The sequence below is a fragment of the Sphaerodactylus townsendi genome, linkage group LG03 (assembly GCF_021028975.2).
Source record: "Sphaerodactylus townsendi isolate TG3544 linkage group LG03, MPM_Stown_v2.3, whole genome shotgun sequence".
Taxonomy (NCBI): domain Eukaryota; kingdom Metazoa; phylum Chordata; class Lepidosauria; order Squamata; family Sphaerodactylidae; genus Sphaerodactylus; species Sphaerodactylus townsendi.
The window spans coordinates 115,932,473-116,066,008 of NC_059427.1; the positions used below are offsets into that span (position 1 = coordinate 115,932,473).

General features: G+C 41.4%; 1 protein-coding gene, 1 long non-coding RNA gene and 1 pseudogene across 4 annotated transcripts; 2 read left to right on the plus strand and 1 right to left on the minus strand.

The window, feature by feature from the left end:
* Positions 1 to 14,975: 14,975 nt before the first annotated feature.
* On the minus strand, positions 14,976 to 78,484 carry LOC125429058. Of its 3 annotated transcripts, none has more exons than XR_007243939.1 (10): positions 78,443 to 78,484; positions 77,623 to 77,725; positions 67,009 to 67,093; positions 62,390 to 62,490; positions 53,984 to 54,136; positions 47,293 to 47,361; positions 37,429 to 37,489; positions 18,588 to 18,672; positions 17,144 to 17,233; positions 14,976 to 17,007 (listed from the first exon to the last, which is right to left on the minus strand). It is a non-coding gene; the product is annotated as an uncharacterized LOC125429058 (long non-coding RNA). The 3 variants fall into 3 exon arrangements; XR_007243938.1 differs by lacking the exon at positions 17,144 to 17,233 and adding an exon at positions 46,627 to 46,707; XR_007243937.1 differs by lacking the exon at positions 17,144 to 17,233.
* LOC125429055 (myosin-3) lies at positions 22,726 to 64,287 on the plus strand. Its single transcript, XM_048489818.1, has 41 exons — positions 22,726 to 22,767; positions 23,075 to 23,130; positions 27,058 to 27,269; positions 28,279 to 28,422; positions 28,503 to 28,659; positions 28,858 to 28,885; positions 28,988 to 29,096; positions 31,590 to 31,682; positions 31,931 to 31,994; positions 32,074 to 32,172; positions 33,618 to 33,721; positions 33,803 to 33,941; positions 34,623 to 34,741; positions 35,858 to 36,007; positions 36,426 to 36,596; positions 36,678 to 36,987; positions 37,128 to 37,204; positions 37,737 to 37,824; positions 37,916 to 38,033; positions 40,165 to 40,288; positions 40,373 to 40,509; positions 40,845 to 41,100; positions 42,677 to 42,919; positions 43,176 to 43,352; positions 44,023 to 44,168; positions 45,014 to 45,104; positions 46,798 to 47,187; positions 47,301 to 47,427; positions 48,249 to 48,367; positions 51,254 to 51,450; positions 51,716 to 51,899; positions 54,219 to 54,384; positions 56,328 to 56,452; positions 57,019 to 57,327; positions 57,418 to 57,621; positions 57,921 to 58,046; positions 59,762 to 59,932; positions 60,037 to 60,141; positions 60,227 to 60,322; positions 60,456 to 60,593; positions 64,134 to 64,287. Exons 3-41 carry the CDS (start codon positions 27,066 to 27,068, stop codon positions 64,155 to 64,157), a joined length of 5,829 nt encoding a protein of 1,942 aa, XP_048345775.1. The 5' UTR covers positions 22,726 to 22,767; positions 23,075 to 23,130; positions 27,058 to 27,065; the 3' UTR covers positions 64,158 to 64,287.
* A 25,753-nt stretch (positions 78,485 to 104,237) lies between the features above and the next one.
* Positions 104,238 to 130,931, plus strand: LOC125429054 (annotated as a pseudogene).
* Positions 130,932 to 133,536: the final 2,605 nt, after the last annotated feature.

Here is a 133,536-nt window from a genome sequence, read left to right on the forward strand (position 1 = left end):
GGAGTGTGAAGGTATTAAATACTGACATGGTTTGTTGAGAAACAAAGACTTCTTTCCATGAGGACAGCAAATTTGTGTCCGCCCAGGCTATGTCTATTACTGGAACAAACACTTCATTGCAAGAGGTGACAAGTATGTATAATTAAATTGTTCAAAAATAATGTACCTTCAGATGTTTTAAAGAGTTCTGGTCCTATAGAGCGAGACATGAATCAAAAAGCTTATTTTTATTTATTTATTTATTTGATGTCTAAGTCATTTTTCCCCATACAGATAACAAACAGTGACCATCTCTGAGTGGCAGTTAAATAGAGAACGAGTAGCTTTAAATTTCTGTGTGAACCATAGTTGGGAAGGCACATTGGTTGATTTTTTAATATTTTAAAATAGATTTCCATGCTGCTCAGTACTTTTTATTTTTAAAAAGTTTTTATTATTAGAACATAGAAAACTTACAAACAAAAAAAGGACAGAAAATACATTTCACAAAGGGACTTCTGATTTTGTCTGTACCGGGTAGAAAATTTAAGCAATTACTTTCTGTCTAAATTACCTTTATAAAATTAATTCTTAATTATTTCTAGTAAGTTTCACAATTTTCTCTGTCTTTTTTTCTTGATCTTCTGTTTCAAATCCAAAAATCATCCATTCATTTTTTCTGTTTTACACAGATAGTCTATCCAAATTATCCAAACATTAGGTAAGTTCTTTTCTCTAATCAAAGATGTTTAGCGCTCTCCGCCAACTCCAGCTTCACAAGTCACTCTTCTGTCATAGGTACAGATAAAGTTTTCCCATTTTTGCACATATAACATTCTTTCAACTGCTGCCATATGTAAAAGTCTCATCAAGATGGCCTCAGTTTTAACACACATTTGAAACATTTTTATATGTCTTTGCCAATTTATCTGGTGACAGGTACCAACCTTCACCCTTTTTGAGCCTGTTGGTACATTTGGAATTCTGACATAGGGTGGTGGGCATAACCACAAAATGGCTGCCACAGGAGGTGGAACCAAATACAAAACATTAGAGTGTGAGTGTTGTCCATAACTCTTAATAATGACTCTTCAACATATCAGGCAGAAACTCTGTTTACTAGGATCCCTTTTAAAATAAAAGTGTGGTTTTAAAATATCTTCCTGTATGTACACAGATTTTCAGAGCACCTGCTGAGACAATTAGGTGCTATTATTCTACTGATTGCAGCATGTGAAACATTCCCTGTTCCAGCAGCTAAATAAATCAGAATTGTTGGAGAAGAAGGCAGAATGCTAGTTCTGGCAAATCAAGATTTGGTTTCTCTCCTTACCTATGAGCAGGAAGACTATTTTTTTAAAAGATGCATATTCATGCCTGTCTCATCTATGCTTTAGTCGGAGGGGAAGAATGTCTACTTAACAGAATGAAGAATGTCTACTTAACAGAAAGGCACTATTAACAATGTGACTGTATCTATAAAGAATAACCTCTTTATCGGGTTTGAGATGAAGGGGAGTCTGATCTTCAGCCAATCACCTCATTCCTGCTCTTTGCCCTTCAGAGTTTCACTTTTGTCAGCACTTTCTTGGCTTGGGCCATTGGAGATCTCCTTACAATCAGGAACAACTGCTGCATTCCAAGGGGGGAGGAACAGATTCCTTCTGGCATGCCTACTACTTTCCATAAAGTGCTACAAATAACTAGGGAGTCAAAGTCAGTGGGAAGGAGACAGCTCCTTTTCCTGTTCTTTGTCTCCCTGTGTCATACCGTCATCAGTCAGGAGAGGACACTCAAAGCAACCCAGCTTTGTTAACAATGATGAATATGTTGCACTGCTGAAAGTACCCAAAGATGTTTTCTTAACTATCTTAGGTTTTATTTCTGAAAATTCACTGCAAACCAAAATGGCCGGGGGTAGAAATAGTCAAGTGAATGCATCAGAATTTCCTTAGCATGCTCACCAGGCAGAATTTCTTGGCAAAGGTTGTGAAGTAAAAACAGACAGGTGTTTCTAAGGAATGATAATACCCTGCTAGTATTTAACTGTATTTTTCTCATAAGCAGTTCTTATTTTCTAAAAACATTTGAATGTAATTAACCACTTCTTGCTATACCTCTATATCTGAGGCATTTTGGCTTGGAAAGTTCTAACTCAATTCATGTTAAAAGAAGTTGTTTCACTTAAAGGCCTCATATCAGTTTTATATTTGACTAAGTTGAAGCTACATAATGGAATGCTTAACAGGTACAGACTTTGTTATGTCTTCCTAAAGTAACCAACCATGTTTGGAATGTTCCTTGTTTCTATTGGCTTGGCCAATAGACCTAGATGGCCCAGGCCATCTTGTCAGCTCTCAAAAACTAAGTAGGGGTAGCCTTGGTTAGTGTTTGGATGGCAGACCACCAAGGAAGACCAGAGTCACTATGCAGAGGTGGGTTATGGCAAACCATCTCTAAACATCTCCTGCCTTGAAAACGCCATGGGGCACCATAAATCCGCTGTGACTTGATAGCACTTTCCACCACCATATTAATACTTGTAGGTGCAATGATACTGCATATAACAGGCCAACAGTCTGGATGTAATAAACACAGGCAAATGGTTGGCTACAGCTATTTTTGCACAGCAGAAGGGGGAAGTTACTTTAGGAATAAAGACACTTGAGGCTGATTGCTTCAGGAAAAAAAAGTCTAGTGTTGTTGTTAGTCTTGAAGGTATCAGCTTTCACAATTTACAGGCCGCTTTTTCAGCCAGGTATGTGAAGGGGAAATAGTACTGGGAAATTTGTGGGAGGCGGAACCAAGGTTTGGTTTTAATTACACCAAGAGTCTTCTGAGTTCTAATCTCTATGTAAGGAGAAAAGCAAGGAACTGAAAAGAGGGAGGAGGGGCTATAGGTCAGTGGTGGACCATCTGCTTTACATGCAGAAGTTCTCAGGTTCAATCACTGGCGTCTCCTGTCAAAAAGGCCAGATAGTAGGTGATGGACCAATCATTTGTTTCAGTATAAGGCAGCTTCATGTGGTCATGTGATGAATAAAGCTCAGGTATTAGTTGTGTTGTATTTGAACAGAATGAACAATTACACATACCTAGATGGAGAGGGAGGACAGGGGTTAGAACAGAGCACATATAGTTTAAGTAAAAATTTACTGATACTGGTACAAAGTTACAGTGTGGTAAAGCATGATAAGAACAGCCAATGGAAATTGCTTAAATGTGGACTCTGGAGAGCTATTAGAGACAGCAGTGACTGAAGAAACCTGAGCCTCAGTAAGCAAGGATGACATGTAGTATAGCGTTTATTTGCTAAAATGAGTTCTCATTCAGAACGATAACATATATTTCCTTTGAATTTTAAAATGTATGAATAATGACTTTCAGGCTTGTGATTGCTTTAGGGAAGAAATTGGTGTTCTTTGTTATTATGGAATTATATACTATGATAACCGAGGAAGAATAGGTTCTCTAGCTATCAATCTAAACTAGGTTGGGTAGAGATTATGAAACCATATGTTCAGTCAAATAAGCCAAAAGAGAATGAGGCAGTCAGGAGAAAAGGAAGGGTAAACAAGGGACAGTAGCTGAACAGACAAAAAGAAGGATCCAGAAGCATCTGGCTTATCTGCCTCACTAGCCCTCTTCCCCCCTCTGAAATACTGATGTGCTTGGTGCAAGGAGACTTTGCACTGTCCTTTGCTTTAATCACAATGATGTGATCACAGGTAAAGAGTGGATGCATCTGTTCATTATTTAGTTTCCATAACGGATGCAGAACCTAAATTGTGCCATGATTCCAAATGTCTGTTACATCTTTAAATGTCAATGAATTAGTACAGAATCATAAAATCTTAGAGTTGGAAGAAACCCCAAGGGCCATCAAGTCCAACCCCTTGCCATGCAGGAATATACAATCAAGGCAGCCCTGACAGATGGCCATCCAGCCTCTGTTTAAAAACCTCCAAAGAAGGAGGCAGTGTATCCCACTATTGAACAGCTCTTACTGTCAGGAAGTTCTTCAGGAAGTAAAACATGGGACTATTTCATTACGTCCCGAAACAGGTCCAGGATGAGAAGCGGACTATTAAGAAGCTGGTAAGATAAAACCCCTAATTAAAAGCCTAGGTTTTTTAAAAGGACATATTTGGGATGGTATGAAAAGAAAAGAAAGTTGGCATCAGGCAAAGTTCAGGGGAAGAACATTCCAAGGGTGAGATGCCACTGCAGAATATGCTGCCTTACCTCTGAAAGCATGGGGACAGAGAGCAGGACTAGAAAGGACCTGTTTCCTCCTCTTCTTGCTCACTAGCCAGCTTATTTTATCTGACCCGTCTTCAGCTTTCCCTCCTACCCTTCACCTGGGCCCAGTTACAAGGTGGGGAACCCACAAGAACTTGTGGGGGAGACCTCCCTTTCCCCTGTATCACCATCCCCACATTAATTCATCTTTCCTTCTTTCTTGGCAACCCCCCATATCATCACCTTTTCCTGCTTTCTCTTCCCACCTTTTGTCTGCTTCCTGTTTCCAGCTATGTTTGTTTGCTTCCATTTTTCTCCACAAAGGGAACCCAACATAGCTTACAACATTATCCTCTCTGCTACTTTATCCTCACAACAACTATGAACCAAGTTATGCTAAAAAGGTATAAGTGGTCTACAGTCACCCCGAAAGCTTCCATGGCAGAGTGGAGATTTAAACCTGGGTCTCCAAGAGCCCGTCTGAAACTCTGACCACTATTGACCAGTACACCAAACTGGGTTTTCACAGTGTGGCAAGCAATTTGTCCTGATTGAGTCTTGCAAGTTGCATGGTATCCAGTGGTTGTTGCCAGGCCTGGTCCCGGTGAGTCCTCCCTCAAATCTAAAACACCCTTTGAAAGGACTCAGCTTCTTTCCATGCTTTTTATTAACTGAGGCCTGAAGGCTGGAAATACTGTTGAGGTTGCCTAGCAACTCCACTAATGACTGCTGATAGGGTATTAATTTTTTTAAGATACAGGCATTGCTTCTATTAATTTGGGGATTTTGACACTCCCTCAAGATGGCAGATTTTTTCTGCAAATTCAGGACGCTCTTAACTACTACACCATGCTCTGTAACCACTGTAGAACTGGTAAAACAGAACTATAAATCTCAGGGAAGCCAATGAAATGTACATCTAAAAATGTCTTGGGCCAATGATAAGTTCATAAATGGACAACTTGGAAAAGAGTTAACAAGTCTTATTATCAAGAGTAAGGGTCACAAATTGTAAAAAGATAAAAATTAGTTAAGAATGCAGCAGGAGTCTAGTAAAATTCTAGTTTGAATGCCCTTGAGTTATGGAGCTTTAATTATGCTCAAAATAATCCCCCCCCCTCCCCCTCCCCATCATGGCACATTCTTGGAGGAAGGTTCTGAGATGCTAATGGGTCTGGCCAAAATTCATCTTATAATTTTTAAAACTTGTTTCTGACTGTGCTTTCAAAATAAGATGAGCTCTTTCCACAAATCAGTTGGGGAAATGGGGTGGGAAAGTATGTAGCTATATCTTTCAATGTAGATATAAGTTGATAAAAAGTAAGGTAATCAGTGCTTTGGGGAGCTTTTTACAGGGAAAACCAAACAGAAAGAATCTATTGGTGACATTTCTCCTAGTGTCAAATCATCAAAATTCCATTTTGAAGTTAGGAATGTGTGTGAATGGGGGATATTCTGATGTATGAACTTTTCTGGATCTCAGCCATAATATATATATTTGTTATTTATGGAAAGAAGACATTTAGTATCTTGAAAATGTCTGTGGTTCTTCCCTTACAGCTTTTCCTGTCCTGCCCAGTACTTGTTGAGACAGAATGAATAGAATTGCAGTCATGTCATAACTGACTTCAAGTTTAATTTACACAAAGTCATATGTGTAAATATATTTTTACCCATATTATGTATTTTCTATTCCATTCTTGGTAATCCTTAGTATTATATCTGTATTGTGTGTGTGTTGTTCAAGGATTTAATTAACATTTATCTAAAGATCTCTTGCTGTACTCAAACTAAATGCAGAATTGGTTATATTCTCCAATTACTATACTTAAATGTGAACAGAATCTTATCATTAAGATCCATGACTGAATGGATTTGAAGTGTTTATTGCCCTTCTAAAACTGTAATGCAGTGGCTCAGATCTTCCTGTAATTTCTGTAGATGGAACAGGTTTCCATCTAAGGAGTGCAAATTGTCTACCTTCCTCATCCTAATGTTGCTTTAAATGCCCTCTGAAATACTGCTCTTGGGGGACAAGTGCCCCCTTCCCAACAACAGATCAGCATAAGGAAAGAATGGGATGTCTTCAGTGGGAGGGAGTACTGCAAAAATCACAACCCCTTCAATTCACAGACTCCTCCATTGGTTCCTAAGCCTTTCAATTTAAATGTTGCTGTCTAAAGAAAGAGAGTAAAGTGCTACCATGGAGGAATGAATGCTGTTTGTATTTGCCAGCCTGATGTTTAGGGCTGCCAACTCTGGGTTGGGAAATACGTGGAGATTTGGGAATGCATGGTGCCTGAGGGCAGGGTTTGGGGAGAGTGGTCTTCAGAAGTGTAGAGGTGCCAATCTCCAGATGGTGGCTAGAAATCTCCTGAGACTACAATTCATCTCCAGATCACAGAGATCAGTTCACCTGGAGAAAATGGTTGCAGGTAGCATTATGACATCATATCCCTCCCCTTCCCAAACCTCCCTCCTCAGGCTCAACCTCTAAAATCTCCAGGTATTTGCCAACTTGGAGCTGGCAACCCTAATGCCATAGATCCCACCCTCCAAACCAGCCATTTTCTACAGGTGAACTAATCTCTGTTGCCTGGAGATCAGTTGTAATCCTTGGTCTCCAGCTGTCACCTGGAGATTGGCAAATCTTCATGATGTCCTTCAAGTGTTCCAGAACTGCTGCATATTTCTCAACAGAGGTGTTTTATATGTATGCTGAATTTTATTTCCCAGCATAAGAAAATCAATTAAGAGGCAGTGCTAGTTGCTACCTGACACCAAATGAGTGAAACTAGAGATTGGAATGCTGGGTAATAGCTGAGAAAGGAAATCTAATCTTAATTAAAGCAATTAAACAACTGTTGATTTGTAAATAGCTTCGACATAAATGGGATTTGAATATATTCCCTCATATGACTAGACTTGCCGAAAGATAAACCACAAAGCTTAACTCATTCTTGTGAACACCGCATGTAATTCCATTTCAGCAAGTGTATTATTCATTTGATAGCTGAAGTATAGGCTACCCTTTCAGGCGAAATGCTGACTCAAAGTGGCTCACAAATAAAACAATTAAAAACAAACGAAATAAACATAAGTTCAGCTACTACTTGTATTTCTGTATAATACTGTTGTATTTCTAAGCCATAAGTGAAACACAATAGAAAAACCTTCCCAAATATGCCAGATTGTTGCAGGGGTGTGTGGGGATTAAGCCTTATTAAACTTGGTTTGTATCAGAAGGCCGTGTCTGACCTCTGCTCAGATTATTCCTTGTAAGTTAGGCCCAGCATATAGTGATGAAGGCAGAAGAATTCCTGTTTTTATGTTCTTTGGGAAAGCACTGCTGTGGGGAGAAGCAAAAACTATAACAGCAGCCACCACAAACAAATTTGGTGTATGCCTCTATCCATGCCTCTATCCACCACGAAGCAAATTTGGGGTATGCCTCTATCCACCAAGGAATCTTGCAGTACCTCACTGGCCCTCAGTACCTCACTGGCCCTGATCCCGTAAATAAGGCCAGGAGGGAAGAGAATGGGTGAGAGATAAATCTATGCAAAAGCAAGATCACGATAACATCGGGTTTGTTGTTGTTTGTTTTGAATAATCAGTAAAGTAGCTACTCAGTTGAGGGTCTACCCCATTCCTCCAGTTAGTTGTTCATTCTGTTCGCTTAAGTTGTTTTACTTATTCATAGGTTTTGTGGGGAGGGATGTGGTAACTGAAGGATTAATGTCCTGCTCTGCAGGAGATATGACAGACTGGGGAATGTGGGTGGCGGAGGGGGATGGGGGAGAGTTAAAATATTATTAAGCTTGGTTCCTATGAGGAGACTGTGTCTGGTCTCTGTCTTGAGGGCTCATTGTAAGCTTCCCCCAGCTTACAACATTTATTCAAGTTCAGAAATTACACAACAGTTTTTTTCTTTTTCATGACTCTCTGTATTGTACAGTTGGGTGGGATTGTGTGTAAGGGGGCCCCTGTGTTATGAGTGATGAGGAATTATTTTTGGGTCCTTCGTGTTCACGAAAATGCTTACAAACAGTACCACGACAAAGACCTGAAATTGTGTGAATCTTTTGGAAACCATTAATGAGAGCCCAAACTCACGGAAGCAAGGGTTGGGAGAACTTTCCAGTTCACAGAAACTGTTATGGCCAGTCCCTTCTCACTTTCACATCTATGGAATTTGTGTCGCAGCAGAGCCATCCTGTATTGTCAGCACCTTGTCTCACTCTCTCTGGATGCATAATTTCTAAGGTGACTGAAAAGATGATAGGAGGCACTCGCCACTTGAGATGGCTTTAAGGACTAGGAGATTACGAGGTGTAGAGCTGCAATGCAAACTGTCCTAAGTAAAGCAGGATCAAATATGATTATGGGAATTTCCAAGGATCCAGATGACATGGGATAGCTGTGATAATTTTTTTCAAGGCACCTGAAAAGAGCAGTGATATGGGAGCCTACGCTGGGAGTGGGAACAAAACCACTATACAACAATATAATTTCCTATTATTAACAGCTTTTTATACTATTGTGGTTATTGATGTGAACTCTAATGTTCTGCCATACTTGTTACCAATTCTGTACCATTAGGTCAAGCACATATTAGATGCTTGCTTTCATTGTGCTTTTTCGGCTTGCTGGGTTGAAATGTGTTTATACAAAAATTCCCATTATAAGCTCTTGAAGGCATGCCCTGTGTGAGAAATTCACCCAGATACAGTTGTAGGGACTAATTATGGACAATAGAGTGCATGATATTGTCTAAGTGATCGATGGAACAGGGAGGGAGGTATAGCAGTAACTGAGTATTTCATGTAAAATAGTTAAGCTATTTATTGTTTAGATACTATTATTCAAAACATTAACTTGTGCAGGCTGGACAAGCAAACATGTAGTATCAGGATGGAAATTATTGATATGATAATAGAACTTCTCTAGGGCATCCATCTTAAGGGAACAAATGACAGAGATCATTATGAATTTTTTTGTATGTGTGATATTTGTAGCACTTGGTCAGATGTATATAAATTACAACATTTCTGAGCTCAGTGGATATCTATGGCTTTTTCTGCACAGCACAAATAAAACATTTTGAGGACGTAAAAAGAAACTTTTAAGGACGTAAAAAGAAGCATCTTGGGGAAGAATTCTACGTTTTATTTCAGTTCAACCTGTTGTATTTTGAAAACGCTAAACTAGAGATATTTTTTCCAAGACGTCATTTTTCCACTGCTCATGTTTGCCATTTTCTGCCGCTGCAGTGATCCTCCAAGCCACCTGCCATGTGCTGAAGGTTTCTCATGGAAGTTCCTCTGACTTGTATCACAGCTGCCCACCATTTCAGCATTTAAAGATTATGAATAAACTTAATTTTGCCTAGCACTTCCACAAATATGTCGTTTTTGTTCATTTTTTAATGCGGTGTATTCAAAGCTGTGATGACACAATATGAGAATCACATCGTGTCTTCGTAGCTTTGAAGACACCTCACTGAAAACAAAAAAAGAAAATGGAACAAACAACATGTTGTGGAAGTGCTAGGCTAAACTAAGTTTATTCATGTATGCTAAACACTGAAATGGCAGGCAGCTGCGATGCAAGCAGAAGAAATGTCTGTGGGAAACCTTCAGCAAAAAGGTGAGTGGCACAGAGGATCTCTGAAGTGACAGAAAATGGCAGGAAAAAGAACTATTTTCACCGGCAACACTTAATTTTTCCATGCTATGCAGAAAAAAAGCAAAAACGGTTCTTTTTATAACATCTGCAAGTCATTTTATTTTTGCTGTGCAGAAGAAGCCTATAGCAGAACCATTAATTTGAAAATGCACACTGCTCACAAATCTGTAGTGATTGTGGAAGAAGACAACTGGCAAATGGTTTGTGGTATCATAGATTATGGCAGCAGATGGTTTTTAGATGGAAATTTGTATAGATTATAAATTGGATTCAAGATCATCTTCTGCTAAGTGATAGTTTCGCCAACTTTGAAGACCGCTTCCTCTGTTAAATCCAGTGGTCCCACATCCATGGCTTTCAATGAGGAGGGTCTTAAAAAGGTATTTGATATAATTTTGATAGTGATTTCAGGTGATCAAAGTCAGGATGAATGGAGCACTGCTGAAGACAATTTTGCTGGAGCCAGATAATTTGTGTCTAACCACTTATACTTAGGCAAGGGGATTATCTAATCTAACACTTATTTAAGTATTTATTTTTCCTGGCTGGGTACAGCTGGATACAGATTAAATTTTCCACTCACTCAAGACACTTCAATTTGTGGACTAGCATGCTCATGACACCACCATCCCACTGTACCCTAATGCTCTCCCTCAAATGCTGTTGGGGGGGGGGGGAGGAGACCCCCAGCAACAGCATGAGAGGCAAATCTGCAGCAGAAAGAGGAGCAGGTAAAAATTATTCTATCCCTTCTGTTCCAGAAAATGTTGTCTGAATCCACCTCTGTATGCCTGAGTTCCCTTAAACTGTCTGGAACTTTATGCATTTAATAAAAGAATACAATGTAAATATACAAACAATTTAGAAGATAAGAAGACACTTTTCCCTGTGATAATGGATATATCTAAGACTAGCGGGGCCCAGCCACGCATTGCTGTGGCAATTGTCCTTCTCATCACAGTCCACAACCCACACAGATGTCCATGCAGGTCCACAGCATAGCCTTTTGGGGTGGTCAAATGGAATCCCTCTTTCCCTTTTCAATTCACATTGTTATATGGTGGTGTCTTTTTTTAGTATAAGGTAGCCCTTTCCATTCCACAATGGAACTGTCCAGAGTGCGAATCCCGCTGTCCATAAGGCTGGTTGACACTCACAGTCCTGGCTTGGGTAAGGCAGAACTGGGGCAAGGAGGCTATCCCAGTCAGGCAGCAGAGGCAGGGTGGTGAGGCGTTCAGATCGAGGCCAGCTCCCTGGGTTCTTAAAGGGCCATGTGCAAAAGAAGCAGAGCCAGTAGTGTTGGTTCACCCCCACCCCGTGGATTTTCTTAGAAGAAAAAGGCAAACTCCAGCTCGCTTTTAGTAAAAGAGAGCTGTGGCGAATATGGTGAGGAAGTGGGTAAGTACTGGTTGGATGTGAGGAAGGGCAGAGTGAGGTTTGTGAGGATGAGCTGGATGTGTATGAGAGTATGTGTGTTGTGTGGTAGCAGTGGGTGAGGCACAGAGAGTGAAAGTTACCTGCGTGTGAGGGGGGAACCCCACCTGACGTCTCACGTGGCAAAGTGTGTATGTGTTTCACTTCCACTCGTATTACCTAACAGTATTACCTATTTACTGTTTTCACTGCTCATCTCTGCCCATCTGAGCGAACATTCTAAGCCCTCAGGCCACAGACATGCTGCACGAACATTCTAAGGGTGACAGTTAAACACAGCCAGCTTCATAGCCTGGTGCGCCAGGAAAAAGACGTTTTACCTGGGTCAGGTATGGACTTTCGGCGATTTGAAGGTCCAATTACCTGCCCGCAACAGGGAGGAACGTCATGTGAAAATTTGGGGGCAATCTGTCCAGCCGTTTCGGTGTTAGGGAGTGACTAACAAAGTCACTGTTAGCTTTTTATATATATAGATGACATGTTTGTAAGCTTTGTTTGGCCTGAGTATTTTGATAAGTAGGGAAAATGTTCACTTTGTACAGACTAAGTATTTGATGTACACAAGCACCACTATTAAGAACATAGCTTGAACAACACAGGGGCACAACAGTTTCTGATTCTAGTCAAAAACATGCTCTGTACTTCATCACTTCAAGTCCTCCTTTTGCTTCTGCCTTAAAAAGTTGCCACCTTTCCCAGCTCGCTTCATGATAATTTAAAACTAGGGTCGTAAGTTGTAATAATTTTAATTGTTCAACAGAAACTTTGATTAGCACAAAAATATCACTAGTTTGGACTATAAGACAAAAATACCACACCCCTGCAGGCAGGCGATTAAAACTGACCTAGTGGGGGAAGCCCTACTCCTGATACAGTTGCCAATTTTGGGTTGGAAAGTTCCTGGAGATTTGAGGGTGGAGACTGGGAAAGGTTTGGGGAAGGAAGCGACCTAAGTGGGTTGTAATGTCATACAGTTCACCCTCCAAACCAGCCACGTTCTCCAGGGGAACTGATCTCAATAGGCTGGAGATCAGCTGTAACTCTACAGGCCACACCTGAAGAATAGTAACCTTGATTCCTGAAGGAGTGCCAACAAATAAATTTTCACTATCAAAGGAAACTCTGAGGAAAAAAACCTTGCAAAGTTGTGTCTGAAAGAGTAAAGTCCTGATTATGACTTTAGGAATAATAGCAATACATGTTAGGAGAAGGCACTGTGCTTTCTTCTGATGCTGCCTATTTCAAAGCTATTTTTAAAAGTCTATTTTGAAGCTTCAGAATATTAATGTATAATAGCATCTCTTTGGAAAAGCTGGCTCCATAACCCCCTCCCCCCCTTTCAAATCTTGCCTATGCCATCGTAAGCCAGGGCATCATGACAGACTCCTCTGGAATGAGACACTGCTGTTCCATTTGTCTCCTTGAGAAGCAACTGCATTCATGGTATGCAATGCAGAGAGCCAAAAAAAGGGTCCTCTCCAATGGAATGACAATGCTCCAGCCCAAGACTAAAGGCTTGAGACATTCCAAAGGAGAGGGACAGCACAGGTGGGTATCTTTGCAGCCAGCCACCCCAGAGGGAGGAGGACAGTAAAGGAAGACACTTTTATGGTCATTCCAAAATAGATTTAAGAGGCAGTGCCAGAACTAAGTGCTTTGTGCTATGTACAACTGCAAGACCAAGATAAGGCCTGAACTTAACAGGAAATAGCACTAATAAATAGCACTAATTAGCACTAATAAATAGCACTAGTTGCTGTGAAAGAATGAATGCAAAGAAGAAGAGTAAAAGGTCTAAATCGCCTGATTTGAGATCTTCAGTTTTAATGTTCTTGTGGCAGCTTGCTAAACCAAATGACTAAAAACATGAAATATTGCAACAATTTGGCTTGGTTGGTAGCATCAGATCATCTTTAAACTCTCAACAGAGGGTCAGTAAGGCTACAAAAATATTAAGTACTCGAGAAAGTTGTCATGATTGTAAAGAAATACTAAAATGCTTTAATTAATTATAACTCCCAGAGATCATCAGAACAGCTTTGGGGCAAGAGTGACACATCTTCAGCAATAACTGTAATGGAATCTTTTCAGAATTCATCTAGACATTTAACTGAGCTCTTTCATCTAGGCATTTAATTCATCTAATTCATCTACGCATTTAACTGAGCGTTTTTCCATCTTCGTCAGGCCCGACGGTTGGCTCCCTTCGTCTCCAACACTGACCTAGCCACTGTGATCCACGCAACGGTCACCTCCAGGCTAGACTATTGTAACTCGCTATACGCGGGCCTTCCCTCGCGTTTGATCCGGAAACTGGTCCAGCATGTGGTGGCTCGCTTGCTCACAGAGGGCTCCTTTCGAGAACACATTCAACCTGTGTTGTGCCGTCTGCATTGGCTCCCAGTTGAATTCCGAATCATCTTCAAGGTGTGGGTGTTGACCTTTAAGGCCTTACGCAGTCTGGGACCCTCGTACCTTCGGGACCGCATTACCCCATATGTCCCGGTTCGACCTCTGCATTCGGCAGAGGCCAATTTACTGGAGGTCCCTGGACCCTCAATGACGCGGTTGGCCTCCACTCGGGCCAGGGCCTTTACAGCTCTGGCGCCTGCCTGGTGGAACACTCTCCCTCCAGTTGTCCGGGCCCTGCGGGACCTTGGAGAATTCCGCAGGGCCTGTAAGACTGAGTTATTTCACCGGGCCTTTCGAGAGACCAGCCACTGAGGGTGCCCCTGCCCCTCCCCTCTGCTATATATGGGTCCCTCATACCATCGGGACCCATTATTTTTTCTTGGGAGGGTTTAAGCAAGGGTTTCGTGGGACGCTGTGTTAGGAAATAATTGTTGTTCTTAACTGTATTTATGATAACAACACTGTGATGATTTTATATATGATGTTTTTATGTTGTGCACCGCCCTGAGCCCCCCGGGGATAGGGCGGTATATTAAATTAAATTAAATAAATAATAATAATAATAATAATAATAATTAAACACAGAGTTGCTATCACTAGTGTGATAGCTGTGTTGACTTTTAACCTATAACATCTGTAACATGTTATGATGCCCAGTGATTCTCTGCAATTGGTTGTTTCTGGTAGGAACAAAGGCGCCAACAATCTGATGACATCCCAGTGTGGGTTTATGTGAAAGGGGGAGATCTCAACATGGGTATGCTGTTCTCAGCAGCAGCATGTAACCTATGCATCTGGGAGATTACTAGAATATGTCTGGGGCTGCTGGTACAGGGGATGTCATTATGGGGTACAGAAACCAAAGACACAGCAATGCTCCTTACCTTCATTCTCTCTTGTGTTGCTCCACATGTTTATTAGCAGAGTTGGGGAAATAATCCAATCCCATACATGCAGAATTACTTCCAGGAAAGTTCAGAGCAACAACAGGATTGCATAAACCATTAACTAATTGTAGACCTTCTAACAAGAGAAAGACATTCAGGATGTAAGAACTTACTTACAGAAGCAGAACAGAAGCGTAAGTGGCAAGGAAAACAGGAGAATCCTTGAGTAGACCCTGAACAATAGAGCAGCTTACATATCGAAGCTCCCCTAGAGTTGGAATGAACTAAACACCTCTTAGTGCTTACATTAATGAAACTGCACACTGTCACCTCTTCAACAATACTCTGGACCTCTTCTCCATTGTTCCACTCCTTTTTCTCAAGTCAATGCAACTTGTTGCTTGTTCTGTCTTTTTGTTGCAGTGTCTACCCTAACATGATCACAGGGGCATGTCGAGGGTACTAAGTACTATTTTATTGACAGATCCCATGAAGTATAAAGAAGAAATAAGTTATCAGGACTTCAGAACCATCCTGCACAATATAATGTAAAATTATATTCTGTCCCAGTATAAAATCAATTCATAAAACATAACAAATAATTACATTGCACAAGATAAAATCAAGTAGTGTACTATAGCATTGTTAATCCATTGGAGACAGCCATTTTTTCACTGGTGCCTCAAAGGCTGGTGGGGAAAAAAATAGAAAATGGAGGGTGAAAATGGCAGGAGGTGACAGAGGGGAAATGAACCAGATTAACAGTAGTCTAGAACTATTAGAGTTCCCAGTGCTTGCTTATGGCAGGCCGTTGCCCATTGATTCCTGCAGCTGCCTGCCGACACTCAACTGGTCGATGAGTAGAAGAAGGTGAGCCAAAAGGGGTGGGGGATGATCAGGATGTGTGTGGGATGATGGCTATTCTTCAACACTGGGGCCTTCCCCATTCTCTAATGGGGCACCACCTTGAGTATGGCTACTGGACCGTTTGCTTACAACAGCCCTGTGGGGTAGGCATAGGGAGGCCCCTGGTTTAGCCCCAGGTTGTTTATGTAAATAATCCATTTGCAGATTTTCAGAGTGAGGGCTCTCTTACATGGAAATCTTGCATGCAGGGAGCCGAGTAGTGCCAGGCTGTGTTGAAGGGATCCTCAGTGATGGATATCAGCAGTGTTTTTGTAAGCAGTAATAAAAGCCTTTCTCCCCCTCCCCCACTTTCTTTCTTGAGTTGACCTTGAGACGGGAGACCCTGGCCGGCTTGGTAGGGAGGATTGAGTGAGAAGTGATGTCATTGCCTGTACACCCAATCACTGTTTTAAGTATTTGCCCCCCAAGATCTTCCCATTGCCAGGAGGGTCCTGGCAATCCTACCCACTGTAGTGGGAAACCTGGTAACCCTACAGATGGGTGACTGTGTCATTAAAATAAATGCTGTAAAATGGTTTGTATCCATCATAGTTTATTTTAGGATGGCAATTGTAATAGTTCAGTGCTGTCATCCACAGAAGCATATCAGGTGGCAAACAAGCCAGAACTGTGTTGCTAAATCCTATGCCCTTTTGTTGAAGAAAGACACAAAATAATAATTTCTGCTTTGCCAATTTCCATATATGTGTATGTGTACTTTTAAAGCATATTACCTTATTGCCTTGATTGTGGCAGATGTGGCTAATCTGTGGTCTTAAAGCCACATTCAACCTTGGAAATAATTTTATATGGTGAAAAATATGCCAATTTTTCCCCACAATACTCAGAAAAGCTTTCCCAATTTTATTTGTAAGGACAAGATTTCAAACTGGAAGAAGTAACTTGCCCACTAATGTTAGAAGTCTTTGGATTTTAAGTGTAAATGGATATATTTGTATGTAAAGTTTATGTACTTTAATAAGCAGCTGCTTTATAGAGCCTGACCATTCATGAAAGAGTCAGTCTGTGCAAATAGTGCCATCTTAGGATACAGAAACTAGTAGCCTGCAGTATAAATTAACCACATGTTCGAAGTTGTGCTTTAGTGGTCATAGTGTTGGATTAGGCTTTGGGAGGTAGTCATGTCCAAATTCCCATTCAGCCATGCAGTTTGGATGGCCTTGGGTAAGTCACTCACTTCCAGCCTAACCTACCTCACAGTAGAGTTATAAAACGGAGTTGATAAACATGTGAATGATAGATAGGTGGTTAGTAAGAATTCTAATTAAAAAAAAGACTCCCAGCTACACAGAATTCACAGAGCTTAGCTTGTGAAAAGTTAATTGGTTGCTTTGTAACGATTATAGAAAGGGCATAGTGTAGTACTGACTGGGCTGTGACATTGTATGTGGCATAGGTCTGGTGCGGAGGTGAATTCTCTAGTCTTAGGCAGTAAAATCTGTAATGAGAGAAAAGGAGAAAGCAAAGAGACTTGAACATTCTTAAAACAATTATTTGGAATTTAAGGCTAGGCTGGCTGGTTCCTTATTCTGTATGTGTTGGGAAAATCCGCATTTCACATTAACCTGTCATACCATCAAATACCATGGCAAAGTTCCTCCCTTCGTGCTTGACATCTGCTATAAAACTGATGCTTCTGGATCATCTCAGCTTTCCAGGGACACCTAATACAAAAATGGCAGTACATTCAAAAGGCGCTTGACCAAAGAAGACTGCTGCTAAAAAAAGACAGAGCTCATCCTCTGGGCTTAGACAAGATTCTAAGAATTCATCTTTCATGAGAGAAGTGACTGTTTATGACCATTCTTGAGTGTCCTTAAGTGAGGGAAAGGACAGGATGCTAATCATGCTATCTGGAACCAAATGAAAGAAACTCTCTGGGGATCAGCCATTAGCCTGGAGCTTCTGTCACCTTCACCTCAGAGATGAAGCCACGATACTAAGCCAGCAAGTAACTTGGGGCACTCTTCCCAAGAATGTTCGATTTGCCATTTATAATTTCCTTTTAACAGATTCTTTTTAGAATAGGTGAATTTCTGGGTTTTTTTTTAAACAACTTGTGGCAGCCAGTTCTTCCCACCCCCACTCTGAGACATTCTGTAGACTTGACCCCTTGGTCTGTGCAGCTCTTTCCAACAACCTTGGATTTTTCAAAAGCACTATTCTTAAGTGATCATGAAGCCTTTCTTAAGGCACTTTGAGGGTATAGTGAATTTCAAAATAGCTGTTCTCATTCTGCTTGTGTGTTCTAGTGCTAAGAATTTGTAGATACTTCAGCAAAGAGAAAAGGGTAAGAGGGATTGTGTAAATTTCTACTGGTTAAGAGGAAATCATTGTCCTTCACTGTCTTTGTTTTTTTAAAAAGAAAACTCCTACCTCTAAATATTGGGGATCACATTTTTACTGGGGATATGCTATTATTTACAGTTCATGTTGTTGTTAACAGTTTTAGCCTAACCAGGAATTGTGTGCAACTCTATCGGTCCACACAGTATATGCACACATAAGGCCAATGTACCCAGAAGGGCAGTGGTACTGATATGCTGCCCTTACTTCTTGTGAGCATACTGGCTCTGCTCCCAGCCTATACATGTTGACTTCATATGGACACATGCCTATGTGTGTACAAACTGGACATACAGTGGTTCCATCCCCATGACTGGAATGCATTCTATGGAACACTTTCTTGTGGATTCTGAGACCATAACAAAATAATAAAGGAAAATAGTGAAGGTATTTTTAGGAAACAAACATTGATAAATACTGCTTTAAGTTTATAATAGTTGTCATATCTGCACTACCATGGAACTTAATAGTTTACTCAAATCAGTGTGCATTCTGGGTTCTTTTTCTTTCTCTCATTCACTCATACAAGGGGTGCCTGATTCATATCAGGACTATGCTGCCCTGGAACTGTTTCAGGTCTTGAAAATGGCACAGAATCCCCTTCTTCACAAGCCACACAGTCCCAAAATGAATCAAACACCCCACTGGAACTGAGGAGAATTCACAACTCACATCTGATTGTTACATAAGATTGAGACTTCAGATCCAACTTCTGTATTCCACAATATGGGAATTGGCATCAGGGAATTTTTTTTTCCTGCAGAGAGAATTGGAGAGAGATTCTGGGAAGCTGACATCATATAATACTTTCATTGCAAGTACATGAATCTTGCACCTCTGCAGCCTCTGGGAATTTTCCTTAGTTACTATTTGCCCTTCGTTTCTCATTAGAATATTTTGCTTTACACATTGACTGCTTTCATCAGCTGTTACTGATTCCTCTTTGGTAGTGGCATAGCTGTAGTTCTTAGACATAGTTCATTAGCAGGCTGTGCCTGCTCAGGAGAGTGGCAAGTTAATAATCCCAACGGATAAAGGCTGAAGTGTGATAATGTTGATCAGATAATGACTAAGCATCCAGGACTTGGTCTTTCAAGCATCTAAGCTGCAGTTATTTTAGTCCTTTGGTGTCTCTTTTAAACTTAGTCACTCTTTCAAAACATGTTCTTCGGTTCTTCAGTATCCTTCATCCCCAGAGGCGTACCTAGGCAAACTGGAGCCAGGGGACAAAACCTGAGTTTGGCACCACCCCCCCAGCATATGGGTGGCCACCCTCCCCCACCATGACCAAACAATGATTTTTTTTTGCACCAGCTCACAAAACACTCCCACTCCCAGCAAAACATACATGGCTCTCTCCCACCAACTCTTTTCCTAATTTCCTAATCACAACAACCCTATGAGGTAGGTTGTTAGCCTGAGAAACAACTCCAAGCCAGTGCAAGTGGGTATTAAGCATGTAAATCTCTCATAAATCACCCCCAAGCAAAACATTTACCAAACAAATGTCAGCATCATCTCTCACGAAACACCTCCAGTGGAATCCATCCCCAGACAGCATCACTTTCAACAGTGTTTAAACTAGGGAGCTCAGATTCTTCTTTTAAATCCAGATTCTTCTTTTAAATCCAACAAAATTGAAAGTGATGCTATTTGGGGGTGGATTCTCCCCCACCCTGAAACAGCATCACTTTCGAGGGTTGGAGATTCAGGTGAAACAAATACCAGATTCGGCTGGAATCTGGGCAAATTTGGGCAAATTTGGACAAAAATTGTCCGATTATGTCCTGCCTAAATATGAACAAATGCGAAAGCAAGGTATTTGGGCTTGGGAGGATATTTTTTGGTGTTTTTTTGGCCTGCAGGGAGCGCATTTTTAAAGCTAGTGGCACCAAGATTTCAGGGCGCCATCCAGAGACTGCTCTGATGATACCACCCGAGTTTGATGATGTTTGGTTCAGGGGAAGCAAAGTTATGGACCCCCAAAGGGGGTGCCCCCATCCCCATTGTTTTCAATGGGAGCTAACAGGAGATGGGGGCTACCTATTTGAGGGGCCATAACTTTGGCCCTCCTGAACCTAACTTCACCAAACTTGGTTGGCATCATAAGAATAGTTACCAGATGATACCCTGAAATTTTGGTGTCACTATCTTTAAAAATACACCCCTGACTGGAACCCCAAGAAATTTGCCCAAGATTCTTTGTTTTGCAGTGACTTTGCTCCATTGTAGCCAATTTCTGAGGCAGGCTGCATATTTTTGAAGATAGAGGCACCAGACTTTCAGGGTGGCTCCAGGAGGGCCTCCTGATAATAGCATCCAGGCTTAGAGACCTTTGCTTCTGAGGGTGCAATTTTATGGGCCCCCAAAAGGCTTATTTTGTTTCCATGCTCCTGCACATGAAGCCTGCTGGCTGAGTTCTCTCAGAATTCTCTGAACTCGGCCCCCACCCACCCCCAAAAGCAAAGCTCAACAAGCTTGGATGCTATTACCCAAGGCCTCTTGGAGCCACCTTGAAAGTCTGGCGCCTCTATCTTCAAAAAAGTGTGGTCAGTGCTTACACACCAGGCCTCCCCTCACTGCCAGGCTTTTCAGCAAGCCTTTCAGGTGGGAACTTTCCGCTCATAGTCGTCAATGGGCTTTCGCCTCAGCCGCAGCAGGCTCATCAGGCACTGTAGGTTCGCTCTGCAGCAGCAGGGCCGTTGGTGTGTCTTCTGAAGGAACCAGCCAACTTTGCTAAAGTTTGCCTGGGACGCCGAATGGTAAAGGGCATCAGGTTCACCTTCAACTCGGTGCCCACAGCATTTTCCTCTTCCACACACATTTTAGCAAATTTGGCTGGTTCCTTTCAGGAGACTCACACCAGCAGCCCTGCAGGAAATGCCCCCACCCAGAGCAAGACCCCTACCACAGTGCCTCCCATTGAAACCTCTGCCACAGAGCCAGAAAGCCCCATTGACGGCTATGGTGGGAAAAGTAATTTTTCCCACCACAGAACTTGCTGAAGAGCCTGGCAGATTCTGGGGAATGTCTGAGTGTGTAAGCGCTGACTGCACATTTTTGAAGATAGAGGCGTCAAACTTTCAAGGTGGCTCCAAGAGGCCTCCTGGTAATAGCATCCAAGCTTGGTGAGCTTTGCTTGTGCAGGTGCGGTGGGGCGAGTTGAGAGAATTCTGAAAGAACTCAGCCCGCAGGCTTTCATGTGCAGGAGCATGGAAAGAAAATAAGCCTTGTGGGGGCCCATAAAATTGAACCCCCAGAAGCAAAGGTCTCCAAACCTGGATGCTATTACCAGGAGCCACCCTGAAAGTCTGGTGCCTCTATCTTCAAAAATATGCAGCCTGCCTACACACTCAGAAATTCCCCATTGGCTACAATGAAGCAAAGTCACTGCAAAACAAAGAATCTTGGGCAAATTTCTTGGGGTTCCAGTCAGGGGTGTATTTTTAAAGATAGTGACACCAAAGTGACACCAAAATTTCAGGGTATCATCTGGTAACTATTCTTATGATGCCAACCAAGTTTGGTGAAGTTAGGTTCAGGAGGACCAAAGTTATGGTCCCTCAAATAGGTAGCCACCATCTCCTATTAGCTCCATTGAAAACAATGGGGATGGGGGCACCCCCTTTGGGGGTCCATAACTTTGCTTCCCCTGAACCAAACATCACCGAACTCGGGTGGTATCATCTGGCCAGTCTCTGGATGGCGCCTTGAAATCTTGGTGCCGCTAGCTTTAAAAATGTGCCCCCCTGAAGGCCAAAACGTGAAAAACACTAAAAATTCAAACACACAAATGACCCTGAAATGTTGGCGCCCCCCCACGTGACCAAGTGGGGGTGCCCGGGGACATAGGGTACCCCCTGTCCCTAGGCAGGAACGCCACTGTTCATCCCAGAGCTGCCATCACCCAGACTTCCAGTGGTGAGGGAAGAAACTCCACATACTTCAGTCCTAAACTACTGGGGAATATGTGTGAAAAATACAACCATACAGACTTGGCCAAATGGAAAGGAAGAATGACGCATGTGGTTGACCTTGCCCATATGATCTGGTATTGTCACACATGCCAGCAGTCTTACAATCACTCTTGTCAAGACATGACAACTGGGTGTGATGTCTATAAATGGAGCCACAAATGATCATACTTAGCAGCAGATTGCATAATTCATTTTCTTACTACTGCTTTGATTGATGCTAAATGTGAGGGGATATGACTAGCTTTAAAAACTATATTAACACTCTTTCTGATTATGAGTACTATACATATTACATCAGGAACATACATATTTTCACATATAGACACACTGTGCTGGGATCTCTACCTATTTGTGAGCTCCCTAAAGTGAGCTCTTCTATTGCACGTGAGTTTTGGGAAGCAAAATATTGCATTTTTGCTTCAAATGCAACTGATTACACTGTCTTGGCACAGGGCTATACAATGCAAGCATTTTTGCAGCACGAAGTCCAGTACCACTAACATAGGTTTCTATAGATCTTTTATAATCCCAGACTTTAAAGCATTGGAAAGGTTATATAAAATTGCCACAGACTTTCATTTGTCCCAGAGATTTGGGTGTCAGATGTCTCCTTCATCAGTAAGTTATATCCCACCATTAAAATAACCGTGAACTTACAGTTATTGCCCCAGAGCAAACTGTTGGAATTGATAAATGGCTACTGAAGTTGGTCATTTCTATAAATACATTTTATGGTGAAAAAATAAGTGTGGAAGCAAAACACAAGGTTGATCTCTGATTTCCAAATATAGGGAAGGGTTGAGCCAAGAGGGGAATCAGAACCTATAAAAGCCAGCTGAGACGAAAGGATTCTTGGTGATTACGGATTGTCAGAGGTAAGAATGATTCTGCGTCTCTCTCCCTCCACGCATACTTTCCTGCCTTCTCCCTACTGTAGAGTCTGCCAACTGTGTGGACTTCAGGGCCATCAAGTGTAACAATAAACAATAAGGGCTGTTGGAGAGTAACTGAGCTTAGAAATGCAAGACGTTGTTTGGCAAGAGAGTGTGCAGAGAAAGACGGTCCATCTCTACAGTGCATTTTGAGACTGCATAGAAGGGAAAACTGCAACAAATTCTCAGCTGTTGGGACTGCCTGTGGGCCCTGGATCCCTCAATACCTCTACTGTTTCCTCCTTTGCAGGTTAGACATTTCATCCAGATCATTTCTTCTTTCTGTTGGGAGTAGTTAATAAAAAGGTAAGATTTCAAAGTGTGGTAACTGATTTTGTTTTCATAAATTACAGTTATCCATACTGTCATTTGTTCTTTGGTGCTTTTCTAAACCAGACTGATGAAATTCACAATGTTTTTAATATAAGTTAGGAGATGATATGAAACACTAACTGTGACTTGACTGCCTGGATTCTGCATGCAAATTGTGACTAAAAGAACATAACTAAAAGGGATAAAAGTGGATTGTAGGAAATCCCAGTCTTTTGTTCCCCTCCATCATCACCTGCTATTGTTTATTATAATTCCTTGCCAAGTGAGAGACTTAATTTTCATACTAGTCTTTACCCTGTTCTTTGAATCTGCTAGTAACTGATGCCTAAAATCTGATTTCATACCATGCACAGATACACACCCATCCATTCTACTAGGAAGCTCCCTCATTCAAACAATATTCCACTGAACACAGGTGGCAGTTCCTTTTCCAGGCTATCTTACCATTATTTTCTTCCCCTTATCTAGTAGTAACATCCTAGCAGCAGTGTCGTAGTGGTTAGGGTGTACTCTGGAGGAACTGGATTTGATTCCCTGCTCTGCCACCTGAGCTGTGGAGGCTTAACTGGGGAATTCAAATTAGCCTGTACACTCCCACACATGCCAGCTGGGTGTCCTTGGGCTAGTCACAGTTCTTCTGAGCTCTCTCAGCCTCACCTGCCTCACAGGGTGTTTGTTGTGAGGGGGAAAGGGAAAGGAGTTTGTAAACCCCCTTGAGTCTACTTGCAGGAGAGAAAGGAGGGATATAAATCCAACTCTTCTCTTTCTTCTTATCCAGCACACACTGGTGGCCACTTTGTATATAATTTAGGTAGGACTGCAGCCCAGATGTGCTCAGGAATCCATATCTCATCAGTTCTCTGTCAGCATGGCCAATTGGCCATGCTGACAGGGGCTGATGGGAATTGTAGTTCCTGAACATCTGGAGAGCCGCAGGTTCCCTACCCCTGATTTAGGGTGTTACTGAATGGGAAAATGGAACTCCCATTTGTACTGGCAGTAGAAATGATAGAAATGGAGGTAAACTAAGCTCTGCCTCAGTACAGGACTTCTTATTATTCTAACACCCAGAGTATATGCACAGTTAAGAAACTGGGGAGTAGAAAGAATCCCACATCAGAAGCCCTTCCCCAGCAAGGCATTGTGCTTAAGCTATCAAGACATTTCAAGCTTCTCCATGGTGTGCAGTGGTATACCAGTTGCCTCTTCATCTTGGGCACTGTTGTTCGTTTTAAACAGCTCTACAAGGAGTGGTCCTACTAAAAATAATGCCAACAATTTAAATTTTCTGCAGCTGACAGACTGTGGTCAGGATGATAAAAACGTACTGCCTAAAGGAATGCAGGATTAGTACCTTCAAAACTCATGTAAAACTAGGATGTTACTACTAGATCTAGGGCTGATACAGTGGTTGCTCCTGCTTTACGGAACTGCCTTCCACAAACTGTTAGGAAGGCTCAAACTTGGTGGGGATTCTGCAAGCTGAGCAAAGAGTAATGATTCAGGAGAGCTTTTGACAATGCCACCTGAATTAAATTCTACTTGCTTTCATGGGTTTTTTGATTATACATTTTTAAATTATCATTTTGTTCTTCCCTGAGCCTGGTTTTGTAGAAAGGTTGACTTAAAAGTATCCCAAATACATACATTTAATCAGATTAACAGTGCAATCCTATGAAGAGCCTGGATGTGTCTATTTGCATGATTACACTAGTTTAATTCACAATTTCATAGGCAATTTTTCTCACCACTCATATGCCCCTCATTAAAATAGTACAAAGTACAAAATGTTCCCTCCAATTTTCCTCCACCACTGAGTGGCACTTCCCAACTGCTGAGCGGACCTTTTGATGGTTTGAGCAAAAATATTTTAAATTCAGAGGTACTGTGTGGCATTCAACCTTTCATGCAGCTTATCCAGCACATGCTTACAATTAAAAAAGGACTTTTCCATTGAATTATTACTGCATGGCATGCATCTGGATTAGACATATAAATAATTGAACTTTTAAGGGACATCTCTCCATTTGGTGGTGGGGGAGGAAAGTGCCCTCAAGTTGCAGGTGGTTTTCAGGGCAAGAGATGTTCAGGGGTGGGGTACCATTGCCTGTCATAGCAACCCTAGACTTCCACCAACTGACTGGGCTAGCCTGGGCCATCTAGGTCCAGTCCTATAAGATTTCCTCTTGCGCATACATGCCAAGAATTGCACCACAAATGTGTGCAAATCCTCCTTGCCTGTTCTTTTAGGAGGGAGGACTGTCTCCTAATTCAAATAATCTATTGAAGATCATCTTTAAAAGCCTTGTTATTTTTTAAAAAGAGAAACTACTCTAGAATCAAAACCAGATATCATTAATCACTGTACCCAGACACCATACCCATAACCACACTCTTTAGACAGGAAAACATTTTTCTTAATTTGTGAATATTGGTATTAAAATATCCTCTGCTCACATTTTCATGGAGTTTGTAACAACTTAAGACAAGGTTTGAGTGTTCAGTGCCCAGCCACAATAATGTGATAAAGGCAGTAATATTATTCTGTAAATTGTTATAAATGAAAAAAAGCAATGGAGATGCCTTTGACAAAGGACTCTGGGATACATCAAACCAGCCCTACTTTGGAACAACAGGGACATGCAGGAACACCTGGGAAATAAAGAAAGACAAAAAGAAAGAAAGGGAGAAAGAAAGAAAAAAAGAAAAAAGAAAGAAAGAAGAAAGAGAGAGAGAAAAGGGAGGGATGGAGGGAGAGGAGAGCAGAGGAGAGAAAAGAAGAGAGAGAAAAAGAAAGGAGAAGTGAGAGAGAGAAAGACAGGGAGAGGGAGAGAAAGGAGAAGAGAAAGAAAGAAAAAGAAAAGAAAGGGAGAGAAAGAAAGAGGAGAGAAAGGAAAGGAGAGAGAAAGAAAGAAAGAAGAGAAAGGAGAAGAGAGCTGAGGGGTGCGGACTGGACAAAATAACCAATTTCCCCTAGATTGCTCCTCCCCCATGCTACGAGGACAAAAAAAGCCAAATCTTTTTTTTTAAAAAAAATCTGCAATATGTTTTGTTTGTGTTGTGTGAAATGGGCTAGTAAAAGAAAGAAAGTTTTAAACGTTTGAGTTAAGACTTACTACTTAGCTATCTCAGTATGCCTTTAGCATTTGCCCATATTTCAATCTAATCATGAGAGTACGTTTTGAAGAAATGCTGCAGACATGTCAGGTGCAAAAAGCAGAAAATGCATCCTGTCCAATGTCGGCCATTTAAAGTTGATTTTTAAACAACAACCTTAAATTGCATTCTGTATTGGATTTTGCACCCAAGTTTTTGAGTTTAGGCAACTACTTCATGTTTGCACATCAGTCCTGGGTTGTTGCTTTTATTAGTTCCAAAGCACTGAAGAAAATATGGACTACAGAATACACTGTGCATATAATTGTTGTAGGAGTAAGAACTCTGGTAAAACAGAAGAATAATGGGTTGTTTCTGCACAGCACATTTATACTGGGTTACAATTGGTATCTTACAATCCGGGTCTATTTTATTCCGGTTTCTCCCTTTGCATGGCTGCCTACTTCAGTGAAAGAATCAAGTGAAGACCGGGAGGAAATACTCCAGTTTGTTTTGCACAAGCCCGGGTCTTTTGGATTTACACCACAAGCATATCCACACATATGTGAACATTCCCACTGACCTGCTTTCTGATTAGCTGTTGTTTTGGGGTGGCAGCCTGAATTTTGAATTGCTGGTGCCCACCTTTACACCTGATTTACACATAACATTCCCACTCACGATCTTATATTTTTGTGCAAAATGAGATGTGTCTAGTCTGATGATATATAAATATGATTTTCATTTTAAACATCTTAGCTTGGAACAGAATGAAAAGAACTGAACTGTTTGTCTTTCTTTTAGCTGCAGCCATGAGCAGAGATTCAGAGATGGAGGTTTTTGGGGTGGCTGCCCCTTTCCTACGAAAATCTGAGAAGGAACGAATAGAAGCTCAGAACCAGCCATTTGATGCCAAGACATACTGTTATGTGGCTGAACCCAAGGAGGAATATGCCAAAGGAAAAATTAAGGGCACTGAAGGTGGCAAGACCACTGTGGAAACAGATGATGGCAAGGTGAGCATCTTCTAGAAAGGGAGGAGGAAAGGGAGAAGCTTTCAGCTTTCAACAAACATTTACTTGGTTTTCAATTAAACAAGAACCCAGCCAAAATAGATCAGAATTAGAACCTGACTCTTCCTTTTCACTTGTGCAATGACATGGAGGGAGTACTGGGTTTTAATTCAGGCTTATATTCCTGAACAAGTTGGAAGCCTAATGGTTAGTTTGGGGCAAGACACACACTCTTTCTCATTGGATTGTTGTGAGGTTAAATTGCAGCAAAGTTTACCAACTGCTTTCTCTGCCAGTATGAGCTACAGAAAATAATTCTAGAATAACTTGAATAAGCTAGCTTCTGAAGAAATAGTTCTTCAGAAAAAAAATGTTTCCCTAAGATACTAAAGGCATGCAGGCTACAAATGTAATGTACATTTAACCATTTATTTCAGTGGGGCTTTTCATCCCCTGCCCATTTATTGGATAGGCTGAAGGAAAGTGCGCTTGGGGCTATCTCTTTGGTCCTTCTGGGACAGATTAAAAAATTTCTTATTCTGGAAGGTCAATGATATTGTTAAATTGGTACCACTTTTTGTTGTTATTTTACTTCTGGTGATGTTTTTAGCTGTTGTTCTGATGATATTTTAAATTCTGGTTTTATTTTTTATTTATTTTGGATTTGAACTCCACCCTATCCCCAAAGGGCTCTGGCAGGTCACAACATAGTTTAAACATTCCACAATGGAATCTTAGCTGCCTTTGATGCCTTGATTGGAAGCAATGAGGCAATATATAAGTATTATATTGAAGCCAATAAATGGTTATGATAAAAACCTGGCAGTAGGTCATTAGTGCATAGTCTGAAAGTGTGAAAAATTTGAATGATAAGCTCAAGGACAAAGTATTTGTAATGCTGGCAAAATACTCTATGTAATAATAGACTTGAGCAATAACGATCTCTGTTATAAACGCATTTAGTTAGAATTAAAACCTTGCCAGATTCTCATGTTATGCCTTTCTATTTCAGACACTGACGGTCAAGCCAGAAGATGTGTATGCTATGAATCCACCTAAATTTGACAAAATTGAGGACATGGCAATGCTGACACACTTGCATGAACCTGCAGTTTTGTATAACCTCAAAGAACGCTACAGTTCCTGGATGATATATGTAAGTTGGTACCTGCCTGCTGCTAAGGAAGACTAGCCAAGTGGCTAATTCTAACTATCCTTCTTTTCACTTTCATGCAGACTTACTCGGGCCTGTTCTGTGTTACTGTCAATCCATACAAATGGTTGCCTGTGTACAATCCAGAGGTGGTGGCTGGCTACCGGGGCAAAAAGCGTACAGAGGCGCCCCCTCACATCTTCTCCATCTCTGACAATGCCTATCAGTTCATGCTAACTGGTATGTGTGCTTCATAACTAGAAACACAATAAGAACAGCAATGCAATAGAAACATTCATAATGGCATCAGTATAATTATACCTTTTAAATATCCTATTAAAGAGAAATTTATTTAGTAGTTACCACTGTTATTTAGCAAATCTCTCTATACCATTAGTAAATTAGTTTCTCTATATTTATCTTTCTCTCTTTTGCCAGATCGTGAAAATCAGTCCATCCTAATCACGTAAGTAGACTCTTCAATATAACCCTTCTCCGTGTTGCCAGAGTAAAACTGAGTCACAGCCTTTCCATTTGCCTGTATCTGATCATTGCTTGTTCTTGACAGTGGAGAATCTGGTGCTGGGAAGACTGTGAACACCAAGCGGGTCATTCAGTATTTTGCAACAATTGCAGCTGAAGGATCCAAAAAAAAGGAATCCCAGTCAAAAATGAAGGTAAACGAGTAGGTCTGGTCCTTGACAAGAAATAAATCTGTAACCATGTGCCTGTCCAACGCAGCTGTCTCCTTTATGACTAGAACAGTAGGGGGGGTTTCAGCCAAAGTACAGCAATCAGTCAAACTCTAAACTACAGAAGTTATGCTGGACAGCAATGACATGAATACTTTAATCATGATTTTTCCTTAGTTATTCCTTTCTGTGGAATCCTAATGAATGACAGTTCTGATTGCTCATAAGATCAATTCATCTCCATGGGTTGATAAAAAACCAAATATTTATTTTGAGTATTTTCAACCCACCTTTCTCTGAGACTGGAGTTAGTGAAACGTACCATGAAAACAGATGTGTTTAAAAAACCTTAGCTGTCTGTGTGGAAAGGCTTCCTGAAAATTTCACTTTGCACAGTTTGCAGAATCTTAACAAGATAGGTACTTTCCTGGCACATTTAGAAACATCACCCTACAAAGCTGAATAAATCCCTGGGAATGCTCACAATCTAACAGTGGCTAGCCTCACAACCCTACAGGCAGGAATGACTAATCAGTGTCAGGCTGAAGAGTGAAGGAGCTGTATGGGGGTCTGTTGGGAGAGATGGTCCTGCAAATATGTAGACTCTAGGGGTTTGAAGGTAAATATAAAAGTGAAGACCAGTACCTTGAACTGATGTTGGAAACATACAGCCGGCCAATGCAGCATTGTGAAAATATGCATAATATGTGCACATCAGCATGCTCCAGATAGTTGAAGCCAATGAGCAACAGATTGAACGCCAACAAAAGAAAATACTTTTTTACTGAACAAGTAATAAAATTATGGAATTCCTTGCTAGTGGACATAATTATTGCTATGAGCACTGATTACTTTAACAGGGGATCAGATAGATTTGTGAAGGATAGGTTCATAATTGGACTAAAACAAACCTTCATATCCAGAGGCAGTAGTGGGGATGCCACCTTCCATGTGGCACCTGTGCATCTCCTAGAATTATAGCTCATACCCGCATTACAGAGATCAGTTCCCTGGAGAAAATGGATGCTTCAGAGTGCAGGTTTCATGGTATTGAATCCCACTGAGGTCCCTTCCCAGGCTCCACCTCCAAATCTCCAGGAGTTTCCCAACCTTCATCTGGCAACCCTACCACCCATCTCCTGCTGCTGGCCAAGGGGGACCTGGCGACCCTAGGCTGTAGCCCTCTGAATATCAATGCTATAAAGCAACATCTATGCCTATTTGATGACACTCCTGGTTAACTGGTTGGCCACTGTGTAAAACAGGATCCCAAACTAGATGGAGCATTGGTCTGATCCAGCTGGACTCTTCTTAGGTCCTTATCAATTTGAAGTTTTCAGCTGGTCAAGAGTGTGTTACGATAGTCCAGATTTAAGGGAATTGTTGCCTGGATCAGCATATCTTGGCCATTTGTGTCCAAGAAGGGAGTCAGCTTCCAAACTATATTAAACTGTATATATAGGCACTGTATAGTTTGTATAATACTTGCTGTACACAATGAAGTCATGGTCTCGTTCATTTACGCTGCAAATGAAATGAGCCTATAAGTGGCTGAAGAGTGTGTTGTAACCATTTCCACACAAGTCTTCTTGTGTTACATCCAATAGGGGATCACAGGATGCTAATAAATGACCCAATGCCATGGAAGGCCCCATCACGTTACTGTCATCTTAAGCTCATAATCTCTTAGCGTACTAGCCAGACTCAGTTGTTTATGAACATCTTCACGTACATTTCCAAACTTAAGATCAGTCATCTGAGATAAAGCAGAAGTGAATCACGGTCCTCTAATAGCCTAAGACTTTCCCCCTCATTATGCTTCAGTATCAGTTCAGAGCTAATCTGTGTACAGCACTGTGATTAAGCAAATAAGCCTGTGTTTATATTTTTGCCATCAACTCACTCAATGGTTGTTAAGAGCCATCATGGACCAGCTGACAAAGATTCTGTCTTGAGTTCCCTCTCAAATCAGATCCAATCCAAATGCAATATGAAAACAAATCACAAGACCGGCTTTCTTCATGAGTCAGAGGAATTTTGTAACTTCTCTCCACCAGCAGTTCTGAGCTCACTTAGTGGCCTCAGACAAGCCATTCTGGGTGCGCCCAACACCCCATTGGCAAGATGGACATTGCAGCATTGGCCTACCTTACTGCTGTAAAGAATAAAACAGGATAGTGTATATATAGTCCTCTGAACATGTGAGTGTTACATAAATGCAAATCATTGAGATCCCTATGATTAGCCAAACAAATTGAAGACTGAAACAACTTAAAGGATTCTTTATTCAAAGCTACTGTGGAAATCAAACTTTTAACAATATGTCTTAAATTAGGATGCCTAGTGAAGACAAGCTGCAGTTTAATATCTCTGGACCATACTGCCTGCAGAAAATTTGGGCAAGAGTTACTCATATACATGCACTGTAAATATTTCAATTATTATGTGATTTTGATTTTAAAATATTTCTTCAAACAGGGGACACTGGAAGATCAAATCATCAGCGCCAATCCTTTATTGGAAGCATTTGGGAATGCCAAGACTGTGAGAAATGACAACTCCTCTCGCTTTGTAAGTTGCATAATATTTACAGAGGCATGTATCCAACCATGCACTTCCACAGACCTGATAGCATGTAAGTCCTTAGAAGAGGGGGTGTCTTTTTGAATATTGACAAATATTTCTCAAGCCTAAGCGAGACAGCTCTGAAGTAAGCCCTTGTTATTCAATAGCATTTACTCACAGAAAAGTATCTTTAGGATTGTTCTGGAAAAATCCCTGGATTTTGTGCTGACTGTTTCATTTTTGTATTTGGCCAGGGCAAATTCATTCGGATTCATTTTGGTGCCACTGGAAAACTAGCCTCTGCAGATATCGAAACCTGTAAGTAATTACACTGAAAGATAGGGGGGTTTCATATCAAATCTGGATACACAAAAATTCACACAAATCTCTATTTCAGATCTGCTGGAAAAGTCACGAGTAACTTTTCAGCTCAAGGCTGAAAGAAGTTACCACATTTTCTATCAGATTATGTCCAACAAAAAGCCAGAACTGATTGGTAAGTAAGATTCCATTTATATTAAGAGGTATGACAGAAGCATCTTCTAAGTTTTGTAATAGGAGACAAGACAATGGTGGATTCCACATAGCATAAATACAGAGTATTTAGAATATTATAAAAAGATCCTTTTTGGCATTTTGTGTTCCCACAGTGTGGGAGAAAACAAACGTTGCCAGCCCAAATGAATCTTTTTGCCTGCCTGCTGCAAGGAACTCTTGTCAGTTTCACAGTGGCACCTACCATTTTGTGTGCTGCAGCAGATTCTTCGTGAAGAATCCCCATGAAGGTTTCCTCTGCTTGCAGCTCATCCATTTGCTATTTCACTTAAAAAGTAGATGACAAAAGTTTGTGTTGCTTAGTGATCCCGTGCACGTGTCATTTCCCCCTTTTTTGTTTTGTCTGCAAAGCTATGGTGACACAAGTAGAGAAGCTGCAATATGCATATATTTGTGCTGCTATAGCTTTGCAGACATCCCCCTCAAAACAACAACAAAAAACGAAAAATGACACGTTCAGTGTGTGAATAGAATAAATTAAGAGGATGATGACAACTCTCAATATGTGCATTTTAGAGAGGCAGGAAGGAGCCGGCAGCGTGGAGGCGGGGGTGAGGGCAAAGGCTCCAGAGCACCTGGCATCTGAGGCTAGGCAGTGCTGTGCTGAGACTGTGCTGGTGGAGGAGAGACTGAATACACATGTTAGACAGAGATGAGGGTCCCCCCCCCCCACTAAACATGTGGGAGATGAAGCTATCAAGCTCTTGATCAATGTACTTAGGAAAATAGAAATGAGGGGGGATGCAAGGGGGGGGATGCAAAGTGTTGCATGAAGGGGGGATGCAAAATGCTGTGAGGGCATGGGAAGGGGAAAAGCACTGGCAAATCTGTCCTGCTCTGGCAGCAAAGCAAGATTTAAATCATGCTATAAGTGGTTTCACTTGCCGCAAAGAGAGTGGAAAGTAAAAGTGGGGTTCCAGAAAATACATCTGTACAAGAAATCTTGCTGCGGCAAACACTGGCCTGTATACTACGCAGCAAAGACTTTGTGTGTAATGGGCCACTGACTGGTTTCCCATATAGGAAAAGCTGCCACTACTTTATGACCACCACAGTATAGTAAGTAGTCATATGATTTCATTATTACAAAGAAGGGAATCAAAAGTGTGTGTGGGTGTGTGGGTGTGATTTTTGCCAATACCCCACTTCCACTGCAGACCCCAGCTTGCTTAGGGATTCCTTGAATCCCAGGGGCACATTTCATGGGGCATAACAGCTGCTGTGGGAGCAGGAGATAGAAAAGATCTCTTTTGCAAACAGAGCCCTGTTCATGAACTGTACAATCCAATCTGTTATTTCCACTTTTATAAGTGAATTGTAAAATGTTCTGCAATTTTTAAACTTAGTTCAGTGCCAATTATACGGTATTTTCTATTTTCATTTCAGAAATGCTTCTCATTTCAACCAACCCTTATGACTACCCATTTATAAGTCAAGGAGAGATCTCAGTGCAAAGCATTGATGACCAAGAGGAGCTAATAGCTACAGATGTGAGTACAGTGATTTATTACAGTTACTGATTGAATCATTTTAGCAAACAGCTGCATAAACCATCTTGTTGTATGTTACAGACAGCTATAGATATCCTGGGCTTCACTGCTGATGAGAAGGTTGGAATCTATAAACTGACAGGGGCAGTTTTGCATTATGGAAACATGAAGTTTAAGCAGAAACCACGAGAGGAGCAGGCAGAGCCAGATGGCACAGAAGGTAATAAACACATGGCACTCACCATTCAAAGAGATCATTTTTCAGATCTTGTGGACAGTGATTTTTTAATGCAAAATGGATAAACCACTCCTGAAGTGCTTCCAGTGAACACTGAAGATGCCAGCCACAGATGCAGGCAAAATGTCGGGAGAAAATGCTACTGGAACACGGCCATACAGCCTGGAAACTTCACAACACTCCAGTGATTCCGGTTGTGAAAGCCTTTGACAGTACACTGGGGAGAGAGATTGCACGCAGCTCTTCCCTGCTTTTGCTGATAAGTTATAGCCATTCTTTCTTTCTTTATAACATAGAACCTCTTGTGCTCATCTTTTGAATAGTGGCATGTCAAATAAGCTGCAGGGGTGGGAGACATTTTTGGGAAGAGAGAGTGTGTGATATTAAGCTGCACTTATTTGGTTAATATAGGATTTAATTATTATTATTTTTTGCTTCTTTTTATTTTGTGATTTTAGTACTTTTTGAAGTAACACCATTAATTTTTTTTTAAAAAACACAGTTTTTCAAGGTGGCCTTATGTTTAATTTGGCCTGTCCTTGTGATCTGATCAGAAGTTTGAGTGGCTTTCTGTCTTTTCAAACCAGTACCAATAAAGCTGACTGTGCTGATTGTCCTGAAAGGGCTTCCCATTTATTTGATTCCCATACATTTGTTTTGTAGAGGCTGACAAGGCAGCTTATCTGATGGGTCTGAATTCTGCTGATTTGTTGAAAGCCCTGTGCTTTCCCCGAGTGAAGGTGGGGAATGAATATGTGACCAAAGGTCAAACTGTGGACCAGGTGAGTCTGTCCAGCAGGCCAGAAATGCTTGCTAGCTTGTATGAGGGATTTTTCCATTGGGGTGGCACCGTGGCTCAGTTAGGGACATAGCATCTGGTTTGGATGCAGAAGGTACCCAGTTCAGTTTCCAGCATGTCCAGTTAAAAAGAACAGGTTATAGGTTACCTGAATGACTTCTATCTGAGAATGGTAAAATCCCACTGCAACTTCAAGACTTTTATGTCTGCCCTCTGCACTTGGTCCAGACAGATGGACCTACCAATTTCATGGAATAGACAGAGGGTTGGCTGGTGCCTCTGCAAGTATTGCCCCACTCTCACCCAACCCCTGAGGGCCCAGTGCAAAGAAAGCCTCATGTTCCTACTAAATTCCGTACCAATGAGAAACTGCAACAGTTTTTCAACCACCCCATGTTTGTGCTGGAGCAAGAGGAATACAAGAAAGAAGGAATTGAGTGGACTTTCATAGACTAGACAGCTGCTGCTGGTGTTAGTAGGCATTGCTAACCTTGATCTTTCATTCAGTATGAGTCAGCTTCGTGTGTTCATGCATTCTCTCACTCAAGTAAGATACATGTCTTTCAGTTTGTATATTCTCAAGTTCAGAATGACCCGTTTAGAGAAACTGTATTTGAATAGCTCTCGTATAACCCATTCTGTCTGGATTAACATTGCTGTAAAGCTGTTCAGACATATAACACTAGTGTGGAGCCATGGAGTGGATTCAGATAGGTGAGAGTTTCAGGAAAGCAAGATTTAAATAATAGAGACATGTCTATATTTACAGATAATTACCATAAATCATGGATACTCAGTATCATTATAATCTATCTTCTTCCAGTGGGTCTTTCTTTTTAAGATCTCTCTGACCTTTTGACTGGGATATCTTTGATAGCCCTGTGACAAAACAACGTTTTCTGCCCCACTCCCTCCTGTCTTGAAGAAGGAACTTGGTGGGCAGTGCTCTAATACTAACGTCCTGTCCTGGTGTTACTGATTGATTCACTGTTATTATTAGTTCGCTCCTTCTACACTGGGTAGCAAATCACTAACTTTTACACATTGATTTTTTCAGAAATACTGACAGTGAACTAATTGTTTGAATTGTGGTCTGCAGGTACATCATGCTGTCAATGCCCTTTCCAAATCGGTATATGAAAAGCTGTTTTTCTGGATGGTGGGCCGCATCAATCAACAACTGGACACAAAGTTGCCCAGACAGCACTTCATCGGGGTCTTAGACATTGCAGGCTTTGAAATCTTTGAGGTATGGCGATCCACTGCAACTTCAAGACTTTTATGTCTATCCTCTGCACTCAATCCAGACAGATGGACCTACCAATTTAATGGAATAGCATTGCCCCCACTCTCACAGAACCCCTGCATGCCTAGTGCAAAGAAAGCCCCGTGTTCCTGCTAAATTCCATAGCATTTTAATTATATATTATTTGTGCCCCTCTGCCTTGCCTCATAAGCAGATGAATAAAAATGCACATCCTTAATAGCCACAGCCTTGTCCCAACCTCAAAGAGTCTGAAGTCATCTGGGAAGAGATTCTCCAGGTGCAGCCTCTGCCTAGGCTCTTGATCTGCCTAGGTTCTGTTAAACAATGAATCAAAATGCTGCTGACCTGCATATCTTTGAGGCCAGATTAACAGTATTAACACAATATGTTCTGGTGTTAGTATAACAGCCTGGAGCAGCTGTGCATCAACTTCACCAATGAGAAACTGCAACAGTTTTTCAACCACCACATGTTTGTGCTGGAGCAAGAGGAATACAAGAAAGAAGGAATTGAGTGGACTTTCATAGACTTTGGAATGGATCTGGCTGCCTGCATTGAGCTTATTGAGAAGGTACACATAACTGTTGACTCGTTAAATAAATATTAATTTCAGAGGATACTTGACATTAAAGTATTTTGTTTTTCAATGTAGCCAATGGGCATCTTTTCCATCCTGGAAGAGGAGTGTATGTTTCCTAAGGCAACTGACACATCCTTCAAGAACAAGCTCTATGACCAGCATCTTGGGAAATCTGCCAATTTCCAGAAGCCGAAACCTGCCAAAGGCAAGGCTGAGGCTCACTTCTCCCTGATCCACTATGCAGGAATTGTGGACTATAATATCTCTGGCTGGTTGGAGAAGAACAAAGATCCCTTGAATGAAACTGTTGTGGCACTCTATCAGAAGTCATCAATCAAGATTTTGGCTAATCTTTATGCTGCCTTTGCTTCCTTGGAAGATGGTAAGTTGCATGGTTCTCTTGGCTTGTCGTTGAGTTCTTTTATCACATTTTGGCTGAGGACTCCATCAGCACGATGTGCAAGGTTAGCAATGGAGCTGGTCTATGTAGACAACTAATTGTACTTGTGTCCTGCTCTCCAGCTGAGTCGGGCGGTACTAAGAAGAAAGGAGCCAAGAAGAAGGGGTCTTCTTTCCAAACTGTGTCTGCCCTGTTCAGGGTAGGTAATGTCTTCTTAGTTATTCTCCTTAAGATTAGACAGATAATACCCAAAACTCTGGCATAGTTGTATATGTGAAATATCTAGCTCATTAAATACATTTTGTAGAGAGAATTTCCATTAATTAGGTAGGCAAAAAATGTATATAAGTATTAGCAACAATATATTGCTAGATTAAATGGCTGATCACCAAAGCCGTAGGATGTCTAGAATAGGGACGATACCTTGCTGCATGTTGGGATGATTTTCCTCTATTGATAAAGAATAGGGATGGTAAAGGTTTGCCTGAAAAGAAAAAGACCACAGGCCTTTAAAAGGTGCAGATATTTTCACTTTTAAAAATTTCTTTCAGATACTTTAAAATAAACCTGAAAATGTCTGTAAACAAAAAAATATACAAACCAGGGCACCTCTATTATGTGAATAGTCTGGAAAACAGTATAAAACAGCTTCGAGCTACAGAAGGATTTTTAATAATAAGAAATATGTTAGAAGTTACAGATAATTGGAAGTCACTTTGTCCAAATTACAGGAAAACTTAAACAAACTGATGTCCAACTTGCGGACAACTCACCCACATTTTGTGCGCTGTATCATCCCCAACGAAACCAAAACACCAGGTACTTAAAGAATTTGGCATGTGAATCTCCAGAAAGGCTTCAACAGACTATAAGGAAAGCTTGATTTCTGCTATTTTCTTTCATCCAACAGGTGCCATGGATCATAAACTTGTCCTGCATCAACTGAGATGCAATGGAGTGCTTGAAGGCATTCGAATCTGCAGGAAAGGCTTTCCAAACAGAATCTTATATGGGGATTTTAAACAAAGGTCTGTCAACTTAGTTTGTTGGGCAATTTGAACTGAGTTTTGCTAAACCAAGCCAAGCAGCAAATGGTCCTTTTTAAGGCATCTGTTCCTTTGCCCAAGAGCTCTGTTTAACATCGCAATTTGTATTTTATTTATATATAAGGGCAAGAAAGATCTTGGCAGTGTGATACATACCTTCACTAATGTCTTGAGTAAATCACTACAATGCACACTATATGGGGTTGCCCTAGAAGACTGTCCAGAAACTACAATTGGTACAGCATGGTGTGGCCAGAATGCTGACTGGAGTGGGTCATAAGAACAATGCCACTTCAGTCTTATTCCATCCATGCTGCTTCCCAGTTTCCTTCTGGACCCCACTCATAGTGCTGACACTGAACTTGGCTTGAGACCACCATACCTGAAGGACTGTTTACTCCAATATGAACCTACCCAACCATTCCTGTCATCTCTGGAGGCCCTGCTTTGGGAGTCCCCACCATTGGAGGCCAGATGCATAGTAACCTGAGAAAGGCCATCTTTACTTGCAGTAATAAAACTTTGGAACTCCCTCCACGGGGAGATTAATCTCTCTCGCTCTGTCTCTCTTGTTGTTTTCTGCTTGTGGATAAATTTTATTTTATTTGTTGCCCCTCACTAACTCTTATTATTCCCTTCCCTGTTTGTATGTTCTTAAATCCGTATATTTTAATGTGTTTATATTTTATTTGTTTTAAATGTCACTCTGTGTCTATATTTATCTATCTATGGCCCCTTCCGCACACGCAAAATAATGCGTTTTCAAACCACTTTCACAACTGTTTGCAAGTGGATTTTGCCATTCCGCACAGCTTCAAAGAGCACTGAAAGCAGTTTGAAAGTGCATTATTCTGCACGTGCGGAATGAGCCTATGTAATTTTTTTAAAGATTGTCAAAGTGTTTTGTGGTTGCTGCCTTGGGGAGTCTGAATTGAGTGGAAAGTGGGGCTTCCGCTTTGGAGATCTTCAGAAGGCCCTGCAAGGCTTGCTTTTTTGCCAGGGATTTTGAGGGGGCTTGAATAGTAGGCATTTTTTAATGGAGGAGGAGGGAAGAGTTTGAGGCTCTTTGTTTTTTTGCTGGAGATGTTTTAACTATTATTATAAGCTGCCTTTAACCAAAAGGAAAGGTGGGATATAAATGTTTTAGTAAACAAGCAAAAAAACAAATAAAAGGTGGTACAGAAATGTTTTATATAACTAGTATATATTGTAATGCTGAATTGCACTGGCTAAATTGTTACAACACAACTCCACTTTAGCATTTTGTATAGACCAGTGAAATAGCTGGATAAAACTTGTCAAGCCATAATCTTAAAAAAATGGGGGGAGGGTGTCAAGTCACAGCTGACTTATGGTGACCCTGTAGAGTTTTCAAGGCAAGAGATGTTCAGAGGTGGTTTGCCATTGTCTGTGTCATGACCCTGGTACTCCTGGTGTTCCTTGGAGGTCTCCCATCCAAATACTTGCCAGGTTCAAGCCTGTTTAGTATTAGGTCTCGAACTGTGAATCAATAAATGGACACTGTACTGTTGATCAGCAACATTTATTGGTAGGTAACAAAGCCCCTAAATTGGAAAAACCAGTTCTGCTGAACCTGGCATTTGCTATCCCCTTTATCCAGAAATGATCCCCCTCCCATTTTCCCAAAGAATGTGAGAAAGAGTTATTGTGAGGCTGAGACACCCCAAGGTCGACGACAGATAGAGATAAAGCCATTTGGCATCCTGCCCCCATATAGCAATGGAATTTCCTGTTTCCCATGAGACCAGAAGTGTCAGGGTAAGCATAGTTATCTACTTAGCAAGTGAAACCATAAAGAAAAGATCCAGGAAAGAATGTCCCCATACAGCAGTGGTAACATATAGCAGGCCGGTTACATATATCTTGTAGCGATTACATTAAGGTAAGAATATATCTCAATCAAATAGATGCAATCCCTGACACTTGCTACTGAGATCTGATGAGATCAGGCTAGTCTGGGCATAATCTGGTTCCCTTTGTCTAAACTGTCACCTAAACTATTAGAGGATATTAAAAGTGTGCCAGTAAGACAAAGCTCCTTCCTCTTCCTGATTTTAGTGCTCCAATGGACTGTTTCTATTTAACTCAATAGATACCGGGTGCTGAATGCTAGTGCTATCCCAGAGGGCCAGTTTATGGACAGCAAGAAAGCCTGTGAGAAACTGCTGGGATCTATTGATATCGACCACACTCAGTACAAATTTGGACACACCAAAGTAAGCTGCTTGCTATGTTGAGAACTCAGGCACACATTTTAAACAGTGCACGGTAGCTTTTCTACTTTTTTATTCTCATTTTAGGTCTTCTTTAAGGCTGGGCTGCTGGGCCTTTTGGAAGAGATGCGAGACGATCGTCTAGCTTTGCTCATTACTCGTACACAGGCTGTGTGCAGAGGATACCTTATGAGAGTGGAATACCAAAAAATGGTGGAGAGAAGGTAAAATATCTTTCTCTTCTGCTGTACTTCGCTTTGTTTGCACTGTAGATCTCTGACTTTTTAGATGTCCAGCCGTCCCTCTTGCTATGCTTCCTCAAAAGGGAAAAATAGGATCTACTACAAGAGCAATGAAAAGCATTGGAAATGCTACCTCATTACATTTCTATTTCTCCTTTCTGAAGCATATTGTACAGATCTGAGTTAAGGGAACAGGTTGGTTACATTTCAGTATTTATTTGTGTCCTCCTTGAAAAATCACAATCAAGGCTTCTGTACGAGAGCTTTACTTAGGAAACCTGCATTTTCTTTTAACTGCATGGATTGGTTCCTTCCAGGGAAGCAATCTTCACCATTCAGTACAACATTCGCTCATTTATGAATGTCAAGCATTGGCCGTGGATGAAGTTGTACTTCAAGATCAAACCACTGTTAAGGAGTGCAGAGGCTGAGAAAGAGATGGCTAACATGAAGGTAGAATTTGAGAAAACCAAAGAGGAGCTTGCTAAATCTGAAGCCAAAAGGAAAGAACTGGAGGAGAAAATGGTGTCTTTGCTGCAAGAGAAGAATGATCTGCACCTTCAAGTGCAATCTGTAAGTAACTAGTCAGCATCTGTATGTTAATGGTGATCATCTGGAAGTCCAACAGAAATTCATGAACAAGGCATGATAGATCAGTCCCTCTCTTGTTACAAGTCTTTAGCATCATATACAACCTGAACTGGACTATCGCTAAACCTGGAGGTGCTCAGCTGGCTGCCTTCCAATCTTCTTAAAAAGCCATGTATGCTAGAAGACCATGTTCAGCATCCTGTGGCAATGTGTTCCATACCTGTTCTTGACCTGCTGGTCTCTGTTTATCCTTCATTTGGCTCTCAACTCCCTGTCTCAATAACCACACCAGTTCAGGAGTCCTTTTCTAAGAGCTTCAGCTTGCTCAGTCCTTTCTCTCTTTCCAATAGGTTCTGGTTTTTGAATTCTGACACACTGCTACTTATCCATCTACACTATGGGTATGTGGAGTGGGGCTTGGCTGTTCTATGAATATTCGCATTTTTATTACTGATGTATATAGATAGACAAACACACACACACATTGTAAGCCACTTAGCTTACTTTTAGTGAGAAAGACAGGGGCAAGGTAAAATTGGTAGATTAAATAAATAAATCCATCTCATTTGCTGCCTTTTCCAGTTGCTGGGATGTTTTCTCCACTTCCCTGACCCTTCCTTGCCATCTTCTGACATCGAGCCTTCCGCCATTCCTTTGCCTGAAGCTGTCTTCTGTCATTTCTTTGCTCTAACCAGAAGAGATCCCCTTGCTTTATTAGGAAGTCTTTCCACCAGCTGTTACAGAGCAAACATTCTCTTTCTACAGCATGCTGAGCTAGGCAGGCTGATTAGGTCAGCCTTCAGTCTTTCCTTTATCCAGTTAAAGAAGTTATTTATGGGTATTTGAGCAAAAACCAGTGAAAATCTTGAAAGTCAAACCAATATTATGAGTGGGAAGATGGACACAGCCAGCTGTAACCCACTCGTTCACACACCATTTCAAGAGAGGTTGGAGACTATTAACACATTCCTCATCCTTGAAATTTTACAGAGAATGTTAGACCTCATATCATTTCCCAACATCTCCCTTTCTCTTCTTTTCTCTTTTCTTCTTCTGTTTTTTTCTGTGTTTTCCTTGTCTTTTGAAGCTGGGATAACATCATTTTAAACCAACATTCTAGTGTCATTAATATAAAGATTTTTAAAAAAATTACTGAAGGTTAAAAGAATGTGGAAGAAAGGAGGTAGAAGAAGATAATATTTTAGTAAGACAAGCACCATGTCTGTTCAAACTGGAAGCTACAGAATGATTACGGCTGGGGTTTGAAGAACTACTTAGGAAAATTTATGAGCTTGCATGTATTCAGTGAGATTGTTATATCAGCAGACTGCCATGCCTTGTTACAAACCATTTTTGATGCCCGTCATGAGGGGCTGTCATTTGAGAAACATCTCAAAGCCATCTTGAGCATAAAAACTAATTTGGATCCTGACTGTAAAGCTAAAATTCATAAAAGTATCACAGCTGCTAGATACCTTGAACATTAAACTTTAAAGGAAGCAGAATACTACTTTTTTTGTAGCTGAACAATGGCTATCATTTTATTTTCTCTGTTAAGGAAAGTGAAAATTTGGCAGATGCTGAGGAGAGATGCGACCAGTTGATCAAAACCAAAATCCAGCTGGAAGCCAAAATTAAGGAGTTGACTGAACGAGCAGAAGATGAAGAGGAAATGAATGCTGAGTTGACAGCCAAGAAGAGGAAGCTGGAAGATGAATGCTCAGAGCTGAAGAAAGACATTGATGATCTTGAGTTGACACTGGCCAAGGTTGAAAAGGAAAAGCATGCCACTGAGAACAAGGTAACTAATTTCCAGATTACATTTTTCAAACTGTTAATTATAGGAAATAACAGGCCTTTCAAACTAGAATTGAGGAGACCTCGGCTTAAATCCCCACCAAAATACAAGGCTCACAGGGTGATCTTGTGCCAATTACTCTCTCTCAGACTAAACACTCTCACAGTATTGTTGTGAGGATAAACTGGAAGAGGAGAAGAATACTGTATGCTGTCATGAACTCCCTAGGCTATCAGCATTTTAATTCTGTGTTCTGTAGGTTAAAAACCTAACGGAAGAGATGGCAGTTTTGGATGAAACTATTGTGAAGCTAACCAAGGAGAAGAAAGCCCTCCAAGAGGCCCATCAGCAAGCTCTAGATGACTTACAGGCGGAGGAGGACAAAGTCAACACACTCACTAAAGCCAAAATCAAGCTGGAACAGCAAGTGGATGATGTGAGAATACTTTTCCCAGTGGTCCTAGACTGCAGCAAACCTTTCTGATTAAACAAAATGGATGCTTGAGCCTTCATATTTCCCCAAGGGGAACTTGTACAAATTGGGTTTAGATGATTCTCCTGGCAGTTTGTATTCTTGAAAAGAATACAAAAGAAAAGGAGGGATAGGGGACATTTTGAAAGAATGGCCCTTAAACTGGGAGGGAATCCTAATGTGGAAATATAGTGTTGGTAGTACTGCCCTCAAGTCAAAGCTTGAATCCCACAGGGTTTTTAAGGCAAGAGATGTTAATAACACCTGCAGAAATATAGCAGAGGAAGGATACCTCTTATTGTGCACTGTATTTGTGCTCACATAGCACATGGGATTTTTCTGTCCTTTTGCCTTTCTGTCCTATCAGAATACAAACTAGGGCCATGGTGGCAAACTAGTTGGCCATGCTGGCAGGGGCTGATGGGAATTGTAGTCCATGAACAACTGGCGTGCCATAGGTTCGCCACCACTGAACTAGGGGATGGGGTCATGTAAATGCTTATACCTCTGCTGGCAAGGGCCCAGTCCTTCCTAGGAAGGCTCACTTCACGTTTGTGAATACTCAGTTAAATCCTAGTAATAACTAATAACTCTTATAACCAGATTGGGACTATTATTATGCCTGTGTTTGCAGTTGGAAGGCTCTTTGGAACAGGAGAAGAAAATCCGCATGGATCTGGAAAGAGCCAAGAGGAAGTTAGAAGGGGACTTGAAACTTGCCCAGGAATCCATAATGGATCTAGAAAATGATAAACAGCAACTGGATGAAAAGCTGAAGAAGTATGGACTGTGTACACTGCATGTGTGTGTGTGCACGCGTGTGTGTGTGTGTGTGCGCAAAGTGCCATCAAGTCACAGCTGACTTATGGTAACCCCAACAAGGGGCTTTCAGGGCAACTAAGAAACAGACATGTTTTGCTGTTGCCTTCCTCTACAGAGCTTCCTTGGATGTCTTCGGGCATTTCCCCACTTACTACACACACACACCCCCATGCCGCGCGCTGCTGTCAGCGCGCGTCATTTTTGGTGCGCACTCAGGCGCCCCCGTTTACAAGAACGCCAGGGATGCCGCGTGCTGAGGGGGCGCGAAAGTGTCAGGGTGGCTGCGCTGTCGCCGCCCCTGTAATGGGGAGTGCCGGGGGACCCCGGGCTACTTGAGGAGAGTAGCGCGGGGCTTAACGTAAGAGGGGAAAGGCCCTCCCTTTCCAGTACTGACTCTGTTTAGCTTTCCAGTTATACCATGTTGCCTTCCCTCATGGTAGTCCCCTTGAAAGCATTGCGTCATTACAGACCCATGGGGTGACATCACATCACAATGTTTACTAGGCAGACAATATTTATGGGGTGATTTGCCATTACCTTCCCCAGCCATCTACACTTTACTCCATCTAGCTGAGTACATGAGTTGTTTTGCCAACCTCAGAAGGATGGAAGGCTGAGCCAACCTTGAGATGGCTACCTGAAACCAACTTCTGTCAGGGCTGAACTCAGGTCTGGAGCAGATCTTTGACTGCAGTACTGCAACTTACTCTGCACCACAGGGTTCTGTGTATACTGTAGATGCATATATAATTGTGTTTAAAGAGTGGCCTTTTAATTCAGCTGCCTCTCCTGTTACTTTGCAGGAAGGACTTTGAATACAACCAGCTCCAAAGCAAAATTGAAGATGAACAAAATTTGGGGATCCAACTACAAAAGAAGATCAAAGAATTGCAGGCATGAGTTGTTTTTCCTCCATACTTAAGTTTTCATTCCGGGTCTTTTTTACTTGAAATTGTGTTCGGATGGCACAATGAAGGTGTATGAATGGAATAATGATCTATATCTTGCTTGTAAAATATGGAACGGCTGAATGAAGAGGTAAAGGCAAGGGTTAATGAGGTTTGGGCTAGATGTGTGTTTTCACCAGCTACTCAAATCTTGGCAGAGGCAAAAATAGGATCACAGGGGCTCAATTGTAGTCATTTCTATGTAAAGCAGTGGAACTACAGTGCTTAAAGCACTCTGATTTCAGATTTGCATCTCTGAAACTGGACTTTTACGTAACTGCTTCTCATAACCTTTCATATCCATCACATCTATCCATCACAAAATCTTCCGTTTCCCCTTAAAACTCTTTATAGAATGGCCTGACCTTATATTGTTTTGTTGTTGTATGCTGTTATGCCATGTCCTTGCTTGCAACTTTTGCTTCTCTACTATGGGTTGTTAATCATTTTGTCCCCTTCTCAGTCCTGCTCCTTATTACTGGTACTCCACCTCTGCACAAGGATCTACCAGTGCATGCTGATTCACACATTATGAAGTCCTTTTGGTCTCCCTGAAGCAGTGGCATAGCAATAACGGGGCAGGATGGGGTTCCCCGCCATGGGCACATGCCATTGAGGTCACATGGGGATGTGGAAATCATCCTAAACCCCCCCCCCCTTCCTCCTTACTTTGTCTTGCCCCACCAGCCAGGCCTCGGTGGCTGGAGCAGGCGGTTTTTTCAGCTGGCGACCGGCTGAAATAAAGTAAGTGGGCAGGGGGTGGGGCTCTGCTGGGGAGGCTCCATGGGGGAGTCATCCCACACCCCTCCCCCGCCCCACCAGATAGACCCCGGCAGTGGAGCAGGCTGTTTTTTCAGCTGGCTGCTGGCTGAAATAAAGTTAGTGGGGAGGGCTTGAATGCTACCCTCTCACTCCCCTCCCCTCCCTCACTGCCCTTCACTTGCATGCCCCCTCACTCACTCACTCACTCACTCACTCACTCACTCACTCACTCACTCACTCACTCACTCACTCACTCACTCACTCACTCACTCACTCACTCACTCACTCACTCACTCACTCACTCCCCTCCTCCTCCCTTCCTTCACTCCCCTCCCTTGCATGCCACCCCTCCCTCCCTCCACTGGGGGATTCCGAAGGGGGCAGGGGCCTGTGGGGGAACAGGGCCCAGGCACCATTTTGCCCCAGGCACCATTCCCCCCCCCACGCCCCTGCCCTGAAGCCTTCGAAGAAAACATAAAATGGGTGTTTTGTTCCTTTCAAATGCAACAGGCTTAATTCTATTATGACTACAGTGCTCACGGGGAAGGACTTCAACTTTTCCACCTGATGCTGTTTTTGCATCCTGAAGTGGCAGACACGAGGTCTTTGTAACATGTGAATTGTGGCTTCAAGGATATCCCCCCCACACACCTTTTTAAAAAATTCTCTTAATCATAACCTTTTTCTTCATTCCCAAGCTTCAGTACCTGTCAGTATATGTGCTCTTGTGTATCTCCTTTTCTCCATAGCCTTCTCCCCAACCAATTTTGAGTTCCTTGAGACTTGTCCTTTTCAGGGGAGGAATTATGAAACCGTATGAGATGTTATCTACATCAGTAGCACTGAATAAACCATAAAATTGTCTTTCTCCTGTGTAGGCTCGCATTGAGGAACTGGAGGAAGAGATTGAATCTGAGAGAGCAACTCGGGCAAAGGCAGAGAAACAGAGGGCAGACTTAGCACGTGAGCTGGAAGAGATCAGCGAGAGACTGGAAGAGGCTGGGGGAGCTACTTCTGCCCAGATAGAAATTAATAAAAAACGGGAGGCAGAATTTCAGAAAATGAGGCGCGATTTGGAGGAATCTGCCCTGCAGCACGAAGCCACAGTAGCAGCTCTCCGAAAGAAGCATGCAGATAGCACTGCTGAACTTGGGGAACAAATTGATAATCTTCAGCGTGTCAAACAAAAACTGGAGAAGGAAAAAAGCGAGTTGAAAATGGAGATTGATGACCTAGCCAGTAACTTGGAGTCTGTTTCAAAGTCTAAGGTATTTGAAAATGAAATAAAGGAGTTCTGACATGAATGCAAATGGGCATAAACATTTCTAGACATTATAAATGGAAACATGGAAACGTATAACTATTATACTTACCTTCACAGGCTAATTTGGAGAAAATGTGCCGTACATTAGAGGATCAGCTCACTGAATTGAAGGTCAAATCTGATGAAAATCAGAGAACAGTAAATGATCTAACCATGCAAAAAGCTCGTCTGCAGACTGAAACAGGTAAATAAAAACAAGAGTTGGGTTGGGGCACTAGATGCAAATAGGCTCTTTCTGTCATTTGCTGCATTTGTACATATTCTGTGAAATCTTCAGGTGCACATTCATGGCCCAAATTCAGCTTGAGCCTTAAATTAACCCAAGGGACCAATGGGTCTATAAGTTCACACAGCAGCATTTCAAGGGACTAAACTGGTTTAAATTCAAGATGGCTACATATTGTGAGAATCATGGCGATTATCAGTCTAAACCTATTGCTGGAGTGAATAATTATTCTGATTTAGCACTTAATTTGGGCAAGGTTTAATCAGGGCCAATTCCAGAATTTGCTCTGTGAATGACAGAGGAACCCCCCCCCCCCAGGTGTGCGCCCAGTGCAATGTGTTCCCCTGTCCCCTGGTTGTTCCACCTCTGTGGACTTGTGTAGGATGGTACCTCACTTTCCCCTGTATCCCCTTCCCTACACTGTTTCCCTTCTTCTGGCAGTCCCCATGTCCTCTTCCCCTACCTCATTTCTCCTACTTAGCCATTCACCAACCCACCTTTTATCTGCCTCCCATCTTCAGCTACATTTATTATTGATTTACTTCATTGATACCCCTGCCTTTCTCCACAATGGAGACAAAAGCAACTTACATTATTCTCCTTCTGATTTTTCTGCAAGCTCGGAGCGTTTTTCAGGCTTTAAGAAAGTTCTGCCTTGCCTGTTCACAGCTCCAGTCACAATATTTAAGTATCTAAAGATTTGGCCAACTATTAGTATAATATAAGATATGCTAAATTTCATAAAGAAGACAATAAGAATTTGCCATTTTTGGTCACAGGTGAACTGTCCCGACAACTCGAGGAAAAAGAGAGCATAATCTCCCAGCTTTCCAGAAGTAAGCAAGCATTTTCCCAGCAAATAGAAGAACTCAAGAGGCAGCTGGAGGAAGAGAGCAAGGTATTAATATTTGTAGAATGTATGTCAGCCAGCTCATAAATACGGGTACCGGTATTTATTTCATTACAAAGAATACATCAACACAGGAAGATTTTTGAAGATTTTTAGAACCTTAAAAACTGATATCTACCAGCCTGTAAGAATGTTCAGCCTATAATGTAAAAACTCTGTAAGTGCAAGAAAAAAATGGTCAGAATTGTCAGAATTCACCACAGAATGCATTCTAGTTTATTCTTTATGGTGGTGCCCAGGTTATCTGGCCTCTTGGAATTCTTCAATCAGGTTAACAAGACTAAGGATAAGTGTGATCTGATAGAAAACATGTACCTGAACTTCCAAAAGGTACCTCACCAAAGACTTCTCAGTAATGTATTGTCGAATGTATTATTCTCAGTAATGTATTATTCTCAGTAAGCTTATCAAACATGGGATAAGAGAACTGATCCCTCCCATGGCTTAAAAATCAGTTAAACAACAGAAAGCTGAGAGTAGAAAGGAATGGACAGCTCTCACAACAGAGGAAAGTGAGCAGTGAGATCCCACAAAGATCAGTATGATTTGGAACTGATTTGGAATTGGGGCTGAGCAGTGTAGCGGAGTGGTTGAACTTGCAGATGGTACCCAGTTATTCAGAAGGTGAAAATGAAGGCTGCTTGTGAAGAGCTAAAGGAGGATCTGTCTAAATTGAGTATGGGCAACCACATGGCAAATGAAGCTCAAAATGGGTCAGTGCAAGCTGATGTTTATTGAGGGGAAAAGCTCCTAATTTTAAATATATGATTATGGAGTCTGAAGTGGCTGAGACTAAGACTGAAAGGGGATTATTATGAGATACTCAATGAAAATGTTAAATGAAAGAAATAACTGGTGAGGGGATTGAAAGTGAAATTGATAATATTGTAATGTCTTTCAAAAAAGTACTGTGTGGTCTCATTTAGAATCTTGGTGCAATTCTGGTTGCTCTGTTTCCAAAAGGACATTGCAAAACTGGAAACAAATACAAAGGAGGGCAACCCAAATGATTGTGGATCAGAGCACTTTTCCTATGAAAAAATCATCTGGAATGATTCACTCTAGGAAAATTATGGCTCAGGGGAGACATCATAAAGATTCCTACAATTATACATGGGGCAGAGAAGGCAAAGAGAGTTTTTCCCTTCCTCTCCCGTAATTCACAAACTTGGGATACTCAATGAAATTGTTGGGAAACATGTTCAGAACAAACAAAAAGGGAATATTTTTACTCAGTGACTGTGGAATTCCGCATCAGGGGAAACAGGGAAGGCCATGAGCATACATGATTTTTTAAAAAGGGAGGTAGTTACACAGATTCATGGAGGAGAGAACCATCAATGCTTACTAGCCTCTTTTCCATGTCTCCAAGTTCCTGTTTCATCTGTTTTTTAAAAAGTTCTATATGTGCTTTGTCCCCTCTGCATGTGCTTTGCTCCCTCAAAATGATATCACACCTGTTTTCAACAAGAGTAAAAAAAGCTGCTCCTTAAATCAGCAAGAAACTAAGGCCCTTTCCGCACCAGCAGGAATTCTGCTAATGGAGGGGTGGGGGCCGTTCGCACAGCAGCGTGCGAGCGGCCCCTGGTGAGGCTGGCGCGGGAGAGGCGGCTCCACATGGTGCCGCCTCTTCCCCGTCCCTCTCCCACTCACCTCGTCGCCTTCGTCGCCTCCAGGGGTCGGAGGACAGTGAGGGAGGGTCTTAGGAGGCCAGCAGGGCGACGAAGGCGACGAGGTGAGTGAGAGAGGGATGGGGAAAACAGTGTGTTCCCAGCGGTGCTGTTCGCACCGCGCCACCGGGAATGCGGTGTTTTCCAGTTTTTGGAGGCGGCCTGATGCCGCCCTGTGGGTGAGGGAGGGGAGCCAGGTCGGCGCTGCTGCGTTTTAGCAGAGCCGCCTGTGCAAACGGCTCCCTGGGGACGGGGTTTTTCTGTCCCCAGGACGCCGTAAATGGCCCGTGCGGAAAGGGCCTAAGTTAAATTTAATTTTCTGCTATATTGAATCAACCACTAGAGGGAGTAAAACATATGCAGTATTTTTTTAAAAACCCCAAAGAAACAGGAACTTTGAGATGAGGAAACAGAGAATGTGGAAAAGGCCTTTGTGAAGAGAGCCTCCATATCCAGAGGCAGTAAACCTCTGGATTTACTGGGAGGCAGCAGAAGGGAAAGATCCTCAGCCTCTGTGTTCTTGTGTTTGCCCTCCGGGGCAATTGCTTGGCTGCTGTGTGAAACAGAATGCTGGACTAGATGCACCACTAGTCTGATCCAATAGCCTTTTATGTTCTTATGTTCTGCCACTGCTGGGTAGGGTAGATATTATTAATTCACTGGGTCTGCTGTTCTTACATACTGTCTAATTCATTCCTAGAACCCCCCCTCACCCCCCATTTTAAAATATACGTTTGGATCTACCAGAAATTTCTGCATGTACTAGGATTCTTGTACAAGTGGAAGCATTAAAAAACCTTCATGCTAGTAAATTGTGTTAAGCTAAACATGTTACATGAACTACTTTTCTGCTTGGAAGATGTGCAATCAACTTCTGGGCATTATGAGATATAGGGAGAAAAGTGCTGGGTATTTTACAAAATCCTTCCCAGGTAGAATTAAGTTTATTTACATTTCTGCTTGTATATCACTGAATCCAAGCCAGTTCAGTTCTCTTGTAGCAGGAATTGCTAAATTCACTCAAAGAATGAGTTTTGTTTGAATACACTGGCCTCTGTTTCACAATACTTTTGGTTAGGAAAATCATGTTTATAATTCAAGGAGTTACTCAAAATACTAGAGTGCTGTATGCTATTACATGTGTAAGAATTTTATCAGCTGAATCCAGTTGCAAATGAATGCATAGTTTGTTGTGAATTCTTAGGCTAAGAATGCATTGGCCCATGCCTTACAATCTGCCCGCCATGATTGTGACTTACTCCGGGAACAATATGAAGAGGAACAAGAGGCCAAGAGTGAGCTCCAGCGTGCCCTGTCTAAGGCTAACAGTGAAGTGGCCCAGTGGAGAACCAAATATGAAACAGATGCCATTCAACGCACAGAAGAATTGGAAGAGGCCAAGTAGGTCTTGGAGCAAGAAGTGGCACTGTAGTTAAAAAAGACAAGATTTGTCCTTTTTACAATAACATAAATTACACCTCCTTTCGCAGAATGGGAGCGATGCAATGTATGTACCCGCCTGTCAGCATAGTGATATCTGAGGGTATAAAACCAGGAGGGTGGGGAGAATACGGCATTTGGAAACTGAACCTGATGTAGAAGAACTTTCACCACCCCTAAGTACCTACTCTGACATGGTTATTTTTGTGACCCTAACCTTTTTCAGGAAGAAACTTGCCCAGAGGCTTCAAGAAGCTGAGGAGCAAGTAGAAGCTGTGAACTCCAAATGTGCTTCCCTGGAGAAAACGAAACAGAGGCTGCTAGGTGAAGTGGAGGACATGATGGTGGATGTTGAGAGAGCCAATGCACAGGCAGCTGCTCTGGATAAGAAGCAAAGGAATTTCGATAAGGTACGCTTTGAACACTGTTCTTCTCTTTCTTGTAGCCTTCACAAGAACGGTATAATCAGACGCCTTCATCCCCAAATAAGTGTGAGTCTGTGATATTCTTGAAGTGCTGCCTCTTGTTTCTGAATTCTGACTCTCATGCAGTTAAAATGCAGTTGAAGACCCCTTTTCTCTGGACCTAGTAGGACTCCTTCAGATCAAGCCAGACTCCTGGAATAAGGCCACTATGCATAGATCTAATTTACTGAGAACAGTCTCCAGAATTTAGTTCCCAGCTTATAGGGGTGGTTCCTGCTTTGTGCCAGTCCCAACTTGAGCTCTGCTCTGTTTATGGCAAGCTGCTGCTGCTGCAAGTTGGTCCTGCCTACTATCCCATGGATAATATGGCATATGTTGGTCACCTGTGGAGAGACTGGATAGGAATTTGGGACCTCTTTCAAATTGACCAGGAGACTTTTTTTGGCCTTCTTCACAGTGTCCTGGAGTTTGTGTATGTGTGTATATATGCCCTCATATAAAGCTGTGGTGCGACCACACTTGGAGTACTGTGTCCAGTTCTGGTCGCCGCATCTCAAAAAGGATATCGAAGAGATAGAAAAAGTGCAGAGAAGGGCAACGAGGATGATTGAGGGACTGGAGCACCTTCCCTATGAGGAGAGGCTGCAGCATTTAGGACTCTTTAGTTTGGAGAGGAGATGTCTGAGGGGGGATATGATTGAAGTCTATAAAATTATGCATGGGGTAGAAAATGTTGACAGAGAGAAATTTTTCTCTCTTTCTCACAATACTAGAACCAGGGGGCATTCATTGAAAATGCTGGGGGAAAGAATTAGGGCTAATAAAAGGAAACACTTCTTCACGCAACGTGTGATTGGTGTTTGGAATATGCTGCCACAGGAGGTGGTGATGGCCACTAACCTGGATAGCTTTAAAAGGGGCTTGGACAGATTTATGGAGGAGAAGTCGATTTATGGCTACCAATCTTGAACTTTTTGATCTGAGATTGCAAATGCCTTAACAGACCAGGTGATCAGGAGCAACAGCCGCAGAAGGCCGTTCCTTTCACATCCTGCATGTGAACTCCCAAAGGCACCTGGTGGGCCACTGCGAGTAGCAGAGAGCTGGACTAGATGGACTCTGGTCTGATCCAGCTGGCTTGTTCTTATGTTCTTGTGTTCTTATGTGTGTGTGTGTGTGGGGGGGTATTCTCTAAGTCTTTAGACTTGTTAGGCCATAGCCTGTTTTGGCAAGAACAGTGCATGTTACTATCGGTAGGAATAATTGGCAAGCACCCTGAGCCATGTGGGGATGGGACACTTATTCCCAACTGTTCCACCCCTGGTATTTGAGAAACATCAACTGAGCCCTTAGTTGCTCAAGAATCACATTGTGGACGAGGCATAACACCTCTTGGTACTGTTCCATGAACAAGTGAGGATAAATGAAGCCAGAGATAAATCTGGCTAGGTTTGTAGATAGAGTAAGTTTGCCAAAATGTTAGTTGCCACAACAGGCTGCTTGTTAGCAGCAGATAGCACTCATTCAGGGAAGTGTGATACACCTCAGCCATTAATAAATGAGTTAACTTGTATATTGGTGTCTCATGCCCTTATTTGGGGTACCAATATAATGTATTTTTTCAAACGGATGTGAAACAAATCAGGCATCTTGATTTCGGGTTGATTGGACATACAGTGTGCAATGCATAATTAGTAAATTATTAATGATTGTTTACTGGGAGGCAGTTTTGGGAAGGTGGCATAGTTCAGTGGTTGCCTGAAGAAGTAGCCAAGCTCATTTCCAAGCATCTCTAGTTAATGAAGATCAGATGGAAGCTGATGAGAAGGACCCCAGCCTGAGGCCTGGGGAGTCACAACCAATCTACAGAGACAGTACTGACCTTGATAGACCAATGGTCAGACTCAGTATAGGTACATCCTCCACTGTAAAGGAGCTTGAGATAATTTTAGATGATGTAAAAGTTCTGTCTTTCAAGTTTGATCTGTGATTGTTGCTTCACACATATATGTGGAGTGACTGAGGAATTTGTGTTGGAGTAAGTGAGGGATGAACATTAGTGAACTCACCATTTCTTCTGATTGCAGTGGGCCAGTCCCAGTGTGATTGAGAGACAGAAGGATGTCTTACTCCTTGAGGGACTGGAGGGAGGACTCAGTGGAACCAGACAGGAGGAGTGCTTTTGTCTATTATCTGGATTATTATTGTGCTTCTAGAAAAAACTAGCAGGTAGAGAAGCTCCAGTTAAACAAAGGAAAAAAATAAATATGGTGATTCATTAATCCAAACATATTCAATATTAAGGTTTTGGCAGAATGGAAGTCAAAGTATGAAGAGAGCCAGTCAGAGCTGGAAGGAGCTTTAAAAGAAGCCCGTTCCTTGAGCACTGAACTCTTCAAAATGAAGAATGCTTACGAGGAAACACTGGATCAGCTAGAAACAATCAAGCGAGAAAACAAGAATTTACAGCGTGAGTGCCCTGTTTGGACTTTCTTTCACTTGGTTTTTTGACCCTAAGCAATAATTCATAATGTAGAGTAAATCTCAGGAGCAAATGAAGTTTGTCATTTTCCTCCTGACTATCTCTGTGCATTGGTTGCATAGCAGGCAGAAGTCCCTGTCAACAAAACCCTATGCTATGAATATTGGTACTTACTAAGTAACTTCTCATCTCGATTTAACCCAAAGTAGGATTAATGCCAGGAATTATGAAGATACTCATGGATTCAACTAGCCACAAACACTTTTAAAAGACCAACAGCAGTACTGTGGAGTCTAATTCAGATCAAGGCCAGAGCGAAGGAGAGAAAAGGGGATAGTTTTGCTAATCAAAATTGTTCTGACTCCCTTCCTAAGATCCTGTTGTAAACCCTGACAGGGAAGAAAACAGAAATGTTTGACTAGTCTTGGCAAGTTTTTGGAAAAGTATCTTCCAAGTAACCTGGATTGGTCAAGGAAAATTTGGGAGAATGTGAATTAGTCAGGTTAATTGGAAATAAATAAAAAGTTGGGAAGCATATTGGATTCCACTGTTATGTTACATTGAAAGGATTATTTACACATTTTAAAAAGTTTAGTTGAGTGTATTGATAGGCTTTTAATTATTAGTAATGAAAGAAGCTCCTTATTTTGTATTTATTATCATGTATGGAATCTTAAAAAATTAAAAATTGGAAAACAATACATATTTTTTCTGTTCCATCATGGGTATGTGTATTTCAACTGGCCTAACAGTACTGGAGCAGAACAGTTGCATGCCATGGCTGCAGCCCTGACTTGAATCAGGGCATAGAACAGGTGTCATATTATTGTATTGTATTATTCGATCTGTATACTGCCCTCCCTCGAAGGGCTCAGGGCGGTGAACAACAACAGTATAATACCAAACATCAGTCATCATAACATCAAGCAAAAAAACAACAACCCATCAACAAACATAGCATCAATAAACATAAGAACTCCTATAAAGGGAGTAAGATAGTAGTAATGAATGTGGAAAATTTAACACAATTTTCATTACATTATTAATGCTTGTACTGTTCTATTGCATTATTCTGTAGTTTTGTTAATTCTTGATTGCATTGCCTGTTGTATAATATATTGTATTGTATAATTGTTTTTGCAATGTTTAATTCTGCAATCCAGTTTTCATACATTATATGTATTGTATTGTTATTGCACTAACTACCTAAGTTTTATCTCATTGTGATAATTTCACTAAGAGGACATATCCTCAAGGGACCTAGCACTCCCCCCCTCTCCATTTTGTTCAGCAGGCCCTGATTCTTAGAAAAGAGTGCCCTCTAGTGTCTATCTCAAGTTGTGAATCAAAAGTAACTGTTCTAGACAAGGGAAATTCAGAGATACTCAGATATTGTTAATGAGTTGTTCAGAAACAGCTACTTTGTTCAGAGAGGTTACTTGGAAATACTGGTGTGACAACGAAAAGTTGGTTATCACAATACTGTTTTGTCTGCATGGGTAGATTGGCCCTCCATGGGAATGTGTTCACAGGGTCACATATCATGCACAAACCAGATAATGATAGGTAGAGTTGGCAGAATTTTCTAGATTGCAGTGGTTAATAAAAATGAACATAACTACAGGAATTGCTACTGATTCTGTCTGTGATTCCATGGTTCATGCACTGTTTGGCCTGCAGCAGTACATACCTGTGTATGTTTGGGATTTCTTACACAGTCAAAGAAAGTTGTACAAACAGGGCTGGTGAGGCAAGGGAAGTTTTTTCTTAACCTGACTCAAGAAAGCACCACTCTCAACCCTGGTTTTGTCCCACAACTTTTCCAAGTGTATTTTTCAGTGTTTGTATTTATGTCAGTGACTCTAGAGACATTTAACTTTTCAGGTATCACATTTTAAACCATTTCTGTTGATTTTTTCAAAATTGTCTAGAGGAAATAGCTGATCTTACAGAACAAATTGCTGAAAATGGCAAAACTATTCATGAACTTGAGAAGGCCAAGAAGCAGATAGAGATAGAGAAATCTGACATGCAGATGGCTCTAGAGGAAGCAGAGGTAAGATATCGAATAAAGGAAGGGAATGTATACAGTCGTTGGCAACCATGCTTCACCTGGGCCTTTCGGGGTGATTGGAATTACTGATTCATTGTAGCCGGCGCCGCATTGAACCTATTTTGAACCCAGCAGAGGCATAGCAAAGGGGAAAAGCGCCTGGTGCACCGGTGCGTCCTCTGCCCCCACCCCAGCCCCAGAACACTGCCACGCTCCAGAACATCACCACACTCCCACAGGGGCACGTGCCCAGTGCGTTGCACCCCTTCCCACCCTCTTGGAGCTATGCCTCTGGAATCCAGTTTCTACCCATTTGCTTGACAGATGATTCCCATAGTATGATTATCACTTAGCATGACTTTAAATGCCGAGTGGGCATCTCTCATGCCTCATTACGCCTACTGTGTCGGGAAGGTTCTCCAATTAACTTTCAGTGAATATTAAAGCATTAACTACCTAAGTTTTATCACATGATGATAATTTCACTGAGAGGACATATCCCCAAGGAATGTAATTTCCTTATGCCAAATAACGGTGTTTAATTTATTTTCCAATGTTTTCTTCTGTAGGCAGCTCTTGAACACGAGGAGGCCAAAATCCTTCGCATTCAGCTTGAGTTGACCCAAGTTAAATCTGAAATTGATCGAAAGATTGCTGAGAAAGATGAAGAAATTGATCAATTAAAGAGGAACCACCAGAGGACAGTGGACACAATGCAGAGCGCTCTAGATGCAGAAATACGGAGCAGGAATGAAGCCATGCGGATTAAGAAGAAGATGGAAGGGGATCTAAATGAAATGGAAGTTCAACTGAGCCATGCCAACCGCCTAGCAGCTGAAACACAGAAACACCTCAGGAACGTGCAGGGGCAGCTCAAGGTATCTTATCCAGCGACCTGTTCTACAAGAGGTATAAAATTACTGCCCTAAACAATTGACACTACTGAACAAATTGTTGTTTGTGTTTAGGATACACAGCTGCATTTGGATGACGCCCTCCGAGGTCAAGAAGATCTGAAAGAGCAATTGGCCATGGTTGAACGTAGGGCTAACCTAATGCAAGCTGAGATTGAGGAGCTCCGGGCAGCTCTGGAACAGACAGAGAGGGGCAGGAAGATAGCTGAACAAGAACTTCTGGATGCCACAGAGCGTGTGCAACTCTTACACACGCAGGTATGTGCAATATCTCTGATTCTTAGCAGTCTAAAGCTTGCCTTGCTGGATCAGACCACAGGTCATCTGCTCCAGATTCTGTGTCCAATGGTGGCTATCCAGATTCCCCACAGAGGTTTACAAGCACAGCATAGTTGTGATAGCCATTTGATAACCTCTGTTGCTTCTCCTCAACTTTTGATAACCTGAAGTATACTGCCTCTGAATTTGTCAGGAGTAATTTCATCATCATTGCTACAAATTGCATCACATTTGGGCTGAAAAGACGCAAATGCCTCCTCACTCTGTCTCTTCTTCAGAACACAAGCCTGATTAACACAAAGAAGAAGCTGGAAAATGATGTTTCTCAACTTCAAAATGAAGTAGAAGATGCTATTAAAGAGGCCAGAAATGCAGAAGATAAGGCGAAGAAGGCAATCACAGATGTAAGGTTTTCAGTTTCTTGTTTTACTACTTTGAATAGCACAAGATACTCAAACAGAAGTATTATACTTTCAAAGAAAGTAGGCAAGGCAGGTAACACTCTTAAGAGTGTGATCCATATTGCAGCAGGGCAGCGGGGTGGGGGTGGGGGCTCTTTGACAGCCAAGGGCAGCACAGCAAAGGCCGTGCCACACCCACCGTCAATGGAGCTCTAGGCAATGCAGCAAGTAGCAGGACAAAAAAAGCCCCACTGCCCCCCAGGACACTCCATAGGGAATAATGATTTACACCATGTGTTATCATGGAGTAAGTCATCAGCCTGCACTGGAATGTTACCAGGCTGAAAGTCCAGTGGAAACTGACTAAGGCCAGCTCCGCCCCTGGGAACGCCTCAGCCTGCCCCCAGCTGCGCAGTGTCCATGTTTTGGCTGGTGCAGCTCTGGGATCAGAGGCCACTCCTGGGTTGGGCACTGCGGAGCTTCACGGTGCCCGCCTGCCTCTCTGTTTGCCCTCCCTGCCAACATAAGTGCCATTTATGCTGGTGCGGTGGGCAAATATGTCAGCTCAGCTCCATGCTGGTTCCAGAAGCCGCTTTATCTCCCCTGCTCCCACCTGCATTGGATTGGCCACTGCAAAAGAGAAATTAAGGGGTAGAAATACTTTAAGTATTATAGTGAGCTGGGAGCTCAATAACCCAAAGGAACCTTGGTGAAAACTAAGATACTCCGCTGTAAAGAAATTTACAGTTGGTAGTCCAGGAAAATGAAATGTATGATTTATAGTGTGTGAGTCATGTAGCTGAAGCAGTGACTTGAGAGTTACATTCTCCTTAGTTTGCCTCTGCTTTCTTTAATTTTTAGCCAACATGTTGGGCTCGGTGTGATTCTGCAGATTTTCCAGGCATACTTTCTGCACTCTTGAAATATTTACATATTTAATCTGTTTCCTGAACCCACTTCTTTGGAAAAGCACCTGACCATATTGTATAGCAAATAAATTGACACTTTTTAGCTTTACAGGATAGCCTTTTATAAAGCCTGGAGGCAAGAGGCCTGTCATTCAACTACAGAATATAAACATGTCTTATTCACAAGTACCCTTTACCGACAGTCAATTCGTGCAGTGGAGAAATGCATGTGAACAGCCTGGCCTATTGCCAGTTTCATGGTGGCCATTATCATTCACATGGAACTCCCAAGCACATTGGATCACCTCACAGAAAAGCTGTTCTCATACACAAGTTGTTGAAGAGTGCCAAATCATGAAATGTGATATTACTCCATAAGTATTATAAAGCTACTCTGGAAATTACAAATGTTCCTGTACAATATTATATGGTCAGCAGGGTAGTAGCTTGATTCACTGTTGGTTCACTCAGTAAAATTTCTTGTTATGGCAGGCTGTTTCTGGGATCCAAAGCTGACTTTTCAAACTGAGTTGAGATCCACCCTTGTCCTTATTTAATTACTTTAATTATATCCTGCCTTTCACCCCAAATGGGGACCTAAATCATCTTATATTGTTGTCCTTTCCTCTGGTTTATCCACACAATAACTCTGTGTGGTAGGTTAGGCTGAGGAAGTTTGACTGGCCCCCAAGGTCACCCAGGAAGCTTCCATGACATATGGGGGGGGGGGGGTGTCACACCTGGTTTTTCCAGCTCTTAGTGTATTTTCTTTTGCACCTGTTAATCCAAATCTATTATGTGTGTTTCAAGGCGGCCATGATGGCAGAAGAGCTAAAGAAAGAGCAGGATACAAGTGCCCATCTGGAAAGAATGAAAAAGAACCTGGATCAGACTGTGAAGGACCTGCAGCTTCGCCTGGATGAGGCAGAACAGCTTGCCTTAAAAGGAGGAAAGAAGCAGATTCAGAAAATGGAGGCCAGGGTATAAACTAGGATCCAAGGTGGGAGGGTGACAAGGGCTCTCCACAGTCAGAGCCGGAGCCTCCTGACTCAATTTACCAAGCCATGTCTCATTTGACCTCCTAGATCCGAGAGCTAGAGTCGGAACTTGAGGGAGAGCAGAAACGAGCTACAGAAGCCATCAAAGGTATTCGCAAGTATGAACGGCGAATCAAAGAAATGACTTTCCAGGTAACAGGAATTGCAAGCATCCTGCCTCCCAGTTCTCCTTCCCCTTGACAGTGCTCAGAATCCTCTAACATGCCGCTACTTTTAGGGAGAAGAGGACAGAAAGAACGTTATTAGGCTACAGGATTTGGTGGATAAACTTCAGCTGAAAGTCAAATCCTACAAGAGACAAGCAGAGGAAGCTGTGAGTTATTCAAAAGACACGCACATCCTTTGTGCCATTTTAAAAATAATGTACAAGGTCTTGCCTTTTGGTAACAGGAATCTTTCAGGCTTTTGGGGCTGAGTTCTTTTGTGTGGCTCCTTTCTGGTTACAGGATGAACAGTCCAATGTTCACATCTCCAAATTCAGAAAAGCACAACACGAGCTGGAAGAGGCTGAGGAAAGGGCTGACATTGCTGAGTCTCAGGTCAATAAGCTCCGAGCAAAGACTAGAGAAGTTTCTACCACAAAGGTAAGGGTTTGTTTCGTATCAAATGTGAAGGATGTTGTTGTTTTTCCCAGGATGCAATTGTTGCAGCATAGAAAGAAAAGGAATCTGAGGCTTCTAGTGAGGAACCAGAGACATCCTCTACTACAAGTATTGCTCAGAGGAAACACATGATGTTGCCTTGCACTGAGTGACATCATTACAATATCAGTATTGTCTAATCTGACTGGCAGTGGCCTTCTAAGGTTTGAGACAGAGGTCTTCCTCATCACCTCTTACCTGATCTTTTCACTGGAAATGTCAGAGACTAAACCTAGGACCTTTTGGCATGCAAAGCAGATGCTCTACCACTGAGCCATTGCCCCTCTCATGGAGTAAAAAAATGCCACACTAGCATTGTCGGGTTCACTTTCTTTATGGCTTCCGTATTGGTGGAAATGATGGAATTTGTTCAGTAAGGTATGTGGTTCCAAGCTAGTTTATCTATTAACACATTTATGTACTCTCTTTCCTTTTGGTTCAAGGCAGCTTACAATACTGTATAAAGCTGTATAAAGCTGTACATCGTGTATAAGCTGACTCGTGTATAAGCCAAGGCACCTAATTTTACTACCAAAACCTGGGGAAACGTATTGACTCGCTTATAAGCCGAAGGTGGGAAGCCAGGAGGCAGAGGTTTGAGGAAGCCCAGGCAACCAGGAGGTGGAGGGAGCTCCTTATTTGGGCAATGACATCAGGGGGAGTCACTGCCCAAATAAGGAGCTCCCTCTGCCTCCCCGGGTTTGAGGAAGCCCAGCCAGCCAGGGTTCTCCTTCACCCTCCGAGGAGGGCATCAACAAGCGGCTTGTGCAGCCACAGGGAGGTCGTCCCGGCCACGCCCCCAGCCTCGGCAGAGGCCTGAAGAGCTGGCTGGTAAGCAGGACTCGTGTATAAGCCAAGGAGGCATTTTTCAGCCTTAAAACAGGGCTGAAAAACTTGGCTTATACTAGAGTATATACGGTAATTGTTGAAATATCCCAAGCTGCAACCAAAGATAAAATAACAAGCCCCCAACCCCCCCCCCCTTCAAAAGTCACCTTCCAGTCTGCCTCATATCATCCAGTTCCCTGGTAAACCAAGGAGCTGGGAGCCTCACAGAATGTGGAACTCTTCTTATGGCCCTAGTCAGTCCATCATTCCATGCAGCTGCAAGAGTCTCCACAGAGTTACTGCAGAGACTTTCAAAATTCCTCACAGCTGCCTGGATCCATTAATCTCTGAGGGTGAACCATCTGAACTGGCCTATCACTCCTGGAGTGAGGAGACAGCAAGTGCAACTATGCCTTCAGAAAATAGTGATCTGACTATGACAATGGCTGCTAAATGTGAAAAGAAAAAACATTCTCTTCAGGTTGACTCAAAAATGTTCCTACTGGTTAAATAACAACACAGACTCATAGACCTCGTGACAGATGCCTTTTTGGGATGTTAAGGGCTCATCCAAATATGACCAGCTCAAAATGTTTCCCTGCCACACTTTTATCTTTTGCTACAGTGCAGTCTTAAACAGAGTTACGTCTTTTAAGTTCACTGACATCAATTAAGTCCTCAGTCCAATCAAGGCCTACTCACACATACCTGTGGACTCTGCAACCACCCTATAATTAACCATGACATTAGAACAACTTTATCTGCGTATATCTGATTCACATATTGTTTTCTTCTTAAGATCAGGTTGTACAGGTTATAAGTGTGGGATTCTGTGTGAAATGGCTTACTGGGCATTGTGAAAAGACAATATATAAATATTCTAACTGAATAAATCCTTATTTAAACATTACCTCAAGCTTGTTGGGGGTAAGCAGGACAGCCACGCTCTGAGAGCAGTCAGGAGAGATTTGACTTCATCACCATGTGTAGGCTCTACACATACTGTGTTTCCCTGAAAATAAGACAGGGCCTTATATTATTTTTTGCTCTAAAAGATGCAGTAGGGCTTATTTTCAGGGGAGGTAAGAACAGTCCAGAGCCTGCCAGGCCCAGCACAAGTGCCTCAGATACCCAGGCTATATACAGGCCTGCTGGTTCTGTAGGTTACATGGGAAAAGTACAATATAACCTCATTACAAGGCCACACCCCCTTGCCAGGCCCGGCACAAGTACCTCAGATATCTAGACTATACATAGGCCTGCTGGCTATGTGCATTTAAAAAGCCTGTCTTTTAGCAGGCTTGGTCCTGCCTTTGGGCTATCTTTTAAGTTATGGCGAGCATTTTTAAAATTATGATTTCTAATTGTAATGTAGGTTTAACATGTTGTTGCCGCCCTGAGCCCTTCTGGGATGGGCAGGATATGAAACTTAAAAATAAAAATGAATTTAATTTTTTTAACAGCATACCCATGAACCTTTGCTAAATAGGCAAATTATTAATTTTTAATTATTAATTTTTTTAATGCATGGGGCCAGCAGGCCTGTAGCCTAAGTATCTGAGGCACTTGTACCTGGTCTGGTAAGGTGGTATGGCCTTGCAATTAGGCCATATTGTACCTCCCCATGTGACTTACAATGTGAATGCCTGAGACTCTGTAACAAAGACTTATTTTTGGAGTAGGGGCAGAGGTGGGATCCAACCAGTTCTCACCACTTCTCTAGAAGTGGTTACTAATTTTTTTCTGAGTGCCGAGAAGGGGTTACTAAAGCAACCTCCCTGCCCAATAGGGACTGGAGGTGCGTGTGTGTGGCGGCGCCACTGTTTGAATCCCACCACCATCGGAACCTGTTATTAAAATTTTTAAATCCCACCACTGAGTAGGGGTTATACTTCAGGCATCCCTTAACAATGCCAAAAAAATAATGCTAGGTCTTATTTTTGGGGAAACACTGTATGTAAATTTATGCGAACAAGGCATCACAATAGTTGAACATGAGCTAGTGTCAAAGGGCATCATGCAGAGTCTGAAGACATGCTGCTGATGTTTATATGTGTGAATAGAACTGATATGGCAAGTGGTTTCTTCCAGTTTTGCCTTGAGGCTTTAAATGGCCCTCTGAAGCAAAACAGGCAAAATCATTTTGGAATAGCTCCATGCCAGCTTAGGGAGGAGAAAAAAGCGCAATACTAATGAGTTTCAATCAGCTTTACATGTTGAGAGCTCTGTCATTCTAGCACTGGACTGTTCCTCTGTTCATTTTATTTTTTCAAAAGTGTATGGGAAAGAGAAGGAACAGCAGCTCACCCCTTCCTGCAGAGGCTTGGATATACTTGACTATGTAGAAAAACGTTGGATAAAGTCAGATTCTTACTTTTTTTGGTGACTGCATATAAACAACCTGAACCTATTTATATGTTTGTAACGTTCTTTCATGCTGCAGCAAACGTATGGTGACCCCAGCATGGGGCTTTCAAGGCAAGTCAGAGGCAGAACTTTATAGAGTGTTTCTTGGTGGTCTCCCTTCCAAATACTAACCCTGCTTAGCTTCAGGCTCTACCATGCCATCTTCTGTGCCAACAATAGTGACTACCTCTGCATATACTCTTTGCAAATGTCATTTGAATTAAATTGGGATTTTTGTTTTTTTGGCAGGTGGTGATAGAAAGCGAAGAATGAATCCATATAGTATCAAAGCTGGGAATGTATGCAAAATGCGTATTTCCTCTGATGTTTTTGAATGTTGTAGTAGTCCTGTAATCTAGCCTTACTGAGCGTGGTAGAAAATAAATTGTGCTTTGCTTAAAAACTCAGTGAGGTTTTTCTTTGTGACACTGTCTGAGTCAGTGATCCTGAAGCACTGTTTTTCAGGAGAACAAATTGTTTTGCAAACACTTTCTGCTATGTTTCTTTATTCAAGGAGTAGAGTGCTGATCTGTGTGTAAATATTCAGATTATGACTCTGAGCTGTTAACGAATAGGTAATGATACTATTGCTAAAAAATAAAAAAAGGATATTTATGATCAGCTGTCATTCCAGGGAAAGAAACAGGCCATACTTAGTTTCAACTTGAACTTTCTATAAAATTAAACTTTTGCAGTTCATTATATTATTATATTAATATATCTAACTCTCAACACAGTCCCATATGTGGACACTTAAATCTATGGATCAAGGCTATGTAGAGAGAAGGAACGTTATTTACAAACTTGGTGGATTTCCCAAGGCTGCAGAAAACTGTGAACAGCGTTAAAGACTGTAGAGGGTATTTAAATCCCACCACAAAGAGGCGCACTCTGACAGATGGCACATATAGGAGATGGGGCATGCAGCTGGAGGAGGAGAGTGGGAACTGCCACTTCCCCCATTCCTCACAGAGTGGCGGGACAGACAAGCATGTAGGAAAAGTAGCACTTGAGTGGAGAGAGTGGTGGCTGGGTCGACACCGCAGTGGGGAGGGGACCAAGCACCACAGTGTTGGAGAGGACAATAACACAAGGGTAAGTAGATCAATGGGAGTAGGTAAAGTGGCAGGGTGACAGGTAGGAGAACACATGGATGAAGTGTGGGGAGGGCTGGGAAAGTTAGACACTGAGGAGGTGAATGAAAGCTTGCTCACTTAGCAGGATCTGGATACTGCTTCTATTGGGAAGGTCATATGCTCATGCCTCATGCCAGACATCTAACTATAATCAGTCTTACAGGATTCTTGTTGTGGTGAGTCTATTCCCTAATAAACACAGAAGGCATTCCACAGAAGCTAGGTTGTCTAAAGTATCCTGTAAAAAAGGACTGTGATGTCATGGTACTATTGCTAGCTGTATTAAAATTGGAAATGGAAGATCCTATTCATATCTCTGCAAGATTTATTTGCCATTGAAATGAAAGGTAATTTTAGATATCCCAAGTTATTGTCCTAGACTATCACAGACTTGCTCTGGGATGGATGCCTAAAATCAGTTTATGTGTAATAAATGAAGGACAATTGCACAATCCATTGTAGGTATGCCATGTCATCCCTAAGGTCAAACACTGTATTATTACTAATCTTTGGAAGAAAAATTAGAAAGAATTTTGCCATCTTTCTAGCTAAACTTTCTAGCTGGACCCCTGTGCAAAATAGCTGCATGATGAGCCAGAATTTAGAAGGTAACATTTTTCAGGCATGGACATAATGTGATGGAGAAAGAGGCTTCAGCAACTTAATTTCTGCCTCTTGTGCAGCAGCTTAAAGGCACAGGGAACCATGCCAGAAACAAGTTGGCAACTAATTTGGAATAGACTTGATTGTGTTTCTTGTACAACTGTCATTACTCAGAATCTACCCTAGTAAGACTTCAGTAGAATGGTGCTAATACATTTATTAAGAACATAAGAACATAAGAACAAGCCAGCTGGATCAGACCAAAGTCCATCTAGTCCAGCTCTCTGCTACTCGCAGTGGCCCACCAGGTGCCTTTGGGAGCTCACATGTAGGATGTGAACGCAATGGCCTTCTGCGGCTGTTGCTCCCGATCACCTGGTCTGTTAAGGCATTTGCAATTGAACATAAGAATGTTTGTTTTGTGCTACATGATACAGCAGTACCTCATAACAGGAAAGAAAGCATGAGACAAGATAATGGATAGATTAGGTAAGCTGATTCTAAAGGCATTAGGGGTCATTCTAGATTCCGCTGAACATTCCCTGGTTGCTCCCTGGCTGTGAACTGTAACCTGCACTAGCAAATGTCATCCAATGAGATTTCCAAACAACTGGGCAATGGATCCACAGACATGGCAATAGTCGCAAAATGAATTACAAATCTCAGCAGAGCCAGCATGAGACTGATACCAGACAACTATTTGGCACACATGTTCAAAGATATTTTCATTAAGGCCCTGGAGACTCAAGGGACTGGATAATTGAAGTGCGGAAACAGCTGCTGGCTTTCATGGGTTCTTATCCCTTACTATTTCTACTCTGATCTTCAAGACAGACTGGCAAACGGGAAAGCTCAAGAAAGTAACGTATGTAAACTTAGTCCAGTTTCTAGCATGTGACTGACCACCTGACCCATCTTTAAAAACCGCCACAAAGCAAATTAACCATTGAATCCAGTTTTGGAGCATCAGAACGTTTGAATGCACCTGTGGAGAGCATGTATGGATTACACAGTGTTTGTTGCTGATGTAACATGGAGTAGGGTGGAGGATGTTTTGAACTGAAAACATTTGGTATTTTCAAAGCAAGAGAAAGCTCTTTGCTGAGTATACAAATCTTGCAAATATTAAACAATCCTTAGGTGCACTGGATGTCCTTTAAAGAAACCTCTCTCTGTTCCAAGCATAATTTGCTTATAATTATATTATATTCACACGATATAATAGTTGCTCCTCATTTTCATAACTATGGAATATTACTCATTTTTCAAACATGTTGAACTTTTCAATTGGTCATCGCAACGTTTAAGGTTACAGGACAATTCTACAGAAGCAGTACCTTCTGCTGGCACAAGAGGGCCCTTTCTAAAGATGATTTAATTGTTACCTCTGATGGTCAAAGCGGATGGTTAATAACCTTTCGGTATGCAGTCCTCATCTCTTTATTCTGTAAGATGCAGGGGCACAAGCATCTGTAAATAAATAACAAAGCCTTATTCATTCTATAGGGGCTGGATACAGCTTAATCCTCTGGTTTGGAACTACTGAAATTAGTTACCAAGGCTGCCTAAGTTTAGAGTGAGTCAATTTCCAAACCAATGAAACTAGGAAGGCACAATTAGCTACAAACACTCTGTACTCATGTTTGTTAAGTACCATATATAAGACTTAAGAATTCTGGCAATGCAAGAATATGCCTCAACTGTTGACACTACTCTCTGATTTTGACAATGGGTGAATTTATATTTGCCACATCAGGAGCCAGTTATCTGTAGCCTACAGCCTTGGAGTGAAATATGAAGTACTGAAAGTTTATTGGGGTAAGGGGAGCTGTCTTAACAAGAAAGGCAACCCAGCAACCACACCCAATTACCAGTGGTCATGGGTCACATGTATGAAGATAGCTGTACACATGGAATAAAAACACATGATTTCCCTCTAACATATACACATAAATCTATTCATTGCTTTCTGACTGTAAAGTTACAAATTTGAAGAAAATGAAAAGGGTCTTACAAGGACGCCCTCTTTTACTGACTCCTTATCTCCTTCACAGAAAGTCATTCTAAGATTGGTAAAATGAGTACCCAGTTTGCTGGGGGTAAAGTGTAAATGACTGGGGAAGGGCAAACCACCCCATAAACATAGTCTGTTTAGCAAACGTTGTGATGTGATATCACCTCATAGGTAAATAATGACTGTGTACTTGAATTACCTTCACTTTTACCTTTCTCCTTCCCACTCATCAGCAAATGTACCTTTTTGCCCCCCATTTTTAGCTTTCCTTCCCTCGCCCTGGCAGCAAAGTCTGCAAGTTGGGCAATGTCTGGCAACCAACATGGTGCTGGCTGGATTGGACCCAGTTGAACAGTGGGAAATCAGCAGGGACTTGCAAGGGGCACCTCACTTTCCCCTGTGTCCCCTTTCCCATACTATTTTCTCTTTCCTTCTTTCTGGAAGCCCCCGTATCCTCTCCCTTTCCCCTGGATCGTTCTCTTCTTCCAACTTACCAGCCAACTAACCTTTTATCTGACCCCAGTATTCAGCTATATTTTTCACTTATTCACATCACTTATACCCCTCCTTTTTCCCCAGTGGAGACCCAAAAGCAGCTTACACATTGTCCTCGCCTTCATTTTATCCTCAGAACAGTCATATGAGGTAGGTTATGCTGAAAGCGTGTTCCTGGCTCAAAGTCACCCAATGAGCTTCCAGACCAGATCCTAATTTCTAACCCTAACCACTACACAGCATTGGCTTTTGCAGGGTGGCTGCTGTTAATAGCAAACAGCCAGTCTTGGCAAGTTAAGCAATTTGTGTGATAGTAAGCTGCTTGGGTTAGAACTGCTGCCAGGCATGGTCTTGGTCACTCTTCCTCCAAAGGCTAAAACAGCCTTGGAAAGCCTTGTCTTTTATCTGACAGAAACTGATGCCTGAAGGCAGACAATACTGTGTTGTCACCTGGCAACAGCTGGTGAGGTCATTCATTTCTTAAAGTTACAGGTACTGCTTTTATTCTTTTTTTAACCCTGATGTTTTGTTTTTTGTTTTTACAGCTCAGATTTTTCTGCAAATCTGTGGTATTTCTCAGGCTTGTTCAAACATCTGTCTTTTCTGTTCATGGTGCCAGTCTCCAGATCTGGCCACATTGAGAATTAGATGTATTGATGACTACTGGTTGAAACAGGTTGGACTACAGACAGATAAGCAATGTGGATTATAAGTGACTAATAAGCTGTCATGCACTACCTTACCCTCACACAGTGGTGGGATCCAAACATTTTAATAACAGGTTCCGATGGTGGTGGGATTCAAACAGTGGTGCTGCCGCACACACGCACCTCCAGTCCCTATTGGGCAGGGAGGTTGCATTAGTAACCCCTTCTCGGCACTCAGAGAAAATTAGTAACTACTTCTAGAGGTGAGAACTGGTTGGATTCCACCTCTGCCCTCACATTAGTATAACTGTAAGGAAATTCACATCCCATTTTTTTAAGAAGCAGGGAAGCAAGTGTTCTCTGAAAATATTGCCTGCATTCCCATTGCCTCCCCACCAATACAACCCAAGAAGATAGAATTTGGTTTGCCGAGTCCTACTACATACATGTTTTAATACTAACTGTGCTTCTATTTCTTTAACAATTTCTTTAACCAACAAAAAGAAGGAAGAAGCTACAGGTGTTGAGGAATATACATTATGAAAATCCAAGGGGTTGAATCCTGCACAACATTTCTATTTGTGCTAGAGTTCTTGAGCAACTAGAAAAGCCAGAAAAACCACAGAAGCTGCTTACGCTAACTCAAAAGTTAAATTTTCACATGTGCAAGTTCTTGTACAACAAATTTTTGGGCACTGTAATATAAATATAAAGGAAACTGCAAGCTGTTGAAGAAGATATGGCACAAAACTGTGATAATTTCTTTTATATTTCAGTTTGCACATTGCTGGACCGAAGCCAATGAATTATATATTCATGAGGAAAATTTTTAATAGATTATCAATGATCTATACAAAATAACTATATATGATATATTTAAAAATCTAAAAGTATTCATTGTGTAGATACAATCATAAATGCATAATTTATATCTTAACATATACAATTACATTATTCAGCATATTGATAAATATAGAAGTATAATGCCTTCATTTTCTACAGAAAACACTTGGAATATCAGATACCTATCAGGTTTATTCATTGCAGTCATAGACCATCCATAAAGCTTAGATTAAGACAATACAAATTCCAGCATACGACAAATAATTAAGGTTCTGAGGAGATCTTATTCACATATAATATGTGACTTAAAAACTGGAAAATAAATATAATCGTTAAAACTTTAAAACCAATTTGTGTAAAACCGATAACTATTCTCAAATACTAACAACATTAAGAAGTAAAATATATGATTAAAACAGTTATAAAATCTATCACTTTTATACTAATATAATATAATCAAATTTAAATAAAACTATCTCTATCAATTTGGTTAAACCAATATTAAACCCATTTTAATGACAATACAATATACAATCAATTGTCCCTTGAGTTGTTTCTTATTCCTGATTTTGAATGCTACTTTAAGTGTGATTTCCAAATTTTCGCTGGAAAGCATCATCACTATTAGAGTCTCCCTGTCCCTTCCTGGAAAATGGGCTAGTATAGGGCTAACAAGAATCCTCTAATACTATCAAGGAAACACTTTGAATATACCCTCAGTGCTCCTGAGAGAAAGCTGCAAACTGCTGCTCCCTGTGCTATCTTATCAAGTTTCTTACTTTCTGCCATCTAAGAGGCAGGAAAAAATGCCATTGAGCATACAATTATATAATAAACAAGGTGAATAGTATTAATTGGCCAAAAACACACTGTTAAGGACGCAACAGAACTAGCAGCATATTTGGATATCAAATTAAACTGAAAGGTGAACATTTTATATGATCTGAAGAGAAATCAGAGCATGGATATCAAATTAAACTGAAATGCTGCAGAACACTGAACTTTTCAATAGTATATTATCATCATGCACATTGTCGACAAAATTAATAAAATCTAAACAATACATCTATCCTCGACAATTTTTGCATATTATACACACAGGGATTCTTATTGAACACTGGAGTTTGTTTTATATAAAAATATCCACACTCATAGGCGTAGAGGCCATGGGGACATCTGGGGACAAATGGCCTGGGTGCCCCTGTGGGAATACGTGGGTGGAAAAATTGCCCCCCACACTTCTGAGAAGGAGGGGCATGGTTGGGCCTCAGCGCAATGTGCGCGTACCGCCTGGGCCAAGGCCTGCCTGGGTGGCATGCGCACGTCATGCTGAGGCCCAACCATGCCCCTCCTATTTCCAGGAAGTGGCTGGGCCCCAGTGCCGTGCTCCCTGTTCCCCACGCCCCCCCACTTATGTGAGTTTAGCCGGCTTCTTTTTGCAGCCTGGTGGGAAAAGCAGCCTGGTGGGAACTGCACTTCCCAGGAGACCTTGCGACCAAGTTGGGGCTTGCAAGGCACCACAGGGGGGTGGGATGCCACAAGGTGCACCACAGGAGGCACCACGGGGGGGCACAAGCACCATCTTGCACCAGGCACCATCTCCCCCCCCCCCATGCCACTGGCCACACTACACAGTTGTTAGGGTTGCTTGATATGGCCTGGCAACCAATGGGAGATGGGAGAGATGAGAACTTGCGGGGGGGGGGGGTATTCATCATTTCTGATGTGAAGATTCAGTTTCCAACATGACCCGGGAGTGACATCATTGCACTGGGGCATGCTCTAGCACTCGCCCCAAAACTCTACAGAAATCATAGAGTTTAGGGCAAGTACAAGTGTCACCCCCAGTATGATGCTGTCACTTCTGGTTTGCGCTGGATATGGGTCATCATGTTATGGACAATAATTGTGCCTTCCATTTTGCTGGCTGGTTTTTTCTAGTCACTGTCATGCCTACACTTTTCCTCAATAAGGCAAACTCAATATTTAGTGAATAGTGAATATTAAGTTCCATTCTGATGTGTTTTAATTTTATGGTTAGATTTCCCCCCCTGTTTATTATTCTTGTATCATTATATTTTCTGTTTTTTGCTTATCATCTTTTTCTTCTGTATAATTATTTTGAGAAAACCAATTAAAATTATTTTAAAAAGAGCTAGCGTAATCTGCTTTTGTTGAGAACTTGCGATGGATACACAACTGGCTATTTCCAGAACTGATATTCAATAAGCATAGTGGTAAATATAAGGCTAAGCTAAAGTCGCCCCCTTCATTGCTTCTCCAGTCAAAAGCTAAACTGCTGCTGGACACAACAGTCTCCAAGGTCAGAGGATCAGATAATTACATTCCCAGGTGCAAAAGCCAAAGCCAATGAACAAACAAAACAGTTAGCACAACGCGCCAAGCAAGAGTTACAATATGTCAACATTTTCTGGGAGAGATGGCAAGACTCTGGGGCAGGCCTTGACAGTTGCCCTGGTGAGAGGAAGCAAGTTGGGGGGGGGAGGGCAGGAGATCTCCCATCATTAGCAGGTACCTGATAAGCGTAGTCTGAGCGGCAAAACGTTGCCTTGGCAATCATTTCACCATTCCAAACAAAATACTTCATTGGAGTTATTATTTTTAATTGGCCCTCTTTCAAATTTCCAACTTTTTCAATAACACAATTGAAAACAAAGTCCTTGGGACCGGGACTACTTTCTTCCAACTCTCCCCATCACATCTCTATGTACACCTGAGCAGACTTATTTCAGCCTCACTAGTTCTGGAATAACTGGTTGGATCCTATATCTTCTCTTTGCTTTTGTTCCTCTTTGAGTGATGTGAAGGCAGTTGAGCACATTATTGATAGTAGATACTTATACTTATTTTTAGTTGTGGTTTGTAAGCCACTTTGAGCCAAGAGGAAAGTGGGATATAAATATTTTTATATGCAAGTTCAATCTCTTGTTAAAAGCTGGCAAATACCTATCATGAGATGTATGCCCCTACAATGGACAAAGAGGAGGGCAAGCAGAAACAAGTAACAGGATTCATGAAGTAAAATGCTGAGCAAAATCATGACTAAATAAATGTATGACTTCTTTATTAGTACAATGCCATAATTAAAGGGTGCCTTACTCCTTTGCCAGATTCATCTTTTAGAATAGCACACCCTGCCCAGAGCCATTGGGATAGTGGCAGAGGTGGGATCCAGCAGGTTCTCACCAGTTCCCGAGAGTGGGTTACTAATTATTTGTGTGTGTCGAGAGGGGGTTACTAATTGGGCCTGCTTTTCTGTTAGAAATTCCATTAGGTCCAAAAATCATAAAGTCCTGTTGTTTCCTATGTGGCTGGTTAGCGAAGGTAGAAAACGGAATAATTCTCCCTGTTGGGCTGTTTTAAAAACATGTTTTAGTAATATGGCAAAGTTCCTTGTTTAAGGAAAGTATCCTTCTTTTGATTTCTAGAAACAAAATTAAGTATTTGAAAATATTAAGTATTTGACAGGCAGTCAATTAGAGAAGTTTCTGTTGTTTCTGTTGGCAGTAGACGATAGGACTTGCTATAATGAGTTTAAATTATGGACAGAAATATACCAGCTGGAAATTAGGAACTTTTTTTTACAGTAAGAGTTTTTTACAGTAACAGATAAATTATTAATACCCCGCCCCCGGAATGCCCGGCCACGCCCTCGTCATGCCCTGCCAAGCCCCATTGGCGCTACGCCACTGTTTGAATCCCACTACCATGGGAACCTGTTACTAAAATTTTTGGATCCCACCACTGGATAGTGGGCCTGGAGGAAAGCCAAATAGTGGTGAAAGGAGAGAGAGGAAGATAGAGAACAGTTTTCATACAAATAAAGAAAAATAATTATGTAACTGGGGTGTTGTGGATCCTCTGAAGATGCCAGCCACAGATGCAGGTGAAACATCAAGAGAAAATGCTACTAGAACACGGCATACAGCCCGGAAATCACACAGCACCCCAGTGATTCCGGCCATAAAAGCCTTCAACAAGACAATTTTGTAATTCTATCAACAATAAAGTTTTTAAAAAATCTTAGGTCACCAAACAAACACTAAGACAGGGGTAGGGAACCTCCGGCTCGAGAGCCGCATGCGGCTCTTCTGCCCTTGCACTGTGGCTCCACGAGCCGAGCCGCCAGCCCCATCCTTGCCCGCCCTGCAGGCAGCAGGGCGGGCGCATCCATGCACTTCTCAGAATGAGCGGAGTAAAAGGTAAAAAAACCCCTATATATATAGTGTTATCTTTATTTTAAATGTCAAAAATTATTTGCGGCTCCAAGTGTTTTCTTTTCCCGTGGAAAACGGGTCCAAATGGCTCTTTGAGTGTTAAAGGTTCCCTACCCCTGCACTAAGAGGTCAACATGGGAAAAAATCTATACAGTGCATAAATTGCTATTCAGAGGAAATGGAACTTCTTACCACCAGAGGGACACAGAGTCCCATGAGACATTAACCTGCACATTTGATTATCTTTGAAAGCCTCCAGTTTCTGCACATTCTGTTTGTGCTGAGTGGCCTTGCTGTTTCCAATTGGAACATGGGATCAGTGCTCTTCTTTGTGGAATAAAAAGCATCAGCACGTACATTTAAGAAATCTGTGCCAAGTTATTAATCTATTGTTGCACCAAAATAAAACAGGAATCCCATGGAACCCTGAGGCTAATCAAATTAATTCCAGAATAAGCTTTTGTGAGTCAGAGTTCACCATCAGATGCACTGAAAAACATTAACCTAATGGCTTTACATTTCAGGGCATCTGATGAAGTCAGCTCTGACTCATGAAATCTTGTCATTGGAACCTTGTTTTACTATGGTGAATAACTTCACCTGAGGAACTGCATAGACCACAGGTGTCAAATTTGCGGCCCTCCAGATGTTCATGAACTACAATTCCCGTCAGCCCTTGCCAATTAGCCAATGCTCATATTGGGAGGGACTGATGGGAATTGTAGTTCATGAACATCTGGAGGGCCATGAATTTGACACCCCTGGCATAGACTTTACAGAGGTCTTCTAAACCCTAAGGATCTTTGAAGCATGTATCCGTATTTTTAAAAATCTGACTATCAAGATTTACATAGCCACTTCCTCACATTTTGATATTCTGCAAGAACTACGAGTTTGTCTTACAACCAAATTTATGGAAGACAGGTCCCATCAGTGGTGATTAACAGTGATTAAATGGAACTTCCAGATTCAGAGGGACAACAATACCCTTGAGACCAGTGCCAGAGAAGGCAACAAGAAGGGGCAGCTTTGGCCTCCGTTTCCTGCTGATAGCCTTTCAGAGGCATCTGTTTGGCCACTGGGGGAAATAGGATACTTTTCTCTTTTCAACACGTTGCTCTCACATTCACTGTGTTAGCGCCTACTGGCTTTCATTGCTTCCTATTTCATGTCCAGCCGGTCCCTATGGGCGGTACGCCACTGGCCAGAGGTCTCCAAGGTGATCCTTCTGATACTTGCCGACACCTTTCTTGGTGCCTGCCAAATGTTTGTAGAAAGTGGACAAGGCCAAGTTGGCTTTTTTGAGTTTCTTATGTTTGTGGTATAAAGGTTTAGGAAGTTTTATGCAATGTATTTTACCTGTGCAAATAGCAAAGTTATATTCTTAAAAGTGGGACTTTGTTCTATGTCTGAAATCTTTCTAATTTGAGTATATTTTTTTATAATTCAAGTGGGAGTTAATAACAGCATCAAATTTTGGTAACTTTTCTAAAATAATTTATGTTCCTATCAAAGTCTGGCCAGAATCTCTCTTTGATTGTGCACATGTGCAAAAAGTTCTCCACCAGCCTTTCTGCAGCTGTCATTGTTATAAGAAATAGTCCAGCTGAAAATGTTTGGGTTCATAAGAGAAGGGTTCATCTACAGTTGAGACGATGCTAGGAGAAGTGTTCCCCCCCCCCTTATCCTTTTGCATAAATATGTTAGATGGCTACAAATTGCAGACAGATACTGCCAAACAAGAGTTTGTTAGCTAGCTCAATAGGTATAACTATTCTGTGCAAATGCAAGTAAATACTTGTAAACAATCTGTTAATTTTAAAAGGCATCATGTTAAACAGAGCTTCTACCTGAACTGCTAAAGACTACTAAAAGAGTTTAACCTGACAGTAAGATTACTTCCTGACATTTTTGGCTGGTTTCGCCTCCTTTGACAGCAATTTTGTTGTTGGATCCACCTCCCACGACAGCCATTTTGTCACCTGCTCCATCACCCTCTATCAGAATTCCAAACGTGTCCACAAGCTCAAAAATGTCGGGGGGGGGGGACATTATAATGTAATAAGGGGAGGGACTGATCTGGCATATAGAATGATTATTTTTCTGCTAGTCCATATTAACTGTTTTGATTAAAAGAGGCTGAGCATCTGATGATGATGAACTGTCAATATCATTCAACACATACCTAGTCCACTGGTTGACCCATGTTGAGGGCGATTGGAAAAGTTTGAGAAATTCAACAGGAGGATGGATAATGTGCAAAAATGGTCAAATGGTTCCATGTTTGCAAGTCCAACAACAGTCCATTGTAGAAATCATGCATTGATTCCTCTCAGATTAAGTTATGTTCATTGCTAATTAAATATTTATTGGAATGACTGTTATTTTTGAAAAAAGGATACAAAAGAAAGCCTGTAGCCTGTTTGTTGCTAGGAATGTGTAAATAATTTTTTTTACAAGAGGGAAATGGATTAATTAAATAGCAATGACACTAATAAAATTTTAGCCTTGAGCTAAATAAGATGCTATCAATATTGAATTATGTTACAACAGCCATCTGGGATGATTAAGTAGTAGGTATATGTTCTTGAGAGCTCTGCTGGGAATTTTAATCTCTTTAGCTCCTTGGCATCTGGTTCTATTTGAGAGCTTTATTTCTGATTAGTTGGAGTTGTGAAATAATAGTATTTCCTTCATATTTTAAAGATTGCCTTGAACATGCAAGTCACTCTGGACTGAATGGCTGGCCATCTCAGGTTGCTCCACCTTTGGGTGGAAGCATTTGCAACTGGATTATCAGGATCAAGTGAAACATTAATGGGGGAAGGATGGAAAATAAATTTCATCGCCATACATGGAGGACAGGAGTCACTCAGCATTGACACCCTATTTCTGTACTCAGTCTGTTGGCCAGCTGGTAAGTGCTGATGCAAAGGTAATTGATCTCAGGAAAAACATGGGTCCATAATGTCCATAAAGGAACATCACTGGGAGAAAGTTTAAAAATAGATGCAGCCAGAGTCCTGCACCCAAACCTGTCCTGAGAGCAGCCCTGCTCTTGTGTCAGTGTTGACATAAGAAAAAGTGATGTGGCTTTAAATCTCCCTCAGAAGAAATATTTCCCTAAAGATAACCTTAAGAAGTAGAAAGCAGCTACTCTTTCAACTTGCTTTAGTGAGGCATCTTGAGCTTTCTGATTATTGTACACACACACGTGCTCACATGCGCATGGGACCCACAAACACTCGTAAGGGGCAGAGAAGACACCCTGTCTTATACATAAAGCATCACTGACAGATTCAGTTCTCCTTCACTTCTTGTTTGGATGCTCCTACCCAAATAATTAAAGTTGTAGAATGTGTTAAAAGGAAATTTAGCAAAAAAAACCCCTCCCAAACAAACAAAAAGAAAACTGGACAGCACTCTTCTACAGGTGGTCCATCATTTCCTATGAACAAGCTTTGAACAATCAAAAATCTTTCTGTGCATGATTAGCGATGTACTTTGGGAACATAAAAGGATGAATAAGGGAAAATGCAGATATTTTATTTAGAACAAGTCCATCTACCTTAATCCTGAAATCTATTCGTGAAATTTAGCAAACTCTGCTCTTTTTGAAATGTCCTATAATGACTGTTGGCAGCTCCACTGGCTTTTGTTGTCACTGCACTTCCATCATTCTTTTTGCTATGCTTCTTCCTTGAGCCCTTTTCTTCATTCCTCCTCCCACAATGCCCTTTTCAGTCTTCTCACATTACTCACCAGCTGTGTAACAGGAACCTTTCAGCTGCTTTGGTGTATGAGGGGTGAATATGTCTGAACTTCATCCTGTCCTTCTGAGACCCCTGTGCATAGATACCTGATGCTGATAGGAGAGAAGGGAGAATATATTAACCTTCTAGTTGTGATGGGTTATTGAGATGCTCATTCAAAAGATCCATTCCCCTGGCTTAACTTCTCCCATCCATTTGTTCTCCAGGGCCCTCACTGGAGACCCCATACTTACAGATCTTTTGTTACTCTCAGATGTGATCATTGGCAAAGGAAAGACACTGGTTGATAGACATAATAATGTATTATCCTCACTGTTTAGCTCCATCTTGTGCTCAGATGGTCATCAGTTACTTTCCAGGTTATCTCCCTCATGGGCCCCTTAACAACCCACTAAAGATCTTTGTTATCACCATGTTTCCCAATGACATCAATCACTGTTTTCAATCTTTTTGCACCCCCTGAAGTCAGTGGTGGGATCCAAAAATTTTAATAACAGGTTCCAATGGTGGTGGGATTCAAACAGTGGCGCCGCCGCACACACGCACCTCCAGTCCCTATTGGGCAGGGAGGTTGCTTTAGTAACCCCTTCTCGGCACTCAGAAAAAAATTAGTAACCACTTCTAGAGAAGTGGTGAGAACTGGTTGGATCCCACCTCTGCCTGAAGTGCTAGAGGACATTTTCATGTGTGAACACTCAAACTAGTTTTGCCAACAAAAACCCCTCTTCTAAAACACGAATTAACTGAATGCAACAGCATTAAATCTGCAGGATAATTAATTCTTTCAGGACAGGAAAATTTAGCCTTACCATCTTCATGCTGCAGTGCTTGGAAGAGCCTTAACAGAAGTGTGTAGAGAGGAGACATTCAGCTTAGGAGAAGGATGACTCCACATCTTTCCCCTAGCCAGTGCCAAGATTCCTGAGCACTCTCTAGTTACAGGGAAAGCAACTGAAATCCAAGGATGTACATTCCTCTTCACACGGGCTTTGGGGAAGGCTGATTCCTCCTGGGATTTTTACTAATACCGAAAACATGACTGAGTGCAATTCTGGAAAGCTGCAAATCCCACAGGGAATGTTTTAAGAAACAGATTAATACCTTAGTTAAATCAGAGGCAGGCCAAAGCATAGAATATTTAGACAAAGAGCTACATGCATTTCCACATTAAATGCTGTAATTCCTCAATCTCTTTGGTAATCTACCTCTATGCAGTTGGGGGCTTTAATGGAGAGAATTGGGTTCTTCAGTCTCCTTGATGGACTGACCTTCTCCTCAGTTATCATTTAGCAGTGATGAGGGACAAGTGTAGCATATGCTTCTGCAGTGACTTGGAGTTATTGCAGAGTAACTATCTCTGGGTTGTAATCTGACAGCCTAAGACTTGGCTCAGTTACTCTAGCCAGATTTATTTTTACTTCCTACATATTTTATTCAATTATGACAAAAAGAACATTTCCCTTAATTCCAAGATACACTTGTATCTTAATCACACTGCACATAAATGGCTTCGTGGGCCAAAATTCATTAAACTGAGGGGTTAAATTGCTTCAGGGCTTAATTTAGGTTTGCCAGAAGATCTAGTGAAAAAATGGCCTGTCCCCTTTACAAGGATTGTGTGTGTGGAAATGGGCAGTTAAAGTTTTTTATGGCATAGACGTAAAAGATCCTATATGGTTTGGGACTACCATCCTGAAGGATTGTCTAATCTCAAATGACCTTCTATTCTGGAGGAACCGGGTTTGATTCCCCGCTCTGCCACTTGAGCTGTGGAGGTTTATCTGGGGAATTCAGATTAGCCTGTGCACTCCCACACATGCCAGCTGTGTGACCTTGGGCTAGTCACAGCTTTTCGGAGCTCTCTCAGCCCCACCCACCTCAAAGAGTGTTTGTTGTGAGGGGGGAAGAGCAAGGAGATTGTAAGCCCCTTTGAGTCTCCTTACAGGAGAGAAAGGGGGGATATAAATCCAAACTCCTCCTCCTCCTCCTCTTCCTCTTCTTCTTCTTCATCATCATCATCATTACAGTTATCTTTGGACACCCTGCTTCAGGCACCCCACCTTCTGAGATTAGGCAGGTAACAACCCAGGAAAGTGCCTTCTTGGTCATGGCACCAAGGCTGTGGAACTCTCTCCAGGGACATTCGTCTGCCCCTTCTGTTGCCGTCTTCTACAAGTGGGTGATGACTTTGGTTTGGTTTGACATTCCCTCAATTATCCTTCTTTCCTAACAAATGATTTCATTTTTTGTATCTTTTTAAACTGTTTTGCATGTATGTTAGCTGTGGCTTTCATCCTGAAAGGGAAAACATACGGTTACATGCACCCACACCCTCAAACATTAGGAATTTCCACGTGCAGCATCTACCTAGGTAGGTTCCCTTTAAAGAAGAGACTGAAGATGTATGGTAATTTATATTGTTTGCTTTATTTATAAATAAGCGAGGAGAGCAAAGGTGGAGGCAGATAGGCACATTTACAGAGGCAGTTTATTATCCTAAATCAGGGTTGATTATTTTTGTATCCTAAGATACTTCAGTCCATCTTGTGACTGTCCGATTCTCTGTCAGTCTCTTTCATAATTTCAGACTGCGCATTCTTTTCCCACTGACACCCAACATCTGCTTTCTTTCAGCTTGGCGGAAAGGGTTTCCTCCTCCAAACCCAGATAGATGCTTGACCAGAGTCACTTTCTGACACATAGGGTCCATTGTTAGACCTTTAAAGGCCACTGAGAGAGGGGAAATCATTGAGATACATTACTATTTCTTTTATCATGTAGGAAATCTTCAATAGTCAGAGTCCAAACTTGTAACAATGGAAATGCTTCAATTTCTGACTTATTTGTGCCATCAAGTGTGGTGAATTATGAAAAAATAAAAACAATCTCAGCAAGTCAAAAGGCATTTCTCCTACCCTTTGTAGGAGGAATAATAAAGTAATGATTTCCTTTGTTACCTGAAGTTTTCAGTTTGATATCCATATGAAATTCCAAATTCACTCATTTCTTTATATAGCACTGTATGCCCCTCTAATCTAAAATAAAGTCAAGGATTGTTAACTCAACTTTTGAAGTTCAAACTTAAATTCAGATTTTAAAATTTGCAAGTAGTGAACGTCTAACATTTGATCAATGGAAACATTTGATTTCTGGTACATTACCATCTTATCAACTTCAGATTCTCAGTTCAAATACATAAAATACAAATGGTATCTGTGGGAAACTGCAAACTTGAAGTGAAACAAATTCAAGATGAAATGCAACTTTGTTCCTAAACATTATATAATTGTACATAATCTACAACAGCAAAAGTTATGTAAAGTAGTTATGAAAGGATGAGAACAGTGCCTTTCTTTGGCTCATTCCGCACATGCAGAATAATGCACTTTCAAACTGCTTTCAGTGCTCTTTGAAGCTGTGCGGAATAGCAAAATCCACTTGCAAACAGTTGTGAAAGTGGTTTGAAAATGCATTATTTTGCGTGTGCGGAAGGGGCCTTTGTTTATGCAGAAACACTGGGTGAAAGTCACAATCACAGCGTGTGTTGCTTTTGCCTGGGTGGAGGAAATCATCTGGGTGCTTTGCATTATTTTGGAAGCTGAACAGTGGAGTTCAAAACACTCTTGTTATGTGTATAACTCCCTCTTTAATACTGGGAGAGGCATTAGAAATATCCTTGATCCATCCCAAGGGCCTTATGTCTGGCCTGTGCTTTGTGCACGTTTGTAGAATCTGTTCCAACCAGGGATGCCTTTGGCTGATTCACAACACAAACATAGCCAGAGAATTCATGGCCTGGAAGCCTTGTTGGCCTTACAACAATGAACAAAGATACAAATATGATGTGCTAATTGAGAGCAACAATCCATATAGTTACAGGTCATGCTAGTTATCATCTGTCAAAATGTTTAGCAGAGTATCCATCCCCCTGCAACTGTTCTCAGGGAAGTTTAACCCATGTCCCCTTTGTGTAGCATTTTATTTGTATTTGCTAGATACATAAAACCAGAAGGCTTCTAATTTATATATGATGGAAAGATAAAGTTTATTTTTAACTGGGTAATACTGAACAAAATCTAAGCCCTGTTGTTCCAAAACTAATAGTTACTTGAAGTTGTGGTGTAGTGGTAAGAATGTTGGGCTAGGATTTGGATGGCCTTGATTCAAATCCACACACACTTCATTGGGTGATTTCAGGCCAGTCATTCCTTCTTGGCCCAATTTACCTCACAGTATGCTTTCCCCAGTGATAGGGGAAAGCCTTGACTGCAACATGAGTACATCAGTGCAGCGTTTTTGGATGGTTGTTCTGCTGCCTAGGTGCCTCAGCATGAAGCAGCCCACTCCAGGTGCCCCTCCAGCTCAGGGACAGACTGATGCCCTAGATTGCCTAGCTATGCTTAATTGTCAGGACTCTGGAGCAGCAAAAATGAAGGTTGTCATACTGACGTAGGTGGGTCACGCAGCTAATGTACCTGGTTTTCCCATGTATCAATGTAAACATTCTCTTCACTAATTTGTGAGGTCTTTTGCAAACTGCTGGATTTGGGGGGGGGGAGCCCAAGGAGGATAGGTACCTCAATGGGGCACAGTACCACAGAGTCCAACTTCAAAAGCATCTGTTTTCTTCAGGGGAACTGATCTCTGTAGTTTGAAAATAAGCTGTAATTTTGGGGGATGACCCAGTCCCACCTGGAGGCTGGAGTCGCACCCAAAGGGCTTTTTAAATAGTTTTTATCCAAACTGCTAATTGCTATAATATTACAGTGCAATAAAAAGTATTGGTTTTTTTAAAAAAAAAATCTTTTGGTGATTTTTTTCAGGGTGACTTTGCACATAGCCAGTAGTACAGTCCAGATTTATTTAAAACAATGGAAATTTTTGCCAACGGCTCACTAAAATGTAGGTTACACCTAGGGTTACCAGCTCTATGATGGGATATATCTGGAGATTTGGATGGTGGAGCCTGAGGAGTGTGGGATTTGGAGAGGGAAGAGATTTCAGTGGGGGTAAAATGTCATAGAGTCCATCTTCCAAAGCAGCCTTTTTCTCCAGGTGAAATGACCTCTGTTATCTGGAGATCAATTGTAATAGCAAGAAATGTTCAGCCACTGCCTGGAGGCTGGCAACCCTAGTTGCACCAAATAACTAACAAATCAAAGTCCTCATGGGAGAAACAACTGGATTAGCTACTATACTAACATTATGTATAAAAATATTATTCTAGTTCCGCAGTTATTAAATATTGAATGTATGTATAACACCTTGCACTAGCAATGGCTCCTTTTGAAAGTCTGAGGCAACGGCATTTGCAGACCTCCTTATATCCTCTCTCAGTCAAAGAAATTAAATCTGCTTGATATTTGAGAGCTGCTGATCAAGCAGAATTTCTAACCAACACATGTTCATGGGATAGATTTTCACTAATAATCTTTACAGTAACAAAGACTGCAAAAGAAGTTATTCTCCAGGCCTCAGTATAGGTTTCCATGCCCTTCCTGTCTACCAATGGTTGCCAATTCGAGGTTGGGAACTCCTGGAGATGTAGAGGTAGAGCCTGTGGAGGAAAGAGACCTCGGTGGGATTATAATTAGGGTTGCCAACCTACAGGTGGCACCTGGAGATCTCTTGCTATTACAATTTATCTCCAGCCAACCAATTCCCCTGGAGAAAATGGCTGCTTTGGAGGGTAAACTCTATGGTATTATACCCTGTTGAGTCTACCCTCCAAAGCAGCCATTTTCTCCAGATCTCTGTAGTCTGAAGACAAGCTTTAATTCCAGGAGATCCCCAGGTTCCACCTGCAGACTGGTATTCCTAATATTGGTCAATTCGTTAACAAAAATCTAGCTATGGAAAGGTAAATAGGTAGCCAGAAGTCTGCCTTTTTGCTTCATTCACTTGATCTGAATGATATTCATTCATTTTACATAGGTAGGAAAATAGCCATCATGCATCTATGTTAAAAGACTTGTGACCAAAGAAGGCTTCATGCATTATACTGCAACAGCAAGATCTATTCAAAGGAGACATTTGAAAGGGGCTGAGGATGACCTATATGAGGGTACTATTCCTTTAAATGCACTTGTACTGTGTAAAACAAATGTATAAATCTCAGAGTTATTATATTTGGCTGAGATCATGTTCCCTCCGCAGTTGGCAGACATATGCTGTATTCACTCACTCCCTTGACAGCCCTACAACACCCAACATGAGTAAAAACATGTCAGCGAAAAATAAACTTCTTATGGCTGAAACCTTACCCTTGGGAGCAGTGATAATGGCATGCATAAATATAGCTCCACTGAACCCCTAGTTCCTTTGAGACGTGCTTGTGAAGGACTGAGTGGTCCCAAGATAGGAGCACAGATTTTCATACCAAATCAGGTTCTCCTGCTGAGGGCACTTTCCCTTGCTGCAGATCCCTGAAACAAGGACTGAGGTGTTCTTCAGTAACGTGTCAGAAGAAATGAAGATTGCCTCTTCTGTATTATCTTCCCACAGTCTTCTGTACCAATCACTGTATTCTGTACCAAATACTCTTAACATTATATGGAAACCATGAAATTAGGGTTGCCAGATCCAGGTTGGGAAACTCCTGGAGATTGGGGGAAGGAGCCTGGGAAGGACAGGGACCTCATTGGGGTACCATACACTCCAGCCTACCAATAATCCATTTCCCCTAGTGTAACTGACCTCTGTAGTCTGGAGATGAGCTGTAACTCTAAGGGATCTCCAGGTCCCACTTGGAGGCCGACATGAAAACCTGATAATATCATTAGTTTAGAATGCTATTAGTTCAGTATGACAAAATAATTAAGATTTTAAACAATACACATAGTTAGACTCTAATCTGTGAACTGTGTTTGATTCCCCACTATGTTTGATTCCCCTTCTCCGCATATGAAACCTTGGATCAGTTGCAGTTCTCTCAGTATGCTCTCAGTCCACACAGAGGCAGTCAGGGGCAAAGCACCTCCGAATGTCTCTTGCCTTGGAAACCCCATGGGGACCTCACCCTAAATCAGCTGTGATTTGGCAGCGCGCGCACACACACACACACAGACTGTATCACACTAAATTGATATGGACGACTAAGAATACTTATAATACGTATCCCTTTTGTTTTTTCTTTTATTGTTCATTTCTTATTTTAATAAATTTAATAAACATTATTTTTTGAAAAATATATAGTTTTTTGGCTAAAAATACAAAGTTCAGACACACAGGAGTCAATCTCTTTTGAACAAGACAGTCTGTTTACACCAAATGTACAAATATAATTATACAAACATTGCCAGCAGAGTAAATGCTTCAATATAACCAGCTGCCCACTGTAATTATATATGATATATAAATGCACTTTTATTCTTGTTACTTGTTTTGCTGTCTCTACTGGACTTTTGTAGCACCTCTCAACAGCAGAAAAGCCATAGGCCCTACCTTGAAGTATTTATGCAAGCCTTATCAGGTGACTTACAGACCAATTCAGACAGGGCTGGCAGGCTGGGACAATGCCACCCTCCCTACTCCACAGGGCTTTCCCACAGTGTGGGAAGCCGAAAAAAGTAAAAAAAAAAGTGCTCCCAAAATTCCTCATGGGGGGGAATAGAGATCCGTCATGAAAATGGTGAATTTCTGCTTGTGGCTCCACTGGCCCTCAGGCAGTGAGGCCAACCAAGATCAGTCCCACCACCACCCTGCCCCCAGTCGTGCCAGCTCAGCGTTTTGCAGACTTAGGCTGCATAGAGCTGCATGGTACCCACCCATCCAGGTAAGTTGCCCCTCCACTGGTATATTGGCCCCTTGTGCTGGTGGAATGGGCAGCCAGGGAAGTGCAGGGCTGCACTATTTCCGAGTGGGGTCTGCCTCTCCCTCTGGATTGGGCTGCCTGTAATATAGTCACAGTAATAAGAACCACTTTATTTCATAGTATTTTAAAATTAAACTGAGTCTGCCTCTACTAGAAAGATGTCATAGTTGGGACAGTGGTTAAGGTCATAGAATCATAGAGTTGGAAGAGACACCAAGAGCCATCGTCCAATCCCTGCAATGCAGGAACACACATTCAAAGCACTCCAGTCAGATGGCCATCCAGCCTCTCTTTAAAAACCTCCAAAGAAGGAGACTCCACCACACTCCAAGGTAGTGCATTCCTCTGATGAACAATCCTTACTGTCACAAAGTTTTCCTGATATTTAGGTGGAATCTCTTTTCCTTCACCTTGAACCCATTACTCCTGGTCCTAGTCTCTGGAGCAGCAGAAAACAAACTTGCTCCCACACCAACATGACATCCCTTCAAATATCTAAACATGGCTATCATGACACTCTTAATCTTCTCTTCACCAAACTTAACATACCTAGCTCCCTAAGTCTCTCCTCGTAGGGCATGGTTTCCAGCCCTTTTATCATTTTGGTTGTCCTCCTCTGAACCCGTTCTAGCTTGTCAATATCCTTCTTGAATTGCGGTGCCCAGAATGGTACACAATATTCCAGGTGAGGTCTAACCAATGCAGAATAGAGAGGAACAGTTACATCCCTCGATCGAGTCCTCCTAGCTTTGATTTTTGTAGCAGCCTAAATAGGCCACATTAGGCTGATCTCATCAGAACTGAGAAGCATAGGAGGGTCAGTACTTGTATGGGAAACCACTGAGGAGGGATAGTGCTGCTATACAGAAGAAGACAATGGCAAACCACCTCTGTTTCTCTCTTTCCTAGAAAACTCCAGGAAGTGGAATTTGGGATTGCCATGAGTTGGTTGTGACATGATGGCACACTTTTCTTTTAGCTTTGATTTTACTTGAAGCTGGAAATGAGTTATCCTAGCAAAGTTTGATTTTACTTGAAGCTGGAAATGAGTTATCCTAGCAAAGTTATTTACATTGATGAAAAATGGAGATATCAGGCACTCTTGTATCAGTTTATTGAATCAATCAGTCCTTGGGGGTTTGTTCCCTCTTGAGCACAATATCAGAAGTTACAAGGTCAGAGAAAACTGGGTGTCTTATTTTCACATAGGGGATATTTTCCCGGGAGGGATAGCCCCATTCAATAAAATGAGACTTCCTTTTGATTGCTCCCATAGTCTCAGGCTCTGTTGCTTCATGTTAAGAAGCAGCATGTGGAGAGCTTCCTATTTTCTCAAATTAGGGGAAGAGGTTTCAGCTGTTCATGAGTCCAAAAGTTGTGTTGGATTTCTGAAGGTCACTGATGTACTTTGTGTGCAACTGCTATATCCTCTCAAGTCTCACTTTGGCCAGACAAAATTTAATCTCATCACAGTTTCAAAAGATCAAGAGCTTCACTGGTATTTATATTCCTTGGTGATAAAAAACAACAACAACTAGGACCAATGATGTTGGAAAAATTGAAGAGGCGTTGTGAAAAAAAGCTTTACACTTTACAAACATTTGACTGTGCTGCATGAGAGTAGTTCAGAGATGAGTCCAAAAGATAGGAGGTGAACGTCAAATATTCTCCACTACCCCTTCTGCTTTAAATCTCTCTCTGTGTTATGTCCCTACAGTATAAATTTAAATATTCATGCTCTCCTAAATAAGGCTGCCTCCTCCCAAATAAAGAACATAAGAAAATGACGTGTCTCAGAACATGAAAATATTTTATTACAATATATTACTCTTTTATGCCATCATTGTAATGGGGGAAAATTAAGGTAACCTTTAGCAGTGATTGTAGTCCATCTTTTCTTTCCCTTAATATTTCCCCATTACTGCCTCTCCCCCTTTACTTTTCATATTTTGCTGGATGCTGAGTTCAGAAAGATGTCATGACAGTATGCTGCCCAAAGTTTGAGAAAACCATTCTCATACCTGGCCACTAAACTCCATGTTTTTAACCTCTCTCCCACTGCTGGGCAAAAAGAAGTTTTAGCACTAAAAAAGTATTATGGGAATTTTATCCCTATCTCTGGGCACCCTGCTGTCTATCTGGCCCACAAGGCTGAAGGTTGCAGCTATTAGGGATGCTCCTGATGGAACCTGATGGAACCTGGGGGTCTCAATGTTAAAGAGATTAATTCTGTGGAGAAAATGGATGCTTTGGAAGGTGAACCTTTTGGCATTTACTCCACTGAGGTCCCTGCCCTCCTCAGACTCTACCCCCAAATCTCCAGGAGTTTCCCAACTTGGGTCTTTTCTGCATACCACACGTTCCCCAATGGTTGGATCAGGTGGTTTGGAAATGTTTTCTGCTTGACCGGTTCCAGTTCTGGTGTCTCTGAAGCAGCTGCTTAGGAAAACTGCTCCAACAAGGCTTGTTAAATTTCCTTTGTCTTTATTGTGACTATTTACAATTATTCACAACTCCTAACTTATGCAAGCAACGTCCTAGTTGCCCACGAGAGCTTCACTCAGGCTAAAATTTACGATAGGGAGTAAAACATGAACAAGAGAGATAAGAGAGACAGAAGAAAACTCTCCCCCTTCTGCCAAACAACAAAAAATAATGACCTTTTTTCAGGTTCCAACAGTTAACCGCTTTGATGTTCTAGCGGATAAGGAATCAGAGACTGGAACCGAATACCCAGCTAAAAACACAACAGATGGAGTAGAGGTTAAAATGCTCTCTAGTAACATAAACAAGCCCGTGAAGCTGATTAGCGTGGCCGAAGGGGAAGATCGTAAACTTCAGAGGTGAGGGACAGGGAAGAACTCACTAGCCTTCTTTCACTCACGGTGGTGACTGCTGAATATATATACAAGGAACTTAAGATGCTAAATGATAAAATGAACACAGTCATTAACATCACAGACCACGAGAGCAAGGAAGACCATTTAGCAGCCCAACTAGAGCAGCACCATAGAGCTGTTAATGATATCACTGCTAAAGGCACAAGCCCCAATTTTCACCAAAAAAGCAGGGAAACAAAGAGCTCTTGTAACCTGATTCTTGCCCCTAAAAAAATTTGTCTAACAATATGCAAATACAGAGGTACAATCCTGGACTGGAGCAAACTTTCTCTTGCCAAGAATCACCTCAGAACACTGCTAAAAGGGGACATTAACCATGTCAACCTGCAGTCAGTGGAAACTTTGGACCTCAATACTCAACAACCAAGAGTATTATTGACTTTTAGCTCACACAAAATCCCCTTATTGCTATTACGCAAAAGAGATCTGTTGGCAACTAAGGGTGTATTTTTGTCTCTGGTTTTTAAAAACACCTTCATTCGACCATTAATTTTTAATGCTACAATTACCCAAAAAAAGCAATGTGCCAGGACCAGTGGAAGGAAACACAGTGGAAGGCAAGAAGTCTGTGAGCCCATGTGACATGATGACTCCCTTAGCATCAATCTAAGGTAGTGAATTCTGATGAATGCACTTCACAATGCCTCAGGAGGTTACTGTGAGCCCCTTCGCATGGAGATGGAAACCCAAGCCCTGGAAGATAACCTGGAAGACTCCTACATGGCTTCACCCGAGCAGGAACAAGAAGATGATACAAACAGAACAGAACTGTTAATGCAGGATCTAACAAGAGGCAGAAGGTCATTACCAACAAAAATGAAATGCCACCATCAAAGGGTCACTACCAAGGAGCCAGAAGCTTACACCATATTAGACTCCTTACTATCAGTGGAACTTAACAATAAGCCATTAATCCCAAAGCAGGCTGGCCAAGAGTTGAGCGAGGAGCCTACTCATGAAGTGGAAATTGACAGATGGTCAAGCAGAATCCTAATCAACAACCAGTCTGACACTAATGTAGGGAAATCGTGGGCACAGGAATTAGCCGAACTACCTCAAGCATCTTCCATCTCTGCCTTGAAGCCACCAAACTACCATAACTTACTGCAAGATTGCCAACCAGGGACTCAAGAACTGATTGAGCTAAAGGCTTCCAGCAAAGCTGCAGGTTCGGAACCTTGGAAGCTAAAGCAAAATACCATGGAACCCCCCCCCCCTTGCCAATGGCAGAAATGCTCACAGAGAAGAAGTCCTGCGCTTTACCCGAACTTCATCACAACAAAGACCTTCCCTACAATGGATGTATCTTCAGAGATATAGGAAGCATATGTGACCAAGTACAGGAATTTGATTGACATCAGGACCCCCCTTCTATACCCTGTCCATCCGTAAAAATCCTGTCTTGGAATGTGGCTGGCTGGAACAAAAAAAGACATATACCTGACCTTTGTAATTACTTGGCTTTGTTTGTTTCTGGGAAATTATTCTGCACCCCTCTTTCCCGCCTCTCTCCATCAATTAAGTTGTATTTGTTCTGCACAGTACTGTAAAAAATAGTATTCCTGATGGGGGTTGGACATTATCTGTGACATGGCGGGTGACAGCTATAGAGTGCAGCTGCAAATGAACAAGTGAACACTATCCCAACCTTTCCAATGCTGTGGGAAAAGGCCAGGGACTTCATGACCTTTCATGGGTTGCTATGTTTCTACCAGTGAGGATAGCAGTGGTCAAGCAGGTTCATATGGGATGGGAGCAGCAGGGATTGAGCCAAACAGAACATGAATAGACAGGCAGCAGCTAAGAAGTAGGCTAAGGATGCGCAGGTTTTTGTACTGATGCAAAAATGTACAAGTGTATACAAATGCTAAAATATACAAGTGTGGCTGTAGATGACATCTTTCTCATAGACAGGAAAAGGACAAGATCAGCAATGAATAAGCTGGTTTGAGTTGTATTGTACATGATCCTAAAGCACTGTTTAAATGACCTCTGCTACAAGAAATGTGAAGGTTACATATTAGAATTAGAAGTGCAAGAAGGGCATTGCTGCTTAAAATGAGCAGACACATTTTGCGATGAGTACTTAAAATATCTGTGTTGTAAACTTAACATGGCCCTTATGCTGTATGTTATTACAGTGATAGCATCTTTTCTGCAATATTTTAGCATGAATCATAATCATATTGTTACAATGGTCAGGCTGGGTGGAAGATGTGAAATCATCAGCTGCTCTGGGGGATTATTTGAGGGGGCTGATTCGTAAGTGTTACACTCCATATGTCACCCTCACTGATCAGTTTTTGTACAAAACATTTCGGAATCATGAGTCTCTATCCACATTTCTGTAATTACATTTCTGTAATCTGCCAGACATTTGCATAAAATATAAAAGCATTAAGAGCATTACCAGCTGCTGCAGTTTTTTCTTTTTCTATATGTATGTAACTGTTTCACTAATTGTGACCATACAGTTGTAAGACATAATAATCTGCTTCATATAATTTTAAAAAATCACATTTAAAATGCGTTTTACTCTGTTTGTGAAATAAAGAAATCATACAGCTGGTATTAAAAGGTTAAAACACACAAGAGAGATCTACGTGTGCCAAAAGGGGCTTATTCAGGGTATGTGCATCTGAGGTCTGTTCCACACAGGCTGGTGAGGCAGCTGCACTCTGGCATACATGATGCTGGTGGAGTCCGGGAACATTCGCACACTTTCAAGTGGGTGGCCCCGGAGCGGCTGCGGCCCGCAGGGGTGCCTTTGCATGGAGGCACCTCCATTTTGTATTTCAACTTTCCTTCCCTGTGCAGCTCTGCAGGGATGAGGGGACATGCCCCCGTAGCCATGGCAATGCCTCGGGGGTCAGAGGACAGGAGGCATGTCCCCCATCCCCATGGAGCGGTGTGGGGAGATGTATGAGCCTGTGATGTCATTCTGGCCTCTCGGTAGCTTTGCATACCAGATAACAAACGGCTTGCTGACTTCTCTAGCAAGCTTTCTCCCAGGCTTCCAAAGAAATAATCTCTTCTGTAGGAGTTTCCTCCTCCAGACAGAATAAAACAACACAAGAAAGCTCCCGGCTGCAAGATGTTAAGAAAGTCCAATAGCTTTTTTATTCAGGAAGTCTCTTTAGGTGATCAAGAGAGACTGGATAATAGTCCTTAAGAAGCCAAACCTCTGAGCACATTTTAGCAAAGATGATCCCAAGCCTTGATGTCCTCCTCAGTTATCTGATCTTCCTCAGCCCATAGCTGGTGCTTGTTATTAGCCATTGCCATTAATCACCCTCAGGTGTTTTCATTCTAGGAAATAACCTCCTTTCCTCCAGGCAACGCCCCAACTGGTAGTGCTCGAGGCTGCCATGCAACTCCTACATATAGGAGAGAAGGTAAGTTGAACAAAAACACGGAGGCATCAAAAAGTGGCACCTCCCACCATGCAAAATGGTGCTCTTCAGTGGTTGGGGGGGAGCACAGTGCTGCCTTGTTGCAGAGGCGACCGCCGTGTGAACTGCTCCCCAGGAACGACGTTTTTACAATTCCTGGGGAGCTGTTTTTGGCCTGTGTGGAACAGGCCTGAGTTACACAGGAAAAGATAATGCCCTAAGCAGCTTGAAGTATTTCAGGGTGATTAGCAAAGAAGTGGGTATAGATATCTCCCAAGAATGTAATGCGTGATTAGGACAGATATTGACCAAAACAATTAAAACCATTACAACCACATCAAACTTGTTAATAAGTTTTAAGAAGATAATAGTCACACATTTATGTTTTGGGGTTCTCTAGTTAAAAAGATGACTACACAGCTGTTTTTAACATAGATTAGAGTATCTTAAAAGTTAGGAGTTGCAACCAACTTGAGTTGGAGTTGCAAATTGAAAATATATAACACATCACAGTTTTGAAAGGGACTGTATTTTAAAATACCGGGGGGATCCTTTAAAAATGGGGTGTCTTTACTCTTGAAAGTTGACCATAGAGATTGGGATAATGGCGACTTTCACTAGCCTCTGGTGAGTGCTCAGAGGATCTCCTGTTTGCTTTTGGATCAAGTCCCTCTCAGAGACCCTTGCTGGCACCTGAGAGAGTCGTCCGATAACCAAAGAATCCCAGATTTTAAGAAACCAGAAGAGTTTCTGGTAAACAGCTGATCTTGGATCCAATAGAGCAAAGCAGCACAGAGCTACCGGAAAACCGGAAAAGCCCCAAAACCGCAAAGACGAAATAAACAGTACACACAGCACATCTTTATGGCCGGCTCTTGCCTGAGAGCCGGCCTCCCTGTCAGCAACCAGCCTTAGGGAACCCAGGGGAGGGGGTAGGGGCAGCATCCTTGGGCATCCTCGGCCCCACTCACAATTATGTGGACAAGGCCGAGGGAACCCAATGATGACATAGCAGCAGGACGACTTCTGCCTTGTCTTTGTGCCGGATCTAGTCACATGGGAGGGCAATTCCCCCCCCCACATGACCAGATTAGTGGCGCCCAGGGACAAGAGGAACCCTGTTCCTGAGCAGATACGCCACTGCACTAGTGTCTACCTGTGTTCCCTGATCTGTGTCAAGCATAATATATAGTTTTTAACAGTGCTTTCAGATGCTTTTGGAGACCAATGGCAATGTGGAAGAAGGGAAGAGGAAACAGTAAGGGAAGAGCTTTCTTTGTGCTGAAGATGATCCCATTTGAGCATATAGGAAATAGATCCTGAATGAAGGGATCACTTCATTCATATATGTTTATTATTGGTCAGGATGACAGCTGGAAATGAGATCTATGAACCTTGTTAGAAACATAAGCTAGAGTAGACAAGTCTGTTTAGCAACTTGGAGTAATTTCATGCTCAGACCTTTGGCTCAGTCTCAAGGGCTCCATATAAATTGATACAGAGCTCATTCTTGCCTCAGAGATGACAGGTTGTGAAGTGGCCTCCATGGTGTGGTGGATCACTGGTCCAGGTTGCTGAGTCTGAAGTTGCTGATCCATCTGGCAAATGTGACTAGCCAATTTTACATTCTTTGCAAGGAGGTAGCACTTTGCTTAGGAAAGTGGAATGGTATATTATAGCCTGGTTTCATTGGGTCTTGGACTCTAAGATGGTTTGATACTTAGATGAGAGACCAAAAAAAAAAGACTTCATGGAGAAAGGCAAAGGCAAACAACCTTTTCTTATTACTTGCCTTGAAAACCCTTCAGGGTCACTATATGTCTGTAGGAGTCACCACCAAAAATGTGTGTGAGTTGGACTAGATGACTTGTATGGCCTCTTCCAACTCTATGATTCCATGAGTCTATGTTTATGCTGCCTTAAATGATATACTAGAATTTCATGTGGTCTCTCACCATTTTTCCAGTATGATTAATGCAAACAAGTTAGAGCACATTCTGAGTTCACTGATAGTATATTGTTTAATTCATATTTATTTTTTGCAATTCCCAATAATTATCTGGGGCTGGAGCAGTGGTGGGATTCAGCCTATTCGCACCTATTTGGTAGAACTGGTAGCTAATTTTTTGTCTAGTTCGGAGAATGGTTGTAATCCTACCACTGAGTCCTTTCAGAACTTATTTGAAACCTACCACTGGGTGGGAGGCTTAGCAAACGGGCTTAAAAATTATTTCAATATCCAATATCCAATATCCAAAACCTTTATTATGCATAAAACCAGTGCCAAGAATTTCAAATACAATAAAAAGATCATTATTGCTCAACTTGCAGTACACAGAGCAAAAACATAGCAACAGCTTCAGAGATTTCAACACTAGAGCTATTTAGAAGCTTAGCCATTTTTGTTTTATCAGAAAGGAGCATAAATCCTGTTGGTAACACAGTTCTCAAATTGGTTCTGATGTTGTTGTACTTTGGACAATGAAGCAGAATATGAGAAAGTGTATCAGTTGTATCAGGACAAAATCGACAGCGACGCTCATTTTGTGGAATACCAGAGAAGCGACCTTGAAGATGTAATTGATGGAAAGTAAAGAGTTACACCTTGCTCTAGTCATGACCCATCTGCAATTGTAATTAATAAGTTGTTGCAGGCATATAGGAGGGCTAGATTTGTGTGGGATAATCCAAGAGAATGTTTGACAGCAAGAGCTTCTATGCTTTGCCTAGGAGAAATTGGTACCTTTGATCAAAATAATCTAGTCTTCAAGTGATGGTAAATCTCCGGAGCGGTGAGTACTTGTAGGGCCTCCCAAGAGAAGCCCAAAGAAAAGATCTTTTTTTCAATATGTAGCCACCCATTCTCGGAAAGCCAGCTTCCTCCCATTTCTAACTGGGACAAACTGTTAGGGTCAGTGCAGAAACAAAGATGCAGCCAAAACTTAAAAAGTTACAATCCATGCCCTTGTTTCTACTAAATGCTGTCCTGATTCCAAACAAAGAACAATCATAGGGGGACACAATGCGGGGTGCCAAAGATCTTATATAGGAAATTGGATTGGATGCTTTCCAATTTCTGGTGCCATGCTTGGATCCAGATGGGGATTCCATACAAAAGGTGCTGGGCCACCTTAGCGTTAAACACCTTCAACGCTGCTGGTATGAATCTACCACCATTGATATTAAAGAATTTCAGTACTGCAGCGGATAAATTTTTGCAGGCTTTAAGGGTGTTATCTCTGTGTGTGGACCAGGTTGACTTATGGTGGAATATTATCCCAAGATATTTGAACAATTTAACTTGCTCCATGTCAGCACCTTGGATAGACCATCTTGAAGGTCTAAAAACATTGGAAAAAAAACCACAATTTTAGACTTAATTGGGTTAATGACCAACCTGTTGTTTGAACAGTATTCACCACACTTAGTCAGCATGTTTCTGAGACCAGATCTTGTTCTTGATAATAAAACTGCATCATCGGCATAAAGGAGAATAGACAGGAGGCATTCCATTCAGATAGGGGCAATGAAAGTTGAAAACTATTCAATGTGGGGGGGGCAAGATCATGCAAAAAAAGATTAAATAGCATGTAGGCTAATACACACCCCTTGTTTTACCCCCTGAGAGACTGGTATTTTGGGTAAGTTAAAGATCCCGATGGTGCACACCACCCCATCTGGCAGGTGGGATTCCTGTAAAGAGATCTCCACTAATAGGAGAAGCCTAGGGTTCAATAGCTTAGCTTCTGCAGTTTAAGCCATAGCAGCGATCTGTCAATAGAGCCAAAAGCCCCCTTTAAAGTCAATAAAGGCTGCAAAAAGATTGGATTTTCCTCTATAGAGGTATTTGGACACAAGTGCTTCCAACGCCATACAGCGTGGTCCAGGGTGGTCTTTCCTCAGAAGCCAATCTCAAGTCTCTATTCCGATATAATTCATTAGCGGTGAAATCCAATTCAAAAGGTGGGTTGGCAAATATTTGGCATACAATTTACCTGAAAACAGACAGCAGGTCATTGATTGGTCTGTAGTTTGAGGGGAGATTACGTCGTCACCCTTTTTAAACAATGGAATGATGGTTGCGTTAGTCCACATTATGGGCACTGAGCCAGAGTCATTCATGCAGTAGTGAATAAGGCTGCTAACAGAGGGACCCACCAATCGGGAAAAGATTTGTAGAATTTCTGCCGGACCCCATCTGGACCCGGAGCTCTTTATTAGTTTTAAGCGTGATTCCCAATTAGTAAGTTGTTGTAATTTCCTCCTCTGTTGGCAGGAGGCCACCTAGGGAATATCATTAAACAAAGGGGGCTCCAACCCCAAGAGGTATCAGAGTTCCCATTATTGAAAAAAGATTACAAAAAATAGCTATGCCATATTGGGGGGTCAATAGTAGAGATGATAGTAGTAGAGGAACCCATTCCTCTAGCAAACAAGGCGCCAAAAAGTCTTCTTAGGGGCATCATTTGAGCTGTATTGCCTGTGCTGAGATAGCTTCCATTTCTCATTGGTTTGTTTATATAGCCCCTTCGCTAAGAACAACACGCTATAGCATGCCTCTTCAGCAGAAAATACCAGCAGGGAAGGTTAATTATTTGAACCTTGCTGTTTAGTCCTGCAAGCAAGTAAATCATTATTATTCTGTGATTTGCTTTTTTACAAGCCTACACCTCCTTCAGAAAAAATATGTGGGACAGGTAGGAGTTCCTCGGCAGAAAGAACCTTGCTGGGAATTCGGCACTGACTAGAGCATCAACCACTTTCCTGGCTAGAACTTCAAACTTGCCGGCGAGAATACACTCAGTAGGTGAAGGATGATGATAGTAGAGCATGCCTAAAAGATGGCGAGCATAGTGGGACTGTGTAATAGTGAATCTGTTTCTTTTACATTTTATCTCTGTGTTCTTCCTTTCTTTATGTCCAGTTAATTTTGTGCGGAGGGGATACTGGACTATTGTCATTCCTAATTGTTGATGCACAGGAAAATAATTGCAATACAAGTGGCATATGATCGCTCCAAACTTGGGGGGAAATCATGGCACGGTGGATAACATTAAAACAAGATTGTGAGACTAAAAGGTAATCGATAACACTGTTACCACGCGGAGAGAGGTAATCTATCTTAATGTTATTTTTTTCATTTCTCTACACTTCTTCTTATGAAAAACATATGAAGTGATTTAATTTTCCCTCTAACAAAAGCTTTACAAGCATCCCACTCAATAGCATAAGTATGAGTTGTTCCTATTAAAATATTTTGGTAACTCAGACATCATATGATTTTCAAAAGTCTTATCATGAAGAAGAGAAACATTAAGACACCATAAATCAGGTGGTACAACCTATTCTGGAGATAGAAGGACCAATGATATGGGGGCATGGTCAGACATAACAATAACATTTGTGTCACAAGCAATAATATGGGGTACCAAAGAAGCTAAACCAAGAAGTAGTCTAACTGAAAACAATTATGAGGCACAGCAGAAATAAAAGTATAGTCTTCAACAATTCTGTGCAATGTATTCCAAGGATCAATCAAACCGAGCTCAACTATATAGGCTTTAAGTGTAGATCTTATCAAAGAATCAACTATTATTTGATAATGGAGTGAATGATGACCTTCTTTCATACTGTAATTTTTATAGAGGAATGTTCAATCATGTGACATATACAGAGAAAGATGGGACATTAGTAGAATAAATCATTAATAGAATAAAACTAATTATTTGTCCAGTGTATAATTTTAAGTGTTGAATCCAATTTAAAAGTTTTTTCTCCAATGAGGAATTTCAACCATATAACAAAATTTGATAATAAATACACCAAATTAAAGAACTGCAAAATCTGAACAGTCACTGAAGAACAATAGGGACCCATAAATATAAGAAACTAATTCAAATTGTCAGCTGAGAAGATATGAATGAGTTTCAATACAATCTTATGCAGACTTACTGCAATCTAAGCTCCTTAAAATCAGTGGATAGGATTGCTGTGTTTGACATAATGATGTCAGAGAATGGAGTGAATTTGACTCCATAGTGTTGTCTTTTCCATATATACTTGTGGTCAAGGCTGAGACAAAATTTCATCTCATATTACAGTAGCTGGGAGGATCACTGCAAGAAGCAGAAAGGAATGTCTTCAAGCTTTCTAACCTTTGCACAACTGTCCTGGTGGATGACAGATTATATGTCTCCTTTTGATGGTTTAACTCTATTACACATTTTTATTAAAAATGAAGTATTCTGCTGGGCCTTTCCAAATAATTTGTGTGTGTGAAAATACATAATTGTTACCCATGTGGTGAATGCAGTTCCAAGGACTGAATTTAAGTGGCAGGGAATTTTTTTACTTGCGTGTTTCTTTTGTGAATAGTACACAGATTCTTATTATGGCATAGAATGAGGCTGAATTAGAGACCTGGAATTACCTATTAGAAACTGTGCATTATAGATGTGGAAACAAATACCCTCAGCAATACCATTTTTAATTAAAAATAAATAAAAATAAAACAAAACAAATATTTAAAAAGCAAAATGTTATTTGTGGCATATAAATATTCACTAGAGACTGAAAAACAAAATTATGTACATCACTGAATGAGTAATTAAATTGTGAAATTCTCTGCCAGTGCAGATGCAACGATGGTCACCAGCACAGACAGCACTAAAAGGCCATGGGATTGGTACTTCTAGACATGGGGGCTAAAAGGAGCTTCCTGTCAGTGTAAAGAGGCAGAATCAGGGGAGGTGTTGGTCTCTATCCTCTGTTTGTTGACCCTGCAAGGTTGATTGGTTGACAACTATGTAAAACACAATGCTGGAGCAGAAGAACTACCCATCTGAGCCAGCAGGGCTCCTGTTCCCTGCTATAAACTGTTCCCACTATCCCTTTAAGTTAACTTTCAGCAAAATGTAAGCTCTGTTTTTTCCTGTTTCTTTAGCATGCTTTCCTTTGAACAGAACTTATTTTCCTTTGAACAGATCTTATTGCTAATATAATTTTAATGCATCCCCTTTAATAAAGCCATTAGGATGTGAAAAATGCCATCATCTCAATTTCATTCTGAATGTCTATTCTGTTTACTTCATGACTGCCAAGAATGTGTGGAAACAAATGTAAATCCAAGAGAAGTAATCTCTCCTGTTAGAAGTTTTCAGGGCTGTGCGGTGCATTTGACTATAAAAATTACAGCCAGAAGAGATCAGTTAATCTCTTCTGAATATAATTTAGCTCCTGAATTCTTAGCCTCCCAGCTGATTGCTTAAATTCCTAATCTTTCAGTTGCTAATTTTATTATGAATGCATCACCTCAATTCATAAAACACTTGAGTGTCAAAGCCTTCTCCCTGCCTCTTTATTCAAGTCAATGTTATGACCTCATTGAAACAGATAACTGGAAAACATTGAATGTTATAGATGAGAATTATCTCTCTTATTTTCTAAAATCCACATAGGCTACTAGAAAAAAATAGCAAAAGATGGCCAGTAACATAATTGATATTTACCCCAATATGTTCTTTGAAGGAAGTATGATGGTTAGTTTGAAATATCTGAACACCTTACAAAAGTGACCAAGCCACCAAAACTTTCTCTTATCTCTATATATAAAAATCTAAACGTGTGTTTGTCCCTGATGGTCTCCCTCAGAGGCTGCTGGACAGATCGCCCCCAAATTTTCACAGGACATTCCTCCCTGTTGAGGGCAGGTAATCGGACCTTCAAACCTCCGAAAGTCCAGACCTGAGCCAGGTAAAACGTCTTTTTCCTGGCGCACCAGGCCCTGAAGCTGCCTCTGTTTAACTGTCACCCTTAGAATGTTCGTGCAGCCTGTCTGTCTGTGGCCTGAGGGCTTAGAATGTTCGCTCAGATGGTCACAGATGAGCAGTGAAAACAGTAAATAGGTAATACTGTTAGGTAATGCGAGTGGAAGTGAAACACATGCACACTTTGCCATGTGAAAAGTCTGGTGGGGTTCCCTCCCCTCACACGCAGGTAACTTTGACTCTCTGTGTCTCACCCACTGCTACCACACAGTACACATCCAGCTCATCCTCACACACCTCACTCTGCCCTCCCTCACATCCAACCACCACTTACCCACTTCCTCACCCATATTCACCACAGCTCTCTTTTACTAAAAGCGAGCTGGAGTTTGCCTTTTTCTTCTAAGAAAATCCGCGGGGTAGGGACAAACCAACACCTCACCAGCCTCCGGCTTCTTTGCACACATGCCCCTTTAAGAACCCAGGGAGCTGGCCTCGATCTGAGCACCTCACCACCCTGCCCCTGCTGCCTGACTGGGACAGCCTGCTTGCCCCAGTTCTGCCTTACCCAAGCCAGGACTGTGCGTGTCAACCAGCCTCACATGGACAGCTGGATCATTCGCGACTCTGAACAGTCTGGGCAAGGTGGAATGGAAAGGGTTACCTTGTACTAAAAAAACAAGACAGCACCATATAACGATGTGCATTGAAAAGGGAAAGAGGGATCCCATTTGACCACCCCAAAAGGCTATGCTGGGGATCATTGGACCTGCATGGACATCTGTGTGGGTTGCGGACTGTAATGAGAAGGACAATTGCCACAGCAACGTGTGGCCAGGCCCACTAGTATATCCATAGATGCAATGGGATTAACTCCTTCCAGAACATGAAGTGTAAATAGATTCCTGGATATATCGATTATATTTAAATACAGCTGTTATGTATGTATGTATGTATGAATATGTGTGTGTGTGTGTGTGTATCAACATGTAGAAACACATAAGGAAATAGCAATAAACACAGACACTTTCACACTTCACCACTCCAATATGAAACATAAGCATAAAAAAATAAAGCACATAAGCACAAAAAAATAAAAGAAAGCAAGAAAATATTCAAATATTGACTTCCTGCTGCCTCACTATTGAATTCTACTCCATTCTAGGTTCATGCATCTAATTAAAATAAAACATCAGTTACACTCTACATCATTTCTAATATACTATTTCAGTCTGCTAATATACTATTAAGCTATTTTAACTCTCAAATCCTGCAATTACTTCTACCACATTTTCTCAATAGGTAATCTATGAAAGGTTTCCAGTTTTCTACAAATTTCTCTATATTACTGTTCTTCATTAAAATTGTTAGGTTTGCTATTTCTGAATATTCTGTGACTTTCTATATCCAATCTTCCTTGGTTGATATTTTCTCTCTCTCTCTCCTTTTCTGGGCATACAATGTCCTTGCAGCAGTACATATATACATGAAAACCAGTATTTATTTCTCTCCCCCCCCCCTCTATTTATTTGTTTATTTATACTTTGTATGTATGTCCCGCCAATCTCCCAAAGGTCTTGAGGTGGCTTTACAGTCAATGTATGATAAAACATATAAAAACAGTACAAAATTACAAAATATAAGATATAAATGCTAAATGCTAATTAACCAACATCCATGGACAGGAGAGCATTTCAAAGACAGACATGTTTCAGCAATGCGAGACTGCTGAGAATTTGGGATATTATTTCCAATTAATACCAGTAGAAAAGCTTCAGACTTTTCCCTCATTGTTATTTTCAGAATTTTCTGCATTTCTTTTAAGTATCATCTCCCAAAAGGATTTAGCCTCTGTACATAGCCACCCCCACTCCCACCTCCACCAGAACTTTCTTGTGTACTTTGACTGCAATACACTTGGAGGTCTGGTTATACTTGATCCAATTCCACTGGTCTGGAAGCTTGATGTGGAAACATCTCTCAAAGAAATGTTAGATTTCATATTGCCACAGCATTCTCAGGCATACGTCAGGCCTCACAGAAGACTCTATGAAATGGCATTATTGTAGGCAGGCCACAGTTTCAAGATACTGGCTGTGCTGATTGAGGGAACTTTGCCAGGGTATTAAGGGAGGCCAGACTATGCAGTCAATCTTATGGAGAATCCCATGGGGATTTCTGCTGAACGTAACAGCTGTATTTAAGTATAATCTATATATCCAGGAATCTATTTACACTCCATGTTCTGGAAAGAGTTAATCCCATATTGGATGTGTATATCATTCTCAGATTTCTCCCATGCCAGTTCTGGAAAACTACTGATTTATTTTAACTCAGTAATTGCTTATTCTTATCTTTCCGTATAAAATGAAGTCACTGAATCATGTATTTGAAGTTGCTCTACTTTTATTTTCATGCACTTGACTCTTATCTATTTCATTTAAGAGTCTTGTTTTCTTCCTATCTGGGCATCTATATATTTGAAAGTAGCCATTTGAAGGTAACTATTTATAAACCTATATGGGGTTTTGACTTCTCTCATTTCAATATATTGCCTTTTCCTGTAAATATATTGATAGCATATTGCCAGTATATTATTTCTTTTTGATCATGTACCATTTAGAGTACAGTGCTCATTCCTAAAAACAGATTCAGTTGATCTTTCTGATATTGGTAGTGATCTGATGATATTGCCATGGCATGGGGGTGCTCAAACACACATCAGTTCAACTCATGCCCTGTTAACCAAATGCAAACAAAAAGCCAATTTTTCAGTGGCCTATCTGTCAATCTGTTTGTGACTGTTTGCTTCCTTATATTCCTTCTTCACAGTGCAGAACAGTGACGTCAGCTTTTCATGCACATAGATTCTCCTATAGCCCAATTGAATTCAACCCCTGGGAGCATTTGAGAGGTGGAGCCTAGGGATGGGGAGTGTGGCAGAAGTTATGACATCATGGTGTGCATGGCACTTTGAGAATTCCCGCAATCTCTATGATAAAGACCATAGAGATTCAGAGAAGTTCCTACCGTGTTGTGGACTCCATGATGTCACTTTTAGGTGCTTGCCTAGAAGTGACATTGCAAGATCCATGCCATTTCCCCCACCCATTGTTTCTCCCACTAATCCATTCTGCAAGTGCAGGGAAAGACTGTGGTGAAGGGGTTTCTGTCACAGGAGGAAAACTAGGAAGTCTCATCTTTTCCCTTCATACTTGCTGTGCTGCTGTTCCGCTCTGCTGGCAGTTATTTAAATAGTTAAATCAATCTCAAATCATATAAAGAGGCATAAAAATATTCTGTGGTTTCAAAAATTTCTACCATTTGATGCTCATCAAAGTAGCGGTTAGGAATTTTAATGGATGCTGATCTGTTTGTTTCGAGAGCATTTACATTCACAGAATTTTGAAAAAACTTCCTGATGCAAACCTATTCAGGAGGTCTTCAAATAATGACGTATGGAACAAATATGACTTGGTGCCTGGCACATATCTGATAGCCACCACTGAACATGGAAAGCTCATTCCCCAAACACATTCAGTAAGAACTTCATGAAATCTATATCACGAATTGACTGGTTTGGTCTCCAGGCTCCGTGCTGACAATCTTCCTCTGTAGAACTCGTTTCCTCTCCAGGTGCTTCCGTTCACACAATTCTAAAGTTTTTTTCAATGAGTCCAAATTACCTAGTGCAACAGGAAGCAAGCTCTGCCGCAAACTTTGCAGCATCTTGAAAAAAAGAGTACATGTAGGAAAGGTATAGAACAGATAGCTTGTGATGGATTGTATCCAAAGTACTTTGGGGGAAGCTCCACTTAAGGAATGAAATTTTCCCACTTCACCCTCTGGCTGCAACTCACTATGCCCCCTGGCCTCAAGAGTCTATGGACCATCTGGAATAGCAGAGTGTCCGCTGTGCATGAATATGCGATAGAAGTGGGAAATTGATGAAGAGTCCAATCCCTTGTGCTAAGTGAAAGTTCAAACCTGATATACATTGTTCCTAAATCAAATTGACCTTTAATACTGTGTCATTTTATAGGATGCTTAATTCTTTTTGTAATTTTTCTCCTGAATTTGTTCATAAGAGGGAACAGCATCAGCCCCATTTCCTTGCAAGACAAAAAGGCAGTAAGATATGAAAGCAGTACATAGGAGGTCATTCAGCAATGACAACACCAGCAATAGCACTCAAGAGGCCCGATGCCATGCTTTGGCTTTCTTGAATAGCCCAGATTCTCTCCTTCAAGACCCTTGTGAAATTATTTATAGGGCATTTTCTCACATAGTCGGTAGGACATCAAATATTTCTAATTATATCCAGTCATGTCAAATGACAATTATGTCTTTAGTCCAGTTTGCCAAACAATGCTTTATGAAGAAAGGTTAGCCAAAATGCCTTGGGTGAAGAATGGCTGGCGCGGAGGACAGGGGCTGGTACTTGGGCTCGTGCAACAGTATAAAAGGGTGCCTAGGATAAATCTGCCTTGTTCTTCTTAAGATATTTAATAAGTAAGTGCTGGGAGGGGGTATGGGGAGATATGGAGGGGTATGTGAAGGGGGAGCACCCCCTGATTTCTACACATGGCATTTCATTCCTTCTGCACCAGCAATGATTGCAAAAGGATTGACTGTGTGAGCAGTGTGCCCATACATTTCTGGTCAGTAGTCATTAAGGGAAATCTTTTAAAAATGGATCAGTGGTGAGCAATTCACTTTTTTTAATTTTGCAGTATTAGGCAGTGTTGAGCCTGTGCACCACCCATTCTGTACATCAGGAGGTAAGCCTGGGATTTTCTCATTCTTGGTGAAAGAGGGGGAATATACAGAGAAATGCCCCTCTTGGGTGTAAGCTGGAGGGACACTTTTTACTACTGATATTTGGCATGAAATGAATTTTGTGATCCAGTTGTGGTGCATGCCATTCGCTGTGACTGTTGTGTGAAGTCTTATTAACAAGTGCTCCTCTCCTTCAAGCATGTGCTAGGAATTCCTGCCTTTACTGCCTTTTAGGACATTATCAGAAAATTTTACCGCCAGCGGTAGGGTTGCCAGATCCCCCCCCCCTTCCCCCCGGTCACTGACAGGAGTTGAGGAAAAGGTTGCCAGATTCTGGAGATGTGTCAATGGAGCCTGGGAAGGGCACAATCTTCAGTGGGCCCAATGCCACAAAGCCCACCCTACAAGGCATCCATTTTCTCCAGAGAAACTGATCTCTATAGTCTGGAAATGAGATGTAGTTCTGGAGGATTCCCAGGCATCCCTTGAAGCAGACAAACAGTTAGAAAGCAGGCCTTGCCATTTTTTTAAAGGATGGAATCTCTCTGGGAACAGAAAGTTATGTTTGATTATATTATTATTTTTTAGTGCATTTTTATCCTGCCTTTTCCTCAGGAAGGTTACATGGTTCCCTCTCTTCCTTGTAACAATGCCATGAGATAGGTTAGGCTGAGAGAAAATGACTGGCCCAAGATCACCCCGTAAATTTCATGGCAAGTGGCGGTTTATACCCAAATCTCCTAGTCCAGCATTCTGGCATCCATATCCATAGTCTGGTTTTTTCACTTATTTTTATCTCAGCCATGTGAGGTGGTCACTGAAGTTATTCCTCTCTTTCCATTAGTTTATATAACCATTTTGACAAGCCAAAATGAAGTTTCTCATGCGGTGTCTAAAAGGTCTCTATTAGAGCCATTTTAGTCTAGATAAACTCCATTTGTGTGAAGTTCAATAAAAATGGAGAAAAGGACAGCTGTTATGTTTGAGCAGGGAAGGAAGGAGACATGGTATAGCCTGATCTCATCAGGTTTCAGAAGCTAAACAGGGTCATAACTTGGAAGGCAGACCACCATGAAAGATCCTGCAGAGAAAGGTAGTAGCAGAGCACTCACGTTTCTCGCTTGCCCTGAAAGCTCCTCACTGGGGTAGACTTGATGGCACTTTACTTACACATGATTGAACATGACTTTGTGCGCAATCCTGTCATGGGGCATTTTCAGAGACAACATTTAAACTCATATGCTATCAATATCCTCAGTTCCCCTCCCCCCCAATAAAATGGGGGGGGGGGAAGGAAAAACTCAACTAATAATTAAAAAGATAAGAAAAAGATAGGAACAGAGCTGGGGACACAGTAGGTTCAGAAAATAGTCTCAGTTTATGACCAGCGAGTTTGAAAAACTAATAATTGTTTAGTCTTGCTGGATTCTGCTCTCCTGTTAGAAAAAACAGGTTTCCTGACAGCAAGGATTTTTTTTCCTAGTTACATCTTTCTACTTGGAGGTACCTGATCTGACCATGTAGATCCATACTTTAGTAAACTTGAGGCTAAATTTACTGTAGTGTGCTTTGCATGGGCTGCTCTTGAAGACAATCAGAAAACTGCAGCAGGTGCAAAATGCAGCAGCCCATTTTTTATCTAGCTGGAGGGATCATGTCAATCCTATTCTGAGGTTCCTCCACTAGTTTCTGTTTCCAGTTCAAGGTACAGGAACTCACCTTTAAAGACTTTCATGACTTGTGACCTACAACATCAGAAGGACTGCCTCTCCCTTCATATCCCTGTGCGGCAGCTTCATTCTTCCCAGCAAGGTCTGCTGTCAGTACCCCTCTCATCTAACATTCATCCAGCAACAGTCTGGGCCTGAGCCTTCTCAGTGACTGCCCTCATTCCTCTGGAATAACCTTCTGAAAAGGCTCGGGATACTCCTGCTCTCCTGGGTATTTGTCAGAGCTGTTTTGGAGAGCTTTGGGCCCAGCCTGTGCCTGGGCAAAGGAGAAATACTCTGTAGGTGGAGGCATAAATTGTTTTTATATCCATTGCTGTAATTTTGTCTTATCAGATTGTTTAATATTGTTGTGCCAGGGACCACCAATAAGTTGTTGTTCAAGGAGTGTAATACTTTTTGGGGGTGTATTGTGAGAGGCAGCCCTGCAGATATAATGGTCCGTGAACACTTGGGGCTTTTAAAGGTTAAAACCCAAACCTTGAACTTGACTCAGTACTCCATTGACAGCCATGTAGCTGGTGGAGCACTTGACATATGTTCTCACACTATATAGTTCCTGTGAGGAGCCATGCTGCAGCATTTTGCACCAGTTGGCATTTCTGGGTCAGTCTCCAGGTAGCCCAGCATAGAGTGAGTTACAATAGTCTAATCTGGAGGTGACCGTTGTGTGGACCACTGTAGCTAGGTAAGTAGAGGGGCTGCAACCTGGCCTGGCAAAGATGGAAAAATGTCAGTTTGGCCACCTGTGTGACTTGAGCCTCCATTGGCAAGGAGACATCAACTGTCACCCTCCAAATTCCTGACAGTCAGTGAAGATGTTAATTGCACCCCATCAATAATTGCTAGGTGGCCATTTCTTTTCCCCAGGTCTCCCCGACTCAGTCACAGGACCACTGTCTTTACTGGATTCAACTTCAGACAGCTCTGTTTTGACCATTTTACCGTGGCTGGGTCAGTTGTCAGACCATTTCACTGTGTCAGTTTTATGAATGTAAAAATGTAAATATTTATGAATGTAAAAATTTAGTTTTATGAATGTAAAACATTTACATGCAAGGGCACTATAATGGTGTGATCCTCATGTGAGCTATTTTTCTCTACACTAGTGTTCTTTGCTAAGCCACAGCCATGGGTGACTCTGAGATGGCAGCCTTTGGGCCGGCGGCTCCTTTCCTCCGCAAGTCAGAAAAGGAGAGAATTGAGGCTCAAAATAAACCATTTGATGCCAAGACATCAGTTTTTGTGGTGGACCCAAAGAACTCTTTTGTAAAAGGTACTGTCCAAAGCAGGGAAGCAGGGAAGGTCACAGTTAAGAAAGAAAGTGGTTCAGAGGTAAGTAGTGACACATTAACTTTTATTAAAGTTATTAAAGTTTATTAAAACTTTCTAGCTGAGTGATCTTTTGTTTCCTTCCAGACTGTAACTGTTAAGGATGACCAAGTTTTTCCTATGAATCCTCCCAAATATGACAAAATTGAGGATATGGCCATGATGACCCATCTCCATGAACCTGCTGTCCTGTATAACCTCAAAGAGCGTTATGCAGCCTGGATGATCTATGTGAGTACAGTTGGAAGCTTCCCGCAATATGCACCACTTATAACATTAAAAATGGGAAGTCAACTGACTACTTTTTTTCCTACAGACTTACTCAGGTCTCTTCTGTGTCACTGTCAATCCCTACAAGTGGCTGCCAGTGTACAACCCTGAGGTGGTAGCTGCCTACCGGGGCAAAAAGCGTCAAGAGGCTCCTCCCCATATCTTCTCCATCTCTGATAATGCCTATCAGTTCATGTTAACTGGTGAGTAGGTTGCTAGGTCCTTCCTTGCTGCTGGTGGGGGCAAGGGGGCAAGGGATCCCAGCTCCTAGTTGGGAAACTCCTGGAGATTTGGGGGTGAAGCCTGGGAAGGACAGGAATTTCAGTGGGGTAAAATGTCATACAATCCACCTTCCAGAGTATCCATTTTCTCCAGGGGAACTCATCTCTGTGGTCTGAATGTGAGCTGTAATTCTGGGATACCCACATGAAGGCTGACCTCCCTAACCTAGGAAAGCGAACATGAAGTCGTGATAGGTTGTTAGTTCTTCCTTAGGTGAATGGGTATCTTTTCCAGCCGATTGATGATAGTTGTAGCAAAAATATATGGGTGATTAGTAGCACTGTAGCATTACAGTTAAAAATAGGGCCAGCATCCAATACATCCCATGTAAAGGCCGCGGATATAGCATATCACCAGCCTTCGGATGTATTGGATTGCTATTTTGCTGTAATGCTACAGTGCTATAAATACTTATATATTTTTATGCAACTGCTCATCCATTATATTTTCTGGAAAGGATATATTCTAGGAAACTGGCAACCCTAATCTTAGAATGTTAAAAAAAGATGAAAAAGAACCATTAAAAACATGAGGGTGCTTTAGAAACAACTCAAAAACAGATTGAATGAGCTGTATGATGCACTCATCCCTGTATTGCTTTGCTCAGAATTGGGCCAACAACGGGTAACCTCTGGTTTAGAACAGTAATCTGAAAAGGGCCAAAATCATCATAATCTAAGATTAGCAAGTAATTCAAATAGATTTTAATAAACAAATATGTGATTTTTTCCCCCCTAGATCGTGAGAATCAGTCAATCCTTATCACGTAAGTATACCTCTGCTCTAGCTGATAGCGAGTTTGGTGTGCAGTTCACTGCTTTGTGGTATGCTGTTTTCCATCTTCTTGTCTTGATAGCGGAGAATCCGGTGCTGGAAAGACTGTGAACACAAAACGTGTCATTCAGTACTTTGCAACAATTGCAGCAGCTTCTGATAAGAAGAAGGAAGAACCACAACAAGCAGGCAAGCTAAAGGTGAGTAATGGATCTTGGAGAAGCTGGTACTTTCCTTTTTGTTAACTACTATAGGTTTAAACTAGATAACTTTGCAATAATACTTTTGCAGGGGACGCTTGAAGATCAAATCATCAGTGCTAACCCTTTGCTAGAAGCTTTTGGGAATGCCAAAACCGTGAGGAATGACAACTCCTCCCGCTTTGTAAGTTTCCCTTTCAAAAAATGCATTTTGAGTATATCAGTCAGTGGAACCTTTTTGTTTGTTAGCAGATTTACACCCTGCCCTGTCTACATGGGGAAAGTTAAAAACCATCCATTGAAAAATACAGTTGCAGTCATATGACATTTCTGGTCATGTGAATAAATGCTTAGTTTTATGTCATCTTATCTGACTTTAAATGCTGATGAAATAGTTTTAAAATATCTAAAGAAAAACAGAAAACAAGAACAAAAACTAGATACTGATAAGATATCATTGTAGTCCACGTGAGCCATTAGATAAATAGTTTGGCTTGTGTCAATCTACTGGCATGGTAGTTTCGCAGCAGCCAAAGACAGAGTAACTGTCCAAAGAGGAATGGGGAGGCGCAGTAAGGGAGAAAAAAACAAAAACACACCCACTGCCCAAACCTCCCTGTTGTATCTATGGCTACCAATCTTGATCCTCCTTGATCTCAGATTGCAAATGCCTTAGCAGACCAGGTGCTCAGGAGCCATTGCTCAGGTGCAGCAGAAGGCCATTGCTTTCACCTCCTGCATGTGAGCTCCCAAAGGCACCTGGTGGGCCACTGCGAGTAGCAGAATGCTGGACTAGATGGACTCTGGTCTGATCCAGCAGGCTAGTTCTTATGTTCTTATGTTCTTATCTCAGTGGGCTATGCCAGCATTTTTTCAGATGTAAGCCACCTGCAGCAGAAGGGGGTGTTCCTGGGCAGGAGGCCCTTAGAAAGTCAACTAAAGTCAGGTCTACCCGCAAGAATGCTCCAGAGGAATGCTCTAATCAGTGCTGATGCAGGCTTCTATAGCAGAAGAGGGCTGGTTCAGTGGCAGTGTTTGCATCTGGGTGCACAGAGCCACACAGTGTCCCCCTGCCGGTGATAGTGGTCATTTCACCAGCATAGGTACTACTTACACCATCTGGACTGGCAGTGATGATGGCAGCAGGGTCACGCCAGCTCCACAGTCCTCTTGCTGCTATCACTTGGGTAGCCATAGCTACAGCACTATTTTTCAGCCTAACATAAACTGATTAAGAATAGTAAAGCCCTAGGATTAGAAATGAATATTAATTCTAGACAGCAGAAAGAGACAAATATCAATGTATACAAGCACAAGATTATACTTTTGTCTTTTCCTAAAAATATCCTGTATATTTCAAGGTTGTGCGGGTGTAGGGGTTTTAAGTTTGAACATATGCATGACACCACTGTTGACTGCTAGCCCCCAAAAACAAAACTATTAGTAGTGAAGAAAGATAACTACATTCACTAAATTCCTAGTGAAACTCTGGTAATTAAAGGTCTTATATTATATTACACTGTTTGTGCAAGTTGGGTGTTACCAAAGGCACACTTCAGTCACATAGCTCTTTTGGTCAATGGAAATTGCGAATGTGACTCTCCATGGTCCACAGAACAAGTACCAATGTAATAGATATTCTTGTTTCATGTGTTTAATGCTTTACTTTTATTTAGTACATAGCGACAACAGATTGATGTACAACATTAATATCACATAGCAAATTCTGGAAAAGCATTCTGCAGTTTAAAAAATTCATGGAAAATGTTGTAATTAAGTACTATTTTTCTCCTTTAGGGCAAATTTATCAGAATCCACTTTGGTACTACAGGCAAACTGGCTTCAGCTGATATTGAGACATGTAAGAAATTTGCCAGAAATCCAACCTTCTCTACCACTACCACCCTCAACCTTTTCTTCTCTGTTTTGGATAATTGCATTTCATTGCTTTGCCAGATCTGCTAGAGAAGTCCAGAGTTACTTTCCAGCTGAAAGCTGAAAGAAGCTACCACATATTTTATCAAATCATGTCCAATAAGAAGCCAGAACTGATTGGTAAGAGGCATCATTTTTGGTGATGGCTGCTAATAATCATTTAGCTCAGGGGTCCCCAAACTTTTTAAACAGGGGGCCAGTTCACTGTCCCTCAGACTGTTGGAGGGCCAGACTAAAAAAAACTATGAACAAATTTCTATGCACAAATGATTGTAAAATGTTTGATTTCACCTTTCAGCCTTTCTGTCATGGTCTATTTTTAGAACAGTGGCCAAAGTATGTCAAGTACAGGGTGGGCTCCAAATATTGTGGGGGAGGCTGTGGAATACCTTCCCCTGTAAAAAAAAAAAAGCAGAACTTTTCCCTAATGAAGCATCTCCATCTAACCCAGTGATCAGGTATCTTCCTGGGTTCTCCGCCTCCCTAGCAGCCAGCGAAAGTGATTCTCCACCCAGCCCTGGCCTGATGCCAATGGGAGTGAGGCGGAACAGAAAGCCTGAGAGCAACACATGGAGTAGCCGAGAGGGAAGGGCAGAGCAGGAGTTGCCACGTGTAAGGTTTTCAACTCCTGGGTCAGAAAATTCATGGACATTTGGGGGTGCCATCATGTAATTGCAATCAACAGCCGTTTGGGCTGGTTCCTCCTCTCCCTCTAGCCCCCACTGCACATGAATGGAGCCATCGCCGCCATGCCTGGCGGGCCGGATAAATGCCTTCAGGGGGCCACATTTGGCCCCCGGGCCGTAGTTTGGGGACCCCTGATTTAGCTCCAATGCTAGATTGCATGAAAATAAATCTCTACCTATTGTTTTCTTTATTCAGAGATGCTTCTGATTACTACCAACCCTTATGACTTTCAGTTTGTGAGTCAGGGTGAGATCACTGTAGCTAGCATCAATGACCAGGAAGAGCTTATGGCAACAGACGTAAGTAACATTGAGAACTGATAAATTGAAGTTCTGTAGCACCTTAGAGACCCACAAGAATATTAACCTTTCTAGGCAGATTTCTGATTACTGGTTCACTTAACAGGAAGCCATTGATATCCTCGGTTTCAATGCTGAAGAAAAGACAGCCATTTATAAGCTTACAGGAGCTGTAATGCACTATGGGAACATGAAGTTCAAGCAGAAGCAACGTGAGGAACAGGCTGAGCCAGATGGCACTGAAGGTATTTAGAAGACTTAAGAGGGGTTCTCAGATATCCTAGGAGGAAAAAAGACTCACTCTGTGGAATTCCACATTAAGCCTAAGTGAAAGCATTCAGATGGAAAGTCATACAATTTGGGTTCCCCGAATATTGTAATAGCTGTAAAATCCTCTCCCTTGTGCACAAATCTAAATCTGAAAACTTAATTGTTACAACCCATGTGATTTATTTGCAAAATAACCACAGCTATTTGACAACAAGAGAAACATGTTTCTTCCAGAGGTGGTTGGATGTAAAGGTGCCCTTATGCATGTGAAAAGCATTCCCTGCTCATGGAAAGGCTGTTTTATACCTCACACTAAAACGTGCTGTTAATTATTCATTATTGGACAGAGTTATTGAATGGGATAGCAAAGAATCTAAAATGGCATTTTTCTAGATAAAAATCTAAATAATATTTTCTTTATTTCACATTATTTCACCTTCTTAATACTGGTTCAGTGTTGCATATGTAGTGTTGCCCCCCTTTTTTTCATACATAGCATGTGTGCATGTTTCTGCCACCATTTTACCCTGACAGAATACTTTGAAGTAGAAGAAGAAGAGTTTGGATTTATATCCCCCCTTTCTCTCCTGTAAGGAGACTCAAAAGGACTTACTATCTCCTTACCCTTCCCTCCTTACAACAAACACCCTGTGAGGTAGGTGGGGCTGAGAGACCTCCGAAGAACAGTCTAAGCCAAGGTCACCCAGCTGGCATGTGTTGGAGTGCACAAGCTAATCTGGTTCACCAGATAAGCCTCCACAGCTCAAGTGGCAGATTACTCTGAGACATAAGCACAGTAAGCATTGTAAGTGAGCAATCTGATTTCCCTGGTAGAAGTTTGAAACCAATCACAACACCACACTGTCTCTTAAAATTTGAAATTATGGAGTAAACCATACCTTTGATTTTTATTATTTCCATGATTTTGCATTGTATCACTACTATGGGATATTAGTATTTCAATTATTATTGACTAATTAATGTTCCTATGTTGACATAGCATTAATCTCTGGTCATTATTCAGTTGCTGACAAGGCTGCCTACCTCATGAACCTCAACTCAGCAGACCTGCTTAAAGCTCTCTGCTATCCTCGAGTCAAAGTCGGCAACGAGTATGTCACCAAAGGCCAAACTGTCCAGCAGGTAATGATCCAATAGACAGCACCCATGGTTTGATTTGACAAGTAGTAGCTTGCTGCCTGAGAAAAAGGGCATCAGAAAGTAGTTTAACAAAAAAGATTAAAACAAACATTTCCCTCTTCTGTATATGATGACTCCTGTCTTTATTTGGTCTTTCCAGGTGTATAATAATGTGGGCGCTCTGGGAAAAGCTGTCTATGAGAAGATGTTCTTATGGATGGTTGTTCGTATTAATCAGCAACTGGATACAAAGCAACCTAGACAGTACTTCATTGGTGTGCTGGACATTGCTGGCTTTGAGATCTTTGATGTAAGGAAATAGCCATAAGGTCAAAAATATAATGCTATAAGGGAAATTTTTTACACTAAATCAATGAACCATTCTGCACAACACAAATAAAATATTTTGAGACTGGAATATAAAATGTTTTGGGCAGGAATTCTGTATGCAAAATGTTTTGAAAACCCAGTCTTCCAGCCTTTCTTTTCCCCTAAGATGTTGTCAAAACATTTCCTGCTTGCTGTGCAGAAGCAGGAAATATTTTCTTTTTCCTACCTGAGTTCAAATAGCTCTTACATTCATTTTCATTGCTCACGCCTGGCATTTTTTGTCCCGCTGCAGAGATTCTCTGCCCTGCTAGCCATTTGGTGAAGGTTTCCCTCAGAGGTTTCCTCTGCTTGCAGCTCATTTATGTACTCTGTAAAATACATGAATAAAGTTGCCTGGTGATCTCACACACGTGTTGTTTTTCTTTTTCTTTTTGGTTTAAGGGAGCTGCATTCGAAGTTATGATGACACAGTATGAGAATTGAAAATATGCATATATTTTGAGTCTCCATAGCTTTGAAAACATCTCCCTCAAAACAAAAACAAAGGAAAAATGACATGTGTGTGGGATCGCCAGGCAAAACTAACTTTATGTACTTTACAGAATGCATGTGGGTAAGCTGCAAGCAGAGGAAATCTCTGAGGCAAACCTTAACCAAGTGGAAACAGCACAGAGAATCTCTGCAGTAGCACAAAATGGAGGGTGCAATAGATGAAACTGACAAGTTTGGTTGTGGGGGTGGGGGGGACTGTTTTGATCTAAAATGCTTTCTTCATCCATGCTGTGCAGAAGCAAAAAGTCGAAACAACTATTTATTAAAACATTTCCAAGATGTTTTAAATCCTTTGTGTGGAATGGACCAATCTTATATCACATTATGAGAAGCTACGTATGACTTCCCTACTCTGATCCTACACCTGTAACTTCTAGATCTTAAGATCTTCTAGATCTTAAAAAGAAAAATATATATAACAAAGTAGAACATTTGTACATGCTTCAAAATGTGCAGGAAGTTAGGATTAATTTTACAAAATGACACATTTACAATAGCACTGTGGAAACATTTTTGTATGGGAGAAAATATTGGCAGAAAGGAACAGAAACGTACAGAGGTACAAAGATCTAGATTTAACCATACACATGCAAACATCTCAAAAGGCTGAAAATAGTCAGTGTAAGCATTTAATTGGTGCATTCTGTAGACATGTATCTGTAGCCATTCTACCGAAAGACAGATTCTTGAGACAAGCCTAGGCCACTGAGGATAATAAATGCCTTGGTGAATCGCAATGAGTGTTAGCATAAAAAATAAGCCTGTTCTTTTTTCTTTTCTTTTGTGTAGTTCAATAGCTTGGAACAGCTATGTATCAACTTCACCAATGAGAAACTACAACAGTTTTTCAACCATCACATGTTTGTGCTAGAGCAAGAGGAGTACAAGAAAGAAGGAATTGAATGGGAGTTCATTGACTTTGGAATGGACCTGGCAGCCTGCATAGAACTCATTGAGAAGGTAACTTCAGCAGTACAAATATGCAGCATACTTTGACATCTTTTGGTTGCTAGGTTTCACATGGAAGAGCCAATATATATAATTACGCCCACAAGCACTGTTTTCTGCAAAGCAGAGAGCTGCTGATAGAGGTCAAATGGATGAGTGGTATGGCAGCAAGTAACTTTCCTCTTAATCTGAAACTTTGAGGCTTTTCTGTCCATCCTTTATTTTGTGCAACTCAGCTGCTAAATAGGATCTAGGTGTCTGTTGCTACAGAATCAGTTTCGTGGAACTTGCTGAGAAAATATATTTTTTACAAAAAAGTAGTGCTGTGCAGAATTGTGCTTGTGCAAATGTCATAGGCACCATAACGTTATTTTTCATTTAATATTGTTAGTGCTAACAATAAGGTATTTATAACATTTTTTTCCTATGGAACAGTGTTAAAATAATAGTGCATTAGTCTGAAAAACAGCAAATCATCATAAAATAATAAAAGCCATGTACACATCCCGTTTTATGAACTGTTAAAGGGTTTATTGGGTTTTTGGAAAAATTATTGATTGTTGAGTGTTAGGATATTGGTCCGAATGTGACATAATGTGGGTTAGAACATTTCCTATATATCTACTCTTTTGTGAGAATTGTATAGTGTGATTTAACGTGAAGATGATACAATCTGAAAAGAAACCAGAGGGGTATGATGCATCTTATACAATCATATGTTTTTGATGTGAGAAGAATGTTTCCTGACATGGCTAGATGCAGGGGATGTTTGGCTCCATCCCACTACATAATGAAGAATAACATGTTGGTGCCAGTAGAGTGGCAGCAGGATGCTTCTTACACACTGCCCAATGAGTAAGAAGTTGGAGGGGGGCAGATTTAGGACCATTATACCAGTGTCTTGGTACTTTCCTATTTTCCCCACACTTGAGAAGTACAGTCAGTTGACTGCTTTGGGACCAAGTAGGAATTCTGTGGGTTCCTGACAAATTCACAGCAATTAGCTGGTTGCAGAGGCGGAGCTTCCACAAGGCGGCCCAGGGACAAATGCCCCAGGCGGGCCCCTATTTGGTTGGGCCCCCCAACACTCCTCCTACTTTGTCCCTCAGCCCAGCCCTACCAGGCTGCCACTTCAGCTGGCGGAGGCTCCACCAGCTGAAGGAGCGGCTTAGCGGGGCCTCCACAAGACATCCCTCAGCCCGGCCCCACCCTGCCAGGCCACTGCATGATGAAAAAGTTTTTGCCACAGCTAGAGATAAATGAGAGACCCCATTTAATTTAAGGATTTCAACATTTCCAAGCTGGCCTGATGTTACAATCTAAAGTAATCTTTACCATCAGGGAAGTTTCCAGGCTGTGACTATAGTCCATCTGAACTGCTTAAACTTGATGCAGTTTGATGGGCTTCCTTTTTGGCACATCTATTTACTCAGACAAATCAGACTGAGAAAATACCTGATAGTTGGAAATTAGCAATTATAATTCTGTTTTTTAAAAAGAGGGATCAAAAATTATTCAACTAATTATCATCCTATAAACTTACTCTCTGTTGTTGACAGTGACATTTAAAAATTAGTTGCCCCTACGTACTATGCAAGATACAGCTGGCAAACTCTTTCTTCTCTTGGTTTTCTTGTAGCCAATGGGCATTTTCTCCATCCTAGAGGAAGAGTGCATGTTCCCCAAGGCGACTGACACATCTTTCAAGAACAAACTTTATGACCAGCATCTTGGTAAATCAAACAATTTCCAGAAGCCAAAGCCTGCCAAAGGCAAAGCAGAGGCCCACTTCTCCCTGGTGCACTATGCTGGGACTGTGGATTACAACATCAGTGGGTGGCTGGACAAGAACAAGGACCCCCTGAATGAAACTGTTGTGGGGCTGTACCAGAAATCATCCATGAAGACCCTGGCCTTATTGTTTGCTGATCGCCCTACAGATGCTGGTAAGGGCCCCATGGTCAATATTTGTGTGTGCAGAGATCTTTATTGAGATGGGAAATTTTTAATATTTAAATGGAATGGAACTGAATTTCCAAAAATACCAGTTTCCCCTAACTTCATATCACATGATAGAACAATTAACTAAAGACCTTATTAAAATAGCTGAATATGGACAGAACACCTGAATCAAGAATTTGTAAAATGCAAATATTATTCAAGAACCAATCAGATTTTCTTTGCTTCAGATACAGGATCAATACCTATTAGTGTTGACCCACCAAAATGAATCCAGCCCATCAGGGAAATTTGGTAGCTTGGCAAACACTTTATTATGTATTTATTAATTAAAAGTTTTCATATGCTTCCCTTTTTTCCATCTCAGGATCCAAGGTGACCAAAAACAGAATAAAATGAATAAACATTGTAACAGGTATTTTTAAATTAAAAAAAAAAACACTGAAAACCTATCATGCCATAATCAGCAGGGTATTCCCTTTTGCCCTTTTCAGGCTGCCCCAAAGGCTCTCCAGAATACCTCTATTTGCAGTCTCACAAGAGAACCATTGTAGCAAAGCCAGTGTAGGAAAGTCCTTAGGAGTACTAGATCCCTTGACATCAACTAGGAGGCTATTCTAAATGCATGGAGCATTTACAGAAAGATCTCAGTTGAGACTGTTGCCAAATGTGCCTTAGACAAGGGAGGACTGACATTAGATCTTGGTGGGAGGAGCAAAGCTACAGAACACAAACCTAGAAAAGGAAGTGATCTTTCAAGTAGAGGGGCCTCAGGCCATAAAGGTCTTTAAAGGTCTGTAAAAATTAAAAAAATATTTAATAAATCTAGGAACTGTTATATATTTTTATGTGCATTTCAGAGGGTGGCGGCGGAGGTGCCAAGAAAGGGGCCAAGAAGAAGGGTTCTTCCTTCCAGACAGTCTCTGCTCTTTTCAGGGTATAGTAGAATCCCATACATCTTTTTTTTTAGTTTGAAAAATGCATTATGAAATACCATTTTCTATATTTTTGTGCATTTATCTAAAAGCCTCTTTGAATGTTCTGAAGTAGATACTGAACCTAAGTTAATGCAGTATCTATCTTTAATTAGTTTCTGGTCACAGAGTTAAACTATATCCACTTCATTCCACTCAACTCTGAAAAAGTTACATTCCTTATCCATAAAAATTATCTAAAATGATTAAAAAAACACCCACACATTTGGTTGTGGTGGGCTTTCCGGGCTTTGTGGCCGTGGTCTGGTAGATCTTGCTCCTAACGTTTCGCCTGCATCTGTGGCTGCCATCTTCAGAGGTGTAGCACCCACACATTTATTTATGTGGGGAAAAAACACAGACATGTTTATTGATGTTCTTTTAAAACTATTTGGCATTCTAAAACTTTGTATATCAGCACAGAAGTTCATACTACAATAGAAACTAGTTGTTCTTAAATATGAACGTGAGGTTGTTTCCCTAAAAGATCTTATTCAACATATCAAAGAAAAAAGACTTAACTGGGATTTCTTGTAAACCAGATTGTTGCCCAAAATATTTGTTTCTGCCCTATAGGAGAACTTGAACAAACTGATGACTAATCTGAGAAGCACTCACCCCCACTTTGTACGCTGCCTTATTCCCAATGAAACAAAAACACCTGGTAGGTATTGTGGTGTAAAGATATGTGGATACAACAGTATTTGGGTCTCTGGCTTGGTGCTAATTTATGCATTGATTTTTTAAAAGGTGCAATGGAACATGAGCTTGTACTGCACCAGCTGAGATGTAACGGTGTGTTAGAAGGCATCCGAATTTGCAGAAAGGGATTTCCCAGCAGGATAATTTATGCTGATTTCAAACAGAGGTTAGATTAGGCTTCTTAATGTAACTTTTTAAAGTATTTGACAATTTTCAGTTTAATTTTTTTGTACTATAAGACTAGATTTGTTTAGATATCCCTTTTTAATGATTCCCCCCTCAATCTACCCTAAATATCCTTAGGGACATCAGGTATTTTATAATAGTCTTTTGAGTTCATTTCTGTCGAAGTAATTCCTTGACATGGTTTCCAGGACAAACAACTAATACTGTTATAAAACAGCTAAATTTAATGGCAAGACATCCACATCTATGGTTTCTTCCAACAGATACAAGGTTCTAAATGCAAGTGCAATCCCAGAAGGCCAATTTATTGATAGCAAGAAAGCTTCTGAGAAGCTTCTTGGATCCATTGATGTAGACCACACCCAGTATAAATTTGGACACACTAAGGTAATTTTTTCTATATATAAAAATTCAACATCTGGGTTTCTTGAAACTATGTTGAAACTATCAACCTTAATAACATCCAATACAAATTTGGACATATCAAGGTATGAGCTATTTTTGATGCAAGCCTTGCATAGAGTGAGAGATTTTGTGATATTTCTTTGCTTCAGGTATTCTTCAAAGCTGGTCTCTTGGGTCTTCTAGAAGAAATGAGAGATGACAAATTGGCACAGCTGATTACTCGGACACAAGCTATGTGCCGTGGTTTCTTATCACGGGTAGAGTACAAGAAAATGTTGGAGAGGAGGTATGAACTCCACAACTACTTAGGAAAGCGATACCTGAGTGCTTGGCTTGTTTATCACACATGGCTTAATATGTATTTTATCTTTGTTAACAGAGAGGCTATCTTTACGATTCAGTACAATATCCGTTCATTCATGAATGTCAAGACCTGGCCTTGGATGAAATTGTACTTTAAGATCAAGCCTCTGCTGAAAAGTGCCGAGTCCGAGAAGGAGATGGCCAACATGAAGGAAGAGTTTGAGAAAACTAAGGAGGACCTTGCTAAGTCAGAGGCCAAACGGAAGGAACTGGAAGAAAAAATGGTGTCTCTGATGCAAGAGAAAAATGACTTGCAGCTCCAAGTCCAAGCTGTAAGCATTACTGGTGACTTAAAATTTGCATTTTTAATCTCACTTAAAGCATGTTTATGTGTATAAGGAGCTCAAACATTGCATTAGAAAGTCTGGGAATAGAAGTGCTTCATTTTTTCTTCTCTACATACCTTTTCTTACCATAGTTGGTGTAAAGCTGTGTATGATGTGTCTAGTCTTAAAGGCATTTTGTGTATACATATACACATATAATAAATTTGCTTTTGGGTATGATATATAAGCCATAAACATTAGATCCTGCTCCAATATATATGTTTAATATGAGCTACCCAGTTTCAAATATCTGCCATGTTCATTTCAATGCTGGAAATATGTTATATTGTGTCAGTATGCTGGTTTTTGCACTAGAAATAAAAGGTTATACTCAGGATCTGGTTATATGGTTATAGCTCTGGATTCAAAACCCTGACACTGTTCTGGGATGCACATGTTTTTCACCTCTAGGAATCAGATGGCTTGGCAGATGCTGAGGAGAGGTGCGACCAGCTGATCAAAACCAAAATCCAGCTGGAAGCCAAAATTAAAGAGCTGACGGAACGAGCAGAAGATGAAGAGGAAATGAATGCTGAGTTGACAGCCAAGAAGAGGAAGCTGGAAGATGAATGCTCAGAGCTGAAGAAAGACATTGATGATGATCTCTTACCACGAAGGTTGACACTTTAGCCAAGGTTTGAAAAAAGGAAAAGCATGCCACTGAGAACAAGGTACTGGCCAGAATACCTTCAAATCTGTAGCGAGTAGTCAAAATGTACCACCCTCATTGCATAGCATGATCAAATTCTGGATGTATTTCCATTCTGAAAGGTGAAAAACCTTACTGAGGAGATGGCAGTTTTGGATGAGAACATTGCCAAACTGACCAAGGAAAAGAAAGCCCTCCAAGAAGCCCATCAACAGACCTTGGATGACCTGCAGGCAGAAGAGGACAAAGTGAATTCTCTGACCAAAGCAAAGACCAAGCTGGAGCAGCAAGTGGATGATGTGAGCACAATAATATGGGGAATAATAGCTCTGAGATGGTGGTCAATTTCTGTTGGCAGGGTCTTTATGACTTCTTTCTCTTCAGCTTGAAGGGTCTCTGGAGCAAGAAAAGAAGCTCCGCATGGACCTTGAAAGAGCCAAGAGGAAACTTGAAGGAGATCTGAAGCTGGCCCAGGAATCTACAATGGATTTGGAGAATGACAAACAGCAGCTGGATGAAAAGCTTAAGAAGTAAGTATGGCTTTCTTTGGAAGATTTGTGTGGAGGTCATTGTACCACACATTTAATTTGGACTCTTTGTACCAGACCTTAGATATGAACTTTCACACATTATGTTTTGTCATGAAAAGGAAAGACTTTGAAATCAGCCAACTCCAAAGCAAAATTGAAGACGAGCAGGCCTTAGGCTCTCAGCTTCAGAAGAAGATCAAGGAGCTACAGGCAAGTTGCAACATGGCCTCCTTGGGACTGAGTGAATTAACTTGTCTGAGAAGCATCTTTGACTCCTAATGGTTGCTTTTTTGTTTCCAGGCCCGTATTGAAGAACTAGAGGAGGAGATTGAGGCTGAACGTGCCTCTCGGGCCAAAGCAGAGAAGCAGCGGGCTGATCTCTCCAGGGAACTTGAAGAGATCAGTGAACGCCTGGAGGAAGCTGGTGGGGCAACTTCAGCTCAGATTGAGATGAACAAGAAACGTGAGGCAGAATTCCAGAAACTGCGTCGAGACCTTGAAGAAGTAACTCTTCATCATGAAGCTACAACTGCTGCCCTCCGCAAGAAGCATGCAGACAGCACAGCTGAACTTGGGGAACAAATTGATAGCCTCCAACGAGTTAAACAGAAGCTGGAGAAGGAAAAGAGTGAGCTGAAGATGGAGATTGATGACCTTGCTAGCAACATGGAATCTGTCTCTAAAGCTAAGGTGTGCTTCAGCAGTGACATAGTGGTTACTCTATGTACTCTAATCTGGAGGAACTGAGTTTGATTCCCCACTCTGCCGCTTGAGCTATGGAGACTTATCTAGGGGATTCAGATTAGCCCAGTGGTGGTGAACCTACGGCATGGGTGCCAGAAGTGGCACTCAGAGCCCTCTCTCTGTTAGCACGCTGCGCCACAAATTACTATCCTATCCCCTAAGGCTGGCCACAAACGAGCCGCTGGGCTCGATTATTAGCATTAAACCTAAGACCTAGTTTTGGTGAAGCAGTGTAGGTAACCCTGTTAAGCGCTGTTAAACCCCACTGATTTTCATGCAAAGAACTAAAGCGCAATCCTTTACCTGGGAGTAAGCTCGGTTGCTGGCAATGGGACTTGCTTCTGAGCAAACCCTCCTAGGGTCGTGATTCACCCGTGGGAAGAGTTGCACAGTTGCCTCAAAGCAAAGCCACCGACTACCACCAAGCTTACTCCCAAGCAACGCACACCTCGAAGCCAACCGTTTTTTCTAAACTAAAACCTCAGTATTCAGGTTAAATTGCCGTGTTGGCACTTTGTGATAAATAAGTGGGTTTTGGGTTGCAATTCAGTCTCGAAAAGGTTCACCATCACTGGATTAGCCTGTGCACTCTAATGCACGCCAGCTGGGTGACTTAGGGCTAGTTGCAGTTCTTCTGAGCTCTCTCAGCCCCACCTGCCTCACATGGTGTTTGTTGTGAGGGGAGAAGAGAAAGGAGTTTGTAAGCCCCTTTGAGTCTCCTTACAGGAGAAAAAGGAGGGATATAAATCCAACTCTTCTTCTTCTTCTTCTTCTTCTTCTTCTTCTTCTTCTTCTTCTTCTTCTTCTTCTTCTTCTTCTTCTTCTTCTTCTTCTTCTTCTTCTTCTTCTTCTCCTTCTTCTCCTTCTTCTTTGCCAACTTAGGTTATGGCTATTTTCAGCCAGTTTTTTTTTTCAAAAGAAGAGCAACATGTTTTACAGCACCCACATAATATTGACTTCTGACTGTCTACTTTCCAATTTTTCCTCAGTTTTGCTTTGCTTTTTCCCAAAGTTACTTTGCTCTGATCTTTCTAGAAAGATCTAAGGAGATTAATACATTCTGGCAATGTCTGCTTTTTCAAACCTCCTAACCGCATTGGTTAATAATAATGATAATAATAGTTAACAATGATAGACAATAAATAATTGGTGCTATTTTAATGCTGGATAATTGTGGTATAGTTTGTACTTTGGTTTTTTTCAAGCTGGGCAAAATGCCCTCCACAGAAATGGTGTTCATGAGGGAATGACTGAGAGTAGAAGTGTGTAGAAAATATCCTTGTGAATGCCTCTACATTCACAGTAGCAATAAATTCACAACACAGAATCACCATTGCATAGATGCAGCCTTAATGTAAAATTACCATTATTAAATATTTATAACTTTACGTTGGACTGGGGTCAGATCATCATTAAAAAAAAATTATTTTAGCACCTGAGAAAAACTGAAGGAATAAAAGAGTATTTTTTTAAAAAAAATTCCAGTCAGTATACAGTGTACATTTTGGCTCTTATTTTCCTTGTGTTGAGTAAACTACATGTTTCTAAGTCCATTGAAGTCAAAAGGCCAGAGGCGTAGCAAGGGGGGAAAGCGCCCAGTGCACTGGTGCATCCTCTGCCCCTGCCACGCCAATGTTCACCCCCCGTCCCACCCCAGAACACCCCATCCCATCCCAGAATGCCCCCATCATGCCCTGGAATGTCTTCGGCACACCCCCACAGGGGCGCATGCCCAGTGCATCCCACCCTCCTTTCACCTTGGAGCTATGCCTCTGCAAAAGACCTAGAAGGGCATAACTTGAGTAGGATAGCATTGATAATGTAATATACATTCACGATCTCTCAAAGTTATTTTTTATTAATAAATACTTACCTCATTGTCCAGAGATTCATGCTTATAAAACATTGTTTTTTTATTCCTCATTTAAATATCTAAGTATGATGCATTTTGACACTTCATATATCCTTATCAAGCATTTTAAGGTGTTGCAAAATATATCCTCTTAATATGAAACAAAATAGCATCAGCTAACATGATTCTTTTTCCCATTTAGGCCAACCTTGAAAAGATGTGCCGCACCTTAGAAGATCAACTCAGTGAACTTAAAACAAAGGAAGAAGAACACCAGCGTCTTATCAATGACTTGAATGCTCAAAGAGCTCGTTTACAGACTGAATCAGGTAGGAAACTAGGCAAAAGATTTAATACAAAGATCCTGGGTTACTGGGAGAAGGACAGCAAAAGATAGCAATCTGTAACTATGAACACTGATATATTTATTAAATTATTGGCTGAAATGATTACTTTGGTAAACTGAAAATGGTTAAATTTAAAGAGTTTCTAATTTTAAATAACACATTTTTAATTCAAAGCCAAGTCACTTAAGGTAAATTCTACTATATCTTCTCTTCTTCAGGTGAATTCTCACGGCAGGTAGATGAAAAGGATGCTTTGATTTCCCAGCTCTCAAGAGGAAAGCAAGCTTTTACTCAACAAATTGAAGAACTAAAAAGGCAACTTGAGGAAGAGACAAAGGTGTGCATTTTCAGTCATGAGTTTCTTTTAATGTCTTTCATGTTGTCAGCATTCTGCGTCCTGGATACCTTCTTTATCACCATCTTCCTAATATAAGACTAACCTTGCTTATAGATTTATCAATGCTTTATCCATCAGATACCCTCTGTGCTAATGCCTTCTACTAATCTTATTGATGGACAGTTTTCCCCCCTGTTTTGGTGAATATTTGCATATTCAAACAATACTATATTAATTCTGTAGGCTAAGAATGCTCTGGCCCATGGTTTGCAATCTGCTCGACATGATTGTGATCTCCTTCGAGAACAATATGAAGAAGAGCAGGAAGCCAAGGCTGAACTCCAACGTGCCTTGTCAAAGGCCAATAGTGAAGTTGCCCAGTGGAGAACTAAATACGAAACTGATGCTATTCAGCGGACAGAGGAACTGGAGGAGGCCAAGTATGTAGAAGCTCTCACGCCAATAATTTGCTTTATTGGGTGAATCGAAAATGTATGGTTGTTTAAGCATAATTAGAAAGAATGCATCCATTTACTGCAGCCTATTGATAGAAGAACAAATTCAGAAATGGGCTGTTTGATCTGGGTTTTTTATTAAGAGAGAATATTGTATGTTTATGCAGAGTACTGTAGGCATAAATTGTAGCTATGGAACTGACTTGAACTGGATGGCCATGCAAATCCAAGCTTTCTTGAGTGAGACATATTTTCTAGTCCAGGGGTCCCCAACCTTTTTGAGCCTATGAGTGCCTGGAATTCTGAAGTTTGTGGTGTGAACACTCTTAAAACGGCTGCTGCAGGAGGCAGAGTCAACCACAAAACACCAGAAAGTGAGTTTACACATAATCTCTTCAACATTCCTGGCAGAAGCTATTTATAACAGGATGCCTTTTAACCTGCACAGCCAGTCAGAAGCCGTGTTGTGCAAAAGCACCCCCCTAGCCTAGTCCACTTTCTAAAAGCACATGGCATGCATTAGGAAAGGCATCTAGGGGTGCCATGATGCCCATGAGTACCATGCTGGGGTACCATGGAGTACCATGAGTACCCTGATCTAGACATACTTCAATCTGAAAGCATAAATGTATTTGATGAGGGCAGTTACAAGGCAGGACTGAGGTCATCAGTTGGTCATCAGTTTTAGGGGCTGAGGAGTCAGCTTGTCCTGGGTAGGACTGCACTTTCCCCAAATGAGCTGGTCATAGACTGGCAGAAGAACGAAAAGATCTGTGATTACAGAAATGGAAATCGGGCACTTATCTACACTCTGATCAAATTCACATTAGATTTCTATATTGCATTGTGGGTCTGCTACTTAAAACTATTCCAAAGTTTCAGTTGGTTTAAAATTTATAGCAACATTGCAGTCTGGCTTAAAGGATGCAAAAGAGATTTAAACGAGTTTACATCCAGATACAAAGAGCACTAGATCTTATTTTTAAAACACTGTATGGGACCAGGATACTAGAAAGACTGCCTACTTTCATACAAACCTGTGTATTAGTTTCAGCACCAATTATCAACACCTTCAGATGCAATATGAACAGTCAAGGTCTTTCTTGTAGTGGTATCTGAAATGTGGAATACTTGCCTCTTAGCACTGTGACTTAAGGTTTAAGCATAATGTGAAAATAGTACATTGCCTTGGGGGTTTTCTTTACCTGGTTTAGCTCTTCTTACCTGCATGCTTTTAGCTAGTATACTACAACCTTTGATGATACTGACCTACTTTGAATCCCCTTTGATTGACTGGCTGGTTTTTAGTAGACCTGGGATCTACATATTTCAAATAAAAATGTGTTTGGACAAGACTGTATACCTATTTTGCCTTAAATGCTCACATACCCCACTCACGGCTTCCATTCTACAGCTGAATCTGATATTTTAACCCTTCGTGAACAATGTTTTCTATCTCATTAGGAAAAAGCTTGCCCAGCGCCTGCAGGATGCTGAAGAACACGTGGAGGCTGTGAATTCCAAGTGTGCTTCCCTCGAGAAGACAAAGCAGAGACTTCAGAATGAAGTGGAGGACCTCATGATTGATGTGGAAAGGTCCAATGCAGCCTGTGCAGCTCTAGATAAGAAGCAGAAGAACTTTGATAAGGTAGACAGAAATTGGATTACTGGCCAAGATCAGAGTTTGGAAAATAGTATCTAAGGTCCTTGCTTATATTTTCTTGATGGTATTTTACAGGTTCTGGCAGAATGGAAGCAGAAGTATGAGGAAACTCAGTCAGAACTGGAAGCTTCCCAGAAGGAGTCTCGCTCTCTGAGCACGGAGCTCTTCAAGATGAAGAATGCTTATGAGGAGTCCTTGGATCAGCTGGAAACGCTGAAACGCGAGAACAAGAACCTGCAGCGTAAGAAAGTCCATAATTTTTACAGAGGCTTTCAAAACGGAATAGTTTTATTTGTAGGAGGAGGCTTCTGTTTATTTTGTATGCAATTATTTTTCTCTTAGGCTATTTTTGGGTGCAACCCACACCTCTTGATAAAAACATTTCCACTGATTTTAGTAACTGGTTAGCTGCTCATTATGTGATCTGCATATGTCTCAATGGAGGAATAGTCTCATCAGTTTTCTATCTGACATTGTTCATGTGTGCCAACAGAGGAGATTTCTGACCTGACGGAACAAATTGCTGAAAATGGGAAGACTATTCATGAACTGGAGAAAGTGAAGAAACAAATTGAGCAAGAGAAAACAGATCTCCAAACTGCTTTAGAGGAAGCTGAGGTATGTAAACTATTATACTCAAGTCTTTTATGGAATAATTCTGCAGACATGATGTGTTAAGTGCTAGGTGGTCAGTGGTATTTCAATCTCAATCTAAATGCTGTGGATATATTTTACTGTTGACTTATTAAAAAGAATACACAACTTTTGTTGTTGTTAAGGCCTCACTGGAACATGAAGAAGGCAAAATCCTCCGCATTCAACTTGAGCTTAACCAGGTGAAGTCTGAGGTTGACAGGAGAATCTCTGGGTGTGAGAAGGATGAGGGAAATTGATCACGCTTGAAGAGGGGAATCCTCACCTGAGAGTGGTAGGAGTCCATGCAGAGTACACTGGATGCTGAGACGACTAGGAGTAGAAATGATGCCTCTAATGCCCCAAGTTAAGAAGAAGATGGAGGGAGATCTGAATGAAATGGAAATCCAGCTGAGCCATGCCAACCGCCAAGCTGCCGAGGCACTAAAGAACCTTAGGAACACACAAGGACTGCTCAAGGTACTCTTAAATTACATTATTCCATTACATTATAAATAATAGTGGCTATTGCTGTACAAAGAATGCCAATTGTACTACATGATTTCAAAATCATTTTCCAGGACACACAACTGCATTTGGATGATGCTCTAAGAAGCCAGGAAGACTTAAAGGAGCAGGTGGCCATGGTGGAGCGCAGGGCTAACCTGATGCAGGCTGAGATTGAAGAGCTCCGGGCAGCCCTGGAACAGACAGAAAGGGGCAGGAAAGTGGCTGAACAGGAGCTCCTGGATGCCAGTGAACGTGTGCAGCTCCTCCACACACAGGTCAGTTTCTAGACTCCAGTATGGTCATAGAAGACCTAAAGTAGACAGCACAGGTGACTGGACAGTAGCTATTTTTGTGATCTTGAAATGGTCATTGCAAGTTGTTCATCCTGCCTAATAGAGAAATATATGTGAAATGCCCGCCCACCAGAGGCCCACCAGGCATCTAGTCTCCTGGAGTTTGGGTTCCTGATGAAGCCTGATCTTTTCACCCGGTTGTTTGGCAGATTTCCCCCCTTTGCCACTGGGATGGAGGTGTCTCAAGATGTCCCATTTACACCTCCTTCTTTTGGGGGTGGTTGAGGTGGGAGCTTTAAAACTTGGAATGGTTTATAGTTTTAGGTTTGGTTTTTATTCGGTGGGATTTTATTATGGCTTTTATTGTAAGCTGCAGTGATACTGTAGTAAATTGCAGGGAATATATCTAAATAATAAATAAATACACATGTCCAGTCCTTTTGAAAATGATATTGGATGCATTTTCTTTGTACAGATGCTTTGTGACATGGCCAAGTGTCTCCAGTATATCTGGTCAATAAAAATTCCAGTCATACCAATGAAGGTTACACCAGCAAAATAACTTTTTCTTTGGAGGTTTCAGATCAAATGTTGGAGGGATTATAACAGTCTACAGCTGTTGACCTTACTGCCTGTGAAACTGCCAGGAATACTCTCCACCCCCCAAAGAAGAATTAAACTTATTCTGAAGACATGTCACTCTAGGGCTAATCTCAGGGTATTTATATTATTTTATTATTTTGAACAGAACACCAGCTTGATCAATACCAAGAAGAAACTGGAAACAGACATTGCGCAAATCCAGGGTGAAATGGAAGAGACAATTCAAGAAGCACGCAATGCAGACGAGAAGGCCAAGAAGGCCATCACTGATGTAAGAGGAAGGGGTTTTTTTAAAGTATAACCTGGCTTTCATTGGCATGGCTGGTTTATTGAATTGGACTGAATGTATTATTAATAGGCAGCCATGATGGCAGAGGAGCTGAAGAAGGAACAAGACACCAGCGCTCACCTGGAGAGGATGAAGAAGAATCTTGATCAGACTGTGAAGGACCTGCAACACCGTCTTGATGAGGCAGAGCAGCTGGCACTAAAAGGAGGAAAGAAACAGATCCAGAAACTGGAGGCTAGAGTGTGTATAGCTCATATATGAGCAGTATCCATTCATTTTGATACTTATATAATAATTACCACAGATTTATTATCTTGTCTGTCAGTCTTCTTTTTCTCAACTACTTTGCCTGTGCAATGTGAGAGTCTGCATCTTGCATTGCATCTTTCACCAAATAGTTCAAAGTGGCATATGTAGTTGTCCTTTTTTCATTTAGCCCTCACAACTATATGAGGAATGCTTGGCTGATGCTGAAAAATAGGCCCAAGGACCTGCTGTGGGCTTCCTGGCTGGGTTGAAGTTTGAGGCCAGATCTCCCTAATCCTGACACTCTGGCCCCTTCTGCACACACAAAATAATGTGTTTCAAACCACTTTCACAACTGTTTGAAAGTGGATTTTGCTATTCCAGTGGATTTTGCTATTTCAAAGGGCACTGAAAGCAGTTTGAAAGTGCATTATTCTAACCAGAATACTAGAATCATAGAGTTTGAATGGGTCAAGTACTTTCTTGATGTAAGTACTACATCATGTCCAACCCCTGATCCCAGATGAGTGTTTGTCCACTCTTTGCTTAAAGACTGTCAGTGAAGGGAGCTCACCACCTCCCTAGGCAGCTGATTCCACCATTGTACAACCCTTATTGGAAAAAAAAGTTTGCTGGGCATCTTACTAGCAGATCCATTTGGATGGACTATATATGAGTAGGATGGAAGGGAAGATGGAAAGAATATAGGGTTACCAATTAGGCAGTAGATCAAGGTAAGGATCACAGTGAGTAAGAGAGGGAAGTAGGACCCATGGCAGTTGGTAAAATAAATTTTGATTGGCATTCACCTGTCTACCACCTACAGCTCATCTTTATGACTTTTCAATATCAATTCCCGTGGTCTAATCCATGTTTTATGTGTGACATGATACCAGGCAAATTGCAAAAATCTTCATTTTTGAATTTCAGGTGCGTGAACTAGAATCTGAATTTGAGAATGAGCAGAAACGCAGTGCTGAGGCCATCAAAGGTGTGCGAAAGTATGAGAGACGTGTCAAGGAGCTGACCTATCAGGTAAGAAAGTAGTTTTTTTCAAATGCTTTTGGAAAAATGACAATAATGGGAATTAGTGTTTTGTATATTATCCCTTTCTTTTTTATTTTAGTCTGAAGAGGACCGGAAGAATGTTGTGAGGCTCCAGGACCTGGTCGATAAACTCCAGCTCAAAGTAAAAGCATACAAGCGACAAGCTGAAGAGGCTGTAAGTACTACATAGAACACTGCTACACAGTACATGTACTAACATGTACATTCTGCTAACAACCACACTAGCTAAAATTATTAAATTATTTTGAACAGAATATGATTCAAATTACATTTGAATCTTGTGCATACATGGTGCTGTCATCCTCCTGTGTTCACTGGGGGTCACATGGAACTTTGCTCTAATAGGGATTGTACAATTTGCCTCAATGTTGGGAAGTGCAATCTTTGTTTTACAGTTTGAGTTTTCAGAATACTTTTCAATGCTTTGAAATAATTCAAAGTGACTATGGGTTTTGTGTATTAGGCCTTACATATCTCTTTGTTCCTAGGAGGAACAATCCAATGTGAATATTTCCAAGTTCCGCAAGATTCAGCATGAGCTGGAAGAGGCTGAGGAACGGGCTGATATTGCAGAGTCCCAGGTTAATAAACTACGGGTGAAAAGCCGAGAAGTACATAAGAAAGTTGTAAGCGAAGAGTAATCTCAGCCAGAAAATGCAGAGTGATTGAAGAGGTGCACAAAATGTGAAGCTCTTTGTCACTTGTTGTATTTATTATTTTTCCCTAGTCTTAGAAAATAAAGGTGGTAGAGAACTTTGCATACTAAAAGCTGGTGTGACTTTTCTTTTTAATTTCATTCCTCAGTGAAACATGGTGTACTTCACTCTATCCCATTCAACTTCTAGTTCCTTGTAACCATGCAGATGTGCTCTATTAACCATGCCTGAAAATAAGGGCCAGTTAGGTGAGTCCACTTAGCCACCACAACTATTTTGGATCAGATGTGAACTTAGACTTCTCTACTAGGAACAGAATTCTTAATGCAATGCTCTGATCCAAATTGAGACTGAGTGTGCTTTGGAATTGAGTTCCTAGTAGAGAAGCCTAGGCTCATATCCAATCCAAACTAATTATGGTGTCCATGTGGACTCTTGTGAATTGAGCGTAACAGTCAGGGATAGTGAGTTGGTGCGTATTTTCATTAAGTATATGCAAGCATAATGTTAGGCATGCAGACATAATGCAGTTTAAATAGATATGTTAATCAATTGGACTTAGCCTTTGAGTAGTTGACATGCCACCTTGTTATAAATTGCCACAAGCTATCTTGGTCAAGGGGAATTCTTTTAATTTTATATTAGTAAATGTATATCTTTTTTTCCGGTTCTGTTGGAGATGACCTTCATTCACAATGGTCATGCCTTTTTAACTATCTTGAGAGTTTCAAATTACAACATCCTGGGGTAGTGATCATCCTTATGGGCGACCTCAGTTCAGAGTGTTCTTTGTGTCCCTGTGTCTTCTACACATTGTGTCTTCTACACATGCAGAATAGTGCACTTTCAGTCCACTTTCACAACTCTTAGCAAGTGCAGTAAAATCCAGCTGCAAAGTTCATTGGAAGTGAATTGAAAGTGCATTCTGCATGTGCAGAAGGGACCTGGAGTTGGATAAGGAATTGCTTCCTGATTTTCTCTCTGCTCCAAGAAGTTCTTGTGCTCAACAAATCATTCAGGCTGGAAAAAATTAATTACATTCTCCACTCATTTTAATTTATTAATCCTTAATGGATTGCTTAGATTCGACATATCTGGAGAGTTCACATTTGCAACTCGAAAGGGAAGTAGTGTATTGGGTTATGTCTTAACATCATCTAAATGCTTGGACTGAGTCAAAGACTTCCAGATTGTTTCACTATATGAGCAACCACTTTCCCCTTTCCACTACAATTGTACCTACCAACCAAATTGATCCCCCTCTTCATCTGACTGACGATGATATTCTTGGGTACATGCCTAGAGTTTCTTGGGATGACTCCACCATGACAAGACTTCGGGATCTGTAGTATTCAGAAGAACTGTGTGTAGCTAGATCCAGTATTTTGGGAGTCGAGGCCCCAGAGCAGATAGTTTCAGAATATGGGAATCTTGTTCAAAAAATCAGGGGTTCCCTTTGTGAGGGCATACAGAGGACTCCCAATCCCCAAATTGATTCAATCAATTTTGGCTTTTGTGCTAAATGGAGATTATTAAAGCATTCTCTGTGGGATTTGTGGAACAATTATAGAGCATATAATTGGGGTAATTTATCCCCAGTTTATTTGTTACTGAGAGATCAATTAGCCTTGCAGATGAAAACTAATAGGATGGGATCATTGGAATTGAAAAGGCAATTAGAGATAATGATTCCAGGAAGTTTTGGAAGTTGGTTTCTGTGATCTCTGCCCCAACAAGATGAATACGGCCTGTATTCTAAATAGTCTAAATAGTATCACTATCTCCTTGAGCTCTTTAGTGAAGGGTGGCACCAGTGATCAAGGACACCAGTTAAAAGGTAACAATTGCCTCCCTGTTTCCATCCAAGAAGCTGAGTGCCTTATTGGCAAACGTAAGTGTCACAAGACAGCTGGTCCTGATGCGCTTCTGCCTGAACTATTTAAATGCTTTGCCGATTGGTGGGTCCCATCTTGGCTTCTCTGTTCACCCTAATTGATCGATCTGGGATGGTGCCATTTGCTTGGAATAATGCAGTTATAGTTCCTATCTTTAAAAAGGGCAATCTCCCTTCTAATTACCGTCCAATTAGCCTCCTGTTCGTCATGGGAAAACTTTATGCTAAACATCCTCTGGAGAAGCTTAATATGTGGATTGCTAAAAAGAAGATAATCGGTAACGAACAGGGTTCCAAAAGAATAAGTCCACTCTAGTCCATTGTCTCATTTTGAATATCTAAATTCAAGTCAAAAAGAATTCATCATTACGCAACCTTTATTGATTTGTGTGGGGCTTTTGATTCAGTTACAAGAGTTCTTCTTTGGGCTAAATTGGAAAAAAACGGGGATTGATGATAGATTATTGTTCTTAATCCAAGTCCTCCATTCTAATGCATTTTGTCAAGTTAAGTGTGATCCAGAATGCATGTGAACTCCAAAAATACAAGCCCTTAAAGAAATTAAGCAGGGCTGTGTTTTGGCCCTGACTCTCTTTAAGTTTTTCCTGAATGATCTGGCTCCTGCTCTTATAAAGCTGAATTCCCATTGTCCTATGCTGGGCAGAACTAAAATTTCCTTATTATTTGTGGATGATGCTGTACTATTATCTAGGTCAAAAGTGGGACTAAAAAGACTGCTAAAGAGTTGTTCTGAGTATTGTACCCTTAACAATCTTCATCTCAACTATGAGAAGATCAAGATCCTTGACTTTACATATAGGTG

What these genes read in the sequence shown, in the direction of transcription:
- LOC125429055 (XM_048489818.1), top strand. Translation starts at nt 27,066, where the DNA reads ATGAGCAGAGATTCAGAGATGGAGGTTTTTGGGGTGGCTGCCCCTTTC. An exon ending in TCGTCTGCAGACTGAAACAG is followed by an intron (nt 47,428 to 48,248) that starts GTAAATAAAAAC and finishes TTTTGGTCACAG; the next exon opens with GTGAACTGTCCCGACAACTC. An exon ending in CGAAGAAGGCAATCACAGAT is followed by an intron (nt 58,047 to 59,761) that starts GTAAGGTTTTCA and finishes GTGTGTTTCAAG; the next exon opens with GCGGCCATGATGGCAGAAGA.